The 114,378-nt window shown below is 48.1% G+C and overlaps 7 protein-coding genes across 10 annotated transcripts; 4 read left to right on the forward strand and 3 right to left on the reverse strand.

The window, feature by feature from the left end:
* Positions 1-2,043: 2,043 nt before the first annotated feature.
* On the reverse strand, positions 2,044-6,452 carry PNRC2 (proline rich nuclear receptor coactivator 2). Its single transcript, XM_079777290.1, has 3 exons — positions 6,240-6,452; positions 5,172-5,377; positions 2,044-4,720 (listed from the first exon to the last, which is right to left on the reverse strand). Exon 3 carries the CDS (start codon positions 4,700-4,702, stop codon positions 4,286-4,288), a length of 417 nt encoding a protein of 138 aa, XP_079633416.1. The 5' UTR covers positions 4,703-4,720; positions 5,172-5,377; positions 6,240-6,452; the 3' UTR covers positions 2,044-4,285.
* Positions 6,453-51,628: 45,176 nt separating this feature from the next.
* Positions 51,629-52,912, forward strand: CNR2 (cannabinoid receptor 2; the record flags this gene model as incomplete). The annotated part of the gene is given in 3 exon segments (XM_079777782.1): positions 51,629-51,709; positions 51,713-51,784; positions 51,788-52,912. Coding segments are annotated over 3 exon segments (1,278 nt in total).
* Positions 52,913-56,491: 3,579 nt separating this feature from the next.
* On the forward strand, positions 56,492-72,025 carry FUCA1 (alpha-L-fucosidase 1). The gene is made up of 8 exons (XM_079777198.1): positions 56,492-56,917; positions 60,670-60,804; positions 63,421-63,558; positions 66,573-66,678; positions 67,486-67,686; positions 69,180-69,367; positions 70,410-70,509; positions 70,808-72,025. The coding sequence occupies exons 1-8, from the start codon at positions 56,541-56,543 to the stop codon at positions 70,946-70,948; spliced, it is 1,386 nt and encodes a 461-aa protein (XP_079633324.1). The 5' UTR covers positions 56,492-56,540; the 3' UTR covers positions 70,949-72,025.
* Positions 72,026-74,760: 2,735 nt separating this feature from the next.
* On the forward strand, positions 74,761-87,739 carry HMGCL (3-hydroxy-3-methylglutaryl-CoA lyase). Of its 2 annotated transcripts, none has more exons than XM_079777521.1 (9): positions 74,761-74,869; positions 76,142-76,225; positions 77,806-77,913; positions 78,552-78,647; positions 80,044-80,192; positions 82,881-82,950; positions 84,292-84,480; positions 85,786-85,911; positions 87,119-87,739. In XM_079777521.1, the coding sequence occupies exons 1-9, from the start codon at positions 74,807-74,809 to the stop codon at positions 87,218-87,220; spliced, it is 987 nt and encodes a 328-aa protein (XP_079633647.1). In that variant the 5' UTR covers positions 74,761-74,806; the 3' UTR covers positions 87,221-87,739. The 2 variants fall into 2 exon arrangements, with proteins under 2 accessions (XP_079633647.1, XP_079633648.1); XM_079777522.1 differs by having other exon boundaries at positions 82,881-82,944.
* Positions 87,740-88,783: 1,044 nt separating this feature from the next.
* Positions 88,784-92,893, forward strand: GALE (UDP-galactose-4-epimerase). Of its 2 annotated transcripts, none has more exons than XM_079777731.1 (11): positions 88,784-88,860; positions 90,161-90,286; positions 90,419-90,534; positions 90,616-90,729; positions 90,965-91,141; positions 91,406-91,519; positions 91,615-91,681; positions 91,777-91,862; positions 91,969-92,046; positions 92,257-92,371; positions 92,513-92,893. In XM_079777731.1, the coding sequence occupies exons 2-11, from the start codon at positions 90,166-90,168 to the stop codon at positions 92,569-92,571; spliced, it is 1,047 nt and encodes a 348-aa protein (XP_079633857.1). In that variant the 5' UTR covers positions 88,784-88,860; positions 90,161-90,165; the 3' UTR covers positions 92,572-92,893. The 2 variants fall into 2 exon arrangements, with proteins under 2 accessions (XP_079633857.1, XP_079633858.1); XM_079777732.1 differs by having other exon boundaries at positions 88,817-88,864.
* Positions 92,894-93,630: 737 nt separating this feature from the next.
* LYPLA2 (lysophospholipase 2) lies at positions 93,631-97,470 on the reverse strand. Of its 2 annotated transcripts, none has more exons than XM_079777734.1 (10): positions 97,374-97,470; positions 95,682-95,784; positions 95,397-95,428; positions 95,201-95,266; positions 94,675-94,722; positions 94,514-94,584; positions 94,303-94,376; positions 94,129-94,230; positions 93,866-94,039; positions 93,631-93,778 (listed from the first exon to the last, which is right to left on the reverse strand). In XM_079777734.1, exons 2-10 carry the CDS (start codon positions 95,757-95,759, stop codon positions 93,728-93,730), a joined length of 696 nt encoding a protein of 231 aa, XP_079633860.1. In that variant the 5' UTR covers positions 95,760-95,784; positions 97,374-97,470; the 3' UTR covers positions 93,631-93,727. The 2 variants fall into 2 exon arrangements, with proteins under 2 accessions (XP_079633860.1, XP_079633859.1); XM_079777733.1 differs by lacking the exon at positions 97,374-97,470 and adding an exon at positions 97,127-97,279.
* Positions 97,471-97,493: 23 nt separating this feature from the next.
* On the reverse strand, positions 97,494-105,617 carry PITHD1 (PITH domain containing 1). Its single transcript, XM_079777735.1, has 6 exons — positions 105,328-105,617; positions 104,613-104,656; positions 104,176-104,253; positions 101,929-102,033; positions 101,038-101,146; positions 97,494-100,439 (listed from the first exon to the last, which is right to left on the reverse strand). Exons 1-6 carry the CDS (start codon positions 105,523-105,525, stop codon positions 100,338-100,340), a joined length of 636 nt encoding a protein of 211 aa, XP_079633861.1. The 5' UTR covers positions 105,526-105,617; the 3' UTR covers positions 97,494-100,337.
* Positions 105,618-114,378: the final 8,761 nt, after the last annotated feature.

Raw genomic sequence — 114,378 nt, forward strand, 5'->3', positions numbered from 1 at the left:
GGTATGAACTGGAGGTTTATGTAAGTTTTTCAATCCTGAACTGGAGGTTATTTTTACTCATGTTAAATTTTTAACGTGGCCAAGATACATAGAGAACGGCAGATTAGCTAGAGTCCATGATTTTTCATTTAGTTCATCTTTGTCACAGTTTTGCACTGCACTTTTTAACAAATGGGAAGTTTTTTTATAGCTTAAAATTATAAGAGAATCTAAAGGTTCACTGAGGGAAGATTTATAAGATAGGCTTAATTGCAAAAAGTATTTTGTGACTCTTCTGAATGGAAGAGGTTAAATGTAACCCAAGCTCTCACAGCTGTTGTGACACACTTTTTCCAGGCTGGTTTCCCGAATTTCAATATTATATTGCATTTTGATCATATTCCCATTTACAAAATCCTTAGATATTCTGAAATAGGGGAGCTATGACTTGAGACAGCAGAGGGGTAGCTCAGGAATAATCTAATGGCATTCTGCCAGGAGGTCTATTAAAGCCTTTAAGAATCCCTGGAAATAAACTGCTCTCGTTGATAAATGAAGTAAAAGCAACCTATTTGTCTCCAACTATTGACTCTATAAGACAGGACTGGTTGCTATGGAAAGGTTCTTTCTAGGGTTTTCACCCTCTGCCCCTTCTTCCAACATTGTTAATGTTTAGTGCTTTACGTTTATGTATTCCTAACCTTTATTTCAACCTTATATTAAAGATGGGAATTTTTTTTTTGTTTGGAATAAAAGCAAGGCATGTTAAATTCATTTCATTTATAATTGCCAGAGTAGTTTGTTAAGTAAAAGGCCTATGTGAAGTTTTTTATGGATCACCTCTCTTTGAATACTGGAGAAATAAACTGGTGTAGGAACCAAAAAATATTGGGGCTTTCTTTTGTGTGTAAGGTTTTAAGAGATACACTGTCCTTGTTTTACAAAGTAATTGCCTATGAGAAAGCAATTAAAACACTAGAAAACTTGCCCCAAACCCCTCAGTTTCTTTCCACTTTGTGCTTGTTTTTAGGAAGAGAATTTACCAGAACTTAAATATAAGGATAGGTTAAGGACTCAGACTCCCGGTACTATACACTGCCATCAAAAGATAGATTTAAATGTTAACACCGATTGCCATAAGGCTCACAATATAGCTATAAGTATATTTTGGTTTCCTCAAGTACAGTGATTTGGGAAATTCCTGTCACCTGTAAGGCTAACCACAATTTTATGCCTAAGGTATGTGATGTTGATATCATTCACCTTTTATTTAGGTTACCTTAGCTGTTAAAACTCCCCCGCCCTCAATCCTCTGTCATTTCAATCATAAAAGTCTTTTTTTAATATATTTTATTGATTTTTTACAGAGAGGAAGATAGAGGGATAGAGAGCTAGAAACATCGAGAGAGAAACATCGATCAGCTGCCTCTTTGCACACCCCCTACTGGGGATGTGCCCGCAACCAAGGTACATGCCCTTGACCGGAATCGAACCTGGGACCTTTCAGTCCGCAGGCCGACGCTCTATCCACTGAGCCAAACCGGTTTCGGCAATCAATCATAGAAGTCTTAACACTATTTTATTTGAGAAAGGGAGAAACATCAGCTGCCTACAACTAGGGCATATGCCCTGACCCAGAATCAGGGTGACATTTCAGCATGGGAGAACACCCAATCAAGCCATGCCAGCCAAGGCAGGACTACACTTTGAAATTATGGGGTGACATTGGTTATCAAAATTACAGGTTTCGGGTATATAGTTCTACAATACATCCCCTAAATATATTTTCTTTTTAAATATATTTATTTTCGAGAGAAACATGGTTCAGCTGCCTCCTGCACACCACCTACTGGGGATCAAGTTAGCAACCTCTTGGTTGCATGGGTTGCTGCTCAACCACAGACACATTAGCCAGGCCATCCCCTGTATATTGTATTGTGTTTACCACCCAATTTACACTGCATTTAAATGTATGCAAACCATTAACTATCAAAAGACGTCTGTGGTGAGAATTGCTCAATGTCCTAAAAGAAAAACTTGGCAATAAGTAAAAAAGGCACTGGGTAGAAAAAGCAGTTTTATTTTTAAATCCGTGTTACAAGAAATGACACCAGATATAATGGAGGGGGGCAGTAATGGAGACTCAAATGTTAAATTTCCTACAAATCACTTATTTCCCAGTTTGTATGAGAATATAAACATACATAGCCTTGCAGCGCTAGTGTAGAATTTAAAGGGTTCTCGACAAACAGAAGGGTTCTCGTTCGTTTTATGAATTGTGCTAATTTTTTTTCTATAAACCTAAATCATCTTAGAACATAGAATGGGGGGGGGGGGAGATGTAATTAAACCTGCCTTTACTCAACTTGATAGCAAATTCAGCAGCTTTATTCTGCCTGCAGCCTTTTGCTGTTAGTCTTAAGTGGTGGGAGGAGGGGGATGTCTCGAAAGTAATTAAAACCAAACCTGGTCCTCAGTTGGGTTATGTGCACTCAAAGAATAAGTAGTAGGCAGTCATAGCAATATTTTATAAAGTAAAAAAGGCACTGGGTAGAAAAAGCAGTTTTATTTTTAAATCCGTGTTTCAAATTCATATATGCACATTTTAGTACAACAAACTTGTCTTTAGGATATAATTATGAGTTGGGCAACATTAGCTCACCTTAATTTATTTGGAGATATACAACTTGGTCATTCTGCCTGAAAATTATTTTAAAAAACAGCCCGCCAAGACCGGTTTGGCTCAGTGGATAGTGCGTCGGCCTGCGGACTGAAGGGTACCTGGTTCGATTCCGGTCAAGGGCACGTACATTGGTTGCAGGCACATCCCTAGTGGGAGGTGTGCAGGAGGCAGCTGATCGATGGTTCTCTCATTGATGTTTCTAGCTCTGTCCCTCTCCCTTCCTCTCTATAAAAAATCAATAAAATATATTTTTAAAAACACCACCCTGCCAAATTAGAAAATAGGGCACTGACAAATTATTTTAATGTTTTTATTGATTTTAGAGAGGGAGAGAAACATGGATCTGCCACCTCCTGCACACTCTCCACTGGGATCACCCAGAATCTTACTGGTGACCTGGTCTGTGGGTCAATGCTCAACCACTGAGCCACACCAGCAGGGCTACAATCAGAATTTTAATTGATCTTTACACATTTTTAATTTACTATTTGGTTAACATTATCCTTAGCATTTATTTATAAAGTGGGTCAGACATGTTATCAAGATACTATGCAGGAAATATTTTGTGTAAGTGGTCCCCTGGTTGCACTTAATGGTGACAAAACTCTGGCATGATTAAATATACTTGTATCATAGGTTAAAAACATTGAAAGTGAATATGAATTTTTAAGGTTGGATAGACCTTTAACAAGTTTATCTTTGGGTTTAAGGAATAAAAATTAAAATAGTCCCATACTGCATTTCACATCTTTTACAAATAGCAAGTGTTTTAGCAGCTTTAAAACCTTTTCAGTTATATAAAACTTAGTGACACTATGATTTACTTTGAAATATAGTTTACAACCAGATCATATAACATACATACACTGGCACTTTAGCACGAGGGCAAACTTTATTTCAGACCTTTAAAATTAGGCCATAGTGTAAAAAAAGAGTCCATGGTCTTATATTAGTAAATTCATACTAAAATACTCTTATTTTTGTTAAGATGAATGGCAAAACTTTACATATGCTACAAGTATATTACAGGTATTTACATGGCTCTTTCTTTCCTGGGTACTTTCACATTATATAACTCCCTACTTTAAGCAAGCTTTGCAGGGATGAGGCCAAACACTATCACAGAATAACCTATGCAGTGCTAGAATACAAAAATGTATTTTAAAAGCTATTCTGTGACCACCCAATAACTTTCTATAAAAAATGGTTTGGGCACATTGGTTGCAGTCACCTATCCACTGCATATAAGAAACGGGGCCAATGGGGGATACAGTCTCATTCTAAATAGCTCCTAGTGCCCCTTCCACATTCACCACTTTCTGGTCCTTTACCCCCAACAAGAGAAAAAGTTGATTCCTTTACCATTCCCCAAATCTAAACTTGAATAGTTTTGCTTAAAAGTTACTCAATTGAGAACACCTGATGTAAGTACAATTATCAGTAACAGTTATTTTAAGTGGCACTGATTCTACCATTACATCACAGTGCACAGCAACACAAGACAAGATGAAGTCTACATTTTCTACATTAATTAGCGGGGTTTAACATTAATTACCGAGCATTGAATTTGGTATGAAACTATGGTCAGCTACCCTACTTTAAACATTAGTACTTTATCTTATTTTATACCTGTACCTTAAGTAAGGTTTTAAGTTGAAATGTCATTGTTTCCTTATCTGAAGGATTAAAGGAAACAGGAACCCAGTGGCTTGGTGGTTTAGGAAGCACACTTGGTGATGGCGGCTCACTAAATTTGGCTCCAGCATAGTTCTGATTAGTTTGAGGCTTAAAAAGCAAGCTGGGACTCGATAAGCTGGAATTCCAATTTTGATTATTTGGAAAGTTTTTGTTCTTCCCCCCATTTTGCATGGCCTGCCATGCAGCTGCTGATGTGTTATAATTATGTCCTCTTTCTTTTTTCTTATGAACCATCTTCATCTGGGAATTTTGATCCTTGGTCTTCTGTCTATTAAGTTGTTGGTTCTTACTAACATTTCTAGATTGAGGGGCTGGAATGTTATACCTCTCTCCACCACCCATCTTCAGCTTCTTTGTCACCTGTAAATGAATGGAAACAAAGTAAGATTCCATTAAGAAAAACTCCAAACTTTAAGGAGCTTCTAGAGCCCCAACTTGTTACTCCAGAAACCTTGGGGAAGACTAAAAAATGTGTTCTTCAGCCCTGGCAGGGTAGCTCAGTTGGTTAGAGCATCTTCCGGATATGCCAAGGTTGAAGTTACATCCTTGGTCAGGGCATATACAAGCAGCAGCCAATGAATGGAACAGCAAATCTATGTTTTTCTCCCTCCCTCTCAAAATCAATTTTAAAAAAATTTTAAATGTGCTATTTAGCTGCTTTAACTTCATTATATGCAGTTATTACCTTTCTAAGAAAAATTATCTTACCCACAAATCTGAAAAATCCTGTATTTAAAAATAAAAACAAGTGGTTTAGGATGAGTCTACCATAAAATGTTTTACCCCATTACAACGTGGATATTTTAAATACCTTTCAGTCTGCTTTTCAGATTGCAGGATTTCCACTACCTGTCCTCTTCCTTGTTGCCAAGCCCAGGATAATAGATGTTGCTTTCTCACAGATCCTTTCCTTTGTCTCAATACAGAAGTTTTCATGGGCCAATCTGCTGAGTTCAGCCTAGGAGCTGAGGCCAACATCTGAGTCTCCTCAGCACACAAGTTTGAGAGAAGTCTTAGCTAGAAAAGGAAAGTGACTTCATTAATTCAAATAACACAGTAGAAAAAGCGATTGTTTACATTTACTACAGAAATAGTCGGCTACTTCCTGAACATAGGGAAATAGGAAGATGGCTTGCTGTACCTTGTAACTGTCATCATTTAAGAACTCTCCACCGTGAGACCCAGGCAGTCCTTCCCAGGGAATTTGGGGATCGGAAGGGTGTCTGCAAGTCCCCCCATAAGCTGTTTGTATCTTTTTCCCGGGAACTTTTCAGATTCTCAAACAGTTTTTGTGACCACAATGTTGAGTTCGCTTAAAATTCGTTTTCTAAAAAGATCGTGTTATTAAAGTCCCAAGAGAATTCATCTTTCGACACACCGTTTTCACAAAGCCTGTTTTCCCAACATGTCTAATCACGCAGTGTTTCCTCCTCTGGTTAACACTCAACTCCTCCCCGTTTTAAGTAAATTCTCACACGCCAAGCCAGTTCCCATCTTAAGCATATAAAAATGTCCCCCTACAGTCAGTATCAGACACTCAGGACTTCATTTTCACTCGATATTCCAAGAAATGAGAAACGAGGTTATCAATAAGCCCCCCTGAAGGGTGAAAGGGCCCTACTCAACAGCCTGAGTAAATTACTATCTCCTGGGCCTTGAGTCACTCACTCCGCGAGCCCGGAAGTTCGCTTCTTCCGACAGGGCTCCGCCTGTCTCCGCCGGCCCGGGACCCGGGCGACCCCGGGAACCTGGGAACCTGGGAACCCGGGAACCCGGCCCTCCGGCCGCCCGCCCCGACGGGCTCCCGATCTCGCCTCCTTCCCCCAACAATGGGGAGCGCGGCCGCCAACATGGCCGCGCCCACGGCGCCGCCACTCACCGACTTCAAGCTCGGGACTGCGGCGGCGGCTCCTGCCGGTAACGAAGCCCCCTCCCCTTCCAGGGAGAGACGAGGCACGGGTCGGACACAGCCCACGAGCACCCACGACCCAGCTGCTGGCCACCTCAGGGTCCCGATGACTTCCTCCTTCTGTCTCTACCGATAAAATGGAGGCTGCGGCGAGCGCAGGAGCGGCCGGGAGGCACGACGGCCAATCAAAACGCGCGGACGCGGGGCCGGCCAATGAGGCGAGGGCCACCGCCTGTTGCTGGGCGGCGGGGCGACTGCGGCGGTGGTTGTTGCCGAGGGTTTGAAATCCTCCCGGAGAGGAGCATGTCGGGAAGCACTGCGGCGGCCTCTGGGGACGCTAGGCCCCTCCGAGGCGCCGGCCCCGCTCCACCCGGCGCCCCTGACTTGGCGGCCTGCGCCCTCAGTCCTGGCGGATCGCGACGCGGCGCCCCGACCCAAGAAGCCCGCTCTTCCGGCGCGCTCCGCGCCTGGAAGGGGCCTCCGCCGCCCGCCCGGCAGCAGCTCCCGCCGGCTCCCCCGCGGCCCTCAGGACCCGGGGAGTGAGTGCGGGCCCCTGGGCTCAGCACCCGTGCCGCACGCCCGTGTTTCACAGACGGGAGGCTGCTTTCCGAGGCCTGGCGCCTGCCTCTGCCCCTCGCACTCCGTCACGCCGCGCCTCGCCAGCAAACTTCGCTGCTGCTCTCAAAACCTGCGGTTCCTCCGGTCCTCGCACCCCGCCTCGGACCTTCTTCCCAAGTGGCCTCCGCGGTGAACGCAGTTCCTTCCGACGGGCGCGGACCGAGGCCATCGCTTCCTCTCTGGGTCCCCACTGGCCCCCAACTTCCATTGGAGCCCTTCACCGTGTCTGCCACACACCCCCAAACCCTGAGGGGCAAGGCTAGGCTTTATTTTTAGGAGCACAGAGTACGTGCACAAGATGAATTTGTTGAAAGAATGGGGCCTTCCTTATTCCCCTTCCCGACCAATTTGCAAGTGAAAAGCGGGAGTTGGGTGGATTCTGGCAGCGAGGTGCGGGGCTAGGAAAAGGGCAACTTCTGTGGAGGGAGCGGGTGAGCCTTCCAAAGTGAGTGTTAAAGAGAACACCAGTGTCTGTGGCGATATGAACATTTTTGTTACTGGATTCCTATATACGTTTTAGAAGTTCCACATAATTTGTTTTTTAATCTTCAGTTTTTCGTTCCATTATCCCCATTCCACCCCCGCCCTCTCACCCCACACACACTATGTTCTTCTGGCCCTGGGTCTTAAGTTTTCCTTTTTTAAAAAAATGTATTTTTATTGATTTCAGAGAGGGAGAGAGAAATAGAAACATCAACGATGAGAGAATCATTGATTGGCTGCCTCCTGCATGCCCCCTACTGGGAATAGAGCTGCAACCAGGACAGGTGCCCTGACGGGGGAATCCAACCGTGACCTCCTGGTTCATAGATCCATGCTCAACCACTGAGCCACATCAGCCGGGCAATCTTAAGTTTTCTTAAGAAAACTACCTAAGCGACTGCATTTAAAAAAAAAAAAGAGTTTGTTAATCAAATTAATTTGGTAAAGTGTGTAGAAGAGATATTTTTGAGCATGGGACTTTCTGGTACCATTATAGTCAAAATGCACTGTAAAAAAAAACAACACACTGTACATGGTAAATGCTAGTTACTGAACATGTGATAAAAAAGCTGCCCTGGCCAGTGTGGCTCAGTTGGTTAGAGCATCCTCCTGTGCACCAAAAGGTCGTGGGTTTGATTCCTGCCAGGTGCATTAGGGAGGCAGCTGATTGATGTTTCTCTCTCTCATCCTCTTTCTAAAATAAACTGTTCAAAAAATTTAAGAAGCTGGCTTAGATATCTGGCCAGAAAAATAGCTGTACTTAAGCGGGTTGAAACTTTGACTTCAGAAAAGACCCTTACAATATATTTTTTAATATGATGGTTTGTATTTTTTAAATATAACTAGTGACCCGGTGAACGGATTTGTGCACATTGAAAGGAAATTAATTAGAAGAAAGATTTGTGCGGTAATTACGTTACTGCAAAAAATCATGTGTCAAAATATCCTATATAATAAAAGGCTAATATGCAAATTATCCCCTCTGGAGTTCAACTGGGAGACCAGTTCAATCGCTCTCAATGACATGCACTGACCACTAGGGGGCGGCACAGGGTGCTGAGGGAGGGAGGGAGGGAAGGAGAAGGCAGAGAGGCCAGGAGGCGGGGAACCTGATTGATCGCTGGCCAGTCCCAGGGACACTACCCGTGCATGAATTCATGCACCGGGCCTCTAGTATATAATATAGTATTATAAAATTAAAATACAAAATATTTTAATATTGCTACTTGCCCTTTATAATAGAAGTGTCAGAGATGGAATAAAATTAGTAAAATGTATATGAAAATAATATATAAATTGATTAATAAATAAATAATAACATGATATAAAAACAAAGACATGATATAAAAATAAAAACAAGATATAAAAACAACATTGATAAAAACAATCTATACTAATAAAAGGGTAATATGCTAATTAGACTGGGAGGCCTTCCAGGAGACCTTCCAGACATTCTTCTGGACAAAGCCATGGTGAAGGAGCCGAGGTAGAGGCGGTTAGGGGCCAAGAGGGGAGGGCAGTTGTGGGTGATCAGGCCAGGATGGGATGGCAGTTGTGGGTGATCAGTGGGGGGCTGTGGGGGGTCATTGGGGGTGATCAGGCTAGCAGGGGGGACAGTTGGGGGCAAGCAGGCTGTCAGTTGGGGTCAGTTGGGGGTGATCATGCTGGCAGGGGGGGGCCGTTGGGGGCAAGCAGGCCAACAGGCAGAGTGGTTAGGGGCAATCAGGCAAGCAGGCAGGTGAGCAGTTAGGAGCCAGCAGTCCCAGATTGCAAGAGGGATCGGGCCTAAACCGGCAGTCGGACATCCCCCAAGGGGTCCCAGATTGGAGAGTGTGCAGGCCGAGCTAAGGGACACCCCCAACCCTGTGCATGAATTTCGTGCACTGGCCCACTAGTGCTATATAATAAAATAGTAATATGCAAATCGACCTAATGGTGGAACGACCGGTCGCTATGATGCACACTGACCACCAGGGGGCAGACGCTCAATGCAGGAGCTGCCCCCTGTTAGTCTATGCACTCCCACAGGGGGAGCACCACTCAGCCACAAGTCAGCCTGACAGCTGGCCAGGGCAGCAGCCCACCATCGCAGCAGTGCTTATGCCATCAGTCAGACATCCCCCGAGGGCTCCTGGACTGTGAAAGGGTGCAGGCTGGACTGAGGGACACCCCACACACACTGAGTGCACTAATGCCATGCACTGGGCCTCTAGTGACTGATAAATTGATTAATAAGTCAACAACAACATGATATAACAATAACAAAGACATGATATAACAACAACAAAAATATGATATAAAAACAATGACTGAGAAATTGGTTAAACAATAGTTGGTCTTCAGATACATTCTGTCAACGACACCGGCTTCTTTTGGCTTCAGAGGTACGTTGTGCCAATAGTTGATCTTCAGATACATTCTGGCATTGCGTGCGATTGGCACCAGTGAGAGCTTTATATGTATCGCTCATGTGAGAGTCAATGTTTATTTTTATTTTCATTATTTTTTAAAAATATATTTTTATTAATTTCAGAGAGGAAGGAAGAGGAGAGAGAGATAGAAAATCAATGATGAGAGAGATCATTGATTGGCTGCCTCCTGCACGCTCCGCACTGGGGATCGAGCCCACAACCTGGGCATGTGCCCTTGACCGTAATTGAACCTGGGACCCTTAGTCTGCAGGTTGACGCTCTATCCACTGAGCCAAACTGGCTAGGGCTCAATGCTTATTTTTAAATTGCCAGTGCATGTCATATGTATGGGCCTGTCGGTCGGACAAACGGAAGGTCAGTCACTTAGCCTTTTATATATATATAGATAGATGTCTTGTAAAGTGAACAGTTGTTTCAGTCTGAGCACTTTATTTTTCTAATACTTTTTTTGGGTTTGATTCCCAGGTCAGGCACACATACAAGAATCAACCAAGGAATGCATAAATGAGTGGAACAACAATATGATGTCTCTCTCTCTCTCTCTCTCTCGCTCGCTCTCGCTCTCGCTCTCTCGCTCTCTCGCTCTCTCGCTCTCTCTCTCCCTCCCTCTGTCTCTAAAGTCAATAAATAGCCCTAGCTGGTTTGGCTCAGCAGAAAGTGTCAACTTGGAGACTGAAGGGTCCCCCCGGTTTCAATTCCAGTCAAGGGCATGTAACCTCAGTTGCAGGCTTGATACCCAACCCTGGTTGTGGCATGTGTGAAGGCAACCAATCAATGTGTCTCTCTCACATCTATGTTTCTCTCTCTCCCCCTCCCACTCTCTAAAAATCAATGGAAAAATATTCTCAGGTGAGTATTAACAAAAAAAATAATTAATAAAAACATTTTTTAGAAATAAAATCAATAAATAAAATTTTAAAATAAACATTTCAGTGGCCCCAGTTGTATTACAGAATCCAATCATCCTCCTAATTTTATCTTCATAAACACACAGTAATGTATTGGATACTTGTAATCATGCATACCGTGTCCCAGACTCCTAGCAGCCTCTCAATATAGCTCCTGTCTCATTCTTCATTAATGTTTACCAAGTGCCCACAACAGCTCAGAACTGGAGAGCAGGAGTTAAAAATACACCCTCTTCGGGACATGTGATACAGCCATGCTGGTCTTTAAAGTCAGTTCCACCAACACCAATTAGTGGTTCTCAGTTCAAATGGGAAGATGTTGATGCAAACAAACAGCTCTCAGGATGTAGACCCGCCCCAATGCTGGCAGCCACAAGCATAATAAATACACAGGTTTTAATACCAAACATCCATTTAACAAGACTTTATTTGATGCCTTCTTTGAGGCAGGCACTCTGCCAAGCCTTGGGGATACAAGAGTCAGTGAGACTCCATCTATCCCTAAAGGAACTCGAAAGCTGTTTCCTTTACTATAAATCAGAGAGGAAAGCTGGTGTCCGGGAGATTCATTTCCTTAGTTCTTCCCCTGAGAGTCAAGGACATGCAATGCCAATTGTCAACACAAAAATCCACCTGCTAGCATTGATAGGGAGTGCAGGTTACAGACATTGTACCTGACTGTGGAATGGAGGGCGAAAGGAAGGGATTGTCATCCTCGCTGAAATCCCTTTCCAGGAGAATCTGTGGAAATTATGTACCAGTGGGAGCCAAAATCAACGACCGAAACCTGTTACATAAACATGACCTACCTAATGTGTAGGTAGAAGTGGGACCAAACAGTGTTTCTGAGAGTTCGGCTTTGGAGCACTGGCAGGTCGCAGGCTGATGTTTATTGGATTTTAGATCCAATCCCCCAGGTTTGCCAAACCTGTGGAACAAGCCTTTGGTGGGGCTGACAACTGGCTTTCAGGCTGGGTCACTTACCTCCCAGTCTGTCTATCTCAAAACAAGCTGGTTTGGTTGTTTTTATTCCTCAAGCTCATGTATGAATTCAGAAGACAACTTTGAATGCTTGCAGATCTGTCCATGGATAGCTTAGGAGGAGCAGGTTCTGAGAACCTGACAAAAGAGTAAAGTGGACCGCCTCCCTGGCATTTCAATGTGCCTTAGGGCTCTGATCGCATTGCCAAACTGGTATCAAACACACACCTGGATTTGTTTCCTGGGGAAGCATCCGCTGCGTGTTCCCGGTTACTCACACGTTCCTGAGCAGTTGCACATCAGTTCCCAGCCATGACAGTCATTTTGCTCTGATTACTAAATGGGGCACAGGAAGTCAGTGCTAACCTCCCACCCTTCCTGTGACTCTGACCCAGGGGCCCTCAACCTCCCAGGCCTTTAAAAGATTCTGATGCATGGATTCCCACCCCAGATCGGAATCTTTGAGGAAAGGTGCTTGGGTGTTCCAATTCCAGCTCAAGAGTAGCATACCCAGCTGGTGTGGCTCAGTGGTTGAGCATCGACCTATGAACCAGGAGGTCACAGTTCAATTCCTGGCAGTGGCACATGCCCGGGTTGCAGGCTCCATCCCCAGTGTGGGTCGTGCATGAGGCAGCCTATCAATGACTCTCTCTCATCATTGATCTTTCTATCTCTCCCACTCCTCTCCCTTCCTCTCTGAAATATATATATATATATATATATATATATATATATATATATATATATATATAGAGAGAGAGAGAGAGAGAGAGAGAGAGAGAGAGAAACAGAATACACCTTTTCAAAATATGCCATTTTGGTGTAAGGATAATTTGGAGCTAAAGGCACTTGAGAAACAGCAAGTGCAAGAAAAGCACTCGAATCCCCCTCCTCCTCTTTTCTTCCTGAAAACAGAAGAGAAGGAAAAATGTCTTCCCTATACCAAGAGGAAAGAAACACTCTTATCATCAGGGAATTTTGTACAAACAGGCCTTTTCAACATAACTCTTATCTCCCTCTAGCCTCCCCATATAAGTATTTTAATTATGTTGCCACAATTGTATCTCTTTTCTCAATCTAGTTTAAAAGCATTTAGGCATTGCCACTTCTTTGGATTTTCATTTCCTTATGAAGGCTCCCACATCACTTAAAACTTACATTAAATAAATTTGAATGCTTTTATGTCAATTTAATTCCCAGACCCAGCTGAGGACCCTGTGAGGCTAGGCTAGAGATAGTTTTGCTTCCCCTACACAGCTGATTGCTAACTACTGCTCTAAGTTTTTCTAAGGGTGTCTGTATGAAGGGGGCACACTCTGTCCTCGGTAATCTTCAAAGGTTATCTCGCCAAACAAGCAGTGGGAAAAAAGTGAGAAACTAGCTTCTGGATACCCAGAGTTGTTTAGATTCATTTTTTTTGAGTGTCTACCACACAAGTGATGGACAGTTCCACCAACACCATCCAATTAGTGGTTCTCAGTTCTAATGGGAAGCTCCAAGGCTCTACCATCAGGTTCCTTGCTAGTCTGTTGTTTTGTTGTTTGTTTGTTTTGTTTTGTTAATCCTCACCCGAGGATATTTTTCCAATGATTTTTAGGGAGAGTGGAAGAAAGAGGGAAATCCTCATTTCCTTAAAGAAATTTCCTTTAGATAAGTTACTAGGGTAAATACATAGGAAGGGTGTTGATTTACTCCACCCCCTCCCCCACTCCCACCCCCACACACACACCACCACCACCACCACCACCACCACCACCATCAGGATAAGAGTCAAATCTCAGGCTTCTGGCTTGAGGCTACCATTCTTCTCTGGCAATGGACCTGTAAGAAGAGTTGGTGGATTTACCTAGAAGGGAAGTAGTTGAAAGAATTTTAAAGGTTGTTCGTTTGTTTTTAAATATATTTTAATTGATTTCAGAGAGGAAGGGAGAGGGAGAGAGAGATAGAAACATCAATGATGAGAAAGAATCATTGATCAGCTGCCCCCAACCTGGGCATGTGCCCTGACCAGGAATCAATCCCTGACCTCCTGGTTCCTGGGTCGATGCTCAACCACTGAGCCACGCCACTCAGGCAAGAATTTAAAAGGCTTTTAAAGATCACATGGTACATATGGCCCTCCTAAGAAATATGCCTGTGGGACAGCTCTTTCTTCAAGGGAACATGAAGCTAATAAGGTCTACTTATTCATTACAATCGACAGCCACCATAGCTGTTGATTTGGCAGCTAATGAGCTACAAACATGTGGAATTTTCCACTGACTCTGGCAGGCTATTGTTTGGGTTGCATGGGTTTAGGAGGAGACTGTGAGTCAAGCTTCCATGTCCCAAGAGTCTGTGTTTTGCCACTGCAGAAAAAAAATACAGATTGACATAGTTTTCAAAGATGACTAAAACTGGCCTGGTTGGCACTAGGGTATGACTTCCACTCTTGGGAACCGCAGGTACCAAGGAAGTCTCCATTAAACCCACAGCTTCTAAGGCCTGGGGAGGTGAAGTAACTTGCCCAAGGACAGTCTGATCTCTTGACTTGGGTTCACCATGGCTGAATATTTATATCATCTCTTTGCCTTTAAATTATATATCTTTATTTTAGTTTGTTATAACTGTTGCCTTGTACAATTCAAAGGTATGATCTTTTGCATATTCCAAATGTACTCTTTATTAGATAAGAGCAGGAAGTATTGAGCACTTCATTATGAGCAAGACGCTGTACAAAGCAATTTATATGCATCATCTTATTTAATTCTCGTCACAACCCTCCTGAGGTCAATAGTATTATTATTCCCACTTAACAGAGGAGAAAACGGTGGCTCGGAGAGAAAGGTCATGTGATTTGCCCAAAGTCACACATTGAGATCTCAAACCTGGGTCGAAATGAATGAATATAGAAATGAAAACCAGACTGCCTGCCCTGGCTGATGTTGCTCAGTGGTTAGAGCGTCAGCCTGCACACCAAAGGGTCTCTCTCGTGTTTGATTCCAGGTCAAGGGCATGTACATGGGTTTCAGGTTCACTCCCCACCCCCACCCCTTCCCGTTGGGATGTATGCAGAAGGCAACCAATCGATGTATCTCTCACATTGATGTTCTCTCTCTCTCTCTCTCTCTCTCTCTCTCTCTCTCTCTCTCTCTCTCCCTCCCTACCTCTCTACCTCCCTCCTTTCCTTCCACTCTCTCTGAAAAAGCAATGGAAAAAACATATATCCTCGGGTGAGGTATTAACAACAACAACAGAAAACCCGGACTGAATAAAGCTAATGCAGCCAGCTCCAGTTGAGTGACTGGTCACATGGGTTGCTCTGCAGGACAAGGACACGTGGGCACTTCTGGCACTCAGGGCTGGCGCATCACAGCCTCAACATCCACCCTATGACTAACACTCTTCTGCCCCATGGAAGTGCTTCGCCCCATCTCTTGCCCTATGACCTCGAAACAAAAGGCAACTGTATCAAAATGATGTGAAGTTTGTGGTTGATTTTATCATTATGAATATATATTGGACAAGGTAGGAACACAGAAAAAAATATCTCTTATTTAAATGTTTGTTAGTTTGTCCCATATTAGACAAATGATATGTGGGTCTTCATAGGTTGTCTCCATTTGTACCCTATGAACAATATGGTGATTAAGTTCATTTATATTGTTGTGCAGCCATCACCACTATCCATCTCCATAACTCTTTTCTTCTTGCAAAATTGAAACTCTGGCCCCACCGGCATGTCTCAGTGGTTGAGCGTTGACCTATGAACCAAGAGGTCAGGGTTCGATTCCCAGTCAGGGCACATGCCCTGGTTGTGGGTTCCATCCCCAGTGGAGGGTGTGCAGGAGGCAGGTGATCAATACTTGTCTCTCATCATTGATGTTTCTTTCTCTTTCTCCCTCTCCTTTCCTTTCTGAAGTTAATAAAAGTATATTTTAAAAAATTAAAACTCTGCCCATTAAACAATAACTCCTCATTGCCCCCTCCCCAACCCCAGGTAACCACCATCCTATTTTCTGTCTCTAGGATTTTGATTACTCAAGGAACTTTATGGAATCATACAATATTTGTCGTTTTGTGTCTGGCTTACTTTACTTACCATAATGTTCTCAAGTTTCACCCATGTTGTAGCGTATGTCAAAATGTCCTTTCTCCTTAAGGCTGAATAATATTGGGTTGTATGTACATACCACACTTTGCTTATCCATTCATTCATCGATGGACACTGGATTGCTTCCATGTTTTAGTTATTCTGAATAATACTACTGTGAACATGAGTATAACAAATATCTGCTCAGACCCCACTTTAAATTCTTTAAAATCCCTTTTCCAGCAAGTAATAGAATTACTAGAGAGAAAATCACCAAAGATATAGCAACTCTGAATAATACAATCCAAAGTGGGATAGCTGTGTCAAATGGTAAATCTATTTTTAATTTTTAGGAACCACCATCATTTTTTTCCACAGTGGTTATACCAATTTACATTCCCACCAACAGTGCACAAGGTTCCAATTTCTTCACATCTTGCCAACAAATGTTATTTTCTATTTTTTAAATAGTAGCCATTCTTACCTATGTATGTTTTTAACATACTAAAATACATCACAAAAACTACATATTGGTATTATTATGTCACCTTTGGCAAATATAAATTGTTTTATTTATTTTATTTATATGTCAATGATTTGTTGGATTATGAATCCAAAGGCATAGACAACAAAAGAAAAAAAATACACAATAGGATTTTGTAAAAACTAAAATCTTTGTGCATCACTATCAACAGAATGAAAAGGTAACCTATGGAATGGAAGAAAATGCTTTTGTTCCAAGTTTTTCTTCTAAGAGTCTTGCATTTAGGTCTTAGATTCACTTGGGTTGTGTGTATGGCAAAAGATGAAAGTCCAACTTCATTCTTTTGCATGGAGATACCCAGTTTTTGCCCTCGCCAGTTTGGCTCAGTGGGTAGAGTATCCTGTGGACCAAAGGGTCCCGGGTTTGAGTCTAGTCAAGAGTACGTATCTTGATTTGGTTGCAGGCTCCTCCCCGGCCGGGGCCCTGGTCAGGGTGAGTGCAGAAGGCTACCAATCGATGTGTTTCTCTCACCTCTCACATTGATATTTCTCTGTCTTTCCCTCTCTCTTCCACTCTCTCTAAAAATCAATGGAAAAATATCCTCGGGTGAGGATTCAAAACAAAACAAAACAAAACAAAAAAAAACACAACAATTTTCCCAGCACCATTTGTTGAAAAGGCTGTCCTTTCCCCAAAGGTCTTGGCACCCTTGTTGAAGACAATTTGACCATCTATGGGAGGATTTATTTCCAGACTCACAGTTCCATTGATCTGTATATCTATTTTTATTTTTTTTTAATATATTTTATTGATTTTTACAGAGAGGAAGAGAGAGGGATAGAGAGTTAGAAACATCGATCAGCTGCCTCTTGCACACCCCCTACTGGGGATGTGCCCGCAACCAAGGTACATACCCTTGACCGGAATCGAACCCAGGACCCTTCAGCCCGCAGGCCGATGCTCTATCCACTGAGCCAAACCGGTTTCGGCTGTATGTCTATTTTTACTCCAGTATCACATTGATTTGATTACTGTAGGCCTGTAATAAGTTTTTTAAAATATATTTTGATTGATTTCAGAAAGGAAGGGACAGGGAGAGAGAAATAGAAATATCAATGATGAGAGAGCATCATTGATCAGCTGCCTCCTGCACGCCCCCTCACTGGGGATTGAACCCACAACCCAGGCATGTGCCCTGACCGGGAATCGAACCGTGACTTCCTGGTTCATAGGTCGACGCTCAACCTCTGAGCCTCATCAGCTATAATAAGTTTTGAAGTGTGAGACCTCCAACTTGGGTTATGTTTTCAAGATTGTTTTGGCTATTTGTGGTCCCTTACATCCCATCACTTTTGCTACATTCTGTTTGTTGGAAGCTAGTCATGGAGTCCAGCCCATAATCAAGAAAAGATCACACAAAGGATGTGAATGCCAGGAGGCAGAGATTACTGGGAACCGTTTTAGGGGCTGCCACCACAAAGCTGACAGTTACTGACAGTTACTGAGCCATATGCATTCATGAAATGCATATTCATTAAATACTGACAATAACGTTGGGGATCTGTAACTATTATTATACCTCCTTTGTCACAGAGGGAATTGAGGTTTAAAGAGATTAAACTTTCCCTATAGCCCCACAACTACAAAAGGGCGGAGCTGGGTTTCACACTCAGCCTGTCCAGCTCCAAACGGTGTTTTTAACCATCATACTATCCACGCACACTGGCTGCTGCAGTATCTCAGATGAATATGAAATGTTATTGGTTGCAATTTAGAGCTTAGATTTATGATTTGCAAGAGTCTCAGGTGACTGCTCATGAATAGCAGAAGGAGCCTTTTCAGCTGTATTTAGCCCTAGTCAAATGAAGTTGAGAAAGCCTTCTATTTTAGGTCAATGTCCGCCTGTTATAGAAGTCTGCAGCTCCCTGTGAGAAAGGAAGCACAAACCCACTCACACAAACACGGTGAAGAATTTCCCTTCTGGCTATACTGGACGTGAGGTTCTCCAGCTCCGAAGAAGGACCTCAGCTTTAGGGAAGCTTCTGGACCTGACTTCGTGGGCAGCTGCCTCAGAACATCAAATTTCTCTCGAACTTCGCCAGGGTTTCTGGGTCAGTTCACACACACAAGAGAACTTTGTGAACACGGAACCTCTTGACCTGAGAGAGTTCTGCTTTCAAATTACTTGCCCCCCTCCTTCCCAGTGGGGTGGGTTCTGCCGCCTGTGATGGAATGCCTCCTTCCCCCCCCCCCACCCCCCCACTCCGAGGAATGTGTCAGGGAGTGTCTGATGGAGTCTGCAAGACTCTGCTCCTCCCTCCTCCTCCTTTTGTGACCACATCTGCAAACTCACAGAAAGAAAAATGCTGGGTTGCGTTTTCAAGCCCAGGATAGAAAGCTCTATTTAGAAGTGTTTGGGAATGTTTTTTAAACATATTTTTAAAAGGTGTTTTTGTTTTCATTATGCTTTCATGAGCAGACATAGTTGCCTTAGAGCTTCAGCTTGAATGGGGGACCCATTTCAGCTACATCCCTTCCCCCTCCACCCCCCCACCCCCGCCCCCCGCCAGATGCTGCAATTCAGACCTAGGATCTGGGTTGGATGCTGAGCAGGTGTAGAGGTGAATTAAGATACGGATCTTGTCTTTCAAGAGCTTTGACAGTGGGATCCAGAAACGTGAGCAACTGGGCACCTACACTATAATGCAGAACAGGGTGCCACAGGGAGCTGGAAACCCTGTGAAAAGGTTTCTCCACCTTTGCACACAGCACGACTGCCCTTTCACTTACTTTCACGAGCTCTCCTGACCCCCCTGGGGCGGCACCATGCTAAGAGGACCAGCTCTAGAGCTAGACAGCCTGGGTTTGAATCCCCGCTCTGCCACTCCCACCACGCACAGCCCTGGGCCGGTTACTTAGTCTCTGGGTCAGTGTCCTCATTGGTCAAATGGAGGTAATACTACTACTCTCTGTCTCACTGGGTGGCTGTGAGGAGTCAGTGAACTGGTGTGTTTTAAGGGCTTAGTGTACAGAGCGTGTAATAAATGTTAGCAGTGACAGCATGTCTGGTTTGTAAGTGAGAAGGCTGAGGTTTCACTAGTACCCACAGAGAGTCAGAGCTGGACGGGCCATCCCACCCTCTAATTTTACAGAAGAATCTAAGGCTTGCTCACGGTCACACAGCCAGCATGAGGCGGAGCAGGACTAGAACTCTGTCCCGGACCCAGTCTTGCCTCCTCCCTTGTTTCCTCATCCATCCCAGTGTCCTCAACCCCTTGCTTGCTGACTGTTTCCCTAGGAGCCTGCAAACTATTGTTAAAGAAAGAATTATTCATGACTGTTGTTAAAGATGGAAGGAAGACTGTAGGGACCATCACAGTGGGGTTTTGCAGTGGGAGAGAGATCGACCCAGCTCCGAATACAGCAGGGCAAGTGGGAATTTACAGCCAGGGAGCAGGGTGAGGGTCAGAGGACGGAAAATTACTAAGAGGAACCACCAGGAATAAGTGGGATTCTGGCTAAATCCACCTACAGGATTCCTGCTGAAGGCAGGCCAGGGTGACCAGACACCCCCTGGGGGCGTAGGGTTGGAGGTTGAGAAACTCAATTAGGTATCGAAGGTGATCAGATATCGAGGATGGGGGTTCTGGCGAAACCGAACAATGCAGACACTAACAAAAATCCAAAATCCAAGGCCTAATTGAAAGGTCCAAGGCAGCTTGGGTAGAAATAGGGGATGTAACATACAGCACAGGGAATAGAGTTAATAATATCGACATGACTGTGTGGCGACAGATCGTGGTGATCAATTGTAAAGTACATAAATATCAAATCACTCGTTTGTACACCTGAAACAAATATATTACATGTCAACTATACTTTAATTAAAATAAATAAAATAATCTTAAAAAGATTCTTCAGCCCTAACCAGTTGGGCTGAGTGGATATAGAGCGTTGGCCTGCGGACTGAAGGGTCCCAGGTTCGATTCTGGTCAAGGGCATGTACCTTGGTTGTGGGCACATCCCCAGTAGGGGGTGTGCAGGAGGCAGCTGATCGATGTTTCTCTCTCATCGATGTTTCTAACTCTCTATCCCTCTCCCTTTCTCTCTGTAAAAAAATTCAATAAAATGCGTATTTTTAATAAAAAAAATATTCAAACCATGCAATAGTTCAGTCAACTTTCTTTTCCGGAAAGGTTCCAGATTAACCTGTCCACCGCTCCTTGAGTCAGGAGTGTCTGGGTCAGGAGTGTGCCGCCAGCTGGACACTTGGGCATCTGTCCAGAGAGGAAACTGTGGCCGCTGACCAATATCTCCGCACTCACTCCCACCCCCACCTCCCCGCTCAGGCCCCAGCCAGTCAGGCGGCAGGAAGTGCCTCCCTCTGACGTTTCCCTGGACCCCTGATCTGGGGCCGTGGAGGTCAGCTCCTATTTGTTTAGGGGCTGTTCTTCCGCCCCCTCCCCTGCCTTTGGGCTCATTTTGTCATTTTGTCCCCAGCCCTCCCGGTCTTTGCCCTGCCTCCACTTCTCCGAATGTTGGGGAGTGGACAGGGCTCTCCCCTCCTCTCCCCCAGGAGGCTGTCACCCCCTTAGGCTGCCCTTTCAGCTTCCTCGTTCTCTGTGTCTTGTTGATCTCTCCAACTCAGCGCCTGGCCCCTGAATGTGCTAATGCCTTTTTTTACTTTTCCATAGTCCCACGCACTGATCTAGACACATAAGTCAACACATAAGTCAACAGATAAATACCCACCAGCTAATTGACAGGTATGGCTATTTCAGAAAAAAGAAAGAAAAAAGAAACAAACAGATTGAGAAGTGGGACTGAGACAAGCAAGGATGACTTCCTGTAGGAGAAAGGATTGGTAAGCCTAGAAGCAGATAAGATCAAACGGATGAGGAGGAAGAACCACAGGACCGAAGATGCGGAGGCAGAAAAATGCAGGCAGGTTAGAATTCCAGACCTGGGCAGGAGGCCCTCTAACAAGTGTTTTTCAAATTTCAGTTTGTGGCCCGTCGGTGGGTGATAGGAATTATTTCTTTGGCTACAAATAGCATTTTGTAAAGTGAAATAGAACAGATTCGGAGCAGATCTATGTAGCAAGGATTATTATTTGTTTCATCCAATTGATGTTGCAATCTTAAATGAAGCATATAAATATCTTAAGTATACTGGCTCATGCTATACATAATTTTTTCATGAATTGCAGTTTGTTTGTTTTTTAAAAAGTGTGTGTGTGTGTGGGGGGAGGTTGTTGTTTGTTTTTAAATCTCTTGTCAAACCCAGCCCGTTATCTCACAGCTGTGGAGCCGGCTCACAGAGAGAGCTAGAGCAGAGCTGGAGACTGGACCCATCCCCTGGCCCCCAGGGCTCCTTCTCTACACGCCGCCCCACCTTCCTAAGCCGAGGGAGCAGATGGAACTCAGCTCTTACACACTACGGCTCCTGTGATTTTTAGCATCCGAAGGACACTTCGTATTTGTTCCTTCAGCAAATGCTTATTCAGAGCCTACCCTGGGTTGGACATTTGTGCCGAGTACTTGGGTCATATGGATTTAAAAACAGGAATGTAGGGTTTACTGTCTGACATTGGTGTCTCTTGGGTTAACTTTTACATTTTTTTTGGTCCAGATTGGGGATGTGAAAGAAAAAGTATCCTGACTTGTCAAAACAGTAAGGACGACTTTATTCAAGAATATTGCAATAGAGGGGAGAAAAGGAGCTCAACTCCAAATACAGCAAAGACAGCCCGGGGTTGACAACCAAGGAGCAGGATGAGGGGTCTGTGGATGGGAAGTTACTGAGAAGACACATCAAGGGTAGGAGGAGTCTTGCTAAAAGCCGGCCAAGGACTTAGATGTGGAAAGTGGAGGATGAGGACTTAACCAGATGGTATCAGAGGTGGAGGGGAGGTCTTAGACAGATTCTTTGCTAAGACTGAGCTGGGCAGGTCTAAGACAGAACAGAGGCCAAGATCAAGGCCTAAGTGTGTAGTTGGGGAAGGTTTTTGTCAGTGACAGCATCTATAGCTGTCTTAGATATCTTGTGTTTACACTTCTCCCTGATGTTATATGGTACTTTGAAATTTTTTGCATTTAAATGCTAGCTAGTAGCCTTTAGTGGTTGAGCGTCAAACTATGATCCAGGAGGTCATGGTTCGATTCTGGTCAGGGCACATGCCCGGATTGTGAGCTCGATCCCCAGTGTGGGGCGTGCAGGACGCAGCCGATCAATGATTCTCTCTCATCATTAATATTTCCATCTCTCTCTCCCTCTCCATTCCTCTCTGAAATCAATAAAAAAAATATTTTTAAAAAGTGCTAGCTAGCATTAGCGCAAGGGAAAACAGAAGTTCAAGGATATTCAGTGACTTGACCAAGGTCACACAGCTACTCAGTGGCAGACCCAGAGCAGAGGGCCAGGTCCGCCTGGCTTCAGAGCCCAGACACCTCACCACTGTGCTGTGTTGCTCCTCGTGGCCAGAACCCAGCTTGAAAAGCCCAATCCAACCTCCTGGTACTGCATTGCCTGTGTTGGAGCCTGGATGTTATCCGTCTTTCCTTGCATTGCTGTCTGAGCACAACAGTGAGCGCCAAGGCTATTATTAAACCCTCTCGGGTCCCTGAGCCTGGCAGGCTCAGATCGGCCCTCAGCCCCTGCCCACGCTGTTATTTATAGAGCTGATTGTTTACTGCTGGAGCTGGGCTGGGACACAAGGGCAAAGACCAGGTCGAAATACTCACGTGCTTGGCCTGGGCACCAGAGCCCAAAGTTTGTCTCCAAAGCCAGATTCTGCTGGCTGACCTTCTAACTCATCTCTTCAACTCTGCCCCATGTTCCCTATAGGCATGTGGGGGCTAAAAATAAATAAATAATAAACAAATAAACCCTTCCCTCCCACTTCCTAGGTCTTCTCGCTGGGCTAATAATCAAATTAACAGAGACAGATTAACAGGAGAAAATCAAATTTTAATACGTGTGCATGGGGAATCCACATAAGCATGAACATTTCAAAGACAGCGAGGCAAAATTGGGGATAGATTGGTAGATAGATATCATTTTTGACAAAGGATAAAGGGGGCTAGAGGTCTGAGATTTCAAAGCAAGTAGGCAATTGACAGGTAGCTGAGGAAGAGGGGAATGCTGTTGCCAGTGGAAATAGGATTCTTCCACGGAGTCAGGAGAAAAGCATTTCTGGGGCCCACACGTAGGAGGATGAGGTGCAGCGGTAACATTTATTGGAGCAAAAACAGAGGACTCCCCACAGGTGCCCGAGGTCTCGTCCACAACCAGGTGGCTCAGCCTCTGGGCCAGAGCCCGCACTTGTCCCCACCAAGCCCAGAAGACGGGCCAGGGCGCAGAGATGCGGCGCTGTGAGCCCGGCATTGGCAGGGCCTCTGCAGCTTCGGCCATGAGTTCAGTCTCCGTCCCCCTCTGGCTAGCTGAGTCTGTCCCCAGCTGCGCTCTGGACGGCGCTGTCCTGCTGCACCCAGGCCCTGAGGGGGGCCCCCCTCGGAGTCAGGAGTCACGGGGCAGCGAGGGACGGGGCTCCGGCATTTGTTACGCTTTGATTATGTTATCTTGGGTTTGAAAGCTTTCTTTCAAACTAACCAATCTCTTTCCTGGCTCTTTTTGGGCTTGTGCTGGGTCCTCCCCCCTAACCAATCCCTTTCCTGGATCTTCCGGGGGTTTCATGTCCTTATCCAATCCTAAGCTTTTCCTACATTTGACTCCTCCCCTTTATGTTGCCATTTTAGCTTCTCCTGCACCTGCCTGGGCAGGGGAATGTCCCTGCTGGTGGGTGGGAGGGCTGACTGGCCCCTGAGGAGGTTGGACAGCGGATCTTCCTGCCTGCCGGGGGTTAGGTTCCCTTTGGCGAGGACGTGGCTGTCCCTTGGGGTGTCTGAACTGTAACTTCCAGACTTGGGGTGTCTGAACTGTAACTTCCAGACTTACTCAGGTTTAGGCTTAGCCAGCTTTGTTCCCTTCTCTTTTGTTGACATCCAACTAGCTGACTGCCTACTGTAGTAGATTCATGGATTCATTGATGTAGTGAGTTTCTTTTATCCCCTTTTCTCCCAAACTACCTCCCACCACCACCACAGGTAACCCCTCTTGGGCACCTCTGGGGTCACTAAGTATCATTGACTTTAAATGTATCCTTGACAAATATGCTGTACTGCTTTGTGTTTAGGTGTTTTTTGATCTACAAAAACAGTAGTGAGCTAAGTACAAATTGGTAGTTACAAAATAGTCACAGGGGTGTAAAGTACAGCATAGGAAATATAGTCAATACTAGAGGCCCAGTGCCCGAATTCCTGCACTGGTGGGGTCCAGCGGGCCCCAATCAGGCAGATCCCACCGGGCCTGTCAGTGGGGAGGGAGGAGCAGATGGCAGGAGGTTGTCCCGAAAGCCTGGCCCCAATGAGCCCGATCAGGGCCGTGGGCGATTGGCCAGTGGGCCTCGCCCCCAATTGGGGTTGGGGGGCTTATTGGGGATGGGGTTGGCCACGGGGAGGGGCTGTGGGCGGTGGGCCAGCCCAGCCCCTGATTGGTGGGGGGGGGGACCAATCGGGGGCAGAGCTGGCTGAGGGGAGGGGCTGCAGGCCTTTCAGGGTGGTGGGGGCTGATGGGGGTGGGGAGGCAATCAGGGGCAGGGCCGGCCCTGGGGAGGGGCTGCAGGGGGGGTGGGTTGGCTGGCTGCCCCACCCTGGATCAGGGTGGGAGAAGCCATCAGGGGTGGGGATGGCTGGGGGGAGGGGCCGCAGGAGGTTGGCTGGCTGACCCCACCCCCTGATTGGGCTGGCTCGCTGGCCACAGTGAGCATCATAGCGACTGGTCATTCTGGTCGTTACGGTGTTACCGTCGCTGGCTTTTTATATAAATAGATTTCGATAACTGTGTATGGTGCCAGATGGGTACAGGAAATATTGGGGCGGGGGACACTTTGTAAAGTATATGATTGTCTAACCACTATGCTGTTCACCTGAAACCAATACAAAATAATACTGAAAGTAAACTGTAATTGAAAAATAATTTAAAATAAAATAAAATGTACCTCATGCTATGTTAAAAAATTCTATCTTGACAAAAAAAGTAGTGTTCTATACGTTTTATTCTTCTCTTTTTTAAAGTTGGCACACACATGGACTTGTTTCCTCTGTTTGCTTTCATAATCATAAAAAAAAAAGGTCTAACAAATAGCAAAGGTTGGGTTGGGTGGATTTCAAGGGTAGCTGTGAGTGAAGTCACATGCTTTCTTCTTTTGAAATACAAAGGCGCCGGCCAATGTAGCTCAGTGGTTGAGCTCAACCTTTGAACCAGAAGGCACGGTTCAATTCCTGGTCAGGGCACATGCCCAGGTTGCGTGCTTGATCCTCAGTGTTGGCGTGCAGAAGGAAGCTGATCGAGGATTCTCTCTCATCATTGATCTTTCTATCTCTCTCTCCCTCTCCCTTCCTCTCTGAAATCAATAAAAATATATTTTAAAAAAAGAAAGAAAAGAAATACAAAAGCATTCCTTGGAAAGGGAAGAATAGGTACCCTTGGGGAGAAGTTTCCAGACATCCTACCTGGGAGGGGCAGGAAAGGGAGAGGATGGAGCAACATGAAAATGCCAGAATCCTAAGGGTCCTTAGGCAAAGGTTGCAAACTGGAGGCCCACAGGACAGTTCCAGCCTGCAGACAGGGGTTGTTTGTTCCTCTTAGTGTCTGATTAAAACATCAAATCCAGGTTTTTGGCTTCTCCTGAAAAATCATGTGATTTGGCAAGTTGAGCCCATTTCCACCAGGAACCATCAGCAGAGCGGAGAGACACTGCCTCCTGTAGGCAGGGCTCAGGCTCTCCAACTGGCCACAGGCCTTCACTCTCTGATGTTAAACACAGGCCTTCTACCCGTCCCCACACAGCCAGCTGTGTTTGCAATTCTTGCCTTAAATTTCATCAGCTTCTTAAAGAAGGCCATGACCCCCCAAAACTTGAAGAACTACGTTCTGAGGATTCCAAAACCTGGCATGCAAGCTACTGCCTCTCTTGCACCATAGCAGACCCCATTAATTGATCATGACACTTTTTTCTACTGAGCTTAGACTCAGCTTCATAATCCTCCTCAACACTATGTTCTGACAACAATCACCAAAATAGCAGACTTGGCAATCAGGAAAAAAAAAAATCTATTACCCAGCCGTGTGTGGATCAGTGGTTGAGCGTCGATCTATGAACCAGGAGGTCATAGTTCGATTCCCGGTCAGGGCACATGCCCAGGTTGTGGGCTCAATCCCCAGTGGGGGCCATGCAGGAGGCAGCCGATCAATGATTCTCTCTCATCATTAATGTTTCTATATCACTCTTCCTCTCCCTTCCTCTCTGAAATCAATTAAAAAAACATTAAAAATATCTATCTGCCAATTCCTGGAAACCCAATTATCTCCTTTTTCAGAGGAGGAGACCAAGGCCCAGAGAGAAGTGACTTATCCAAGGTCTGCCCAGCCTGATGAGGAGGGAGGAGCTTTCTAGTCAGGGGCAGGGCATAGAAGCCCCTGGAGGTTGGAGAAAGTGTGGCATCTTTAAGAAGCTAAAATAAGGCCCCAGGGTCTCGAATAGAGGGAAGACGTAGAGGCCTTACTCCCACTCCATATCCCCACCTCCTGTTGAGCACCTTTACATGTTTAACATTTGGATTTTTCTTTTCTTCTTTTTAGAAGAATAGTTTATTGATTTTTAGAGGAAAGAGGAAGGGAGAGAGAAAAAAACATCGATGTGAGTTCCTCCTTCTTCCTGCACGCCCCTCCTCCAGGATAGAGTCCCGGCATGGGACCGGCAGCCTTTTGGTGCACGGGACAATGCCCAACCAACTGAGCCACGCCAGCCAGGGATCTGTGTCAGGTTGTTAAAAGAAGAAAATAGCATTGAACTGCTGAAAGTATTATCCTATATTATCAAGAGGTAATATGCAAAGTGACCATGATGCCGTCACAAGTTGGCGGCACCCACAGTGGGGCATGGGGCCAGCTGCTCCACGCGCCTGCCGCCGGAGCCCCCTCAGCCCCGCCGGGGGCCTCGGCTCCTCCTGCACCCCCCACTGACTGAAGCTCAGGCAAGCAGGGCTGGCCAAGGCGCAGGCAAGCCTCGGATAGCAGCTGCCCAGCTGCCCAGCTGCCCAGAGCTGGCCCAAGGCTCAGATAACCAGGGCCGGCCTAGGCTTGTGCTGCTGGCAGTGGCAGCAGCAGAGGTGTGATGGGGCCATCGCCTTCCCCTGATCGAGGGGTTGCCTCCTGCCCCTGAGGGCTCCCAGACCGTGAGAGGGGGCAGGCTGGGCTGAGGGAACCCCCGCCTCCAGTGATTGAATTTTCATGCACCGGGCCTCTAGTTATCCTATATGCTTGCAGGAGCATTTTCTTTTCCTAATCCCAGGTTAATTCAAGTGCCAGTATCCACAGTGGAAACGGAATCATCTCAAGGAGTGAGATGGGCCCTGGCTGGTTTGGCTCAGTGGATAGAGCGTCAGTCTGCAGACTCAAGGGTCCCAGGTTCGATTCCGGTCAAGGGCATGTACCTTGGTTGCAGGCACAAACCCAATAGGGAGTGTGCAGGAGGCAGCTGATCAATGTTTCTCTCTCATCAATGTTTCTAACTCTCTATCCCTCTCCCTTCCTCTCTGTAAAAAATTAATAAAATATATCTTTTTTAAAAGGAGTGAGATGGCCCAGATATTACAAAGGCTGCTTCCTGGGGGGAGGGGATATGTGGGGGGTTGGGTGTTGGGTGTTGATAGGAAAGACCAGGAATGCTCCTCTTTCAATCGGCCCCTACCTATGGCCTTGCTTTTGGTCCAGCACTAAGTAGATGCATCCAGTAGGTGGCAATGTCTCACAGTACAAGGGCTGGTGAGACAGGCTGATGGGGGGAGGTGGTGTTGGACTGAGAAACCAGCTCCTGGACCCTCCCCTGCAGATGCACCTCACCCTCCCAGGGCGAAGAAGACAGCAGACTTCCTGTGAGGGCCCCATGAGCCAGCCCAGGGTACCCAGGGCACTCGGAGAGCCTGGACCAGCCGAGCTAAAAGGGCCCTTATCCAGCATCTTGTCCAGTGCTACCCAAGGTGTGTCCAGGGACTAATAGCATCACCTGGGAGTGTGTTACAATGCAGATTCTCGGGCCCCGCCCCAGAATACTTTAGTCAAAACTTAGGGGTGGGGCGCAGCAGTCTGTGTTAACAAGCCCTACGGGTGCTGCTGATGCATTCGGAAGTTATAGAAGCACTTAGCATCTCCAACTTCCTCATTTTAGGAATGGGGAAATTGAAGCCACACGGAGGAGGCAGCGCCACCCAACCAGGCAGTGGCAGCGACCACACTAGAACCCAGACTCCCAGCGTTCTTTCCACCTTAGCCTTTAAGGAGCTTCTCTCTTGTCTTCGTCCATCCACCCATTCATTCATGCATTCAGCTGGTCATTACACACTTGAGGCTGCAGAGGAGGGCCAGACTTGGGGGACAGCTCACCCTTCTTCACAGTGAGGCTTCCTCAAGGCCAGGGTCCAGGGCTCAGTGTCATGGAAGCACTTGCTGGTTCTTTGCCAGCTCACCCATGGGGCTCCCCAATCCCAGCCCAGCCAGTGCCCCCCTCACCCGTTCCCAGCTACTTCCTGTCTCCTTTTCCTTTTTCTGGCATCCCAGGCTCTCTGTCCCATTCCTTACTGTCCATTACTTGCTCTTGGAGAAGGCACTGTGCCCTCTCCCCATGGGACTAATGATCAAATTGAAGTCCCCTCCCCAGAGTGGGGTTTGCTCTGAAGGGACCTGGGCAGGTCTAGAGCCCCTTTCCAACCTGGCACCATCATCGTTTAACCTTGTGTCCTGAGCACTGTAGGACATTTGCAGCATCGTTGGCCTCTACCCACTGGATGTCGATAGAATCCTCTCCGAGTTATGACATCTTCGGACATTGCCAAATGTCCACTCTGGCTAGGGTTGCCAGGTTAAATATAAAATGCCCAGTTAAATTTCAAGTTCAGGTAAACAGCAAATGGTTTTTTTAGTATAGGTATGTTCAACATTCGTACTTGCTCTATCTGGAAACTTATCACAAGGACAAAACTCTCCCTTCTTGAAAACCACGGGCCCAGATCCATCTTATGGGGCCTGGGTGTGGGGAAGTGAAAAGATCCGATGAGCTAATCAGAGGCCATTAGCCTAGGAGGGCAGCAACTTTATCATACTCATCTTCTATCCCCAGAAAAAAGTAGGTTCTCATTAAATATTCTATCTGATAACACGTGTGGAAACACTTTGAACTGTATCAGGCACAATATCTGCGTGTTTATCCAGGACTAGGCCTCAGGGACACACCCATGGAGCTCATGGTCTAGCAAATATAAACTGAAAATGGCGTTTGGTTAGATCCACATAGCATTTTTTAAGACTATGTTCTTTTTAAAATTTTATCAATTGATTGATTTGAGACAGAGAGAGAGAGAGAGATCAATTTGTTGTTTCACTTACTCATGCATTCATTGGTTGATTCTTGTATGTGCCCTGACCAGGAATTAAACCCGAAACCTTGGCGTATTGGGACGATGCTCTAACCAACTGAGCTACCCAGCCTGAGCCATAGCATTTTTTAAAGATTTGACTTTGTGGTTAACATTTTAAAATTGGAAGCCATGACATAAAGTCGGGATTCCTAGTATTTCATGAAAATGTGGCATATCTTCCAAGTGCTTGGAACAGCTGCCAGCTGGGCCTACACTCCCCGTGGCAAGGTGTGGCTAAAGCTGAGATGCCGGCCCCCTTGGCTGGGTCATGCGCTCCCCCAGTCCCTACCACTCTCTATTGCCTCGTACCAGCACCCTCCACCCATTGATGTGATCAGCCTGGCACCTGTAGGCATCTGGTCTGGTGGGGAAGAGACATTGGGATAGAATGTCCTTTCAGGTGATCTAAGTAAGGCTGGTACATTATCCCCATTTTACAGGTAAAGAAACTGAGGCTTAGGGAGCTTAAATGAATTGCTCAAGGGCATAAACTGGATCCGAACCCAAGACCCTTGACTCTAAGGCCTATACCCAAGCCCCACCCTCAGAGTTCCTCCTGAGAAACAGCTCAACTGCAGGGGCAAGAAGCGTGTGGCATTGGGGACCCGGAGGGGAAGTGGTGACAGGGACGGAAGGCCAGACCTCCCACACTCACTCATCTGTGATGTGAGAAAGAGCAAAAGCAAGAGAAAGCTGGTGTGGTGGGCAGCAGCTGGCAGGAGCTCTGATTGGGACCCAGGGCCAGGTCTCAGACACAAAACCACCAGGACTCCTCACCTCCCAGCCGGGTCGGGGGCTCAGCCACAAAAACTGTGAGTAGCTTTCTGGTTGTTTTATTTTGCTCTTCTTCCTCATTCCAGAAAACCTGTGTTGTTACCTTACCCCTTCCCTCCTGGGATATAAGAAACTGGGTGGGCCTCCCTGGGTTGATGTCATATGAGGACTTCTGGGGTTTTTAAGGACCAGTCACGGAAGACTTGGGGGGGGGGGGTGTGGTCCTCGCCCTTGGACATGCCCAAAATCCTGTCCACCACGGTCAGGACAGAAGGTGATCATCACCAACATGCAGATGGCCTTACTGTGTACCAGGCCCTGCTCTAAGGGCCTTCCATTGTTTAATGTATGAGTCCTCACCACAACCGCGTATACGAGCACTGGTCTTATTCCCCGCTTTACGGAAGGCTGCTAAGCAACCGAACCAAAGGCACAGGGGCATTGAGTGCGAGTGCTGAGCTTGGACGTAGGCACTGTGACTCCACCACCCGCTCTCGAAACGCCCGGCACTCCTGCGTCACAGGGTGCAGGCCTGACCAGCAGACGGTGGGCCAGAAAAGAACCCCAAAAGACGAGGGCTGGCGGAGCACTCAGAGGTCATCTGGTGAGTCCAAGTGCCCTCATTTTACAGAAGGAGAAACTGAGGCACAGAAAGACTTGCACTTCTGACTGGGGCAGTTCTGAAATGTAGTGTAGCCTAGAACACACTAGACCCAGGAGACCAGGGCCTCCATTCTTGGAGGTTCCACTCAGCAGAACACGAGCGTCTGTGAGTGTGCCCTGGGGCCAGTGCCCGGTGAGAACCCTAGCGCTGTCTCCGTAACTCTGTGGCCTCAGGTAAACCACTCGCTGATCTCCCACTCAGCTCCCTCTTCTGAGAAATTCTGCCAGAGACCATCACCCATAGCCTTGTGGTGGACCATGACCTCCGGCCCCTTCCCAGCCTGGGCCGTCTCTCCTCTCTCCCTGGGGGTTGAATCCATGATGCTGGTGCCGGGATGGGGACTTGTGCTGGGCTCTATACCCCATCTTGTGGCCCCCTGGAGGTGGCCCCCTAACCTTCGCTGGGCTCCTGGCATCAATTTCTACCCACGAAGCATGTCCTTTACCCTTTGGCCGGTTACGGGTGTTAAGGCAGTTAAGAACGGCAAACTGGCAGCCCGGCTCAGTGGAGCAGATCCCTCCAGCACCAGTCTCTTCTCTTCCTTCCTCCTCTTATTGCACCTATTCATCTTATCACCTGCTCTCAGATGTGCATAACATGTTCTTTTATTCATTCTTATCACGGCACATTCAATAGAACTCGGAGCCCTCACCCTGCTGAGCTGGTCGGTACTTAAATCTCAGTGTGTACTGACTCGCCCCGACCTGCACCTTCCAGCATCAAACATTGACCTGAGGGTCACAAACAGCATAGCATGAGGGAGGCCCCCTGTTCTTTCTGCCACCCTGGCTCCTCCTAGGATGGATGCCCATTGTTCAAAGGGACTGGGTCTCCTCAAGTCCAACCCTGTCCATTTCCCTGGCATGCCTGGAGTCTGGATTCTTTGTCAAACTCAAAGGTTCAACCTCCTTAGGACCAGCCTCCAAGGTGTGCCACCTGGCAACTTCCCCAAGGCAGCCCTGAGTCACAATTGTGAGTTCTGACTCTTGCTCCTTATTTAATACTAGAGGCCAGGTGCACAAAATTCATGCACTGGGGGGGGGTGTCTCTCAGCCTGACCTGTGCCCTCTTGCAGTCCAGGAGCCCTCAGGGGATGTCCGACTGACGGCATCAGACATCCTTAGCGCCGCTGCGGAGGCGGGAGTGGCTCCCACCACTGCTGCTCCACTCGCCAGCTGTGAGCCCAGCTCCTGCATTGAGCATCTGCCTCCTGGTGGTCAGTGCATGTCATAGCAACTGGTTGTTCTGCTGCTCGGTCAATTTGCATATTAGCCTTTTATTATATAGGATGTGGCCTCTTGGGCAAATTACTCACCTCCCTGAACCTCAGTGTCCTCATCTTGGGGAGAGGACCACCATCTCCCCAAGGGACTTCCAGGGAGCAGAGCCCAGGTCCCCAACACTCAAGGGACCATGACCTCTGGCCCCTTCCCAGTGTGGGCCACCTCTCTTCTCTCCCTGGCTTTGGATCACAGATACAGGCTCTTTGCTCCCCACCCACCGGGGACACCAGCTGAACCTTTGTGCTGAGCCAGGTTTTCACAGGATGGGGAGAAAGGCTGTCTTCAGATGGCTTCTGCCTTCTACCCCTTCCCCTTCAAAAAGTCCCTGGGCCGGGAGACACAAAGGGTGCTCTTTGTGGGGGGCAGGCAGCCCTACCTTACTGAGAAGGAAAACCAAGCCTCCAAGGCGACGGTGACTTGCTCAAGGTCACATGACCCAGGAACAGTGAAGCCAGTGTTGAGTCTAGCCCTGCGGGCTCCAGAACTTGTGCTCTCTATCCTCTCATCCGGTGGAGGACCTAAGTCCCCTCACCAAGTAGGTAGGTGACCTTGGGTGAGTCACATCACCTTTCTAAAACTCAGTTTCTCCAACTCTAAAAAGGAAGCTATAACAGCATTACCAACCTGCCTCAAAGGGGTGCTTCTTTATTTTCTTAAGGAGGCATTTATGGGACTTTCACCTCAGGCTAGACCTCTGTTAGCACTGAGAATTACCTCGTTCAATCCTCACAACATCCTACGAGAGACGTACTATCACCGCCCCCAGTTGAGAGGTGAGAAACACACTCACACGGCTTTACGGCCTTCGAAAGGTCACACAGCTCAAACCCAGGTCCAGAACCACGCTCTAGTGTAAGAATCGAATAGGAGAACAGGTGTGGGAAGCACCTCGAAAGCACTAAGGTCTGATGCAGGCCTGAGAAATGGTCAGCCCTCCACCAGCAGAACTCAGGGAAGGATAAAACCATCCCTTCTCCCCTCCACATCTGGGGAGAGGACGCATCCACAGAGCGTGAGATTGTCCTGCCCCAGCCCATGACACAGGAAAGAAGACCCCAAATGCCAAGGAAAGAAAATGGCAGACAAGGGCAGATCAATGGGGTAGATCAGGCGGGGAGAGCCCCCGGGCAGGGCGGGGGGAAGGTTGCTGGGATCCCATCCAAATGGGGAGGTTTTTGGTGAGACCTTGGGCCAGAAGTAGGTTGGGTTGGGCATCCTGTGGGTTTTGCTGTTTCTCTCCTCCCTGACCTGCTCCCACCCTTACAGGGGAGGCCCCCGATCCACTGCTCACACAGCAAGTTAGAGGCAGCCCTCCCCCCACAGCCCCCCACCCACCTCTCCCTGGGGGTTGGGGCCGCCCCCAAGTTCCTCTTTGAGAACCACAGCTGCGCTCACGGTGTTGCCTCCACCAGAATTCAGTGAGTCCCTCTTCTGTGTGTCTCATGGATCTGTTGTGGTCCTGGGGAATCTGACGGAGCTGGATGCAGGGATGGGCATCTGCTGGGAACCAGGGGGAAGCAAGATGCTTCTCTAGTCCTTGCACAAGCCCGGTCTTAATAACACTCACCTGGCAGATGAGGCCACCGAGGCTCAGACACGGCAGGTAAATGACAGAGACAAGAGTCAAGTCCAGGGCTGCCTTTCCCCCAGCTTTTCCCAACAGGAAGGGGGGTCTTCTAGGAGGTTCACATGATCATCACATGACGATCATGGTCCTGTTGCCATTTATTTAATCCTATCTAATAAAGAGGGAATATGCTAATTGACCCTCATGCTGTCGCAAATATGGCGGCATCCACAGCCAATAAGGAGGGAATATGCTAATTGACTGCCCCACCCTCAAAGATGGCGGCATCCACAGACAATAAGAAGGGAATATGCTAATTGACTGCCCGGCCTTCAAAGATGGCGGCACCCAGTCCCCTCAGCCCCCAGTCACCCAGGGCGACCCAAGGCTCAGGTAACCAGGCCCGGCTGAGGCTTTCACTGCCGGCAGTGGCAGCAGCAGATGTGTAATGGGGCGTCGCCTTCCCCTGATCGCCGGGTCGCCTCCCGCACCTGAGGGCTCCCAAACTGTGAGAGGGGACAGGCCGGGCTGAGGGACCCCCACTCCAGAGCATAAATTTTCATGCACCAGGCCTCTAGTTAGTGAATAATTACTTACTATTTAAAAGATATTTTTTTCCCCAGTGTGAGAGCTTCTTAGGATAAATGGACGAAGCAGCAGTTAGGGTATTACTCTGAGTGAAATAAGTCAGACAGAGAAAGAGAAGTACCATATGATTTCACTTATATGTGGAATCTCAAAAAATAAAACAAAAGAGAAACAAAGCCATAGATATAGAAAACAAGTTGAGTGTTGCCAAAGGGGAAGGGGCAGAGGGATGGGTGAAATAAAACATATTTATTTATTTAACATGTTTATTTAACATATGTATTTATGTTAAGGGGGGAAATGTATACATATTAAACACTATTGTGTATTGTGGTGAGCTACTGCGTGCCCACCTAAGGTCAGCAATACATTAACCTTTACTTATTGAACACCTGCTGTGTACACAGGCAGGGTGGTAGGTTCTGAGGGCATGGAGATGACAAGACAAGGTCCCCATCTGGGAAGGAGGAAAAACAAACGAACCCACAAAAGCAGCAGTTAGTGGTGATCAGACCAACGATGATCTCATGACTCCCGCCCTGGAGTGGCTTTGGCTGATGTATGGTCTTATCCTTAATCTTATATTGTTTAGTTTATACCCTTAGTGAGCCAATGATTAAAGACAAGAAGCAAAAGGAACTCTGCCATCCACTCCATTTACTCCTTACAACAGCCCTGGGTGGAGACACTGTCATTATTCCCATTTTACAGATGAGGGCACTGAGGCTCAGGGAGGTGAGTAATTGGCCCAAGAGGCCACGGATTAAAAAAGGGGCCAGAGTCAGAACTCACAACGGTGACTCAGGACCGCCTCTTAAACCTGTCCATGCATTTGCTTCTTAGCCTCAGTTGATCCTTCCCTGTTAACCGCCTCTCTTCACAGAAGCAGGAGAGAGAAATCCGGGTCACCTTGCAAGTTGGGTGGGATCAGTGCTGCTGGGTCTGATACCAAATCCCAGGCCAGAAAGGGTAACATGCTTTCTTCTTCTTCTTCACGGCTCTAGGGCCCCAAAACCAAACAGACCCACAAACTCACATGAATTCATTCTGCTGTAGGGGGGTACATGGAGGGGGCATGAGGATCAGCTCCCCAGAGGTCAGGCCCTTCTCTGGCCTCTCCTCATCTCTCAAGGCCCGAGTGCCCGCACCAGGTTTAATTTACTAATCAGCCTCTGTCCGCTGTCCCTCTGACACTCCAGCCACTTGGTCACACTCACAGGTCTTGGTGGCCCGAAGCCCTATGAGTCAGCCTGTGCGCTGGTGCCCGTTTCCTCCGCTATAAGGTGGGGGTGACATCAGTCCCCTTGCTGGCTTGGCATGAAGAATACATGACTTAACGTGTAAAGTGTGTAGAACGATGCTGGTTGCGGTCTGTGGGAAGCACTCATTCAATGTTGCTCGCTACTATTGTCGCCAGCCCCAGTGTGTTGCAAGAGCTGAGCCACCTGAGCTCTTCGCATCATCACCGCCCCATCACTCCCACCTCTGCCCTGGGAACCAGCTGAATTCCACCCCCAGCCCCACCCCCACTGCTGCAACCCCAGAAACAACCAGAACCAGAAGTAGAGCAGGAACCCCATGCTTTGGGATCTGGCCAAGCCAGGAGGAGATAGACCAGCCTGGAGGAAAACCTCAAGTGATTCAGAATATCCACCATGAGATTAGCTCCTTCCTGCTCTCTGCTGTAGAGAGAAGCCACCGTGAAAAGTCCTTGTCATCCCAAGGCCTCTCTGTCCCCCTGGTTATAACGCCTACAGAGAGCAGAAGAGGTGGGCAGAAGAGGTGCCCACTACCTCCAGGTGTAATTTTAACAACTTTAACAATGTTCCCCAAGCCCCCCCCCCCCCCCCCCGCGCGCGCGCGCACACACACACACCTCCCAATGGCTAATGACCAAGTTTCCAGCAGTAGCAAGTACCCCCAGGGTGAGGGAGATTTAGACAGTTACCAGTCATTTATATTTAATAAGACTCAGTTTCCTGCCCTAACCGGTTTGGCTCAGTGGATAGAGCGTCGGCCTGCGGACTCAAGGGTTCCAGGTTCGATTCCGGTCAAGGGCATGTACCTTGGTTGCGGGCACATCCCCAGTGGGGAGTGTGCAGGAGGCAGCTGATCGAAGTTTCTCTCTCATCAATGTTTCTAACTCTCTATTCCTCTCCCTTCCTCTCTGTAAAAAATCAATAAAAATTAAAAAAAGACTCAGTTTCCAAAATCTGTAGCAGGTTTGCTTGGTAAGAAAGGTATAGGCCTTTTTGTTCCTGTTACAAAAATAGAAATAAAGGGCAGAGAATCAGAGTGATGTGCCCTGAATCAAGGGAGTGACAGCATTTAAACGTGCCCATCTTTTGCCTCTGAAACCTGGGACCTGGTGAAGCAGGAAACAAGGAAACCTGTGCTGCTTATAATATTCCAAGAGGTCCCCCAGAAAGGATAGAGGCCCCCCAGAAAGGATAGAGGTCCCCAGAGAAAGCCACAGGAGCCAGCTGAGCCACCGGGAGCGGGAGAAATGATGATTATGTCCTGGGCCTGGGTTCGAATGGGCCCTGCCCTTTCGTATGACCTTGGTCAAGACCCTTCAGCTCTGCTGCTCCTGTCTCCTTGTCTGTAGTACAGAGCCGGTGATAATAGGACTGCCCTTGTGGCTTGTTGTGAGGATTGACTGAGTTTACATGCAAAGCACGGCAAGCCATTATTCAGGCACCTTCCTCGCCCGGACCCCACTCTCCCCGCATTTATGGGGGGCAAGTTGGGCTCTGGAAATCTGTTCCTGAGTCCTCTTGCCACAGATCCTTTGAGAGGCCCTTTTGAAACACACCTTAAGCCAGGCACGCCCTTCCTGCTGCTGTATTTCCATCAAGCCATCTTCCCCCCATACAGAAGCTCAGTGGTGTCCACTTTGAAAATCTTGGATGGGGTAACTGTCCTTGAGGATTTTCACCATGTCAGGGAGAATTCCTGCAACCAATTCATTCCACAAACACTGATCGAGCAGGACACATGCATTTTTTTTAAAATACGTTTTTATTGATTTTTTTAGAGAGAGAAGAATAGAGAGATAGAAACGTCGAAACATCGATAGGCTGCCTCCTGCACGCCCTCCTCTGGGTATCAAGCCCTGACCAGGAATCAAACTGGTGACCTCTTGGTCCACGGATTGACGCTCAACCACTGAGCCACACTGGCCAGACAATTTCCCTCCTCTACTTTAACCACAAGGACATGCACACCAGGCTGAGTGCAGAAACAGAGATGAAAATCCAGCTGCCAGACAATTAAGAGATTTGCCACAAAAGGGTTATTTTCATTAAACATGTTATTTATTCCGGTTAGCATGTATTAGGTGTATTAAGTATATTTTTTAACTTGTGAGTTTTATTTTCTAAGACAGTAATAACTGATGCATGTAACCTACATCAGCAAAAGCTCTTTAGGGTCTGGGTCACTGTTCGGAGGAAAGAGGGGCTGAGAGCACAAAGCTTGGGAGCTGCTGCCAGGCTTTGCTGAGCCGGCTTCCTCAGGCCAGCTCTTATGCAGCCTGACAGCACCCCCCTCCCCCGCCCCCGCCTCCGCCCTGTGTGGTTACTTGCACAACTTCCAGGTTGGAAGGACCCTCTGAGATAGCATCAAAAACCCCCTTCTGATGCAGATGGGCACACTGAGAAGGGGACTGTTTGGTCTGAGGTTACCCAGCCGTCAGTTCCACCCAAAACTGGAACTGGAATCCACGCTCCTGCCTCCTGGGTCCAGGGCTCCTGTGACTGCAGACTGGCAGGTGCGGACCTCTTGACCCCACCTGGCTGATCATCCGTCAGGCTCCCCGGCACATGCTCAGCTTCCTGTCCACTAAAATCCCAAATGGAGACGGGATCTTCTCCCTCTGCTCTGCTAACACCCTCCTCCCTCCTTGACCCTCACCCCCACTCCCCTCCGCCAGCCCGACGCACAACAGAGAGGACTTGTCATTCTCATTCTTCTTTAACTAGCAAAGAAGTTGGGAAAGTGAGGAGAAAGGTATGCTATGTACACATAGTACATATGACGTACACATAGTACATATGACATATACATATGATCTGCCGTCAGTGGAGGGCTTGCTGTGTGCCAGGTACTGTACTAAGCATGATGCTATTCCATTCATCCTCCCGCCTCACCACCACTGAGGAGCTAGGTACTATTTGTTATTCCCATTTTACAGACGAGGAAACCGAGGAAAAGAAGCGAGTGACTTTGTCCGAGGGCACAAAGCTAGCAGTTGGCTGAGCTACGACTGGACGTCGGGCTGTCTGACTCCTAAGCCCACCAGCCTGACTGGTAAGTCCTTGGGGGTGAGAAGTTAGGACTCCACCAGGCTGGTGGGGGCAGAACTAACCCTAGTCCAGCTACTGGTAGTCATGGAGGCGTTAGTGAGCGAAACTGGCCCAAAAAAGAGAGATAAGAGATGTGAGTTACCCCTGGGACTAAAGACAAAAGACTGCCTGACCCCTGGGCAGGGTCCTGAAATAGATCCCGGCCCTTCACCAACTTGACTGGGTCATAACACAAGGACTCAAGTCGCGCCACTTGCTGTGCCGTTTGGGGCAAGTGACCTGCCCTCTCTGAACCTCTTTGCTCAAGGAACACCACCGTGGGGTGGTGAACACACAATACCTCTCAGGGGTCCTCAAAGTTTTTAAACAGGGGGCCAGTTCACTGTCCCTCAGACCGTTGGAGGGCCGGACTATAGTTTAAAAAAAACTATGAACAAATTCCTATGCACACTGCACATACCTTATTTTGAAGTAAAAAAACAAAACGGCAAAAACACCCGCATGTGGCCCGCGGGCCGAAGTTTGAGGACGCCTGCCTCAGATAATAGCCGAGAGCCTTCCTCCACCGTGCAAACCCAAGTGTGAAAAACTGTGGGCTTATTAGCACATTCTCTAAAAGGGAAGTTGCATGGGGCACATGGCAGTCAAAAAGAGGAAGAAGATATTTGAAAAGATTCAACAAAATTGGCCTGCGGGCAGATTTTAAATCAGTCAGTTAATGGGCTAAGTATTTGTTTGGAGGTGGGAGGGAGAATACAGAGCAAGAGGACTGGGACTGGACAAGAGGAACGGACAAGAGCGTAGTTCCCAGTGCCCACAGCAAGTTTCTTCACGTGTCTGGGTCCCCATTTTCTCACTCATAAAAGATGGAAAATAATAATACCAGCCTCACAGGGTTGTTTTGAGGCTTAAATGAGATACCTGTAGAGCAAGCATGTCAAACTCAAAGGCTAACGTGGGCCAAATAAACAAGGTTTAAGTTTATGTGGGCCACAAAAAACTAAAAGCTTCAATTTTCCTAGAAACGTAGATTATTTCGGTAGAGACATGCTGAATACAAAGGGCTGAAATAAATGAGTAATCGTTAACATAAAATACTAGTAATAGAACATTTTCATAAAAATTAATATTTTTTTCTTGAACGTTAACTTACCAAACACTGAATAACTGCACAAATTAATAAGCGTAACACAAATAAACCTATTTTTCTTATCCTCCGAAAGCAAAATATTTCCTGTTGCGCACACCAAACAAGTCAGTCCAAGACTAATGACGTGGCAATCAGCTGCTAAAATATTCGCTGCTAGTATTAGTGGAGAGAAATGGTGTGCCTGTGCGTAAGGGAAATGAATGCAACATGATTATAGTCATCAGTCATTAGCGAACGTTGTAGTTTGTTATTTATAATTATGTATAACAGGATATTGTAAAAATTAAGTTACAAAATTTTTATTAAAACACTTCTTACATATCGTTATGTTGGCTGGGCTGCAAAAATATTCATTGTGGGCCGCATGTGGCCCGCGGGCCGCGAGTTTGACATGCTTGAGCGCAAGGCCTAGCACTGGTCATCGTTATCCTCCAATCTTGCTTTCCTGTGGCGATACCTGGTTGGGAGAGTAAGTGACTTCCCCATAGCACTAACTGGTGCCAGAGCCAGGGCTCCTTCCCGGAGCACCTGCTTCTGAACTTGGGGCCCTTTTCTTGCCACACATCACATGCACGTGCTCTAGTTCAATCAGGCAGCCACGCTATTGCTCAGTTTGTTTTAAACAATTATTTATGGGGAGAGGTAGAAGAGGGTATAGGGGAGATAAACAGTGATGGAAGGGGACTTGACATAGAGTGGTGAACACACAATGGAATATACAGATGATGTGTTATAGAATTGCACACCTAATTTTAATAGCCAGTGTCACCCCAATAAATTCAATAAAAAATAAAATAAAAGTATTTGTAAGCAAAACAAAACAAAAAAGAAAGAAAGAAAGAAAGAAAGAAAGAAAGAAAGAAAGAAAGAAAGAAAGAAAGAAAATGTAGATATGCTGACTCAGTTGGTTGGGGTGGGGCCTAGGATATGCATTTTCACCGGCATACTACTTTAAGAAGTACTTATCCAGACGTTTTAATGATTTTTTTAAAAACTATTGGCTGAAATCCCATCCCTCAGTAAATCTCCTTACCTCACTGTTTAGTAATCCTTCCAGAGAATTGACCAAAGATGGGCATCGAGGTGCCATTGAGATTGGCGATTCTGGTCCCGTCCATCAGTTGATTGACATTTTTGTGGCCCTGGATTTAAAGTAATGACCATATTTATAAATAACGTATCTAATATTTTAGGAATTACTTAATGTATTTTTTATTCCTCTTAAATCAAGATGCCACATGGCTCCCCATTCTTTTAATCAACTAGTTTCAATGCTTCAGGTCCAGGGTAGTCACTGTCTCGAACACCTAAGTCATCGCTCAGCTCTGACTGTCAAATGAAGCTTTTTATGTATTGTGTCCCCAGGTAGAAAGAGCTATCGAAAGCTAGGCTGCATCAAGAAAGAAAAGGGATTTCTGAACTTCTAAAACTCCTTTTATATATCATTTATTTCTAATTTTATTGGATTCTTATCAGAGAATGAGTGTCTGTAAACTTTCTGCTTTTCATATTTTCTTGAGGTTTTCTTTGCAACCATGTACAAGATTGATTTTCCCCTTTTATTTTTTGATTACGATTAAAACATTTTTATTGATTGATTTATTTTAGAGAGAGAGAAGAAGAAGAAAGAAAGAGACATCAATTTGCCTTCCACTTATTTGTGCATTCATTGATTGATCCTTGTATGTGCCCTGACCAGGGATCAACTATGATTTTTGTAATATGTCTTTTTTCTCCAATGGATGTCAAATTCTTTGGCAATTAAGATAAGTGCAATAATTAAAACAGTAAAAATAAGTAATTATTTAATCTGCATATCAAGAATGCAGGGACTAGCCCTAACCAGGTTGGCTCAGTGGATAGAGTGTCGGCCTGCGGACTGAAGGGTCCCAGGTTCGATTCTGGTCAAGGGCATGTACCTTGGTTGCGGGCACATCCCCAGTAGGGGGTGTGCAGGAGGCAGCTGATCAATGTTTCTCTCTCATCGATGTTTCTAACTCTCTATCCCTCTCCCTTCCTCTCTGTAAAAAATCAATAAAATATATTTAAAAAAAAAAAGAATGCAGGAACTAGCTTCCCTAGTCACAGAGGCAGAAACTGAGGCTCCGAGCGTTTGAGTAACTTGCCCCAAGGTCACATAGCCCACCAGGGGCAGAGCTGGGATTTGAACCCAACGACATTTCATTCCTGAGCCTTGGCACGTAACCTTCCTATCATGGAAAGAGGCCTCAGAAACCTTGTAGCCCCATTCCTCCCGGGAAGGAGGCTGGAAGTGATACAGACAGATGAGGACTGAAGGTCCAAGGAAAATACGTGTCCATACATCATGTGACCCCACAGACCCTGGGGTGGAGGTGATGAATAGTGAAGGGACAGCAAGCTTGGGATGGAATCCTTCAGCCCCACCGGGCAGACTCATGGGGATTGGGTTTCATTGACAACCAATAGAAATTTGAGAGAGGAATTATAGAGGAGACCTCAATGATAATCTTTTGCCCCAATTCTGTAAATTACTAATTCTTTCCTAAAGGACTGGAGGTGGCCTACATTATGAATTAGGACAGTTTAACTAAAAGCAAAGCACTAGAAACCACTAAAAGAAGCAATAAATGAATCAGGAACCAACCTTGAATGACCCAGGGCTGTAGGCCTGCATTGCATTTAGCTCTGAGCTTCCTAGCAGCTGAGGAAAAAGGAAACACAGACGTCTGTCTGAAGAATCTTCCTTTTTTTCCTAACAGATGTTCATTCATTCATTCAGTAAGTCAATTTAAAAATATTTAAGTGCCTACTTTGTGCCAGGCCCTGTGCTCAAGTGCTGGAAATCCCAGGAGGAGTGTATTAAAGAAATCGGTTTGGAAAAAAAAAAACACCCTTTGACAACCCTTTGCATCTCTCCTCATAGTCTGCCTGGCATCAATAAACTTCTCCTGCCATTTGTAGCACCAGAGAGATTTTAAGTTCCTTCCCCCACGTGCTGGCCCACCTCTCCGACGAATCCATGTCAGGAAGGCACTGTCCTGTGGTTTGTTTACAAGGTCAAAGAGCCTGGATAGTGCCAACCTTCAAGTTCACTTTCTGCTTTAGTCCTGCTGCTGGTGGCTCCCATCTTTTCCCGCAAGTCTGGTCGCCTGGGTCGGGAGCACGGTGGTGAGAAGGTCACGGGGAGGCTCAGGGTGAATGAGGACCAGGACCGATGAGTGATGTCTGCCATGGACTTGGGAATGAGGGATGGTGGCTCGGGGGCCATCTACTAGTAAGTGCCTCACTTTCCTGGGCTGAGTTGCATTTCCATAAGGGCTGCTTTGCTTAGCGTGGGCCCCTCATGAAAAGATCTCCACCAAAAGTCCACTGTGGGCTGTTTTGGGTATGAAGGGCAGAAGAATACAAAGATGTGTCCACTCCCTGACCCGGATTCTACTCTCAAAACAAGAAACTCACAGTCCAGAAGCTAGATGAGACATGGACACAAATAAGAGAAGGTAAACAGTGATCCACGCAGGCTCAATGAGTCTTCTACTTGAGTGGTAAGAAGAAACCAGAGGATACTTCCTGGAGGAGATGGCTTTTCATAGAGGCCTTGAAAAAAATAGGTGAGATTTGGGAAAAGAGCAGAGCCTACAACGCCAAACTCCAGAAAACTTCCCTGCAACTGCAACCAAGTGCTATCAAGCACAGAGGGGGACTAGGAAAAGAAATGTAGCATCAAGTCCCCATGGCTGGACATGGCCGGACATAGTACCAAGAGCAGCCTAGGAAGTAGGTCAAGAGGGTCACCTTGCTCTATTACTGATGAATTGTTCAGGCAGGTCAAACAGGTTTTTAAAAATGTGTCGCTGGCTCGGACCCTTCGCGGTGGTCAAGTGTCAGCTGAGGATGAGGGGAGATCTTTCTCTCTGCTGAGCTCTCAGACAAAGGCCAGGCTTAGGCACAGAATCCTATAAAGAATCCTATAAGCTAACTATTGAGGACCTCCCGCCTTTCATAGACATGTACTGTGTGCCAGGCACATCGCCATGAATTTCGTAAGCGTCTGTCACTTCACCTGCACAGCAATGTGATATGGGTAGCATTTCTCCAAGTTTACAGGTGAATGAGACAGAGGCTCAGAGAGGCGAAGTAACTTGCCCCGTGTCACATTGCCCATCAGGTCCAGACCTGATTTGAATCCAGGGAGGTCTGGTTGCAAAGCCTGTGCCACTGGGATCCAACGAGCTAAAAAAAAAAAAAAAAAAAAAAATCACTCGGTCAACCCACCTGCTTTAAAGATGAGAAAAGAAAGACCCAGAAAGGAGAAGGCACCTGCCCAAAGTCACTCGGGAGCAGAATAGGGACTGAAAAACAGGCCTCCACTTCCCCAGTCGGAGATAAAAACCAGGGCTCTTGGCCTCCGACCTCAGCTTCCTATGGCAAGTGTAGTAGCCACAGGGGGAAGTCATGTTCCTTCTCACCTCACATGCTGTCCCCCGTGCCTTCAGCGCCTTCAGCGTTAAACCTGGTAGCAATGCACGGCCACCTGTGAGTGTGGCATTGTTTTACTTCACACTTTCACTTCGGGTCAGAAAACCCCCAGGCGCACCTTTTCCTGAGCGGTTCCCACAGCCCTTGAAGTTCCCTTCCCAGGCGCTGAGCCCGAGCCAGGGCCCCAGGCGGCAAGCCCTGCCCACCCACAGCAGCGTGGACACCCTCTCTGGGGCTTTGGCGTTTTTCTTTCTTTCTTTTTTTTTAATAAATGAATTTTTTTTTTTTTACTATTTTATTGACTTTTTACAGAGAGGAAGGGAGAGGGATAGAGAGTTAGAAACATCGATGAGAGAGAAACATCAATCAGCTGCCTCCTGCACACGCCCCCTACTAGGGATGTGCCCGCAACCAAGGTACATGCCCTTGACCGGAATCGAACCTGGGACCCTTGAGTCCGCAGGCCGACGCTCTATCCACTGAGCCAAACCGGTTTCGGCTGGTGTTTTTCTTAGGTGGGGAAAGCACTTGTTGTTTGGTTGGTTGGTTGGTTGGTTTCTTTGAATCTTACATTTGTATGGTGTCAGGGTCACAAAATGCCCCAGTGGCTCTTCGTATTTGGAGCTGCAGTGACACACTGATAAAAAATACAAAAACTTGCCCTGGCCGGTGTTGCTCAGTGGTAAGAGCATCAGCCCATGCACAGAAGGGTCGCAGGTACGATTCCAGTCAAGGGTGCATACCTGGGTTTCGGGTTCGCTCCTCATCCTGGTTGGGGCACATGCAGGAGGCAGCCAGGCGATGTGTCTCTTTTACTATAGGTCTCTCTCACATCGATATTTCTCTCTCTCCCCCTCCTCCCTCCCTTCCACTCTTTCTGAAAAGCAATGGAAAAAATATCCTCAGGTGAGGATTAACAAAACAAAGCAAAACAAAACGAAAAGAACCCTAACAAATGCACAGAAATAACACACACACTATGAAAGGATCCTCTCCCATCGCAGCCCACCCGTGAACCGAGTTAAAAAGACCTGGGGGACCCTAACCAGTTGGGCTCAGTGGATAGAGCGTCGGCCTGTGGACTGAAGGGTCCCAGGTTCGATTCCGGTCAAGGGCATGTACCTTGGTTGCGGGCACATCCCCAGTAGGAGGTGTGCAGAAGGCAGCTGATCGATGTTTCTAACTATCCCTCTCCCTTCCTCTCTGTAAAAAAATCAATAAAATATATATTTTTTAAAAAAGGCCTGGGGGAGCCCTAGCCGGCTTGGCTCAGTGGATAGAGCATGAGCCTGCAGACTGAAGGGTCCCAAGTTCAATTCCGGCCAAGGGCACATGCCTGGGTTACAGGCTTGATCCCCAGTAGGGGGCGTGCAGGAGGCAGCCAATCAGTGATCCTCTCTCATCATTGATGTTTCTATCTCTCTCTCTTTCTCCCTTCCTCTCTGCAATCAATAAAGAAATGTGTGTGTGTTTTGTTTTGTTTTTGTTCTTTTTAAATATATTTTATTGATTTTTTACAGAGAGGAAGGGAGAAGGATAGAGTTAGAAACATCAATGAGAGAGAAACATCGATCAGCTGCCTCCTGCACACCCCCCACTGGGGATGTGCCCGCAACCAAGGTACATGCCCTTGACCCGAATCGAACCTGGGACCCTTCAGTCTGCAGGCCGACGCTCTATCCACTGAGCCAAACCGGTTTCGGCATTGTTTTGTGTTTTTTTTTAAAAAAAAGGCCTTGGGGAGATCAGCAGTTGATTTGATTTTCCCAAAGGGAACGGGACAGGTATTGTCATTGTCATTTCACAAAGGAGAAAAGGGACCCAGCAAGTTGAAGGGACTTGCCCAGAGTCACATGACAAGCCATTGCAAAGGTGGAAGAGAGCCACCGTGCAGCGCAGCAAACACCCAGAAGGCTTTGCCTGGAGGAAGGCCCATCTAGAAGCCAGAGGCTCTGGTGCTGAAGGGGTTTGTCTGCCAGAGGGAAGCCGGGCAAGAGCTGGTTTCCTGCTGCTCTGCACATTCTGTGGTTGTCTTTTTAGGACCTCCATCCAAATTCCTGGATTTTGCGCCCTGACCTAATTTGGACAATAGCCACAGGTTGGGGGCCATGCCAGGCCTGGGTGAGGCACAAATGGGGCCGCCCTCTCCCCAGGCACCCCTCTTCTAGGCTGGACTGCATGGGGTAAGCCTTTCTCTGATGGGGGTGGGGCTGTTTTCCAAGGGAAATACTAGTATGAGAAGAGAGTTGGGGCAGGGGTGCAGGAGGAAGCTTCCAGAAGTGTCAGGGTGAAGAGGTGGGAGCTGAGAAAGGCTTGCACTCTGCCACTCAGTCGTGACCGGGGCTGAGAACTCAGCTGGCACCGTTTCCTGGCTCAGCTCGGAGCGATCCAGGCAGCATTCCGCTCAGGGCCTGTCTCAGGGAGAGCCCCTGGCCGCGGGTCTGGGTAGGTGTCTCTGTGCTCACAGCACAAGAGTTCTGTCTTGTGACTTGGGGTGTGGAGTCTAGTTCCAGCTCTGCCGCTAATTCACTGGATGGCCTCTGGCCGATGACATCCCCATCCTTGGACTGCTTCCTCGATGGTAAAAGGATGGCGTTGGATTAAATCAGAGGTTTTCAATCTGCTTCTTGGAGCCTGAGAGCTCCGCAGAAGAACCTGGGTCGATACGCCAAGGTTGTGGGTTCAGTTCCTGAGTCAGGGCACATATAAGAATCAACCAACGAATGCATAAAAAAAGTGGAACAGCCCTGGCTGGTCTGGCTCAGTGGATAGAGGGTCGGTCTGCGGACTGAAGGGTCCCAGGTTCGATTCCGGTCAAGGGCACATGCCTGGGTTGTGGGCTCGGTCCAACGTGCAGGAGGCAGCCAATCAATGATTCCCTCTCATCATTGATGTTTCTATCTCTCTCTCCCTCTCTCTTCCTCTCTGAAATCAATTATATATATATGGAACAACAAAGCTCTCTCTCTTCCTCTTTTTCTATAAAAATATAAAATAGCTAGCTTCCGTCTCTGTCAATATTTTCTGTTCTTCATTGTTTTCCCATGTCATTAATTTCTGCTGGTATTATTTGTCTCCTGCTTGTGTGTGTGTGTGTGTGTGTGTGTGTGTGTGTGTGTGTATGTGTGCGCGCGCGTGCGTTTTCCATTGATCTTTAGAGAGTGGGAGGGAGGAGGGGGAGAGAAAGAGAAAGAAACATGGACTTCACATCGACCGGTTGTCTCCCAAACTCACCCCAACTGGGGCTGGGAATCGAACCTGCAATCAGGGTACTGGGAATCGAACCCGAGGCCCTCTGGTCCTTGGGCCAACACTCTAACCACTGAGCAACCGACCAGGGCTGCTTTTTCTTTTTCTTTTTACATCCATGCTGTTGTTCATTTTCTAATTTTATGAGTTGCATATTTAGTCTTTTTTTCTTTCCTAATATGAGCATGTGAGGCTATAAATTTTCTTCTCAGTACCATGCAGATGCATCCCACAAATCTTAATATGTTACAATTCTAAGTATTTTCTAATTTCCTTTATGATCTTTCTGACCCAGAAGTTATTCAGAAGTGTGTTTTTAAAGCTTCACACCCAGGAAATTTGTTAGTTATGTTTTTTTATTTAACTTCTTTATTGTTTAAAGTGTTGTTATATTTTTTAAGTTCTTGATTTTTGAGTAAATTGTACTGTGGTCAGGGAACATAGTTCATATGTTACAGATTATTTTAAAATTGTTGAAATTTACTCTTCACCTAAGCCTTGGGTAAATGAGGTTATCTTAAACATTTAGTAAATGTTCACATTTGCTTGAAAACAATGTGTATCCTCCAATTATTGGGTGCTGAGTTCCACATATGACTATTAGATCAAGCTTGTTGACTACATGTTCAAATCTTACACATCTTATTAATTAGTATTTTGTCTGCTTAATCTGTCAACTTCTGAGAAAGGAATGCTAAAATCACACACAATTCAATTTCACTTTAATTCAATTTCACAAATAGTTATTGATTAGCTGATGTGTACCAGATATTATCCTTATATCAGTGAACAAAATAGTCAGATTTTTTTTATGGAACTTAAAGTCTAGTGGAACGAACAGACAATGAGCAATAAGACATAATAAATAAGTAAGTTATGTAGAGTAAATTATATGTTAGAATGTGATAAGTGGTATGCAAAAAAGAGAGAGAGAGAGAGGTACAGAGAGTAGGGTGAGGGGACCAGAAGAGCAGGAGCATGGTAGGGTAGATGTATTACAGTACTAAATAGTGTGGTAGGGTAGATAGAAAAGGTAAAATTTGAGCCAAAACTTGAAGAAGGTGAAAGACTGAGCCAAGCACATGTGTGGAGAAAGTGTTCAGGCAGAGGGACAGCCAGTGCAAAGGCTCTGTGGTAGTAGGTTGGACCCATCAGGAAGCCAGTGTGGCTAACGCTGGCTGACCAAGGGAAGCAGGGCAGTAGGGAGGTCAGAGAGGAAATGAGTCCAGAACACATAAAAGGCCATTGTAAGTAGCTTGGATTTTACACGGAATGGAATGGGACCTATGCAGGGTTGGGACAGTGGGATGATCTGACATATTTTTAAAGGATCACTTTGGATGTTGTGTTGAAATTAGACTAAAGATGGATCTTGGTAAAAGCAGGGAGCCCAGTTAATATTGCAGTAAACCGGACAAGAGATAATGACTGATTTTGAAAAGCCTAAATTAGATCAATGCCTTGATTCATTTTCTAAATAAAGTTTCAACTCTATTCATCTCTCTCGTCTTGTGTTATTGTCATTCACAATTTTACTTCCACTTTGTTTTATACCCTCCAAATCAGTCATTATTATTATTACTATGGCTTTATACAGACATTTTTTAATATACTTATACATTTATCAACTTATTTGCAACTTCTTCTTGCCTTTCTGTTCTTCTCTCTAAGAAGAATTTCTTTCTTCTGATGGTATATCCTTTAGATGTTCCTTCAGCAAAGGTCTGACAATTCTATTTGTATTTCTTTATTTTGAGTGATAGTTTAGCTTCTTTCCCTTTATCTTCTGGATACTATAGTTGCCCTTGGGGAATCTGCTTTTAAATTGAATTATGATTCCTTTGCAGGTATCATATCTTTTCTTTCTTGTTGCATTTAATTTTTTCTCTTTGTCTTTGATGTTCTGGAGTTTTATTATGATACTAGAGGCCTGGTGCACGGATTCATGCACTGGTGGGGTCCCTCAGCCTGGCCTGTGCCCTCTGGCAATTCGGAACCCCTCGGGGGATGTCAGACTGCCGGTTTCATCCAGATCCCCACAGGCCAGGCCAAGGAACCCCACCAGTGCACATGCATATAAGATTTTTGGTTAATCTCTTCCTGCCCTCCCCCTTCCCCCTTTCCCTCTGAGATTCATCAGTCTGTTCCATGTTTCCATGCCTGTGTGTTGAGCGCCTGCCCCCTGGTGGCCAGTGCGTGTCATAGCTACCAGTCGAACAGTTGAACAGTTGCTTAGGCTTTTATATATGTAGATATGTGAATGTGGAATTAGTTCGTTTTTTAAATTCTGTTTGGAGTTCCCTGTGAATGCTGAATCTGAGAAGTCATGTCCAGGAGAACTCTGGACAACTCTCTACTATCATCTTTGAATACTGCCTCCCCAATGCCCACCATCAATTCTATTCTTCCCTTTTGAAACTTCGACTAGATATATTTAACCCTTTTCATTCAATCCTCCATGTCTCTTAAGCTCTCTTTCATGTTTCCCATCTCTTTATCTCCTTGTGCTGCATTCTGAGAAATTTCTTCAGATCTACATTCTAGATCAGTGGTCAGCAAACTCATTAGTCAACAGAGCGGCAAACCGCGGCTCGCAAGCCGCATGTGGCTCGCGAGCCGCAGTTTGCCGACCACTGTTCTAGATTCATGCTGTTCAACGAGTCATTTGTGCTCTTTAACCTGCACTTAAGGATTTCTTTTTTCTTTTTTTAACCCTTTGCACTCGCTTGCTTTTTTCTCGATTCCTTTATTCTAATGCTAACCGTGTCAAGTCACACTCGACATCCGAGTGCAAAAGGTTAATATATTTTATTGATTTTTTACAGAGAGGAAGGGAAAGGGTTAGAGAGCTAGAAACATCGATGAGAGAGAAACATCAACCAGCTGCCTCCTGCACACTCCCTATTGGGGATGTGCCTGCAACCAATGTACATGCCCTTGCCCGGAATCGAACCTGGGACCTTTCAGTCCGCAGACCGACGCTCTATCCACTGAGTCAAACCGGTTTCGGCAGGATTTCTTTTTTCAATGCTTTATTTTTTACTTTCAAAATTCTGCTTGATTCTTTTTCAAATCTGCCCAGTCACTCATTATGTACTCATGTTTTTGATTCTGTATTGTTTAATAATATTAATGATAACATATACCGAAGAATTATATGAAGTGCCTGGAAGTCTGATTCTACTGTCTGACATTTCTGCTAACTCGTATTCGTGTTTCCTTGTGCACTTTGTAATTTTGCATTATGAGCTCAAATTCCATGGGCCTTTCTATGTGGGAATCTTGTGTGACCTAGATAGAAAGCATATCCCTCTAGAGAAATGTTGAATTTGCTTTCTAATGATATCCAATAATGTCCCATATGATATATGGGTGGGGTTTTTTTCTGAATATTTAGGATATACTTATACTAAAAAATGATTTATTCCCTGACATTCAAATTTATCTGGACTCCTATACTTCATCTGACCACCTACTCATATGAAGCCATAGTCTTGCCTCCCATTCCTAAATAGTTGTTTAAATGTCAGCATCTTACTTACCAAAACTTGCCAAAAACCCCCCAAAAAAACCAAAACACTAAGGCAAAAAACCCCTCCACCTGATCACTCTGGATTCCATTTTTCTTGGTTTTGATTTCCTCTTGATTTTTGAAGATGGGAGATTTGCCTTACTTTCAGAGGGAAGTCTTAGGATTAGTCTTTTTGAAAACAAAAGGCCAAAAAGCTTGCAGGCCACTTCTGCTTCTTGAATTTCCACATACCTCTCCTAAGGCAATCGGGACAGACCTGGGCCCCAGTAGAATGGAGAAGAGGCAAAGTAGAGAGGAACAAAATATAAATTGCTATTTCAACATATCCATCTGCACAGATAAGAGGTTTGGCTAGAGTCAGAGTTTGTGTGAGGCCATGACTGTGCTGATTGAAAAAGACTTGTTTCTTCTTCTCAGTGTACCACAGTAAAGATTTCTTGGCAAGCCCAGCAGAACCCAAAGGACTCACTCCATGGAGGGATGCTCGGTGGTGACGGCAGCCAATGGCTCCAAGGATGGCTTGGATTTCAACCCCATGAAGGATTACATGATTCTGAGCACTCAGCAGAGGATAGCTGTTGCGGTGTTGTGCACCATCCTGGGCCTGCTGAGCGCCCTGGAGAACCTGGCTGTGCTCTACCTGATCCTGTCCTCCCGCCGGCTCCGCAGGAAGCCCTCGTACCTGTTCATTAGCAGCCTGGCTGCAGCTGACTTCCTGGCCAGCGTAGTCTTTGCTTGCAACTTTGTAAATTTCCACGTCTTTCAGGGCGTGGATTCCAAGGCTGTCTTTCTGCTGAAGATTGGTAGCGTGACCATGACCTTCACAGCCTCTGTAGGCAGCCTGCTGCTGACCGCCATCGACCGCTACCTCTGTCTGCGCTACCCACCTACATACAAAGCCCTGCTCACCTGTAGGAAGGCACTGGTGACCCTGGGCATCATGTGGGTCCTCTCGGCATTCGTCTCCTACCTGCCCCTCATGGGATGGACTTGCTGTCCCAGTCCCTGCTCTGAGCTTTTCCCTCTGATCCCCAATAACTATCTGCTGGGCTGGCTCCTGTTCATCGCCTTCCTCTTCTCTGGCATCATCTACACCTACGGGCACGTCCTCTGGAAGGCCCATCAGCATGTAGCCAGCCTGGCTGAGCACCAGGATGGGCAGGTGCCAGGAATGACCCGGATGAGGCTGGATGTGAGGTTGGCCAAGACCCTGGGGGTGGTGCTGGCTGTTCTCTTCATATGCTGGTTCCCGGCACTAGTCCTCATGGTCTATAGCCTGGCCACCCCGCTGAGTGACCAGGTCAAGAAGGTCTTTGCCTTTTGCTCCTTGCTCTGCCTTGTCAACTCCATGGTCAACCCCATCATCTATGCCCTGCGGAGTGGGGAGATCCGCGCCTCTGCCCACCACTGCCTGGCCTGCTGGAAGAAGCACCTGAGAGGCCTTGGGCCTGAAGGAAAAGAAGAGGTCCCGAGGTCCTCAGTCACTGAGACAGAGGCTGATGGGAAAGTCACCCAATGGGCAGATTCCAGAGGCCTATACTGCTCTGACTGCTGATGCGGCCTCGTTCAGAGTTTGGAACAAGCCACGTCAGAAATCATTTCACTTCCTGGAGGAGAGAGAGCAGTCTTGACCCTCTCATCTCACTTGAACCAGCCCCAGAGGCCTTGACACCTACCCTCTTCTGCTGATGAGAGTTGGCATCCCTGGAGAGTGCCTGGTCATGCTTATCTGTACAGCTGGGCCCCTGCTGGGAGTGGAGACGTGGGCAGGAGGCAAGACGTCTGGGACAGGCTCAGCGCATGTCAGGTCAGGATAACCTCCTTACGAAGATGGCTTAGTGCCTGCATTCTCCAGAGACCACGGAGCCAGAGGGAACCTTCAGGCTCAGCAATGAGGGGCTCAGAGGAAATGTGAGAAGAACAGATTCTTCTCCTGGGATCTCAGGGTCTGGGTGGCTGTTTGGCCAGCCCTAGTTCCTGCTTAACTGTTGGGGCCTTCTTGGTTCTAAGTCACCCCTTCCCACTGAGGACCTTTTTAGGTTACCCTAGCCCACTAAAGACCAAGAACTATGATTCGATGAGGATTGTGGGTGTGGGTCCCCCTCTTTCAGAGACAGCTGACAGCCCTCTAGTTAAGGGCATCTTGTTATTAAGGCAATGGTCCTCCTTAACTCCTGATTATCGCCACTCACAGCCACTGTGACCTCTTAGGTCTCTGGGGAATACGGAGGGTGGGGTCACTTGAGACACAGAATCTTCAGAGAATTTTTTTATATAGCATAGGTGGAGATTTATTGAAGAACAAGTACAGACTCCCGCGTGGGGAGAGGAAAGAGTCCCACAGAACTGACTCCCATGTCGGGAGGGGGAAGAGTCCCACAGAATGGACTCCCACGTAGGGCGGGGGAAGAGTCCCCCAGAGAATTTTATTGACCCTGTGAAGTCCTACTTGGTGGCACCACTGGCAGCAGGCAGTGTCCCAGTCTAACCCAACTCCAAGAAAAAGGAAGTTAGTCACAAAGATTTTATAAATCCCCAAATTGTTCTCACTCATTCTTAGTTCACGCCTTTTTATCTCCTCCATACTCCCATGACTAATAATAAACAGAGCAAGTAGTAGGAAGGGGAAATTTCTTTACTATGTGTTAGGCACAGGGTGGACATCCCACAGTCCATTATCTCCAGCAAGAATACAGCCCAAGCTTTTGAAGATCCCAGGACACCATTATTTTGCATCTCAGGCAGTCTGGGTTCCTAGCAGAGGGGCTTACAATAGAAGGCAAGAGAAATGTTGGTGGCAGGAGGATTGTAAGGAATTCTAATGCAGGTCTTTAGGATCAAAGACAGAATAAATGGAAGAAGGTGATTAAAAATGTCTTCACTGAATAATTTGTAAGACAAGGTGTCCACTATTCATTCACTCATTCACCCATCTCATAATACATGCCAGGGTCTGTGCTAGGTCCTGGATGTCCAGCAATAAATGAGACTCTGCCCCTGTCTAATGGGGCTTACATTCTCCATTCTGGTGGGGAGAGAGTAAATAAATAAATAAATAAATAAATAAATAAGACCAGTATGGGTGGTACAATGAAAGAAATCAAGGATTGTCAGAGTCATGTGATAAGGATTAATTGAGGCAACTTTAGGTAAGGTAGACCTACTAGGTGCTCTGGTCATAAATGCCAGCTGACCTGTAGTGAGTCTTTACTATGTGCCAGGCACTGGGCTAAGTACTTTTTAAAAAAAATTTATTTATTTGCTTGTTTGTTTGTTTGTTTATTAGTTAGTTAATCCTCACCTTTGTTTTTTTATTGATTAAGGTATTACATATGTGTCCATATCCCCCCATTACCCCCCAACCCCACTCCTGTACATGCCCTCACCCCCCTGCTGTCTCTGTCCATTGGTTTTCCTTTGATTTTTTAGAGAGAGTGGAAAGGAGGGAGGGAGAGAGAAAGAAACATCAATGGGAGAGAGACACATCAATAGGTTGCCTCCTGCACGTGCCCCAACTGGGGCCAGGCATCAAACCTGCAACCCAGGTACGTGCCCTTGACTGGGAGTCGAACCCTCGACCCTTTGGTGCACAGGCTGGTGCTCTAACCACTGTGAAACACGGGCCAGGGCTGGGCTAAGTACTTTTCTCTTTTTTTCTTTTTTGGGGGGCTAAGTATTTTAAATGAGGTATTTCATTTGGTCTTCACAATAACCCGATGAGGCTTTGGTGTCCTCATTTTACACATGAGGAAACTTCTAAGAGGCAAAATCACTTGCCTGAGGCCACACTGCTAATCCGTACCATTTTGGACAATATTTTAGCCTAACCTTGCAGAGAAAGAAACACAGATTAGAATAGCTGTTTATTCAGCAATTGCCTTTGTATTTCCTTACAACTCCTAGGATGAGGAAGTGCTTGGTTCTGTCAACACAGGTGCTGTCTCCTTCCGGGGTGCAAGAGAGAAGCAGCATGTGGAGAGGCACAAATTCCACATCTGGAGACCTGGGTTCTGGTCCCACCTCTGAGCTCAACTAGCTGCATCATCTTGAGCAACTTCTATCCTCTCTCTGGGTCTCCGTTTTCTCCTCCCTCAAATGGAGAGAGGAGGAAAGGGGATTGTGTAGAGAAACCCCAAATTCCCTGCTGCAGTTCTCTCACTGATATGTAGGGACTGGCGGTGCCACTTAGGGTCATTGTACTTCCCACGCCTGATGGCCTCACCTCCTGTCTGAGCATGCACAGCATATGCAGGTTGTAGAGGACTTGGTGACCTCCCTGCCAGACAACGTTCACACAGGTACTCCTAGGGCCTGGGACTCTTTTTATTTTATTTTATTTTTAAATTACAGTTGGCATTCAATATAATTTTATATTAGTTTCAGGAGTATAGTATAGTGGTTAGACAGTTATATCATCTATGAAGTGATTCCACCTGATAATTCTAGTACCCACCTGGGACCATACATAGTTATTACAATATTTTTTACTATATTCCCTATGCTGTAGGACTTGGGGCTGTTAATTTTCTTGCCCCACTGCTCTAAAAACGTTCCTTTGTGGTGCTTGTATGTCCAAGGGTCTTGTTTTTCCAATCAGATGTTAGGCTCTTGGAATGGCTTCAGAATTCCCAAAGCAAGTATTAGATAGGCAAAATGGTCACACCTGCTCTTCTCCTTTCAGCATCCAGTGTTCTCCCTCCTCATAATGCTTCTACCAGCATTATTCTACTTTGTTGTTTCTACCAGGACGGTAACAATGCCCTTGCATCTGGTGTTCCCGCCTCCAGCTTGCTCTTCTGTACTACAGCTCAGATAGTCCGCTATGACTCCCAACGGCCAAATGCACTACACCCAGTTCTCCGTACACACCCGGCCTTCTACACCCCCACGATTGAATCAGTCCCACGGCTGAACCCCGCCAGGAAGTCTTCAGAAGTTTTCATTACACCACCGGCCAAAGCGCTGTCAACGCCTCCTTGCGTCTTTTCTCCTTTTAAGCGCTAGAGGGCGCAACAGGGCTGGCGGACTAAGAGGGGAAGAGACTCGGTAGTCAAGCCGCCAGGGCTGACCCGCCCCTTTTTCCTACCGAGCCAATCATTAGTCAGAGTGGGCGGGGCCTCGCGCCGCAGCTGCGCGGTGAGAGGGGATGGTGGAGGCGGAGAGTCGGAGTGTGGTCTCCCGAGATGAAGTCGTGGGCGGTGGGCACCCGGCTGCCGCTGCTGCCGCGGCTGCTGCTGGTTCTCGGAGCGGCCGAGTGGGCGCTCGGGGCTCAGCGCCGCTACACCCCGGACTGGCCGAGTCTGGACTCCCGGCCCCTGCCGGACTGGTTCGACAAGGCCAAATTCGGGGTGTTCGTGCACTGGGGCGTGTTCTCGGTGCCGGCCTGGGGCAGCGAGTGGTTCTGGTGGCACTGGAAGGGCGAGGGGCTGCCGCAGTACCGGCGCTTCATGAGCGACAACTACCCGCCCGGCTTCAGCTACGCCGACTTCGGGCCGCTGTTCACCGCGCGCTTCTTCGACCCGGAGGCCTGGGCCGACCTCTTCCAGGCCGCCGGGGCCAAGTGAGTGGCCGCGGGTGCGGGCGGCGCACCTCCTCCCGGGGCCGGAGCAACGGGCGGGGGTTAGGCTGGTGGGAACCGAGCGGCGGGGGGGAGGTTAGGCGCCTCGCCCAGGGTCGCACAGCCATCCGTCTGACTTGAGATACCCCAGGTCATGTGTTTTGTCCCCGGAAGGATGCAGAATTGAAGGTGGCATGCTTGATCATAAGGGGAAGGTGCGTCCGGTTGGGAATTAGGAGAAAATACAAGTTTCAAGGAGGTGGTGGGTGGGAAAGCCCTCAATGGATGGAGCAGCGTGATGCCTCATTGTCCATTCCAGGTTGACAAGAAAACCGGGACTCCAGGATTTTAAGCCAGTGGTAGGGAGTCTGGTCCTAGTTCAGCTGTGAACTTGACCAAGGCGATTTCACTTCCCTGCCGCCTCCGTCCAGGGCTGTGGAAAGGGATTGTAATTGGTTCCTTTCAGCTTTATCATCTCCGAGAGGGAAAGGGAGGGGAGCTCTGGTGTGCATTGTATTTGGGAAACAGTAGAGATTCGCATCCACCTGCTCTTGTCAATGCTTTGCACATTCAAGTGCTCAAGAAATGTTTGAATTGTCTTGAGAACTGTTGGAGCTTGCGTATGGAAGGTGCAGAGAACCGAAAGTGGAGCGTGCTGGGATGGGGAAGAGAGAGGCGAGGGCCCGGGTGGGTGTTGAAGGCTGGGGCGGGTCCTGGAGAAGTAATCCTTTCGGGCAGTCTGTGGCCAGGTGTCACGGCAGGGAGTGGCTACCCTCAGGACTAGTTTGACTGCTGGGCGTGGCGGGGGTTGGAGGAAACTAAGAATGGAGGTTTCCTGGCTCCTGGCTTAGAGCAGTCTTCTACCGCTGTCTCCTCGGTCATCGTCCAGGTTTTAGTTTCTCTCGGACTTTAAGATCTCTTGTACTGCCCTGGTCGGGTAGCTCATTTGGTAAGAGTGTCGTCTTGGTATGCCAAGGTGGGGGGTTGGATTCCTGATCAGGCACATTCAAGAACCAACCAATGAATGCATGAATGGGTGGAACGACAAATCGATGTTTCTCTCTCTCTTTCAAATCAATAAGAAATAGTATCTTATTACTAATAAATTAAACTGACATTTAGCGTTTGCCATTAAATGTATGGGAAAATAATGCTAGAATAAACAGAGGAGGTGTACTCTATCTTCTAGGAGCCATAGAGATCCATAAGTTAAAAATGAAAAAAAAAATTAAAATCTGGGAAACCCCTTATTTCATGGACCAGGGGACTAGCCCAGATAGAGGAAGGGAACTGATGTCCTAGATTCCAAATCTCACGACTCCAAGCTCTGCTTACCGTGGCCAGAGGGATTGGTCCTCTGCCTGTTTTTGTAAGTAGCATGAGATGAGAATGATTTTTACATTGTAAAAGGGTTATTGCCCTCAAAGCCTGAAATACGATCTGGCCCTTAAAGTCTTGGAGCTCCCCGCACCAGCCAGTGGTTAAATTTTCTCTTTTTTTTCCACCATGAAAGCAAATGAAAGGTTGAGTGATTTGGTGGTTATTTCAACACTTGTCTTTTCTCCCCAGCTCTTTGGGACTTTTGTCACCTCTATAAATGAGAGGCAGTTCATGTGGGTTTGGTAAAATGAATAGCTTACTTTTCTGTCATCTGCTATTTCTAGTAGAGCTTTCTTTCTTCTTTAGAGCAAAGGTTAAGAAAAGCTAATCATTAATTCCTGGAAGGGTTGAAGAACGAGAGCTAAGGTGCACATCTTCTCCCTCTGGGCCTCCTCCTTGGCAGGAGACTAAGGACTGTGGTTTCCTCAAGTTTGCTTCCATTCCTGGAGCAATACCCCTGGGGAGCTGTGGCTGCAGCAACTCACAAGTATGTTTCCTGTAGGCGAGTGTCTAATGTTGATGTGAACAAACCAACTCCATCTTTGTAAGCCCTCTACTCTCTCTATTCAAGCTTTAACTTTGACCAAGCTAACTGTTCCTGGCCAGCATTCACTGTCTTAACTAGAGGCTTGGTGCATGAATTCGTGCAAGGGTGGGGTCCCTCCCGGCTGATCAAGGCCATCTTGCCCAGTCCCGATTGGGGTCGATCAGGGCCAGCCAACTGGGGGAGGTTGGCTGTGGGAGTGCACTGACCACCAGGGGGCAGCTCCTGTGTTGAGCATCTGCCCCCTGATGGTCAATGTGCATCATAGCAATCAGCTGGTCATCTGGTTGTCACTTAGGCTTTTATATATATAGACTAGAGGCCCGGTGCACGAAATTTGTGCATGGGGGGTGGGGGGGGGGTCCTCAGCCCAGCCTATACCCTCTCCAATCTGGGACCCTTCTCACAATCCAGGACTGCTGGCTCGCAATTGCTTGCCTGCCTGACTTCCTGATTGCCTCTAACTGCTCCTGCCTGCCAGCCTAATCACCCCCTAACCACTCCCCTGCCAGCCTGATTGCCCCTAACTGCCCTCCCCTGCAGGCCGGGTAACCCCTAACTGCCCTCCCCTGCAGGCCTGGGTCCCCCCCAACTGCCCTTCTCTGCAGGCCCGGTCGCCCCCAACTTCCCTCCTCTGTCAGCCTGGTCACTCCTAACTGCCCTCCCCTGCTGGCCATCTTGTGGCGGCCATCTTGTGTCCACATGGGGGCAGCCATCTTGTGTGTTGGAGTGACAGTCAATTTGCATATCACTCTTTTATTAGATAGGATAGAGGCCTGGTGCACAGGTGGGGGCCGGCTGGTTTGCCTTGAAGGGTGTCCCGAATCAGGGTGGGGGTTCCCTTGGGACATGGTGCAGCCTGGGTGAGGGGCTTGTGGTGGTTTGCAGGCCGGTCACGCCCCCCGGCGACCCAAGTGGAGGCCCTGGTATCTGGGATTTATTTATCTTCTATAATTGAAACTTTGTAGCCTGGAACAGAGGCCAGGGCCGGCCACAAAGCTTAGCTTCCTCCATCACCAGGGGCAACACAAGCCTCCTGCTCTCTCCAACTCTGTGGCTGCCGCCATTTTTGTTAGGATTTATTTATCTTCTATAATTGAAACTTTGTAGCCTTGAGCGGAGGCCAGGGCTGGCCAGAGCAGGCAGGAAGCTTGGCTTCCTCCATTGCCCGGGAAACCCAAGCCTCCTGCTCTCTCCGTGGCCGCAGCCATCTTGGTTGGGTTAATTTGCATAGTTGCTCCTGATTGGCTGGTGGGCGTAGCAGAGGTATGGTCAATTTGCATGTTTCTCTTTTATTAGTGTAGATGACTACTGTTCTGTAAGCCTATTCAATGTAATCATAAAGATTCTTGTCAGTAAGTGGCCAGAATGGCACAGCAGCAGAGACCTATATCAAACTAGGTGTTGGTGTCAATTCTAAGCAATTTTCCATCATAAGACCACTAGGAGGTAGGGTTCCTGGCTCATAAGGCATTCTTAGACCCTGTGTCTTGTCAATCATTAGTAGTTCAGCTGTACTATAAAACATTCACTGCAATAACTGTAAAGCAGTGGAGACTGAGCTGCACAGAACTACCAGGGTTGTCTGTCCACCCCGACCCTCCATCCCTGTAACTAAATTACCCTGTAATAATAATGTCATATTCTGTGGAGTTGTCTGCTTTGTTTTTTTGGCTTTGAGACACATTTACAGTTGGTGGTCACTGTATCTTCGCTCCACATTCAAACAGCCAGTTCTCCCTACCATTTCCAAAGCCGCAGTCATGCTGGGTGAGTTCATGCTCGTGGACCACTGCCCACTTCTTTGCTCATATGGTTTTGATGTCCACAGGTATGTAGTCCTGACAACAAAGCATCACGAAGGCTTCACAAACTGGCCAAGTTCGGTGTCTTGGAACTGGAATTCTCAGGATGTGGGGCCCCATCGTGATTTGGTTGGTGAGTTGGGAACAGCCATCCGGAAGAGGTGTGTGTGTACTGCAGGTAGTCCATCATTGCTTTTGATCTAACCGTCATCCAGTGTACCACACCTTCTATACGCTTGTGTTTTCTAAGTTTGCATTTAGCGAGTACCTGAATTGGCAGTGTTTGATGCTTGTCTGTTTTTATGTGGCCAAAGGTGACACCATCAGAAATTCATGGCTCTGTCTGGTTGGGTGAAGGATGCCTAGCAAAGACCACCATGGCCCATTTGTACTCTGAGAAGGATTCTTTCTGGAAAGCCTTCCAACCCAGGTCCTTTGCCAGTGTCTGATGGACGGCAGGGACCAGGTCTCTCATCTTTGGGTCCCCCTTCATTGTCAACACAGAACTTTGCTAGCATTCAGGAAAGGTTTGGGTAAATGACAGATCAAGAGGGAACTGAAAAGGGCAGTTAAAGCAGCAAAAAGTTAAGGAGCCACTGGGTTGATTCTAACTAATGGGGGGATGGGGGTGGGGAGAGATTGACCAAAAAACTTATATGCATGTATGCATAATCCATGGACACAGACAATAGTGTGGTGAAGGCCTGGGGGGTGGAGGTGTAATACTTTCCACAATAAAGATATATATATATTTTAAAAAGTAGCTTTCCAAGATCAACGAGCTAGGAAGTGGCAGAGGTGGGATTTGAACTCAGGTGTTCTGGTTTTGGACCCCACAGTTCTGGGTATGTTTGCCTGTAAGGAGGAAAGTGGTATTTGTGCCATGCCCCCTCTCAGCTCTGTTGTGATCTGGCAAACTTGATATGCTATTTAAGGGGTGGGCCAGCTGCCTGTTTGTGTCAAGGAAGTTTGATTGGGACATAGCTATGCCCATTCATTTATGTGTTGTGAGTTAGGGTAGAGACCACAAGGCCTGCGAAGCCTAAAATACTACCTGGTCCCTTAAGAAAGAGTGCTCACTCTTGTCACCTGTTCGAGATTCAGTTTCCCTCTGATGAGCTTAGATAACAGTCGTGCTGTAAAACTGAGGTGTTGATTAGATCCACACTTCAGGATACTTGATTTTTATCTTCTTTGAATCTGTTTAATTCCTGAGTCATAATGAAACAACTTCAGTTCTTTCTGTCTTATCTGTGCCATTACAATGTACCTTACTTCTTACTTGCATCATAGTGTTTCGGTAACACCAGTCTTAACTCAAAACAAGCTTTCTTGTGTATGAAAATAGGTCACTTTAACCGTGTTTCCCTTTGGGTATGTTAAAAACTATTAGTCAAGCCCAGCCAGTGTGGCTCAGTGGTTGAGCATCAACCCATGAGCCAGGAGGTCACAGTTCCATTCCAAGTCAGGGCACATGCCCGGGTTGCCGGCTCAATCCCCAATAGGGGGCATGCAGGAAGCAGCCAATCGATAATTCTCTCTCATCATTGATGTTTCTATCTCTCCCTCTCCCTTCCTCTTTCTGAAATCAATAAAAACTATTAGTCAATCTTAGAAAAATAAAACAAGAAACCATTGACCCACCTCCACCCGTCCGTCCCCCCCACCCCCCCGCCAGGCCTTCACCACACTATTGTCTGTGTCCATGGATTATGCATACATGCATGTAAGTTCTTTGGTCAATCTCTCCCCACCCCCATCCCCCCATTAGTTAGAATCAACCCAGTGGCTCCTTAACTTTTTGCTGCTTTAACTGCCCTTACAGTTCCCTCTTGATCTGTCATTTACCCAAACCTTCCCTGAATGCTAGCAAAGTTATGTGTTGACAATGAAGGGGGACCCAAAGATGAGAGACCTGGTCCCTGCCGTCCATCAGACACTGGAAAAGGACCTGGGTTGGAAGGCTTTCCAATATTTCTTCAATACGTAGTCTTATGATTGACAGATAAAACATTTTTTTTAATGGACTATATGTTATTATTGAGATAATTGACTTAAAAGTTAAAAGATGCCCTAGCTCAGTGGTCGGCAAACTGCGGCTCTCGAGCCACATGCGGCTCTCGAGCTGCGGTTTGCCGCTCTGTTGACTAATGAGTTTGCCGACCACTGACCTAGACTCTCGATTCCAATAATTACAGGCTGTTGTTGTTCCTTGTGATTAAGCCCCTATCCCAGTGGTCGGCAAACTCATTAGTCAACAGAGCGGCAAACCTCGGCTCAAGAGCCGCAGTTTGCCGACCACTGCCCTAACTGATTTGGCTCAGTGGATAGAGTGTCGGCCTGTGGACTGAAGGGTCCTGGGTTTGATTCCAGGCAAGGGCACGTGCCCGGGTTGATCCCCAGTGCGGGGGAGTGCGGGAGGCAGATCAATGATTCTGTCTCATCATTGATGTTTCTGTCTCTCCCTCTCCCTCTCTAAAATCAATAAAAATGTATTAAAAAAAAAAGTTAAAAGGAGGTTTAAATGACATTTGATGTCAAGATATATATGTATAAAAAGTAGTTATGTGTACTATCAAAAACATAGTAAACCCAATCATTGTAATTGGTTGTGAATGATAAGAGATCATGTTTAAGTTAATGGTTTTGGATCCCCTCTCCCCCAATGCCCTCAGGGTGCGTTTCACTGAGATATAAAAATGCTGCCACTGATTGTTTTTAAAGAAACTATTTTTTCTTTGCTTAATGACAGTTATTGGCCTGTTTTTCTGTTTAAGGAACATACGCTACGGACTGTATCACTCACTCTTCGAATGGTTCCATCCACTCTACCTACTTGATAAGAAAAATGGCTTCAAAACACAGTATTTTGTCTTTGGGAAAACAATGCCAGAGCTATACGAACTTGTGAACAGGTAAAACACAGAAATGTTTTTGGCCTTATTACTTTTCTCAATGAAATCAGAGAAGTTGGGGGAAAAGGAGAAAAGGTGGAACATGAAAAAAATCTAAAAAAATCGCCAAAACCGGTTTGGCTCAGTGGATAGAGCGTCGGCCTGCAGACTCAAGGGTCCCAGGTTCGATTCCGGTCAAGGGCATGTGCATTGGCTGCGGGCACATCCCTGGTGGGGGGTGTGCAGGAGGCAGCTGGTCGATGATTCTCTCTCATCGATGTTTCTAGCTCTCTATCCCTCTCCCTTCCTCTCTGTAGGAAATCAATAAAATATATTTTAAAAAAAAAATAATAAAAAAAATAAAAAAATAAAAAAATCTAGAGTACATCAGAATAATAAAAGTGGTGGTTGTATTGAGACAAAGTATATTTTTCCTCCTACTCTTCAGAACTCCTGTAATGTGGTCATATTACCTTTATAAATTGAAGCACACAGATCCCAGATGGTAGGAAGTCAGAACTTCAGTTCCCTCCTTGCGTGCCATTTTCTTTGTCTGACCTTGGAGAGGCAACAGGGTCTAATGGGCCCTAGACCTGCCTGGGACTTGGCATCTGGCAGATTTGCCTTTGAATCCAGGCTCTTCTTACTTACAAAGCCTTAACCAGATCACCCTTCTGAGCCTCAGATTCTCACCATAAAGTGAGGCTAAGGATGCCTTCTAATGGGGCTCAGAGTAATATGTGAACAGTACCTGTCACCGTGCTGAACAGATAAATGTTATTGTTATTCTTAAAATGACCACTTTCACTTTGGGATTTGTCTTCATCTTGTTTCATTCCTAGTTTTCCCTTCTCGCACTTTATTGCTTAAGAGGCAGCTATCGCTGCCCTGGCCGACTTGGCTCAGTGGATAGAGCATCAGCCTGCGGACCGAGGGGTCCCAGGTTCGATTCTGGCCAAGGGCACATGCCTGGGTTGCGGGCTCGGTCCCCAGTGGGGCGGGGGGGGGGGGTGCAGGAGGCAGCCGATCAATGAATCTCTCTCATCATTGATGTTTCTATCTCTCTCTCCTTCTCCCTTCCTCTCTGAAATCAATAAAGAAATGCATTTAAAAAAAAAAAGAGGCAGCTATCTCTGCCTGGACACTCATTTTAGGGGGATTTAGGGGGTGGGGACTCAGACCCTCCTTGCATCCAGATGACTTCTATTTTTTTCTTTTTTAAAATATATTTATATTGATTTCAGAGAGGATGGGAGAGGGAGAGACATAGAAGCATCAGTGATGAGAGAGAATCATTGATCGGCTGCCTCCTGCATGCCCTACTGGGGATCAAGCCTGCAACCCGGGCATGTGCCCTTGACCAAATCAAACCAGGACCCTTCAGTCCGCAGACACTCTATCCACTGAACCAAACCGGCTAGGGCAAGATGACTTCTCTAAGGAAATAGTACAGTTGTAAGAGACCAGCAGAGGTTCAGAGTCAGAACTGGACCTGAAATCCAGTTCCTTTTTCTTACTGGCTGTGTGGCCTGGAGCAAGCTACTTAATCTTCTAGATCTGTTTATTTATCTGAGAAATGGGGATAATATACACCATAGCATCATTGTAAGAACTAATGAGGTAATGAACATAAAATGCCTAGTACAGTTTCTTGTACACAGTGAAACACAGATTCTGCTATATTTTGCCTCTTACACAGACAGTCTTTCTCCTGGAGTCTATTTGCTGTCCTAACTATGGAGTACAGTATAGGAGTTGGCAGCAGGCAGATTTACATTTGAGTTCCAGTTCTTGTTTGCTTACAAGTGTTTTCACCTAAAACAAATTGTCCTGCTGAGCGTCAGATTCCTGCTCTCTAAGGTGGGACTAATAATGCTTATCTTATAGGTATATACGCACACTCACACTTCAGAAGGCTCAGAGTAATGACATGTGAAAGGGGCAACTGTGGCCAGGGGGTTCTATAAATCCTTTATGGTCGAAGCTTTAGGTAGTTGTCCAAAAAAATGGATTGGGCAGAATAGTTCAGGCTCTTAATACATCTTGTTCTTGTTGTTGTTATTCCTCACCTGAGAGTATTTTTCCTGTTGATTTTTAGAGTGAATGGAAGGAAAGAAGGAAGGAAGGAAGGAAGGAAGGAAGGAAGGAAGGAAGGAAGGAAGGAAGGAAGGAAGGAAGGAAGGAAGGGAGGGAGGGAGGGAGGAGGAAGGAAGGAAGAAGGCAGGAAGGAAGGAAGAAAAAGAGAGAGAAAGATTGATGTGAGACCGGTTGCCTCCTTCATGCACCCCAACTGGGCCAGGGGGATTGAACCTGCAAACCTAGGTACACGCCCTTGATTGGGAATCAAACCTGCGATGCTGTGGTGCACGGGCCGAAACTCTAACCACTGAGCAACACCAGCCAGGGCTCTTAATGCATCTTAAAAGCAGAAACCTCAATCCTGTAGTTCTGAAGAACCATTCTTTTAGTTGGAATTAGTCTCTGGAAGGAGACCAAATTGTATAATACTGATTACAGCTCTACTTTTTAAAAAGACATTAAAAAAAAAAGATTAGGGGAAAATATTCCCAAATGCTGTGTATTAAACATGGTTATGATAGCAGAGGCATTTTGTGTGGTTGTTTTTGTCTCTTTAGTTTTCCACATTCTCTGCACTATGGTAATTTTATGGCACTTTCAAAATTGGTGAGCCCTGGCTGGTATGGCTCAGTTGGTTGGAGCATCGTCCCATACACCAAAAAGTTACAGGTTCAATTCCCAGTCAGGGCACATACCCAGATTGTGGATTTCATCCCCAATTGGGGTGCATCTGAAAGACAACCAACCAGTGTTTCTCTTTCTCTCTCTCTCTCTCCACCCCCCTCTCCCTCTCCTCCCTTCCTCTCTCTGAAATCAATAAAAATATATCCCTGGGTGAGGACTTAAAGAAAAAAAGGTGAAAGAAGATTTATAAGTATGTGTTGCAAAAAATGATTGGTAAGACTTTTGTGAATGGATTCAGGTAATAAACTTCATTCTCATTGCATGTCTTTCAGGTATAAACCTGACTTGATTTGGTCCGATGGAGACTGGGAAAGTCCTGATACTTACTGGAACTCCACAGATTTTCTTTCCTGGCTCTACAGTGACAGCCCAGTTAAGGTATGTGGTTATAGGACTTCTGTCTTATTTATCTGTTGTGATACAAGACAGTATAAGGAGAGAGGATCTGGAGTAATAACATCTCCATGGGGGTGCTAGGGACCCAGGGACGTAATGGATGTTAAAGGTTTCTCCTTTAAAGCAGCCGATCGATGATTCTCTCTCATCATTGATGTTTCTGTCTCTCTTTCCCTCTTTCTTCCTCTCTGAAATCAATAAAAATATATTTTAAAAAAAGGATTTCTCCTTTAATTCTTTTTTCCCCTTCCTTGAAACATAAACTTTATTTTTCTTCTTTAATTCTTTTCTTTTTTTAATCTTCACCCGAGGATATTTTTCCATTGATTTTTAGAGAAAGTGGGAGAGAGAGAGAAAGACAGATAGAGATTGATGTGAGAGGAACACATAAATGATCTACAAGATGATCTTTAAAACGGCTCTTCCATCGCTAACGTTACAGATCGCTTGACCAGGGCTTCTCAGCCTCTGTACTGTTGACTTTTAGGGCTGAGTATTTCTTTGTTGCTAAGAGGCTGTCCTTTATATTGTAAAAAGTTTACCACCATCCCTGGCCTCCAACACCATCCTGGCCTCTAGATGGCAGTAGTACCACCCCAGTTGTGACAACCCAGAAGGTCTCTAGGCTTTGCCAAAATCCTCTTGGGGCAATATGGCCCCAGTTGAGAACGACTGCTCTAGACTAAGTCTGTTCTTGGCTTCCAAATAGATTCTTAATTTATCGCACTGCGTTATGTAAGGAAGATGAGAGGTTCACCCTTGATGACCCAGTGCTCTTTCCTCCTTTAGGATGAGGTAGTGGTAAACGACCGATGGGGTTTTAACTGTTCCTGTCACCATGGAGGATACTACAACTGTGAAGATAAATTTCAGCCGTCAAGTTTGCCAAATCACAAGTGGGAGATGTGCACCTCCATAGACAAGCGGTCCTGGGGCTACCGTCGCACCATGTCCATCTCTGACGTGGCAAGTGAATCGGAAATCATTTCGGTAAGACACCTGTGAGTTAGCTCTTCCTTTCTTTTTTTTCTTTTTTTTTAGAGAAAAAGGGAGAGAGGGATAGAAACATCAATGATGAGAGAGAATCACTTATCAGCTGCCTCCTGCACACCCCCTACTGGGGATCGAGCCCACAACCCAGGCATGTGCCCTGACCAGAAATTGAACCATGACCTCCTGGTTCATAGGTTTACACTTAGCCACCGAGCCACGCCAGTGGGGCATGAGTTAGCTATTTCTTAACTGCCATCTCAAACCAGCCTTCTAACTGAGGGTGGTGGCAGCACCGTGGATGAACGTGCAGGTGGATAGACCCTTTGGGTTATTGGACATACTCAGAGCAGTCTGTCCTGAGGGAATCATTGTAATTACAGAAGAGAGTTTTATGTACAGACATGTTCTTCCAGGTTTATCTTCAATTGGACATATGGTTGTTTCAATTTCTTACAACCATAATGGGATAGTTAAGTAGATTTGGGGGTTGTCCTTAACCATTAAAATGTTTATCAATTTTATATGGGCTAATGTTTTATTCTCAGGGATATGTTCTAAGACCCCCAGTGGATGCCTGAAACCCAGGATAGTACTGAACCCTGTTTTTCCTATACTATACATACCTATGATACAGTTTAATTTATACATTAATCACAGTAAGAGGTTAACAATAACATGATAAAATAGACCAATACCCTGTAATGAAAGTTATGTCCAAAGAATTTGGTTTCCCCAAATATCTGACTACATTGTACTCTTCTTCTTGTGATGATGTGAAATGACTCGATGCTTACTGGATGAGATGGAGTGAGGTGCTCAGAACGGAGTGTAGCTTAAACTTTATGAATTGTTTATTTCTGGAGTTTTTCCATTTAATATGTCCAGACTGCGGTTGACCATAGGTAACTAAAACCGTGGAACACGAAACGGTGGATAAGGCAGGACTATTGTATCTCTTTATAGCATGTTTTCCCGACGGGCAGCATATACATTTATATAGGCCATCACATACAGAGTGTCCTGAAATTCTTCAGATCTCTTCAGTCTCCCCAAAGTCTCCACAGCACCCCCTCAAAACCTCTTCCCTCTGACCCCATGTTCTCTCTGTCTGGCTCCATGTGATCCCTTCATGGCCAAGTGCTTTGTTCTCCGCTCCTGCTCGTCCTCTGTGCTTCCGACTCAGGACCCTTCCCGCTGCCTGTGGCACCTGGAAGGGCAGCCTCCCAGGGAAGTGCCCGTGTTCACTCCCTGGAGTTCAAGTTAATATATTCCTCCATCTTGCAGCAGGATTTTTCCGTTTTCTTATAGAATCCTGTCTTGCTTTTATAGTGACAAAAATATATAGTATTTTCAAAAGGGAAAAGGACACTCGCAAAGCAGGGAGAGAAGGTGCCCTGGATTCTTTTTCTTCTCTTAGTATCTGTGTGTTCTAGGCATTCGGCCAGGCTTGGAATTCATACGTAGGATTTCATTGTTTCCACTCTTTACAGGAACTGGTCCAGACAGTAAGTTTGGGAGGAAACTATCTTCTCAACATTGGGCCAACGAAAGATGGACTGATTGTTCCCATCTTCCAAGAAAGGCTGCTTGCTGTTGGGAAGTGGCTGAGCATCAGTGGGGAGGCTATCTATGCCTCTAAACCATGGCGGGTACAACTGGAAAAGAACGAATCTGTATGGTGAGTCCTGTCTTCTGTTGTGTGTGGGAGCGGGACTGTGCCCATCCTGACCTGGCATCTCCTTGGTCCACAAGGTTAGAAGCCGCATTGGACGTCGCCTTGAAACCCACAAGCTGTTCTTTCGCTACTCATTTGTACCCCAGTTTATGGCTTAAGCCACCAGGGTATCTTTGACTAGTTGGGGTGGGGATAGGTTTAGTGCAAAAAGCATCAAAAAACAATCAGTTTACTTGATACTTTACCTGGTCTAATTAAAAATAGTAGTAGCTAAAGTTGTGTAGCAACTACAATGTGTAAGGCTCCATTCTAAATTCTTTCCACCCATTTAATCCCCTCAACAAGCCCACCAGATAGACACTGTTATTCTCTCCATATTACAAGTGAGAAAGAGGGCCCAGAGCAGTAATATAACTTGCCTAGGATCACAGAGCTAGTAAATGCAGAAGTCATGATTCCTGCTTGGAATTGTGGATCTAGTTATTTGATCAACTGCAAAATGGGGCAATGATTCTTCCTAGAGCTACTGTGAGGATTAAATGAGGTACTGTATGTAAAGCTCCCAGCAGAGTGCCAGGCATATACGATGTGTTCATAAATCTGCTAGTGTTACACCATAGAGCATAGGTCCTTGGATCAGGGGAAACATGGGTCCTTGTTTCAGATGAGCTTCCGTTTAGTGATTTTCATCCTCTTCTCTGAGCATGAAATCTCAGAATTACAAATTTGTCTTCATTGCACATCTTGCCCTTGTTATATCCTCTGGTGTTTTCACGTGGATTTAGAGTTGAAAAAATATTTGAATGATAAGGCAGAAGGCCTCAGTGTGAAATAACTGGTGTAAGATTTTAAAAATTTTAAAGAAAACTTGTAACCCAATAGAGAGTGAAAATAGAAGATATTACCAGAAAGAGGCTGCTTTCTTCCCACAGACCTTGGGATTAGTAGGTCATAGGAAGGGGAATGTACAAGGTTACGTGTAATAACCTTAGGTGTCAGGGTAACAAGCCAGGTGTCTTTGATAATGATGTTTCTTTTTTCCCAGGTATACCTCAAAAGCATCAGCTGTTTATGCCATTTTCCTGAACTGGCCAGAAAATGGAATCTTAAGCCTTAAATCCCCCAAAACTACCTCTGCTACACAGGTAAGGGGCCTCAGTTAGTCCTTTCAGAGATGTAACTTTTTAAAAAGGGATCGGCAGGTCTTCTCTACTTCCTCTTTCCTTCCCCAGGTTTCTCCCATATTTATTCCCCTTTTAGACCAACAGTCGCCAACCGGTGGTCCGCGGACCATTGGTCCGTGAGATCCGAAGGGTTGGCGACCGCTGTTTTGGACGATCTTCCCTTCCCGGGCTCAGCTTGGTTGTTTTCCACCATGTTCAGGCCGTATTCTGTACTCATTAATGCATTAATGTTTTTCCCATTGCCTTTTGCTTTCTTCAGGTAACGATGCTGGGAATCCAAAAAGATCTGAAGTGGTCCACAAATCCACCTGGAGGTCTCCTCATTTATCTGCCCCCGGTACCACCCTCTGCTCTTCCAGTTGAGTTTGCTTGGACCATAAAGATGATGGGAGTGGAGTGATCGTTGGAGTTCAAGAGGAAAGCAGCACTGCTCAGTTTTGACTTTCTTCTTACATTCCATAATAACCTACTCTTCTCTACCCGGAGATGGCTTTTCCTACATATTTTAATCAAAGGAACTGAGTGCACTGCTCTGTCACTGGATCAAAGATCTGAGCCACCTTGCTGGCATCTCTCTCATCAGCAGAAGGAACTAAACAGTTAAAGCTCTCTGAGTTCATGCTTCCCTAACTTTGGACGTTGTCTACAGTGGAATCTTCCCTCCATTCTCTGTTTGAGAACCGGCTTGCTTAGTGACTTCGGATAAAGAATAAGCCAATTCACCTTGTTGGCTATGGGAGAAGGTTTAAAGGGTTTGGCAAGCTCAACCACATGCTGTTTATTTAGCATCGACTGCCATCAGCACCCCTGAAAGAGCAGGCGAGCCTGGAGGGAAAAGAAAGGCATGCTGGACCAATAGCTCTTCAGAAGTTTCCAAAGCCAGCTAGGGGCTCTGAAATTCAGTCTGTACGGTGATACTATGAAGAATGGACGTGATTCTGCGCTGCTTTTTAAAATACAATCAAATAAATACATTTTAATGTCAAATGATTTCTACCAAAAAACACGTTATCGTTTTCTTCCCTCAGTTTCTATATGGACTGCTTATACCTTTATGTTTCTGTGTTTTAAAAGGACCAGTCATGCCCTAGCTGGTTTGGCTCAGTGGATAGAGCGTCAGCCTGCGGACTGAAAGGTTCCAGGTTTGATTCTGGCCAAAGGCACATGCCCGGGTTGCGGGCTCGATCCCCAGTGGGAGGCGTGCAGGAGGCAACCGATTAGTGATTCTCTCTCATCATTGATGTATCTATCTCTCTCTCCCTCTCCCTTCCTCTCTGAAATCAATAAAAAAAAATATATATATATATATATAAAATATATATATATATTTTTTTTATTTATTTTTTATTTATTTATTTTTTTAAAGGACCAGTCATGCCTCTTTAGTGCAGAACAAAAAATGTAATTTCTGCCCTAGCTGGTTTGGCTCAGGGGATAGAGCAGTGGACTGAAGGGTCTCGGGTTCGATTTCAGTCAAGGGCACATGCCCAGGTTGCGAGCTCAATCCCCAGTAGCGGGTGTGCAGAAGGCAGCCAATCAATGATTCTCTCTCATCATTGATGTTTCTATCTTTCTCTCCCTCTCCCTTCCTCTCTGAAATCAATAAAAATATATTCTTTAAAAAATGTAATTTCTTTGGTTTTCTCTTCTTCACTTCTGGTACCATTCTTTTGAAACTGATTTTTAGAAAGAGGAAGGGAGAGGGAGAGAGAAACATGGATGTGAGAGTGGTTTGTAGTTTTCAGTGTACGAGTCTTGAAAGTCATTTACTTTAATTCCATGCTAGTATTTTTGGGTTTCAAGCTACAGGTTTGCAAATTCTGTGGGTAGTGCTTTAACTGTTAATGATGGAGGAAATTGTCAGTGCTGCGGAATCATACAGAACTCTTATCATCTCTGTTCTCTCCCTAGCTAAAATCTGAGCCCCTTGAAGGCAGGGACAGTGCCGTCTCTGCCTCTCCTGAGAATGCCATTTAGTGCACTCACCCATTGGGGATCTACTCACTCAGTAGCCACAGTGACTATTTACAAAATGCAACTGTGATTATATCTCCTGCTTAAAATCCTTCAAATGCATCCCTATTAGGATAGCTGTTATTATTTTTTTAATCCTCACCTGAGGATATTTTTTTTAATTTATTTTTGAGAGGAAGAGAGAGAGAGAAACATCAATATGGAGAGAAACATTGATCTGTTGCTTCCTGTATGTGGGGATCAAACCCAAAACCTAGGAATGTGCCCTGACCAGGAACCAATCCCGCAACCTTTTGGTGTACAAGAAGATGCTCCAACCACCGAGTAATCCGGCCAGGGCAGGATCGCTGTTATTGATATAAATCTCCAAAGCCTTGAGGTACGGCACCTGCTTAACTCTCTCATTTTAGGAAGTCCCCTTCCTACTCCCTCTCTGCTCTCCAATCATTCTGGCCTTATTTTCATATTTCCAAAACAATATTTTCAAACACTTCTAATTACTGTCTACATTAAGAAATTTATTTTACATTGCAACCTATTTGACACATGTAATAACAAACAAAAGTTTTGCAAAGCAGAGTACTTACCATATACTTAGTACTTATACAATGCACAATTTATACTTTTACCATATACTTAGTACTTATACAATGCACAACTTTTTTTTTTTAAGTTGGTATCCACTACGTTGATATGACCACAACATATATGTTGAAAAACACCGCTCTAAGCATTCAATGTCTTTGCCTCAGACTTTGCATATGTTATGCTCTCTGTCTGGAAAGCTTTTTTTTTTTAATTGATTTCAGAGAGGAAAGGAGGGGAGAGAGAGAGAAACATCAATGATGAGAGAGAATCATTGATTGGCTGCCTCCTGCACGCCCCATACTGGGGATTGAGCCCGAAACCTGGGCATGTGCCCTTGACCGGAATGGAACCCAGGACCCCTTAGTCTGCAGGCCAACACTCTGTCCACTGAGCCAAACCAGCTAGGGCTGGAAAGCTCTTCTTGTAATCTTTTTACCTCATTCTAGAGGTATGAAAGCAAAGTATGCTCCTCTCTCGTCAACTACCGGCATTTGAATTCTGAAGATAGTGACGAATAAGTTAATACATGCAAAGAACTCAAATGGTGTGTGGCAAATAGAAATGCTTCATCTTATTGAGAAAGGTAGTAATTATACAAGTATCATATAATAAAAAAAGGGCCACGTACTAAACCTGACACCTCGGGGAGGGAGGAGGCGCATGGCAGGCCTTACAAACTGGTGACTGCAAGTAACCATACAGGATGGTCTGAACATAAAAACTCCTAACTAAAGTGGGTCATGGTGGTTAGTCGCATCACAGGCCTGTAGCTTACTTGACAAAGGTCAGTTTGTACGTTGAGCCTATATATTTATTGTCTTTGTGTGTCTAGTATAACGTAACTTTGAAATGTCAGAGGCACAACTTCTGGCACCAAAGCACAAGACTACAGAGCAGGAGACCACACGCCATCTCTGTCTACTGTGCATGTTAATTATTAACTGTCCTGCACCCACCGATGTAAAGGAAGTGTCTCTCTGTTTTGCTTTTAATCCAATCCTAGGGATTTCCTCCTGTTCTGCTTTCTTCTGCCTTCTTTTTGTTAGTTTTTTTGTTTTGTTTTGTTTCTTGTGCCTTCTTAATCTACCGCCAATAGATTTCATATAACCCTCCTTACGGCTCCTTCTTTGATTCTAATGTATAAAGTTCAAAAACTGCCATTCTTCAGAGCATTTACTTAATCCAGTGGTCGGCAAACTGCGGCTCGCGAGTTTGACTAATGAGTTTGCCGACCACTGGCCGGCCGATAGGGGCTTAATCACAAGGAAAAACAACAGCCTGTAATTATTGGAATCGAGAGTTGAGATTTTGCTTCCTGACATGTCCTCAAAATTTGGCTCAAATAAAGGATGAGTTTTTTGTGTTTTTTTTTATAAGAGTTTTCTATAGATTGCCCATTCTTCCATCGACATTATTAGTATCTGTCTTCCCACACCTTCCAGACTCTACACCTATGAAGACAGAAACTTTGGCTAATTTTTGTTCATCTTTACAGTCCTAGCGTCTCACTTCACCTGGCAAAGAAACGGAGCTTAAAAACCCCGGAACGGGTCCGGAAGAGCCGGCCGGGAGGAATGAAGGCGGAGGGGCTGGGGGCGGGGCCAGGGCGGGCGTCAGCGTCACTGCTGGGCCACGCCCACCTGGAGGTGGGTGGTCACGTGGGCCTCCGCCGGGCCTCCGCCGGGTCAGCTGAGCCATGATGGCGACAATGAGGGGGTCGATGCGGCAGAGGCTGGTGGGCTTGGCGTCCGTCAGGGCCGTAAGTGCCCCGCCCGGGGACGGGGCGGGCGGCCACACTGCACCGTGACGCTCGGGTCGGGGGCGTGGCTCGTGCCGGCTGTTCTGAGCAGTGAAGCCAGAGAGCTCCTCGGGCCAGAGTCAGGGGGACCTTGAAGTTTTAAGACCCTCTGTGTACCCCAAATCCCTGCGGGTCATGAGGGAAACTGAGGCCCAGGTGGGGGTGGGGGGCGACTTGCGCGGTGTCCTAATGGCCTGTTCAGGGCTCTTTCCCGTGACCCTGGCACCTTCCTCCCTGTAACTGCGCTGCGGACTCTCCGGGCTCTCGCTCAGTGAGGTGTCACCAACACCCTCCGCTTCCGGGTGGGAGAAGCAAGGTCGTCTGGCCCGGCGCCCACAGGCTCACCTGTTAGGCAGTGGGGAATGTCCGGACCGCAGGAAGTTGGGGATGGGCCTGCGCGGGGAGCCCAGCCCGGCTCTTGTTTATTTCTGTTTCTAAGTGAAATATTCCTTCTGCTCTTAATTCTAGAACAGACCCAAGGTGAGTTAAATGGTGAGCAATGTTGCTTCTGGCCCCAGTATTCGTGAAGATGGATCCATCCCTTCAGATTTGCCCCACTGGGGAATTTTCCCCCCACGCTTCATGTGTTTATTTGGTTTCATTATGCAACATCCACAGTTAGTCACACAGGGAGAAAGGAATGAAGAGGAGTGTAAGTTAGGTGTTTACATCTGTTCAAGTATTACAATAACTAGAGGCCCGATGCACGAAATTCGAAATTCGTGCAAAAGTAGGCCTTCCTTCCCCTGGCTGCCTGCACCAGCTTCCCTTGCAGCCCCGGATTGGTCTGGAAGGTCATCCGCCCCATCCAGTCTAATTAGCATATTACATTTTTATTATTATAGATGAGTTCCAAGCCCTGGTGGGGTGGCTCCGTTGGTTATAGGCATCTGAGCAGATCCAGGCGCATAAAGGAATCAATCAATGCATGAATGAGTTGGAGCAACAAGTTGATGTCTCTCTCTTTCTAAAAGCCAGTTAAAATATTTTTTAATAAACAATGAGTTCACAAATTTACCCAAAAAAGTATGGTAAAACACCACTCTAATATATTGCACAGCAAGGCCCATTAGTCCCCGTGGGAAAAGCCAAAGTGCTTTCATTCCTTCCCAACTGCAGGGGGGCGTGGTCACATCGCCTCTTCCTCTTGTGTGTGTGAGCATGTGTGCTCCCCCTGGGGAATTGTGACAATCTGTTCCTGTTTTACTTTTTGTTTATTCTTTTAAACCAAAGGTCAGCACCTCATCTGTGAGTACGTTCCCAAAGCGGGTGAAAATTGTGGAAGTTGGTCCCCGCGATGGACTACAAAATGAAAAGGTAAAGTTGGAAATCAACCGCAAAAGTTGTTTTTGAGCGTTGAGAGTTTGTGTGGTAGGGTAGGTGCAGCAGGGATGGACTGACAGAGCTATCCATGCAAGACATGATCACTCTGCCCAACCTAGGGCTTGGTGGGGAGAACAGGCAGGCTCCTGTGACTGCTGAACAGTCTACGATGGTGATGCGACAGGTGTGATGGCCCCAGGTCCATTTCAAGGCCCAGGGGGGTGGGGTGTGAAGGTGAGGGCATGCCTTAGATCCAGCAATTCCATGTAGGAGGATTTATCCAAAGGAAGTCATGAAGGCTACATGCAAAGGTTCAACCTTGGGGATGTTCCTTACCACCTGAAGAAAATTGGAGTAGTGCTGTCCAGTAGAACTTCCCGTAAGATAGAAATGTTCCAGACTTGAGCTCTCCCATGTGGTAGCCACTAGACAAACACATGTGGCTATTGAGCACTTGAAATGTGACTAGCATGAATTTTTATCTTCATGTCATTTAAATTTATATAACCATGTACGGCTAGTATCTAACATACTGGACTTCACAGATCTAGAAAGTTACATATCTGGAAGGTATTAAGGGTGGTTTTCTTTCTTTCTTTTTCTTTTTTTTGGCATGTGTTTTTGAAACAATCATGTATTAACTATTTTTGCATTAAGAAAGCTTTTTTTTTTAAGTATGACCAGCCTAATTTTAATGTTGAGCACGTGCTAGAAACAAAAACTACAAGTCCCATGAGGGCAGAATCATGTCTGTCTGCTCATTGCAGCACCGCCTAGCACCTTGCACAATCCCTGGAATATGAAGCAAAATTACCTGTGGGCTAGATTACATTAAAGCAGTGTAAGAGAAATCGTGGGGGAGGGTATGGAGGGACTTGAAATCCTTAGGATTTTTTACCTGGTCCTGTAGGTACTAGGGAGCCACGGAAGGCTTTTGAGTGGTAGAGTGAGACAGTGGAAAGTGCTCTAGGATGATTCCTGTGGGATGAACTGGTGGAGTGAGACCAGGCCATAATATACATGGGATAATGGAACAATTTTATTAGATTTGGAAAGCAGGATCTATAGAAGCTGCTTAGCAACTAGACACGGTGGGGGAGGGAGAGAAACAGTAGGCTGACCATGTGAGGATGAGATCCTGTGCCACTTGGGAGATGGAAAAGGAGGATGTAATACTCTGGGGGCCCCGTCTCCTAAGAACCAGAAGGTTAGTCATCTCTGCCCTTTCTGGCCATGGTTCATTGCTCTGTTTGTTTATGATGGGGCAATAAATTAACAAACTTTTAGTTAAGAAAAAGCCTGTATGGCAGAAAAATATGGTTTCCATGTAAGTATTAACTCCCTTTCAGATGATAAGCTGCCTCCACTGCAAAATGCTTATCTGCAGAATTTGAAGATGCTTTGTACCCTATCTGTTGGTGAGGATTACATGTTACAATATTAGTATTTAAAAGTTGAGATAGTGAAGTGTTTGCTGTAGCAAAAACTTTGAACTAACAGGCACTGCTTTCTGAGGCCCTTTGCTTCCCAACTTTGCTGAGCTGTCTCTTCTAGTGTTTGTCTTTCCATTGCAGAGTATCGTCCCTACTCCAGTGAAAATCAGGATGATAGACATGCTTTCTGAAGCAGGACTCCCCGTGATAGAAGCCACCAGCTTTGTGTCTCCCAAGTGGGTTCCTCAGGTGAGCCCCCGCCCTCAGTGAGAGGTGTTCAGATGTGAGGGATGGAAAGGCTTGCATTTGCCCTGGAAGAGGAAGTGGAAGTCAGGAACATAGGTTTCCTGGTTTCTGGCTTTCAGAGGTCTGTAACCCGGGAGGCAGGAGGCTTGGATTCAGTCTGGACTCTGCCCTCGAATTGCTTGGTGACCTTGCTAAGGCCATCCCCTCTACAGGTGACCTCTTCTGGCCCTGGATATCTAGAATTTCTAGGCCTGGCCTGTGGATTCTGCCTGCTTCACAGAGACAGTCTGTGGGGAAGAAATCCTGTTCCGGCTGAGTGTGATAACACAGAGGAGCTGAGCCCAGTGCCCAGCTTGGAGTGTGTTCTCAGTAATGGCTGGCAGTGTTGTTACTGCGGTCACGGCTATGGAAAGCTGACAGTATTGGCCATATGGAGGAATTGGGGCTATTGCCCACACCCCGGGGCCTCCTGGCCCATCAGCAGTCACACAAATGATAAAAGCCTTGGGGAGACTCAGCTCTGCGGAAGGACTCATTCTCCAAGGGCCTGGAGAACAGAGATCTTGTGACAAAACGGTTTGGGTACCTGAGCTCTCTGCCTGCCCTTGGTGATGACTCTGCCATGTCTCCTCTGGTTCCAGATGGCTGACCACATCGAAGTCTTGAAGGGCATCCAGAAGTTTCCTGGCATCAACTACCCAGTCCTGACCCCAAATTTCAAAGGCTATCAGGCAGCGGTAAGCTTGTTGGTGCGGGCCCCTGAAATGAGATTGATGGCACTGGTCCCGCCTTGTCCCTGGGCCTCAGTCCCTGTCCTGGGACATCTGTCTGAGGGCTGTCTCCAGTGGGGATGAGCACAGTCAGACAGACTGAGGCAGTCCTGGCCTTGCCACTCCCAGTCTCTGGTCTTGACAGGCCTCAGGTTCTGCCTATAAAATAGGCTTCATGATAGGGTAACATTGTGAAGATTTCAGAAGAAAAAATGCACATGAATTTCTTAGCAAGAGCCTGGTAGAAGGTAAGTGCTTAATCAATGGTAGTTTTGTTGCTCTTACCCATTTTCTCTTTCAAGAAAGGTAAGCAAGCACTCCACAGAGCTTCAACAGTAGTTGCTAGAATCTGCCAACTTTCTTATAACTTTAGATGAGAACATCATTGGAGATATTGATTCCAAATTGAGGCAAAGCTTCTTTTAGGAGTGACTGACTTCCAGAATGGTGATGGCAGGGGCAATGTTGGTCTCTGAGGGAAGACCAAGGTTTCTTTCTTATTGAGATATTAGAGGCCTGGTGCATGAAATTCATGCACTCGGCGGGGGGAGGGACCCATGGGTGCACGATTGGGGCCAGGGAGTGATGTGGGAGGCTGGCCAGCTGTGGAGGGACCGCAGGAGGGCTCCAGGGCGTGTCTAGCCCTTCTCGCTCATTCAGACCCCAGCAGCAAGCTAACCTGCCATTGGAGCATCTGCCCCCTGGTGGTCAGTGCACGTCATAGCGAGTGGTTGAGCGGCCTTAGCATATCATTAGCATATTATGCTTTGATAATGGTTGAACGGATGACTGGACATTTAGCATATTAGGCTTTTATTATATAGGATAATTCACTGTATTAATTCTCCAGGCTTGCCATAACAAAATACCAAAAACTAGGTGGCTGAAAACCACAAAAATGTATCCTCTCACAGTTCTGGAGGCTACAAGTCTGAAATCAAGGTGTCAGGGTTGGTTTCTTCTGAGGGCTCTGGGGTGAATCTGTTCCATGCTCTCTTCTAGTTTCTGGTGACCACCAGCAATCGTTGATACCCTTGGCTTGTAGGTGCATCGCTCCAATCTCTGCCTCCATCTTCACTGGCCTTCCCCTCGTGTCTCTCTGTCTTCACATGGCCGCTGTCTTAAGGACACCAGTCATATTAGAGAGGAACCAATATGGCCTCATCTTAATAAATTATTTCTACAATGACCCTGTTTCCAAATAAGAACACATGTCGAGGTACTGGGGTTTAGGACTTCAATATACCTTTTTTGGGGAGACAAAATTCTATCATCATAAAATTCATGGTAAGACAAGGGTTTTGTCACTCTGGGGTTCCTTGAAGAGGAAAATTCTAAAAGGAATTCCCCTGGCTGTTGGCAGGTGGCTGCTGGAGCCAAGGAAGTGAGCATCTTCACAGCTGCCTCTGAGCTTTTCACCAAGAAGAACATCAACTGCTCCATAGATGAAAGTTTGCAGCGATTTGACCAGGTCTTGAAGGCAGCTCAGGCAGCCGGCATCCCTGTGCGGGGGTGAGTCAGACCACATCGGTGCTGCCTGTCTTTTCCTCAGTACCATTCTGGCCAGTACCAGACTCTGACCCGTGACCCTCCCCCACAACAACTCATCCTGTGGGCAGACAGCCTAAGCTCCACACCGTGACATCCTTCCCCAAGTAGATGTGGTCAGAAGAAATCCTAGTAAGCGCTTTCTCCAAACCTGATCTTTGGGTCAGTTCACCAGAGGAAACCTAGTAGGACAGGACACTAGACACGTTTTGTGGTGGTCAGTTTACTCCTGGCTACACCACCAACTCTTCACACGTTCCCAAAGAATCCCCTCGGCCTCTTAAGTCTCCAAGACACATCTTTAACAGCAGCAGTGCCAGGAATCGTCACATGTAACTTCACAGCTGGCCAGCAAGGAGGGGACTGGCCCCACTTACAGGTGACGAGACAGGCTCAGGAAGGATGGAGAGTCTGCTGGAAGGTCACACAGCTGTCCCCATCGCAGCCAGAGTGCTTTCAGAAGTGTACGTCTGGCCCTGGTCGGTGGCTCAGGTGGCCGGAGCATTGTCCCATGCGCTGGGTTCGATTGCCAGTTGGGTGAATATGGGAGGCAACTGATCAGTGTTTCTCACATCCCCCCCCTCCTCTCCCCCCTCTTTCCCCCTCTCTCTAAAAATCAATAAAAATACATCCTCGATTAAAAAAAAATGCACATCTGACCACATCACTTCCTGGTTAGACAGCTTACAGTGACTCCCAACTCCAGACTTTCCCACTCGGCTCACAAGACCCTGTATGAGTCAGCCTCTGCTCCGTGCAGCCTCCTTGTTCGCTGCTCCCTCCTGCCCAGCTGGAACTTCTTTCCATTTGTCACCTGTTCCTTGCCTCTGGGCCTTTACACACACTTTCCATAGACTCAGCACTCCCTTCCTCCTGTATCCTAATTGTCAGGACTAACTCCCGTTCGCCCTTCGGGTCCCCTCATGGATGCCAATTTCTCCAAGGAGCTTTCTCTGTCCCCCAGCGGGAGTTAGTGCTCCTCCTCTGGGCTCCCATAGTCCCTTAGACATCCTCTAACGGAGCACCTGGCTACTTGTTAAATCGCCTCCTGCCTCCCACCCCACTAGACCGAACCCACATTTCTCTCCGTCCAGATGTGCCCCCTCTCCCAGCTCAAGGCCCAGCACACAGTAGGTGCTCAGGAACCAATGGACAGATGGATGGATGGGGAAACAGGGGTTGTCAGGTCTACCTGCACCCAAGCCTGTTCTCTTTTCTCAGTATCTCTCTTAACTTGTCCCTGCTCAGCAATGATTGGAAAATAAGGGGGAGAATTTAAATGGAAAAATATACTGAGCCCTGGCCAAGTGGCTCAGTTGGTTGACGTGTCGTCCCACACACCAAAAGATTGTGGGTTCGATTCCGGTCAGGCCACATACCCAGGTTGTGGGTTCGATCCCGGATCAGGGTGTGTAGGGGAGGCAACTGATCAATGTTTCTCTTTCACATCCATGGGTTTTTTTTCTCTCTCTCTCCCCCAAAATCAGTAAAAAACGTATCCTCTGGTGAGAATTAAAAAAAAAAAAAAACAGAAAAGAAAAATATACTGAGATCTTTGAGGCTGAAGTTATTTAACCAGGAAATACTTGTTATGCCTCTGAATATGCAGCATAGTTTTCTAGACTCTAAAAGGTTTTAGTGGAGCCCCAGGCCCAATGGTGTGGGAGGGAACAGGAGCCGCCTCCATCCAAGACCCAAACTTCTTACCGTAGTTAACAGGACCCTGTAATGAAGCCCATGCCCCGCTCTCCATGTCCTACTTCTTTGCCTCTTGCTCTCCGTGCCTCAGCTGTTCCTTCCTTTGTTCTGTGTCTTGAACACGCCTGCTCTGCCAACTCGGGCGTCTGCACTGGGTCCTCCCTGCCGGGAATGCTCTCCCTGTGGCCGTCCCCGTCTCCCAGCCGCAGCGTCCTGTCTTCACAGAGGTCTTCCCGAGTCACCCAGCCACTGTTGACCTCTTCTGTTTGTTCCTGGCGCCTTCCCTGTCCTTTCCTTCATAGCACGTCACTTTCTGAGATTATCTCATTGACTCATTTGATTGTCCTTTAATCAGCTATCTCCCGGATTTGAAATAAGCACTGTGAGGGTGGGGTCCTTGTCAGTCTTGCTCACTGAGCTACCCTAGTGGGCAACTGGCCCATAGTGGGCAACTCGGTAAATATCAGTTGAATAAATGAGTGAATGAATTGGCAGCTCACAAGAGCAGGCCAGCCCGGCTCTTATCGCTGCCTTTGGTTTCATGGGTCCCTGGTCCCCTCCTGTGCGTATGGGCCCCAGGCACTCTGGCCATGCTCTGCTTTACCCCACCTCTGCACGGCTCAGGTGCCTGCTCATAGTGCCCTCTCCAGCTCCTCCTCCCTGCTGGTCTCAGGCTGCCTCTCCAGAACCTATGCCACCCCTGCTTCCTGGACTACAGGCCTGTTAGTCCCTCCCTTCCCTGCGGTGGCTCTCCACTGCCCCCTCCCGGCACTAAGCAGCACGACCTTCGTTCTGGCTCCACATCGTTGAATTGGCCTTTCCAGGCACTTGGCCTTCTGCCCAGATTCGGGTTTTGATTTCGGGCTAACCAGGAATGTGTCAGACAGCCCCCTGCCTCAGCCCTGCTGACCAAAGAACCAGGGGCATTGACACCATCCCCCTGTCTTCCCACAGGTACGTCTCCTGTGTGCTTGGATGTCCCTATGAAGGGAAGATCTCCCCGGCCAAAGTAGCTGAGGTGTGTGTGAGTGTCAGGGTGGGGGATGTGGGGGGGAGGTTGGCCTCCTTGCCTGCCCCTGAGTGTGTAGGTTCCTCTCGCCACCTTTTCCTGATGGGTCACTGACTTCCTTGTTAACACCCCTGCCCTCCGGGCGGGCGGAGTAAATGCCTCCAATTGAGTTTCCAGTCTGGTGAGTGGACAGGCGATAATTGAGGTGATAATCCTTTTTGGAGAGGCTCCTTCCCCGATCCCACCCCGCCCCAGAGTTCTTGCGGTGCCCTGTCTTGGTCAGAGGCCACTTCACATCCTCTGAGCAGCAACCAAGTCAGCCCTGAGGACACAGTGTGGAAACTGAGTTTGCACGTGAGCGACACAAGAGCTCATGGTATTTAGTCCTCAAGCCCACCCTGCAAACTCACTATTACTGTTGAGACTGACTAACTTGCCATGCAGGTTGCCCGTGGTGCCACCAGGTCTCCACCCCCATCTTGTTTACCTCCAAAGCCTGCTTGCTCTTCCCCAAAACCATGTGGCACCCAAAAGTGAGGAATGGTAGAGTGGCATCTGGGGTTGAGAGTGCTTGCTGTGCTCCATGGCTCAGCCCTGTTGTCACCAAGCCCTTCAAAGGCTTGCCACTGTTTTCAGAAGCAGAAATTGAAGCTCTGGGAAGTTAAGCCCCTGGCCGAGGTCCCACAGCTGGTGAGCAGCAGAACTGGGACTTCACTCCAGCGTCGTCTCACTCCAGAGCCGCTCCTTCCGCTGTCCCTGCCCCACGGGCTGCGGCTGCTGTCACTCCTCTCACCACTTCCTTTCTGCCGCAGACATTGTGGAGTGTGGGCCCCGCCACACCCTTCCTCCACCTTCTCAGCAGCACGGTGCAGGGAAGCAGCTCCTTGGGCCGGGCTCACACTGCTCTGGTTTTGCAGTGATTTTAGGGCTTTGTAAATGGGCCTCTAAACATTTAAATAGTTATGTACTTCTGTTAAAATACAAAGCGGGCACCTCTGACCCATGATTTCACAGATCTCCCCACCAAGGATAGGACTACAAGAAGGGGTCTATTACTGATTCCAGTGCTGGGTCTGCCACAGTGTGTGAAGGGGGTCAGGGGAGGACTGGAGTTTGAGACCCGGGTGCAGGGAAAGCACAGGGGTCGGAGCCCAGAGCCTGCCCCTGACGTCCCGGTGTCCTGACGAGAAGCATGAGGCATATCCTTCCACTCAAAGTGGTAAGGGGCCTGTGACCCGGTTGGGTTAGTGCTCAGACGTGGAGGTGTTCTGGACAGGCCAAGGACCCCTGTTTCGGAGCCTGGGACCGTTGGCTTGGGGAATCTGATGTCCTCCAACTGCCTGTTTGTCTTCCCAGGTCAGCAAGAAGATGTACGCAATGGGCTGCTATGAGATCTCCCTGGGGGACACCATCGGCGTGGGCACCCCTGGGCTCATGAAGGATATGCTGTCCGCCGTCATGCACGAGGTGCCCGTGGCTGCCCTGGCTGTCCATTGTCATGACACCTATGGCCAGGCCCTGGCCAACACCTTGATGGCCCTGCAGGTAATCCAGGCATGTCCCAGGAGAAACGCACGTGTCCCTTCTCAAAGGACGTGGCGGCAGGACAGCTGTGTGTCATCTGTGCAAGCCTTCACTGTGCTGAATGCTGGTACCTGCGTGACAGGCCCTGGGCTCACCATGATGGACATAGACATGTGACCCTGCGCCAGAAATTCTTAGTCTGTGTGTGAGGGGCGACAGTGCGGGAGTTGGGGGATCATCCTAATGCATTAGGACAAATGCTCGAAGGAGGCACGGGCTGAGGAAGGTCCCCACCCCAGCTGGGAGGTCAGAGAGGATTTGCCGGAAGAGGCCTAAGTGAGGCCTGAAGGACCTGAAGATGTTCAGCAGCTGAACAAGGGGAGCAGAGGCGGCTTGGCAGCGCTGTGCTGTAAGACTGAGGGAGGGTCCGGGAGGACTACTGTGCCCTGGTCCTGGATGGCATGTGGGTTTGAGTGTGCGAGCCTCTGTGGGAGCAGCAGGCGAGGAGCCAGGCAGCAGAGAGGTAGGCAGAGCCTTAAGGCTGCTTTCCCGAGATCGGACCGAAACTGCAGATGGGGTTTCCCTTGAGGCTTGCTTCCTGTGGGCTGGTCCTGTATGAGGAGCCCATGGCCTGGCTGCCCATTAGAAGGAACGTTCTCAGTGTCTGACCACCTCTCACTCCGCCCTGTTGTCTTTAGGAGAGGCTCATGCCTCAGGCCATTCTGTTACTTCCTGGGTCTGTTTTCTCAGAGTTGTGGTTGTCAAGGTTGTTAAGGTCTATTAGAAGCCTAAGGAGGAGAAAGGGAACAGTCATCTCAGGGAGTAGGAAATGACTGACCTGGGGAAATGGCCTGGGTCCCCGGGGTTGGAGAGCAGCCTTGTGAGGGAGGGTGCATAAACGAATCACAGTAAACCACAGGGACCCGAAATCCCTTCACTGGGAGGTGGTGACTTTAGGTCCGTGATCAGGAAGGGCCTCTCTGAGGAAGTGACTTGTAGGCTGAGACCTTAAGGGTAAGACGGAACCTTGAAACCATTGAAGGAACTGAGTGGGGATGTTCCTGGCAGAGGCCAGACCTCCCCAATGAAAGGCCTCAGTGTCTGACCGAAACAAGAGAAAGCACCAAAAAGACTCTCTGGCCCGGAGCTAAAGAGAGAAACACTCCCTTTCGGTGGGATTTTCACTTTAACAGAATCATAAACCAAAGGGACGAATAACTTGCGATGGAATTGCAGGCAGCAGCAGTTGGGAGGTGTATAAGGACCAGCTTTGTCGGCTTTGGCCCCCACAGTGACAGCCCTGTGCCCCCACCCTCTTGTTTCCAGATGGGAGTGAGTGTCGTGGACTCTTCTGTGGCAGGACTTGGAGGCTGCCCCTATGCACAGGGTGCATCGGGGAACTTGGCCACCGAGGACCTGGTCTACATGCTGGAGGGCTTGGGCATTCACACGGTAAGCTTGTCTGCCCCTGTGGCCACAGCCCTGACCTAACCAGACGACAGAAGCTGATGGGCTTGTGTAGTTACTGTTTTTTGGGGGGTCAGTGGAGGAGGGAAGGAGGAACAGTTAAGAAGGGAAGGGAGCCAGGGGATTACTGTGTACTTTTGAGATAGCAGAGTGTGGGTGATCCAGGCCCGGAGACGGCCAGGCTCTCCGTGTGACTTTGACAGTTTAGTTTAAGGAGGCACCGGGGTGTAAGGAAAGAGCCCCCCAAAGGGGTCAGGTGTGTGACCTGAACTGAGTCAGTGGTCTCTAGACCTTTGTTTTGTTCTCTGTATAATTAGACAGCCCCCCCCCCCCCCCCCCAGGGCTCTGTCAGGGTCAGTAAGGGCAGCCAGTGTGGGTTGGAAGCACAACAGCTGTGCTTGGGGATCAGACGGACCTGGGTTTAAAACCTTGTCCTGCCACTCACAGGCTGTGTGACCTGACACATTACTTCACCTCTCTGGGCCTAAGAAATGGGAATGATAATAGCACCTATCCTGTAGGGCCGTTATGAAGATTAACTAAGAAAACGTAGAATGCTTAGCCCAGAACTGAGCACACAGTACACATCAGTAAATAGGAGCTATTGCTATGAACAGGTTTTCTGGAGTGGCCCCTTCAGTAGGTGTTTTCACTCTCTCTGCCTCACAGTTCATTTTCAATAGGTACTTTTTGACCACTGTGGGCCAGGCCCTGTGCTAGGCCCTGGAGATGGAAGACTGACGACAGAGATTCCTATTCTGGTGGTGGCATGACAGATTGAGGCATCCTATACAAGGGGAGTCAAAGGGGGGCCCGATGCCAGAAGGACATGGCCTCAGGCAGCTTGCTGGTGTCCATCATCAGAGGAACAAGAGCCTGTCTGTCTGCACCTTCACTTTTTCTTTTCATTAAATTTTTTTTTTTAGGGAGGAAGAGAGAGAGAAACACCAATGTGAGAAACATTGATCGGTTGCCTCCAACCGGGGATGGAACCTGCAACCCGGGTATGCGCCCTGACCGGGAATGAAACCACCACCTTTTGGTGTACAGAGGGATGCTCCACCCAACCGGGCCACACCGGCCAGGGCCACCTTTACTTTTTGAGTGTCACAGTTGTCTGTCCAATCTGATGTTTCCCTGGGTGTTGAGGGCATGTCATGACTTACTGCATCTTCCAACTTGTTTCTCAAAGGGTGTGAACTTCCAGAAGCTCCTGGAAGCTGGGACCTTTATCTGTCAAGCCCTTAACAGAAAAACCAGCTCCAAAGTGGCTCAGGCTACTTGTAAGCTGTGAGCCCCTTGCCCACCTGAAGCTCTAGGGACTGTGGGAATAGGGGCACGTCTGAGGATTCACTGATGGACACACGGAAATGGGAGTGACATGAACAGGAACAGGCACCTCACCCCCAGGACACCTAAGTATGACCAAGAGGCTTTGGGGGCAAGCGGCCTCCCTTCACCTTGGACCCAGGAGTTGAGGGCACTTGGGAACCCAATTCCCTGGCTTGGGTTGATCCTCAAGTCCTACCTCTGGGTGACATCTGCCAGGTGGCTACACAGCGCAACCCTGCCATGGCCTTGGCGCCATTGCTCTCTGACTTTGTAGGAAAAAGGCATGCACGATTTTCCCCTGAGCTGGCAGAGGGCGTTTGCTGGAGGGCTGAGGGCTGCCAACTTAGCACCTCTGAAAAAATCTCCACTCTGAACATGATTTTTGAAAACAGCTCTGTAATTAAAAGTTTAATGACATGGAACCATTCCAGGACTCTGCAGATGTGTGTATATATGAGAGCAGAGGAATAAAACATCTTTATTCGCACTCTGAGAGGAAAATGCAGATTAATCTTTGGATTTTTCTCCGTTTCTCCACCTGAGCCTCAGAAGCAGTGACTGGAAATTGGTGGTTTGGGCTTACTCTTGGCTCTGACCTGGGCTGTTGCACAAGCTCCCCCTGGCAGCGGTGGCCGGGTGCTCCTCTGGGTCTGGGCTAGAGCAAGTCTGGGTACCTTAGTTCCTTGTACCTCAGGCTCTGCGGTCAGCCGTCCTTGGCAGGCCCAGAGCATTCCAGGTTTTGGGACACACTTGTGCATTTCTTTCTTTCCCGGGTTTCATCACTCAGTATGTCACGCCTTCATACACATCATTCCCTAGCCCTACCTTCATCTTAAACAGAAACAACCGCTTTTTAACCCACTGTGGGAGGCAGGTGCAGACGAACCGTTCCCAGCAGCTGGGGGACTAGTTGGTGTGAAGGCTGAACTAGGGCTGAGCGCAATCGGCGCGGAACCCCTACTTCAGGTTCAGAGGTCCCTCCAGTTTAGTGGGTTTCGAACTAGACTTCCCAGCACCCGGGCCTCGGGGCGACGTGCACCATTCCCTTCGATCGGCGCCGCCCCTTCTCGCCTTGGTTCCACGCGCTGTGTCTTCACACAGCGGAAGAAAGGGCTTGGCAGGTGCAAAAGGTTGGAGCACCTGCGGGGGAGCCAGGAGAGGGCTGGTCGGCCCCGCTCCGGCCTGTGGCTCCCGCCGTGGTTCATCCGCCAGGCGCCCCCACAAGCCGCCTCTCCCGGCGCGCTGCCCTCGCCGCTCCCAGGCAGGGGTCGAGACGAGCGCTCGCGCCTGGCGCGGGACCCGGGCGCCCACCACGGGGCGGACCTCCGCCGCTCGGCTCCCGGCCCGGGTCCGGGTCCGGCCGCACCTCCCCTCCACCAGCCGCTCCCGCGCGGGCTGCGCCGCCCACTGCTGGCCTCCGTGGGAGCGCGCGGCGCACAACCGCAGCTCCTTGGTCCTCCCGGCGCCCCGTAGTTTGGTTTTCCGATTGACACGTTCGCTGAGGGCGTGGAGGAGGCGGGGCTAGGTGGGCTGTGGGCCCTTAAAGGGACCGAGGTGCGGGAGGTGGCACCGCTGGAGGCAGCGCGGGACGCGCGGTCCGAGGCAGGTTCGGGAAGGGGGTGTGGGGCCGGATGGGCGGACTCGCAAGGGGCCGGTGGTCCGCGGGGAGCGAGGGAGAGTTTCGGGGGCCGGGCTGTACCGCCAGGGCTCGTCCCCGTGGCGCCCAGCTCCCGCTGCCGTGGCTGGGGTGGCCAGGGGTCATTCATTCCCAGCCTGGGGACTCCTGGAGCGGCCGGCTCCTAGCCGGGACCCAGGTTCCTGCCGGAGACCCAGCGCCCCCTCCCATCCCTGATGCAGACTGGGGAAGCCAAGGACGCGATAGCTGAGCTGGGTCGCCCCGCCGGCCGGCACGGGTTGACCGCTTCACCAACCTTTCTGTCTACTTCCCAGGGAGACCACTTTCTGGGGATCCGCACAGTGCATGGACCTCGGTGGCGTGGGGGTGGGGAGGTTTCGGCATCCGGGGCAGAGTCCAGCGGGAAGCAGTGGGGTAAAGGGCTAAATGCTTGGGCGAGGGGCTGGCTTGGGAGCCTGGAGATCCGGATTCTAGCTCAGCTACCACAAACTGTGTCGCCGCAGGCAAATTACTTCATCTCCCTGACTTTACTATCCCTGTCTGTAAAGTGCCAGTGATAATATCTGCCTCATCAGGATGCTGGGAGAATTCAGGAAAATAATGCAAAAATGCGCCCGGTACAGCGAGGTCGCTCAGCCAAGTTGCTTGGAGCTGGATGAGCCCAGGAGGCATTGGAGGCTGCCTGGCAGGAGGCGGCTGCGGGCCAGGCCTCCCCAATGAAAGGCCTCAGTGTCTGGAGCTTCCTTCTCCCTCCATCCCCTCTGTGCTGTTTGTTCAGGGAGGGGTGCACACCTTGCAGTGGAGTGGATGCCAAGGCCACGTCTACACCGGCCAGCTCAGTGAGGACTAGAGTTGGGCGGGATCCTTAGCTCCAAACCCCAATGATCCAGCTGGCCCTGGCTGGCCTGGGGTGGGGTGGGGCCAATGCCAGGACAGCAGTGCTGCAGCCCCAGAGCTGGGCTCAGCCTGCCTGGCAGAGGACCCCACCCTGAAACCACCTGGTAATTTCCTGCTTCCTCCCAGCTGACCCCTGAGGGAGTAAGTCGGGGCGCTGTGTACAGCCAGGGCCCAGGAGCCAGATTACACATAAGGGATCTCCAAGGCCTAAGGCCAGAACATGATGGTACCCAGACCTGGACCAGGGCTGACACCAGAGCCACCCTATTAACTAGGACGCACTACTGCCTCCCTCCGAGGCCAGACTCCAGTTGGAAGGAGCTGAGTGCCCGGCCTCAGCCACCTCTGAGGCTCTGTGTTCTGGTCCAGGTGCAATGGCAGAAAAGGTGCTGGTAACCGGCGGGGCTGGCTACATCGGCAGCCACACGGTGCTGGAGCTGCTGGAGGCGGGCTACTCCCCTGTGGTCATCGACAACTTCCATAATGCCATCCGCGGTGAGTGTGGGGTGGGGGCTGGGCTTCTGGAGGGGACGGAAGGAAAACCCTGGGTACCACCTCCAAGGGGTGTGTCTGGCTAGTCTCCAGGACCCCATCTCTGATTTTGATGGCCTGTGTGTGCCCAACCAGGAGGCGGGTCCATGCCTGAGAGCCTGCGGCGGGTTCAGGAGCTGACAGGCCGCTCTTTAGAGTTTGAGGAGATGGACATCTTGGACCAGGCAGCCCTGGAGCGTCTCTTCAAAAAGGTGGGGGGCTTGGAAGTTAGGCAGGGGCACTGCCGAGGGCCGGGCCTTTTAAAGCAGCTCTGACCCTGCTTGTCCCTGCAGCACAGCTTTACGGCGGTCATCCACTTTGCGGGGCTCAAGGCCGTGGGCGAGTCAGTGCAGAAGCCTCTGGATTATTACCGAGTTAACTTGACAGGAACCATCCAACTTTTGGAGGTGAGACATGGGGCAAGGACAGACACTGGGAGGGCCTGGTGGGCAGTGCCAAACAGTGGGTAAGGGGGGTAGAGTCAGGCAGGGCCCAAACTTGTACCATCTTGGACAGATGTCTTTCTTTACCTCTCCGCCTCAGTCTCCCCATCTGTACATGGGAGTGCCCATACCTCAGCCCCACCCACCTGTGAAGGAATACGGGGGCTCGGAATAACTGATACCTCCCCCCCACGGCCAGATTATGAGAGCGCACGGGGTGAAGAACCTGGTATTCAGCAGCTCAGCTACCGTGTATGGGAACCCCCAGTACCTGCCCCTGGACGAGGCCCACCCCACGGGTGGCTGTACTAACCCCTATGGCAAGTCCAAGTTCTTCATCGAGGAAATGATCCGGGACCTGTGCCAGGCAGACAAGGTAAGGGATCCCCTGGACCCAGCCCTGGCTCTGCCCCCATGAGCCTACAGATGGGATTCTAAGCACCGCCCACCCAGGAGGACGCTAGAGCTCGGGAAGCGGCAGTGACTGCACAAGATCACAGCACCTGGGGAGGGCCGATCCCCCTGCTCCTTTCCAGGGACAGCGAATAGGCACAGGGGGACATCAGAGGTAAAGGCCTCTGCACTGAGCTGGGACACAGCCTGTACCCTCACTCCCCATCATCTGACCCGTGTCCCGCAGACCTGGAATGCAGTGCTGCTGCGATATTTCAACCCCACGGGCGCCCACGCCTCGGGCTGCATTGGTGAAGATCCCCAGGGCATCCCCAACAACCTCATGCCCTATGTCTCCCAGGTAAGGGAGAAGTGAGGGGGAGCATTTCCTCAACCCCTAGAGTTGAGGGGTGCAGCTGGTGTTGAGGGAAAGAGCTGACCTGACCTCCCCTCCAGGTGGCCATTGGGCGACGGGAGGCACTGAATGTCTTTGGCAACGACTATGACACAGAGGATGGCACAGGTGAGTCAGGATCAGGAGGATTCAGGTGGGAGCCAAGAGGGAGGCTGAAGTGGGGTAGACTGTACTGAACCCCCGCCCCCCCACCTCCTCTGCAGGCGTCCGGGACTACATCCACGTAGTGGATCTGGCCAAGGGCCACATCGCAGCCCTGAGGAAACTGAAGGATCAGTGTGGCTGCCGGGTAGGGAGAAAGAAGACGGGAGGGAGGGGAGAGGTGGAGTCCTGGGCAGTGGGGACAGGGCGGTGGTTAGTCCCGCCCCCTCCACATACTATTCTCTCCTGGGCAGATCTACAACCTGGGAACGGGCACAGGCTATTCGGTGCTGCAGATGGTCCAGGCCATGGAGAAGGCCTCCGGGAGGAAGGTAGACCACCTGCCCTGCCCGTCCCACCTGACTCTCCGCGGTAGGCCTGGCCCCTCCCACTAGCCTACCCGAGGGGCACTGCTTTAGCGCTATGTGCCTTCCAGAGAGATCCTGCCCTGCACCCCCGCACCTCCATTTCTTGAGGTCAGCAGCTGGCTGGGTGAGGCCAGGGCTAGCTCAGCCAAGCTACAACTGTCCCCTGTCTTGCAGATCCCGTACAAGGTGGTGGCACGGCGGGAAGGTGATGTGGCTGCCTGTTACGCCAACCCCAGCCTGGCCCTCCAGGAGCTGGGCTGGACAGCAGCCTTAGGGCTAGACAGGATGTGTGAGTGCTGGCCCGCCCTGTGGGAGCGAGCTCGGGCCTAGAAGGGGCTGACTGGGCCTGGGTGATGCCTACACGGCTACCTGAGGTGGTGGGGGCCTGCATTCCACTTGGACCCTGACCACACGCCTCGCCCTATCACAGGTGAAGACCTGTGGCGCTGGCAGAAGCAGAATCCCTCCGGCTTTGGCGCACAGGCCTGAGACCCTCCTACACGGACAGAAAAGGAAGAGACACAACTGCTGCTCTCCAGCATCTGGCAGGCCCCGGGGGCCTGAGAGCCTGCCCTACCTCTAACCCCAGCCAGGCCCGCCCAGCCCACAGGCAGGAGGCCAAGGGCTCCGGTGATGAGGAGTCCGTGGTCTCTAACTCTTATCTTCCCCAGGGGCTGGGAACCCATCGGGATCACCAAGAGCGAGTGGGGGAGGCAGGGTCCTGAGACTAACACCCTCCTCCCAGGCACTAATTTATACTGCTGTGAAGGCACTCTCCAAAGTATTTAAAATAAAGTTTTCTTACACTGGAGCATTTTCTCACACACGGTCTCCCCCTACCACTTGAATAGAATCAGGCCTGAGAGTTGAAGCAATTTCTTTAATTTTATCGGAATCCAGGACACAACAAGAAAAACACCTGAAACCACATGGAGACAGAAGACGAGACACAACTTCTCCCTACCTCCCCTGGCCCTAGAGTGGGGACAACATGGGGTGACACAGCTGGGGGAGACCGTGAGCCTCAGTCCAGCCCTGCAGGCTCCAGGCCTGTGGGGGAGGAAGGTAATGGGGAGGCAGGGCCCAGCCCCCAAACCAGAAAGGGCTGAAGAAAGGCCCCCTCCAAGGACTCTGCCCCTCGCCAACATTCCTGCCCGGGCCAGTAGCCCACAGCAGCAAGGGGCTTGGGGCCATGGACACATTCATGATTGAGAAGCAGCTGGAGCGGAGGCAGGAGAGACGCACGATTATCTGGGCAAATCCGTTGGGAGGGGTAGATGGGGCCTGGGAGGGCCCCTTGGGCCAAACCCTGAGGTCACGGGAGGGGGCCCAAAGCGGGGCTAGTGAGTGAGGTCCTGAGTGAGTGGGTCAGCGGCCGGGCCCCTTCTCCCGCTGCCTACAGCCCCTCCAATACTGCTGCCGGGGGCCCGCCTCCAGGAAAAGGGGAGAAAGCAGCCCGGCCCCTGCTGCAGAAGCCAGGTGGCTAGAGCCAGGAAGGAGGCCTGGCTAGCCTGGGCCCGCCTGCCTCAGAGGCCCGTGGGAAGAGGATGGGTCAGGGAGGGTGGGGACCGGGGCTCGACCGGCTCAGATCCAAGATGGTGCACACGTGCTGGGTCCCCTGTGAGCTGGGGGCCAGCCACTCTGGTTAGACAGGAGGCAACAGCTTCTCCAGAAACTCCTTCACAGCCGCCATCTCCTGGGGGGAGGGGGGCTGTCAGAGGCTCCGGTGGAGGGAGGGAGGAAGGAGAGGGGCAGGAGCAGGAAGCGGCCCTTTACCACTGACCTGAGGACAGGAGCCGTGCATGACGCCTGGGTATGTCTTGAACTGGACCCTGGCAGGTGTGACAACGGTCCGGAGCTTCTCAGCTGTCAGGGCCCCAAACCGTACGGGAACCATGGGGTCCAGCTCCCCATGGCACTGAAGGATGGCCAGGTCCTTGGCATTGCCATTGGCTGCCTGTGGGCCAGACAGGACTCAGTGCTTCAGCACAATTCCCATGCCCCCAGGAGCCGCAAAGGGCAGGACAGGGGCATGGAGACACTCACCTGGGGGAAGGCCCGGTGCAGAGGCAGCCAACAGCTCAGCGCCACAATGCCAGCCAGAGGGTGCGGGCAGGTGAGGGCCGTGTAGAGGGACAGGGCCCCACCCTGAAGGAAGGAGAGAGTAAGTCATGAGGGCACAACTCACCTACCCACTACCCACACCCCCTCTCCCCTCACCTGTGAAAAGCCTCCCAGGACGATCCGATTGGCAGGGATCCCATTCTTCATCTCGTGCTCAATCAAGGCCTTTACTGGGGGAGGGGGCATGACTGGGTGAGGAGAGCTGCTGGAGGGGCCCCCAGGAAAGACCAGACAGAGGCACTGCCCAGCGCTTTCCTGGAGAGGAGGGGGGGGGGGAGAGCGAGCATGCTGAGGGGCGGGGCCTTACTGTTCTCTGCTGCCTTCTTGATGCCAGCCTCGTCCTCGGGGGCATCTGGACTCAGCCCCATCAGGTCAAACCTGCGAAAGCAGAGGCACTGGCAGCTACAGGAAGACCCCAGCCAGCCCCCTACAACTCCCCCAGCCCCCACTGCCCGTCTCCACACTCACCAGGAGGGCATCACCATCTTCATGTTGAGTGTCACGGGGATCCGAGGCCTGGGGAGAACACAAGAAGGACCGTCATGCCCCAGAGGGATGAGAGAGCCATCGCAGAGATCCCAGGAGAGGGCAGAGCAGCCCCTGGGGGCCCCTCCCAGCAGGCAGGGCCTGTGTTTAAGGTGTTGCCAGGCAACCTGCCACCACGTGGGGCTGGAAGCTGTGGTTAAGCATCAGCAGTAGAGATGGAGAAGCAGAGCCCAGCGCTCAGCTTGCCGGGGCTCCAGCTCAGCGGGTGAGTACTTGGGGAAGGGGAGCAGGGGGTCCTGGTTCTAGGAGATCTGAGGTCTAGGAGGCCTTGGGCTGAGGGCTGGGCTGGACTCCGTTCCTGGGGGCTCCACAGGAGTAAAGGCTGAAAATGGCACTTCCTGCCCAGGCCCCAGGATGCCGCGGGCAGGAGAGAACAGACCCAGGACCACAGGATCACCCTCCTAGCTGGTTCCTCCCTCAGCCCCTCCCTTGCTAGGGTGACACTCACGCATGGGGACAGATGTACTTGACGTGAGGGAGCCGGATGGTGGAGAGGGCGTCAGCCCAACTGTGCCTGTGGGAGGGAGGGAAGACAAGGCCCCGATGTGGAGACGGAGAAAGGGAGGGAGGCACAGGCCGCTCTGGCCCTGCCAACTGGACCGTCCCCACCTCCCCTGGGCACACCCACTCCCCAGCTCACTCACCCTGTGTCTCCAAGTCCATGTAAAAAGATAACCTGGAAAAGGATCAGAGGTGGACAGATGGGCAGAGGGTAGTCATCATCTTGCTATCACTCCTTACTGTCCAACTTCTGGCCACTCCTCCCCCTCCCCCTTGGGGAACCGAGGTAGCAGCCAAACAGGTTATTATCCGGCCCCCCACCTCCAAGCTTCTCCCTTCTCATCACTGCCACCTCCATTTTCCCACGCCCCCTCCAGCCAGTTCCCCAGCTGGCCCGGGAGCTGCTGTGGGTGCGCGGGGACCCTTACCGCAGCCGTTTCCCGCTCAGCTCCAGACACAGTGGCAGCATCGGTGAGCAGGGGCACAGACATGGTGTTACCACACATACACTGCAGGGCTCCAGGCTGGGGCCTGTGCAAATTCAGGGGGGCGGTCAAGAGCAAGCTCAGGCAGCGGATAGACTCCTGACACAGGGCCGAGCCTCAAACCCAGGGCCCACTCAGGCCATCGGCCCCACACAGCACCCAAGGTTCTGTCCTGAGCACACAGAAAGGCGGGGAAGTCCTGGGCTAGAGCAGGTAGGACGTTTGCCTCTATTCTAGGGATGAGAAGCGGAGTTGCCCCCTCTAGTGCCCTGGTTTTGGCCACCATACAGCCTGAGCTTGCTAGAGATGGGCAAAGGCTGAGCTTGGGGGCTGTGGGGGGAGGGATTTCCCCTGCAGCCTTCCGCCACTAACAGCCCTCAGCCCGTAGCTGCCTTCTCAGTGCTCTCTAATCGTCCCCTCCTCTAGCGCCCCCTAGTCCCTTCCTCCCCAACTCCTAGGAAATGCCAGGGAAATAAGCTTCCAGCCCCTACGCCCCAGGACCCCCCATATTCTCTCCAACCTCCCTCCCATCCAGCCCCCACCCAGCCTTCACAGCAGTTTCTGGCTTAGCCATTTCCAGAGCCCCTGGGACTCCAGCCCACCACCCACCTCTACCTGGTGCCCCACACTCCCCTGAATGGGGCAACCTGCCGCTGCTGCCCACCGACTCCAGAAGGGTCCCCCAGCTTGACCGCGCTCTGAGACTCCCAGACACACAAAAGAATGTCAGGCTGGCTCCTCATCACCCTTCGCATCCTCCCAACTCCCCAGAAGCTTCTGCTCCTGCCCCCAAGTGCCTGCCCTTCCCTGCGGTGCCCAGCTCTCCCTGCACTCAGTGCCCTCTGCACAGTGGGGTCCCTCACCTCGTCACTCTAGGGAACACACCTTTCACCCTGAACTGGGGTTCCTTCCACCTCTCACCCCAGAGTCCCCCCGTCTCAGAATGGTGCCCCACCCCCGGCCTGGGGTCTCCCTCCCTCCCCTAAAAACTTCCACCCCGGCGCAGGGTTTCCCACTCCCCACAATGAGAACTTCCGTTCGGAACGAGGGTCGCCCCCCGCCCTCCAGGGACATTTTCTACCCGGACCCAGACCCGCTCCCGCCCACAAAGGGTCGCTTTACCTTTGACCGCGGGGAGCCCCCGCCTCACAATGGGATCTTCCTCTTCCGACCTTAAGTCCCTCTCATCACACGCGGACCCCACTTCTCACCCCTCTTGATCCCCAAAGTGCCCAAGCCTGGCCAGCGCCTCTCCGCACCTTACTCCCCACCCCCATCTCACAACCGCGGCGCCTCCTCCCCACTCACCGGGACCCCCGTGTGGCCCGACTCCCCCCGCCCCCCCCCCCCCAGCGCCCTTCCTCCGCCCGCTGGTCCGGGACCGGTACCTTCACTCCCTGGGGGTTAGGAGACCTCTCGGGCGGTTCTCCTCTTTCTCCGGCACAGACACACACTCTTCCCCCTCCACCGCCCCCGCCGGAACTTCCGTTGGCGTCCCGGGAACCCGGCCATCGCGGTACCGGAAGTAGCCTGGCCAGGGGTACGGAACCCGGAAGTGGGCGGCGGGCCTTCACCAGACTGGAGCTGCCCTGCTGGGTACCTGGGGCCCCTCCCCGCCACTCAGCCCGCAGTCACCTGAAGAATTCAGACTGTGTATCCGAGGCACCCCTCTGCTGCCGCCACCAGGCGCCCCCCGGAGGAACGCTGTCCGGAAGGAGAGGCGTTCCGCACCGGAGCAGGAAGTTTCCCCGCCGCCCTGCGCCGCGCCCAGGTCCACCCCTCAGGATGGTCCTGGCTGTCCACCACAAGCTTTCCTGCCCGCGCCCAGGATCGTGGGTGGAATCCTTAAAGATCCTGAGAGACCTTCTAGTCCTCCAGTCTTATTTTTAAAATGAGGAAACTGAGGCCCAGGGAGCGGAAGTAAACAGCAATCTCGGGATTATACTCTGCACTGCTTTCTGGACTGTAAAATGGTGATAATAACCACCCTGCCTACTTCACAGCTTTGCTGGTAGGCTCAAATGAGAAATGCTTAATACATCATAAAACCAGTGTGAGGCCTAATGACTCTAAAAACGACCCTGGGAAAATGACACAGGTCATAGCAGGACAGCTGGACAGGCCTCGGCAGTGCGCTTAGCTCTGCCCAGGGCAAGCAATGCCGTGCAGAGGGCACAAATACCGCCATCACTGAGCTCTTATTAAGGACAAAAAGGGCTTCCTTTGGGTACCAATGAGTCACCCTTTGCTCCTTGCCGCACTGGCGAAGTGGAAATGGGGATCAGGGTCCACGGAAAAGCTGGAAGGGGATGCAGACTGAGTTGAAGGATGTCCCTGAGAACTTGTGGCCACCTGTAAACAATGAGTAGTGCTCATCCCTCAGCAGCTCAGGACTCCTTCTTTCAGCAAAACCTACACTATTTTTTCTTGGAACTGAAAAAAAACAAACAAAACAGTAAACTGGGAAGCTCAACCAAGCATTTCTCCCAGGGTAAGAGGCAGTTTGGTCTAAGTGCTCAACAGGTCACAGACAACCTAAAATACCAGGATTCCCCAGAGCAGGAAAGCTTCAGGTCCAGAGGACCACAGCAAGCCAGACCCAGGACCAGAAAGGGGATGAGTGGATGAAGACTACACAGCTACTCCCTCCCACGACAGAATCCCTACTGGATGTTATGAACAATTCCTTCCGCACTCCTAATCTCCTGAGACACTGTGGCACTTGGAGCAAATTCTTCAAAGTGAAATCTCAAATTCAGAGGCCAAGTCCCAGAGGCTGCCTGTGATTGTGCTTTAATTAGTGGATTAATGAAGGGCTATCCTGTCCCAAGACTTCTCATGTTGTTTCTCCATACTCCAAATTAAAGCAGTCCTTTATCTCCAAAATGATACAACTGAGTAGGACCCTTAGTTCATCAATAATTGCATTTGCTTCTGGTTGGTTTCAGGCGGTATTTTAGAAATGTTGAGGCTCGACAAAGTTTAGTGGTGGCAGGCTTTACATACGATAGCCTGTGGGTATATCCTAATAGTGTGGGCCAAAGCCCTAGAGCAGGGGTGGGGAATGTCTGGCATGCGGGCTGTATAAGGCCTGAGAAATCATTTAACCTGGCCCTGCCAAGGCATTAGAGCGAGTTAATTGTTTGACCAAATACAGCAGGCTAATTTTTAAGTTGATAACTTTGTATGGCCCATGAATGATTGCAATATCCAAATAGCCCGTGGCAGAAAAAAAGATTCTCTAACCCTGCCCTAGAGGAATGGATCAGATTCAATACTAATTCCCAGGAGCAATTGTTTCTATTTTCTGCAAGTGAGAGAATACTGACCATTTGAAATCCTCTTTGTAGATAACTTCAATTCTCTCCAATTACAATTCTCTCCTGAGTTTCAAATTTTAAGTCCAAAGTCTTGGGTCCACCTTGGGACCGTAGGTGCTGCTCACTTACTTTCCTCGCCCTCATTTCTTCTGAACTCCAGAAGCTGGTCTCCCTCATTTATACAATTTTCTTTCTTGAGAAATGGAATAAAGGTTAACCTCATCTTCCTCTTTACAAAATATTGAGTGGGTCGGTGGGTACAGGAGTGTTTTTAGTCTACTGTACAAAATTAAGCTCGACCTTTCCTGGAAAAACTGATCTAGTCTTGATATAACTATAGCATTTTTATCTACTTGGTCCAAAACAACAAACTTCAAAGTTATATACAGTTCCCAGTAAAGTAAAAGTTTCATCAGTACTACCAAGAACTCAAAAGAATACACAAGCAAGAAGTTTGGCAAGGATTTATTAGGAAGCTTATTAGTCACAGTGAATAAAAAGCCATGACAAGAACTGAGATCTCCAAATTCTGGCACTTGCCTTACAACACTAGCTAGAAGCTAATAAACAGGATGTCCCGAGGGGAATCTTACCTAAGGCCCAATCTTACCTGGGCCAGATACCCACAAACATAGAAATGAGATGCCCATGCTCTCCCCAGATTGCTTACCTAGGCAGTAGGAAAGAAGACCTTCTCCTCAAGCTATTAATTAAGCATCATCAGGAGAGTCCTGCTCTTCCAGCTATAACCATGGCACACTAGTGCATGACAGACAACTCCAAGCTGAGCAACTTGACAAGAATGCTAAATGATGACAGGGAAAAGGAGCAAGCAGGGACAAGTATTTCTAGTTGGAGACCTTCCTGATGGCTAATACGAACACAATGCTGAGGCTTCAGAAAGTTTACTGCAACCCAGGAATAGTTGCCATTAAAAAAAAAGTCACACAAAAATCCTGCCACAAAGTAAGACACTTGAAATCCCATGGCCACACTGACTGGAAAGGCAGGCATTATCCATGACTGCCAGATACTGACCAAACCAAGACCCAATTCCTACAGGGCCCTAGAGAACCATGATTGTCCCCTGGCACCCACACAACCCTCCCGGTGGTGTGGTGTCTTCCATGGGCCAGGTTTCTGCAGTAAGCCCCAAAGACAAAGCTTGGCAGAGTCTGTGGCAGTCAACTCTCTCTGGAGCCCCATCTCTTTGTCCTTCCCAATAGGCTGTCACACATCTTCACTGACACAGAGCCTCTGTGGGAGCCTTGGCCAGCCCCTAGGAAATGAAGTGTGTCTGTGGGGTAACCTGATGGACCTTGTGGTCTGCTGGGTTGGCCGATGCTTCATAATTGCAGATGGTTACCTCATGTCGGCGAAACTGCAAGAAAATTGAGATGCTAGGTCAGCTGGCTACTTTCCAGATGACACAGTTCAGTAGTCCTTATTCAGGTCCATTTCTAGAAGTCATCATCTAATCTCTTTCCTGTTCTGATACTTTTTATCTTGAAAAGGTTGCAAAGATCATTATCAATAATTCACCCCATAACTCAGAAGATTCATTCCCCCACTATATTGGAGGCACCCTGAGAAAAGGACCTTCTCTATCTTTTTTATCATCTTATCTCTGCTGCCTGGAATAAGAAAGACTCTCAGAAATGTTGAATGAATGCTTGGTTCAGCACATAATATACTAAAAATGTTGAACAAAAATAATATTGAAACAATTTTAAACTGAAAAACTGAATTGATATCAACTGTTTTATTTCAACCCTCTTAAAAATACCTATCTATATAGCCTCTCAAATGACAAAGGCAGTTTAAGTGATGAAACCAAGAAAAATTATAAACAGACTGAGAGCAATCAATGTCTCAAGTTGCTCTTTTTCCTTTTCTTAAAGCTCTCACTACCACAACATGAAGATATATATACGTATGTACACATAATGGAGAGGGCAACGTTTCCTGTCCCATCTTACCTCAGTCCATTCTCCTCTCAGGCCAATATACAAGACTTTTGTGGTATCTGCCCCAAAGTTTTTTGAAATATGAATTGAGAGATGATAGACACTCGAAAAACGAGATATTCTAGAGGATGAAGGAGTGGGGAGAGAAGACATAGGTTAGAGTTCAATTAGCATCTCACTACAATGTTAAAAGCAACAATCCCAGCTCTAACTTGTGGTAAAACCTAGGCAAATGTCACAGAACATTCTTGGGGTCTTATGTCTCATTCTTCTCCTTTGGACAAGCAATTAATTCCGTGAACATTTACCTCGCATTTGCCAGATCCTGTCTAAGGCAATAGGGATAGAAAAGTGAGCCAACACTGCCCCTGTCCTCAAAGGGCAGGATTAAGAAATGCCGTATGACCAAGCAGAGATGATAACGCGAGTTCAGCGTTGACCTCCCCTTAGGAAATAAGAAATAAGGTGGTCACATGTAACTTGACCTGTTATAAGCCAACTGTGCAGAGGAATTCTGAAAACATCTTTCCTAAGGCCATCCTAGGAGCTCATTCAGATCTGCCAATTGCTTACAAGTTAACAAATCTGTGGCTTGCATCGAATCTCTGCCAAAAACTGACCAAGCCAAGGATCAAATCTCCTCCACTGTTTTAACCTGTTTCTGATGCTAAGCGAGCAGGAGATGGGCCAAAACTAAATTGCAAGCCCAGCAAGCACTAATGCACATTTGCTCATTGTAAATGAGGGAGCGCCTGCTGGTCCGCAGAAGCCACACAACACCTGAAACCTATATAATTTTATTAACCAATGTCGCTCTAATAAGTTCAATTTTAAAAATAAATAAAGCTTAAAATTCAAAAAGAAAAGAAGCCACAGAGAATGGAAGATGGGCCCAGTGCTTACTTTGTAGCATATTCTAATTCTCCTGTAAGATCCCGGTTCAAACTAAAGGTCTGATCTGGCTCCCTGTCCGTGTCATCAAAGGACATCTGTGGAATGTTCTTATACCTGAGAAAGGAAAATAAAGAAATGTGCATCACCATATTTTTAAGTTTTTCAAAACTTACTACTGACAACTGCCTTCAGTTCTACCAAAGAGATCAAATTTTGGAAATGGCATTTTTTTCACCAATACCTTAATCCGACAAGAGCTGAAAATTGCAACATACGCCAATGGCATCTTTGAGTGTGTTAGGATCACATGAGAAGCATACACAAAGAGATAGCTCAAACTAGGTCACATGCAGCAAAAGCATGGAGAAAATAAGCGACTCAGCGCATTCAGGCCATGCCGAGGATGTTTCAATAAAACAGCTTACTCATGAGGGGAAATACTTTGGCAGAAACATATTGAACAGTTAAGAGATAAGATCAGGCAACCCACTGCTCAAGCATTTTTTGTGTCCAAATTCCACTACAGGACTCAGTTGATTGGAGCGTTGTCCCACACACCAACCTGGCACACACCTAGGTTGCAGGCTCGATCAGGGTGCATGAGGCACACAACTGATGAATGACTCATTCTAAGCTCTACATGTTTTATACCATTTAATTCTCTCCACAATCTTATGAGATTTATACTATTACTACTGCCATTTAACATATGAGAAAATTGAAGTTTAGAGAAGACAAGTACCAAAGTCATGCAGCTAGCAAGTGGTACAAACAGAATTTGAACCCAAGCAGTTTATTCCAGAGCCCATTCCTAATCACAGTACTTGAATGTCTAGTCTTCTCAATCCAATCCATAAGCATTAACTCAAACATACTGTTTTCCTAAAATGATTAAATATGTGAAGTTTCTTTCAAATTCATGTTCCTAACATTAAAAAATAGTGTTAATTTCTTAAATATGTTTTATATTGATCAATTTTATTTAAAAAAATATATTTTATTGATTTTTTACAGAGAGGAATAGAAAGATAGAAACATCGATGAGAGAGAAACATCAACCAGCTTCCTCCTGCACACCCCCTACCGGGGATGTGCCCACAACCAAGGTACATGCCCTTGACCGGAATAGAACCTGGGACCTTTCAGTCCGCAGGCCGACGCTCTATCCACTGAGCCAAATCGGTTTTGGCAATTTTATTTAAAAAACATATCTCTTTAAAAAAATGTTTTTAGTGATTTTTAGAGGAAGGAAGACAGAGATATAAATATCGAGAGAGCAACATCGACAGGCTTCCTCCTGCTGCCCCCTACTGGGGATCGAGCATGCAACCCAGGCAAGTGCCCTGACCCGTGGTTCATGGGTCAATGCTCAACCACTGACCCACACCGGCTGGGCCAGAAGAAATTTTTTGTAAAATTCTTCTAATATTTGTTTCTTCAATACTCCAAAAGCAATTTTCTCTTCTTTTAGGCAAGTTGTTAAAAAGGGAGTACTAGCCCTGGCCGGTGTAGCTCAGTTGGTTGAGTGTTGTCCTGTGAACTGAAAGGAAGCCAGTTGGATTCCCAGTCAGGGTTTGATTCCCTGTCAGGGTTCAATCCCCTGTTGGGATGTGTGTGGCCTATCTCGATGTTATGTTCTCACACTGACGTTTCTCTCTCTCTCTCTAAAAATCAATAAAAACATATTTAAAGAAAAGGGGGGGGGGACACACACAAAAACACAAAACAAAAACGGGGGAGGGGGGAGTTGCCAGGTCTGGTGGCAACAGATCCAGTGTTCCAAGAGGTATATATAATTTTACTAACTAAAGGCCACACAAACTCAAATGGAGTAATTCCATGTCAGCGAAACACACGGAAAGATTATATATAACTGTATGAAAAAGCAAGGGGAAATTCTGAAGCTAACCGAAAGAGTAGAATCATTTGAGATCTGCAGCTGGATCATTAAGAAAACTGCTAAGTCATCAACAATTGGCGTCTAATAGGATCTCTCTGAATAAGTGGTGCCACGGAAGCACTTTGAAAAAGAGACAAGCTGTTGGTCTTAAAGATGCTTAACTAAAAAAGTCGTTAATTCAGGAAGAGATAAGTATATTCTGATGCAGAACAAGACTAACATTATTTCAGGGGGGGAGGGGGAGAGGGGATATTTTAGCCAGTAAAAAGAAAGAATTATATTATTCTGGAATAAAGTAATACCAGAGAAAAGAGAGAGCTAGCAGCTTCTTGGGGGCATAAGCCCTTAACACTTACAGTCTCATCTCAGAGGGGTGTGAGTCATCATCCTCTCCCATTATAATGATGCCTTTGAGCTTGACGTTGCCTGTAAATCTGCCAGAACGCAAAAGAGATGGTTGTCAACCTGGGTTTGAAGCTCGGCTGACGCCAGGCAAGACCCTTCCCCTTTCTGGGCTTCAGTTCAAGTGTCAACTTGCACTAGGTGACCCCTAAGATCCTGTCTGCCTCTGGCACTGTGCAGCTCCAAGAAATTACCTTGACTTTTCACTTATCTTTCAGCGAATACATCTTTTTCGCCTGCACCAAGAAATCTATGACGCTTTTCCTCCTCAAACCCACCACGGTCCTTTACCCCATTTCTAGACACAGATGGTTCTTGACAAAACCAATGAATGAGTCCTGATAAGGCAACTGGGTATTTAGCCAGAGGCAAGCACCAAGGAGATACTTACGGAATATTAAACAGAAGCTCTTCATCTGCATCACTTTCAACAAACTGGAGGGGAGGGGGAGGAGGGAGGAGAAAGCAACAAACATTTGCTGAGAGCCTACAATTTCAGGTATCTGACCCTGTTCTGCAACCAGAGTGCAGTGCACAATGGTCAACCTCCTTTGGCTTTTCAGCACTTAATATTAAAAAGTTGATAGCCACAGACCATCCGATCAAAGGGTTCTTAATGGGGAGCCCCTGAATGAACTTCCAGGGCCCACTAGCCCCCGAAATTGTGCGCAAAGATCTGAGCCTATGCGGCCCACGACTTTCAAATGGCTCCGTGTCCCCACAATGGGAAACGCTCTAGAATGGGTAACAAGCTTCATCGCCCTAGGCTGGTCTCCAGGTGATACAATCAGGCAGCCACTGGAACTAGTGGTCAAATTGTGGTGGTGGTGGTGGGGGAACCTCAAGGCCACCCCCCTCACTACCCACCGAAGCCCTGGAACAGAACGTTGGCTGCGCCCCTTTCCCTCTCTGGGCCTCCGTTTCTCTATCTGCAAAACGGGGAGACTCGATCCTGTTCGGCTCCCGAAGGGCTAGCAGAAGATGGGCACGGAGAGCGCTCAGCAATCGGGCTGTCGTTATTTCTAACTTCGGGAAGGAGGCTGACCGAGCGGGCGGACGGACGGCCCGCGGCCCCGCCTCGCCGCCCCCGGCCCTGGAAGGCCCACCTTGGAGCGGTCGCTCCGCTCCTCCCACGGCTTGAAGACGCCGCGGCCGCTGCCCTCGCGGCTCTCGTTGAGGCACTGCAGCCGCTCCAGGTCGATGCGCAGGTACAGGCCGTAGGCCAGGCCGCGCTGCTCCGGCGGCTCCTCGCGCTCCGCGGCGCAGCGGCAGCCGCCCCCGCCGTGACTGTGGCCGTGCGACATGGCGACGCCGCAGCCCGCGCGTCCTCTCAGCCCCGTCGCCGCCGCTCGCCCCGCGTTCCCTCCGCACCGGCCGCCAAGCGCACCGCGGCCGCCGCGTCGTAAAAGGCGCCCCTGTGCGGCGCATGCGTCCAGGGAGCAGGGGGCGGGCTCGGAGAGGATTGACGTTCGACCCGCGCTTCCAGGTGCCTGGGAATTCCTGTTGCCTTTTTTTTTTTTAATCCTGGGGACGAATGCTATTGCTAGCCCCGTTTCACCGACGTGAAACTGAAGGGCAGAGACGTGAAGCCGGCGTTCCGAGTAGATGGCGGTGCTGGGTTTCCAGTCCTCCTTCCGCTTAGGCTCAAGCCGGTGCTTTTCTTTTGCCGCCGACGTGTCGGGGAGCGGGCGGAGGAGAGCGTGCGCGGCGATAAGGCCCCGGCGAGCGGGGAGACGACGTTATCGCCGCCTCACAGGTGCACGTTTGGGCGCTTAGACGTTACCAACCCATCTCACCCCCACTTTCTTCGCAGTGGGCTCGGCGGGCGAGAGCATGGGCTTGGTGGAGGGCCGGACCTGGAGACAAGGCCCGAGTCTGCTCCTGACGGGGTGACGCTCTCAACAAGTCGTTTTCCCCATCCCGAGACTTGGTCTCCTCATCGGTAAAGTGGGAATGATAATGTCTGTTTCGTAGGATCGCAGTGAGTATGAAACGACAAAACGCACTGAGAAGAACTCGGCCCGGTGGCTGGCACATGGGAAGAATTCAATGGCTGAGCCAAGTCTTCATTCACATCCAAGCACTGCCGCTTCCCAGCGGGGTGGCCTGGGCTTCAGGGTCTCCCTTTACCCCCTGTGCAGTGCAGGGCAAGGCCTGGCCTGTAGCTAGAGCTTGAAGTTCCCTCCCCGTGGGATAACTCAGAGCAGTTTTTTCAAAGGGCTGGTTGCGACCCATTTAAAGGGGTTTAAAGTCCATTTAGAGGAATATGACCAGTATTCCAAAAGTAAAATAGAATATAATAAGAAAGTCAGAACGTATCACTCATTTTAAGTCCCAGTTCATGGAACTTTTGTTTCCGTTTTGGGTTTGTGCACGCAGGTGCAGCTTTAAATGTTTTTCATGTTGTGGACTGAAATCAACATAATTGAAAGCCGCTGTTTAGAGTTGAAATGATTTTGGTTTCAGGATAGAATGTGTTCTTACCCCTTGAAGCGCTTTCCCGCGACCATCTTTTGCTAGCCCTTCGGGAGCCGAACAGGATGGAGTTTCCCCATTTTGCAGATAGAGAAACGGGTGTGTGTGTGTGTGTGTGTGTGTGAGAAAACACAGGATGTAGAGAGTGATGGGATATGCTGGATTTCCCCTGCTCTTCCCTTCTGGATCTGGAGCACACAGACAAGATGAGGTTGGTGAAATACAAACCAAAATATCCAAATGTTCGAGTTTCATTCAGAAATATTTTGATGTCCTAGTTCAATTCCTTGTGAAATAGGCAAACTTGGCTCTGGTTCAACATAGCTCAATGTCACGAATGATCCCTGATTTCACATCACAGTTTCAGGCAAGGGGGTTGGCATGTGGTAGCAGCTTAGTAAATGTTGAATTGAATGATACCCTCAGTAGCCTTTCTTTGGAAATGTTGTGTCCCACTGCAGGACGAACACAGGCCTTACTGAGGACTTCTCCCTTTTGGCTTATTTGTCATTTGCATCATTGTCATCCTTGACTGATTTATTGAGCATGATGGGCCAGGCGTTGTGCTGAGCACATTAAGTAGTTCATCTCAATTATCTGTCACATGAACTCTGATAGGTGGTGTTACCCACTGTTATCTCCAATTTGAAGATGAGGAAAACAGAGGGTGAAACAGGTGAATTAACTTGCCCCAAACCAGATAAATTGAGGAACTAACCAGGCTTTGAGCACATCCTATAGTTTCCTGAAACAAAAGATTCCCAGGAAGTAAATATGTTGTATCAATTAGTTTATGCTGTGTAACAAATCACCCCAAAACTTAAAAGCTTTAAACAACAAGCATTTCTTATTTCTCATGATTCTGTAGATTGCCTGGGGAGTTCTTCTCTGAGCCAGGTGGCGTGGGCTAGGTAGTTTGGAATGGCCTCACTCACATATCCGGTTGATACTGGCTGTCACCTGAGGTGATGGGCCGCATGTCTCCAGGAGGCTACCTGAGCTTATGGCAGCAGTTCCAGGAGCAAGAGAGGGGAGATCCAATTGCACAAGCACTTTTTAACTCTCGGCTTCTATAATTTTTGCTAATGTCCCTTCAGCCAAAACAAGTTTCATTGGCAAAATCCAAATTGAAGGGTGGATAGACTTCACCTTTTGAGTGGAAGAACTGCAAAACACTGTGACTTTGCCCACCCCAGTATACCTGAGTTCTCTTAAAAAAAAATAATTATATATATATTAATTGACTTTCAGAGAGGGAGGGAGAGGGAGCGGGAGAGAGATAGAAACATCAATGATGAGAAAGAATCATTGATCGGCTGCCTCCTGCACGTCCACACTGGGGATCGAGCCCACAAACTGGGCATGTGCCCTGGTTCATAGGTTGACGCTCAACCACTGAACCGTGTTGGCGGTGCCTGAGTTATCTTTTGTTATGTAACAAATTACTCCCAAATTTAATGGCTTAAAACATCTGTCTCACAATTTCTGGCTTAGTTGGGTGGTTCTGGCTCTGCTCGCTCATGAGCCTGAAGTCTCCTGAGAGTTTGACTGGGCTGGAGGATCCACTTCCAGGACGGTGCACCCACGTGGCTGGCAAGTTGGGGCAGGCTCTTGGCAAGAGGCCTCAGTTCCTTGCTAAATGAACCTCTCCTTGGGACTGCTCGAGTGTCCTCAGGACATGGTGGCTGGCTTTCAGCAGAGCAAGGGACACCACAAGGTCTTTTATGACCGAGTCTTAGAAGTCACACTGGCAATTCTGCAATATCCCATGGTCCCACAGGTCAGCCATACTCAAGGTGTGAGGGAACCACAGAAGGGTGTGAACACCAGGAGGTAGAATCACTGGAGGCCACCTTAGTGGTGGCTACCACTCTACCTACATGCTAAGTGACTCCTAAAAATGCCTTCATTCTTTTCATATTTATTTGGTAATTTGCCTGAGGATTCAATTCTCTACGAGTTTTGAGCGATTTCTCTGTTTTCTTCTAGCTTTGAGAAGTACGATGTTATTCTGATTCCTGGTTCTTTGTCTGGGTTTCCCCTCAGTTTCTTTCTAGAAGCTTTTAAGATCTTCTCTTGGTAACCTAGTATTCTGACACGCGATGATGTGGCTCTTCTGTCATTTTGTGCCGGATACCTAATGGGCCCTTCCAGTTTAGAAACTCTTAGTACAGAACGTGGGCATACAGGTTAGGACATCTGCTTGCATGTGCACAAGACCCCTTGCAGGGAAATATTTAGGGATATGACGAGAAGGGGGCGGGGCAAGGGCCCTGCTCTCCCCCATTCACCACTGTCTTCTAGTACAGAGTTCCATGAGACTCGGAAATGTGAATGTGGCCTTCCAGCTCATTGTCAAGGCAGCAGAATAGGCAGTATTTTATTTCACATTTTATTAGCTCCACTTATAACCTTTTAAGTATGCTTCCTTTCGTACTCTCGACCCAGCCCCACAATATTAGGAATGGCCTGCTGGGCAAGTTGCTTAGCTTCTCTAAGCTTCAGATTTGTGGTACATAAATGGGAGTAAAAGTACCTACTTTGAAGGGTTTTATTAGGAGGGTAATATGAGATAATGCATGAAAAATGTTTGGGTTGATGGGAAAAGGTTCAATAGTTGTCTATTGCTATTGCCAAGCAAGCCTTTCAACTCAGCGCCCCCGTCTGGTTGGATGGAAAACAGCAATTGCTTAGAAGGCTGAATTTGGAAAAAACTGCACTTAGCTGATTTGGGAATCAGCCTTAGCCTCTGTTGTTCCGCCTGCTGCTTGGTTTGCACTCCTATATTTGTCTGAAGCCAAATGGGAATCTCACTGACTTCTGGGGCTAGTCTGGGGCCGGTGGGAAGAGCTTCCTTTTCTTTCTCCTACTTCCAGGCTCCATCTGCAAACATTTTCTTATTCAAGAACTGAATTTGGCCTTGGCATGTGTGGCTCAGCTTGTTTGGGGGAGAGGGGCGTCGCGTGCAAGAGGCAGCTAATCAATGTTTCTCTCCCTCTCTAAAATCAATAAAAAAATTTTTTTTAAAGAACTGAATTTGGCACTAGCCAGTTTGGCTCAGTGGATAGAGTGTTGGCCTGTGGACCAAAAGGTCCCAGGTTCAACTCTGGTCAAGGGCACATACTTTGGTTGCAGGCTCCTCCCAGGCTCAGGCCCTGGTCAGGGCTCATGCAGGAGGCAACCAATCACTGTGTTTCTCTCACATTGATGTTTCTCTTTCCCTCTCTCTTCTACTCTCCCTAAAAACCAATGGGAAAAATATCCTTGGGTGAGGATTAACAAAAAAATAATTTATTAAAAAAACAAAACAAAACACCAAAAAACTGAATTTGTATCTATTTTCCCATATTGCTTATCTCAATGAGGCTAAAACACTTTTGCGGCAAACTGAAGAATGTAATAATGATAATAGCTAGTATGCAAATGGTACTAATAATATGTCAAGCACTGTCCAAAGGGCCTTATTTATACGTGTATTTTTTCATCTTTACAACTACAAGTGTCCTATTATTATCTCCACTTTATAGATAAGAAAACCAGGGCCCATGATGGCTAAGTAACTTACACGAGGTCACACAGCTGGTTAATAGTGGAACTAGGATTTGAACACAGGCAGTAGGCCTCCAGAGTCGGTGTTCTTACCAGTGAGCCTTCTCCAAATATTAATTAATATTGAGGCCCAGCCCAGTGTGGCTCAGTAGTTGAGCATCGGCCCATGAATCAGGTCACTGTTGGATTCCCAATCAGGGCACGTGCCTGGGTTACAGGCTTGATCCCCAGTAAGTGGTGTGCAGGAGGCAGCTGATCAGTGATTCTCATCATAGACGTTTCTTTCTCTCCCTCTCCCTGAAATCAATAAAAACAAATTTTAACCTTTTGCACTCGGATGTCGAGTGTGACTCGACACGGTTAGCATTAGAATAAAGGAATCGAGAAAAAAGCAAGCGAGTGCAAAGGGTTAAAGATATATTGAGTACTTACTGTGTGCCAAGTTGAGACTCTGGAGCTCAGGCTCTTAACCACCATGTTGTATTTGGGTTACCTTGGACAAGTCTTTTTTCCTCAGAACTTCAGTTATAACAATCCTTTAATAAATGCCCATTCCATGTTGGCTAATTCACCTAATTCATCACCAGCATCCTGACTAGCATGTTCTGAGCTCTTTTTATATGCCAGGCACTTTTCTAAGCACTTTACATGTTTCTCTTAACTCATCAGATCAGGGGTCCTCAAACTTTTTAAACAGGGGGCCAGTTCACTGTCCCTCAGACCGTTGGAGGGCCGGACTATAGTTTAAAAAAAACTATGAACAAATTCCTATGCACACTGCACACATCTTATTTTGAAGTAAAAAAACAAAACGGCAAAAGCACCCGCATGTGGCCCGCAGGCCGTAGTTTGAGGACGCCTGCCTTAGATCATTGTATGATGGCTCTGCAAGGCTGATCCACAGAGAGGTTAAGTGACTTGCTCAAGGGCACACATCTAGGAATTGTGGGATTCGAGACTGGGTGGCCTTGTGGATTACCCAGGGCACTGTGATTGCCCTTGGTCTTTGGTGCTCTTAGCAAATCATGGATGAACTGTCCTTTCCTGTCCCCTTTAATTTAGGTGCAGCCAAGGATATAAGATGGAAATGATGGATGTCACTTCTGGACATAGCTTAGGGGCCAACCTGAAACTGTGTTTGAGAAACACAGGTATAGATAGCTATATACAATCTTGATGACCCGAACTTTCCTCCTATTCCTCAAAATTTTTTAAAAAATAAGACAGTAGGCATCACAGCAAGAGAAGTCTGTGAAGACAAACTGTCTTTGTCGCCATTTAGCCAATAACCAGGGAGAGACACAGTGGATGTGGAATGCGAGTGGAGAAGCCCTGTGACAGAGGCATTTGTCAAGGTACTTAGCCAGATGCTGAGGCTGCTTCTGGGCATCGGTTACGTGCAGCAGACAAAATAAATCATTCTTAGAAATGATTGGGGCCTTGGCCTGGCATCTTTTGCATTGGAGTCAGCTTTGCTGCAGAAGCCTTACATTGGGTATGTATGTTTGATTATGAGATAGTTGAATGTGACTGAGAATGTGTGCTTGGGAGTCAGGCCAACACACAGCATCACTGCTCACTGATTGTGTGACCCTGGGCAAGTTCCTAATTGCTCTGTGCTTCAGTTTTCTCATTTTTAAAATGGGGCCATGACCACCTACCTGTGGGATCATTGTGATAACGGAGACAATGTATACAAGACAGAGTGCTGCTTAGCACATAGTAGGTGCATAACCAGCAGGGTCAGTTACTCTTACCTGAGTGCCAGACTTGATTGTGTTAGTCTGTAGTCCAGGGTCTAATACAGGTCCAGGCTCAGCAAATGTTGAATTAATAAGGGACTAAGGGCTAACTTACAAATTCTGGATAAAGTCATCCATCAGATACCATGTTCCACAATTAACTTCAATGCATAGTAATTTCTAACAGTGAGAATTAGATCCAATAAAGAATTGGAGAAAATAAGTCTAGACTATATATACACCCAAAATGCCTTCTTTAGGAGAGAAGGGGTAGTAAAACTGTGTTGTTGTGAGATGTAGGTTTAAGGTAAGATCCAACCCACTGGATGTATGCAGGGGCTGAAACCAAGCCCTTGGCTCCATTAGCAACTGCTGAAACTCCAGCAGCTCAGCCAACACGGCAGGTTCTCATTAATTCCTTGTTGGCATGACCTGTCCGCTTCAGTGTTCATTATGTTCTCATTAGGAAGCCAGTGTAGGACTGAGGAGACCTACCTCTGTCTTTCACACCCACAAGAAGTGACTAAAAGGTGGAGGGGCATTCTTTGCAGTCAGAGAATCTGAATTTAAAATCCTTTCTGTTGCTACTTCCTAGCTATTCGGCTTTTGGCTGTGCTGTTTCATGGTCTGAACCTCAGCTTCAACTATAATGGGATTAATAGCTTAGTCCAGGGCTCCAAGTCTAACAAAGGACAGTGCCTGGTCCCCACTCGTTGTTCCTTTTTACCTGAGTCCCCCGCTTTGTTTACAGGGCTCCCCGCTTTCCCAGCCTGCTGTGCTACAGACAAAAATCCAACCCCCCTTTATCCAGCCCAGGGATTAAGATCTCTGCCTCACAGCCCAGGAACCAGACCTTTTGTGACCAACTTCCATTCTTTGACACAATAAGGGAGAAAGACCAACAGTATATGGGATTTTTTGTTTGTTTTTTTATTTAGACATGGAATTTTTCTTTCATTTCATATAACTTATCTAATTAAAATATTCATCTTAGTAGTTACCACAAAAAAGTAACATAGAAAATTATATTTACATTTTGGGACCAAAATACAAATGAAGAGCAGGATGACACCTTGCTCCTTCCCCTCCCGCTTCCCGGAAAGAAAGAGAAAGCCCTAAAGAAACTGCTCATTATATCAACGATCACAAAGGGTTAATTTGTAATTTGCTGATTTGTATGTAGTGTAGCATAGGGAAAAAAAATTGCACACGTTTTCACAAATGAGACCAAAAGTTCAACGTCATCCTATGTCTGCTCTGCAGCCATTTCAAGCACCCAGGTGAGGAGGTCATTTAGAAATTGGGTTTCTCCTCTTCCTTCCTTCCTGGTTTCACTAAGTCACATCCCCGATGCAGACATGCTTGGAAGGGGAGGAGGAAAGACCTGGCTCTATGCAAACAGGGGTGATTAAAAACCTTTATGGAAGTGATGTTGGGATGAAAATGTGTTTTTCCCTCCCTGTCTAAAGACTCCTAATAAAGGAAATTAAATCATACACAACTGAATTTGAAATGTGAAAAACTGGTCTCAATGACAGACTTGGACACACAGCTAAGAGACAGATTTAAGGTGGACACCTTGAGGAAGCTATTCTAGGCACCTGACCCAGATGTTCATTTGGTTTTAGGTAAGAAGCTTCCTAATATTCCTAAGATTTGGGGATAGGGATGGAATGGTAATACAATCAATCAAGAGAAATAAAATCCATTAGGAGAAATAATGTTTCACCCAGTTAAAAAACAGCAAATTAAAACAGAGCAATCCTTCTGTCACATCACAGCAGGCGCCTGTGCAGCAATGCACGGATCTTGCTCCTTGGTAAACTCAAAGTGCGGCCCTCCTTCCCAAACCAGATGGACGCCCTGCGGCTCTCCCACCCTGATGCTACAGCTGGGACACTTGCTGCGCTGGCCCTTCCCTCCAAATTCTGGCTTCCACACTCGGAAAGTAGAGAGCTTCAGCTGCAAAGTTCTCTACAAAACACAGCAAAGTGTTGTGCTCTTTCAATCACATGATCTTACCTTTTAAAGAAAGCAAAGACAAAATTCCCAACATAGCATTACAACTTTTAAAACCATTCACTTCTAGTAGTAATTCATAGAGATTGAGACTAAAGTGCTGGCTTTTAGAATTCTGATGCTGTATCTGGGGGGTGGGGGGACCCTACCGAAAGCCCTGCCATGTATTTGTGTTTCTCTCCCATGCTAATGGGAGAAGGAAAAACAGGGAAGGAAAAAAACAACCCTAAAGTTTTGAATCAGACACTGGAAATTGTAAAAATGCTGGGATTCTGTGCAAATTGCTCTCCCAAGGGTCTGTGTCCTCTAGTGAGCCTCAAAAATAAAAAATAAAAATAATTGGGAACTGCAAAAAAGGATGGGGGGAAAGAC

This window comes from Cnephaeus nilssonii (assembly GCF_951640355.1).
Source record: "Cnephaeus nilssonii genome assembly, chromosome: 7".
In the NCBI taxonomy this organism is placed as follows: domain Eukaryota; kingdom Metazoa; phylum Chordata; class Mammalia; order Chiroptera; family Vespertilionidae; genus Cnephaeus; species Cnephaeus nilssonii.

What these genes read in the sequence shown, in the direction of transcription:
- PNRC2 (XM_079777290.1), bottom strand. Translation starts at nt 4,702, where the DNA reads ATGGGTGGTGGAGAGAGGTATAACATTCCAGCCCCTCAATCTAGAAAT.
- FUCA1 (XM_079777198.1), top strand. Translation starts at nt 56,541, where the DNA reads ATGAAGTCGTGGGCGGTGGGCACCCGGCTGCCGCTGCTGCCGCGGCTG. An exon ending in CTATACGAACTTGTGAACAG is followed by an intron (nt 63,559 to 66,572) that starts GTAAAACACAGA and finishes CATGTCTTTCAG; the next exon opens with GTATAAACCTGACTTGATTT. An exon ending in GAAAAGAACGAATCTGTATG is followed by an intron (nt 69,368 to 70,409) that starts GTGAGTCCTGTC and finishes CTTTTTTCCCAG; the next exon opens with GTATACCTCAAAAGCATCAG.
- HMGCL (XM_079777521.1), top strand. Translation starts at nt 74,807, where the DNA reads ATGATGGCGACAATGAGGGGGTCGATGCGGCAGAGGCTGGTGGGCTTG. An exon ending in ATGGACTACAAAATGAAAAG is followed by an intron (nt 76,226 to 77,805) that starts GTAAAGTTGGAA and finishes TTTCCATTGCAG; the next exon opens with AGTATCGTCCCTACTCCAGT. An exon ending in TCAAAGGCTATCAGGCAGCG is followed by an intron (nt 78,648 to 80,043) that starts GTAAGCTTGTTG and finishes GGCTGTTGGCAG; the next exon opens with GTGGCTGCTGGAGCCAAGGA.
- GALE (XM_079777731.1), top strand. Translation starts at nt 90,166, where the DNA reads ATGGCAGAAAAGGTGCTGGTAACCGGCGGGGCTGGCTACATCGGCAGC. An exon ending in GAACCATCCAACTTTTGGAG is followed by an intron (nt 90,730 to 90,964) that starts GTGAGACATGGG and finishes CCCCACGGCCAG; the next exon opens with ATTATGAGAGCGCACGGGGT. An exon ending in AGAAGGCCTCCGGGAGGAAG is followed by an intron (nt 92,047 to 92,256) that starts GTAGACCACCTG and finishes CCTGTCTTGCAG; the next exon opens with ATCCCGTACAAGGTGGTGGC.
- LYPLA2 (XM_079777734.1), bottom strand. Translation starts at nt 95,759, where the DNA reads ATGTGTGGTAACACCATGTCTGTGCCCCTGCTCACCGATGCTGCCACT. An exon ending in CAAGAAGGCAGCAGAGAACA is followed by an intron (nt 94,377 to 94,513) that starts GTAAGGCCCCGC and finishes CCCCTCCCCCAG; the next exon opens with TAAAGGCCTTGATTGAGCAC. An exon ending in TGCACCGGGCCTTCCCCCAG is followed by an intron (nt 94,040 to 94,128) that starts GTGAGTGTCTCC and finishes TCTGGCCCACAG; the next exon opens with GCAGCCAATGGCAATGCCAA.
- PITHD1 (XM_079777735.1), bottom strand. Translation starts at nt 105,525, where the DNA reads ATGTCGCACGGCCACAGTCACGGCGGGGGCGGCTGCCGCTGCGCCGCG. An exon ending in GAGCTTCTGTTTAATATTCC is followed by an intron (nt 104,254 to 104,612) that starts GTAAGTATCTCC and finishes GCGTTCTGGCAG; the next exon opens with ATTTACAGGCAACGTCAAGC. An exon ending in CACCCCTCTGAGATGAGACT is followed by an intron (nt 102,034 to 104,175) that starts GTAAGTGTTAAG and finishes TTCCTTTCTCAG; the next exon opens with GTATAAGAACATTCCACAGA.